Raw genomic sequence first — 144,179 nt, forward strand, 5'->3', positions numbered from 1 at the left:
AGGTCTAACCTGTCTTCTGGTGATACTATCCGAGGTAGGGATTCCTTCTCTAGATCTGGCTTTTCTTCAAATAGTGTCAATGGGTCCTTCTTGTTTGTCTGATCAAGCAAAGTCAATGTCATTAAAAATCCTATCTGGAAGATGTCACAGCATCAGAATTCCTGTTGAAGTAGTAGCTCAGCCATCATGTTTACTCCTTAACTTGGAATGTATTAATTTAGAATTCCCTGCAAAGGACTGTGAGAACAGCTGAGAGGATCATAGTTGTCTCCCTTCCATCTATTTATCAGGAGCACTGCGTATGCAGGGCCTTAGCATTATTAGGGATCCCACCCATCCATCCAGCATCCTCTTTGACTTTCTACCATCATGCAGGAGACTCCAATGCATAAAAACAAGAATGGTCAAGATGGAAAACAGTTTCTTCCCTCAGGCCATTAGGCCTCTGAGCTCACTGCCACATCACATTCAAAATGACATTGGTTAAATTTGTTTTGTACCTTACAATATTTAATTTATATACTTTAGTTTGTTTATTTATATGTAATCCATCTGTAGATTTTATTGTTATTTTCATAAGTTACTGTGTGTTATGTGTACTGCAGTGGTTCAGAAAAGCATTGTCTCATTTGACAATATATGCATGTATATAGTTAAATGACAATAAACTTGACTTGATTTAACTGTTTGTTATTCATCAAGTAACACAGTTAAAAATTACTCCTTATATTGATAGATAAGAAAGGACAGTTCCTTAAATATATAGAAAATACTATAAACTTTGATGTGTAAACCTACTTTAGTTTTTATGGAAAAATTATCATTTAGTAGTCATCCTAATTGTCCTGAGGAAAAATAGTACTGAGAGTCCTGGGTGAGGCTTTCAGTGTCCATCTCTCCCACTGACCAAGCTTCCCAAGGCCTAAAGAAGATAATTGCCAGTTTGGGTCTCTATCCAGCAGTGAGCAAAGCATCAGGGGGGTTAAACCTACAGCCTCATCAGTCTACCTATTACATTCGCATCTAATTACAGTGTATCAGTATGGAGGGAAATCAGAAGCACAAAATTCCTGTGAAAGCAAAATCCAACTGTGAACATCTTAACTTTTGGTATGCAGCACTTCAGTTGTTATGTAACTGTCACTTTGGCTAGCGGCTTAATCTAGGGCAGGAGTTGGCAACGTTTACCACTGAAAGAGCCAATATGGACCCATTTCCCACAGAAAAGAAAACACTGGGAGTCACAAAACCCGTTTAACATTTAAAATGAAATAACACTGCATACAACGGTTTTTTTTTGCCTTTATGCTATGTATAAACAAACTATAATGTGTTGCATTTATGAAATTGATGAACTCCTGCAGAGAAAACGAAATTACATTTCTGCATGCAACAAAAACATCTTGAACTCCGAAAAAAAAGACGTTGGGTTGAAGGTTACTCCATAGTTAGCCTACCTTGGATCGAAGAATTAAAAGAAAGTGTGCACTGGCGGGTGTCAGGCATTGGCAGTGGTGATGTATATTAATAGCGATAAAAAAACACGTTGTAGCGGTGTGCTACATGCAGCGCTAAAGTAACGACACTGCAGTCAAAGATAACTTTATTCGAACTAAACAGCCTTGCTTTAAAGCCTCCCTCAACCCGTCCCCATGGGCGCGGATGCTCCAAAAGACACGTACTCACAAACCCCCATAGGCTATCTTCCTTAGCCGGAATGGTGGCTAATTGTGAGCCGGTTCGGATGTGGCAGGAAATGGGGTCTCCACAACGTTTTTAGATTGTACAAGATCACCATAATCTTCAAATTTCGAATTACATTTCAAAAACTAACAAACCACGGGGAGCCGCAGCACAGAGATGAAAGAGTCGCATGCGGCTCCGGAGCCGTGGGTTGCCGACCCCTGATCTAGGGGAAGACAGCTCTCGGCCCAGCCAAACGTAAGAAATCCTGTTTGGGTGGATGCTGCACGATGTGTCCCCTGTTACAAATCAGTACCATGAAATAAAAAACAGTATACAATATATGATTAAACAATTGAATTTTATAATTCTTAATTTGATTATATGGTTAGTAAAGAAACAAACAAAAAGAAAAAGGGCCCATTCTCATGAAACTGTCTAATGTGCAATGTTGGAGCTCACTGATAAGGCTGTTCATCCACAATTGATCTCCTCCAATCGTCGCTGACCTTCAGACCCTCTCTCCAAGTCCACTCCATCTGGCGGTCTACCAAATCTCTCCATTCTCGTCTTCTCCCTTCATCTCTCCCTGGCAAAAGACCACGAAATCCCTGCTCCCAAAGAAAGAACAACACCCCTTCAAGTCAAAATTAGCAGTGAAACCTTAAGCGTGTTACACTCTCCCCCATCAAATTTAGTCATGTCCTCATGATGTTGAGATAATTTGCCAACCCTTCCTGCAGAACACAAAGCCAATCCAGGTGTAAAAGGCAGTGTCATAGCTGTCCAACACAGTAGGGGTCACACTCTGTTTCCCTGGTACTAGTAGGACAGCCTATCCAGTAGTCTCCTAATTCTCTGAGATCTCCGTACCCCCTCATCTAACTCTTCAGGTTCTGTCACTACTGGGGATACTTCCGGTCTACCTGGCAAGGCCTCTCCTGATCTATCACTCGTGCCCACCTGCAACTTGGAGCCTTCGGTTGCGTGGTCAAACCCCACTTTATCCCCTGCAGAGTCCCGCCACAACTCAAGTTGTCCACAGATAGCCCCCCCCCCCCCCCAACTTCACCTGACTCAGCGGAAAAAGGGCTGGAAGACTCTTCCTCAGTCAATGGGGAATTAGCAAAAGGCAACACATACCATAAATCCAGGTCCTCATCCTCCGAATCAGTATCCTTCTCAGGAGTGGGGGCTGGCCTACCCTCTCCTGCTGTGTGCCCCACATTGCCACAGGGTCTCCTTACTAGGTGTAGGCTCCAAGTCGGGCTCTGGGTCTACCTGCACCTCTTGTCCCAGGAGCAGCAGGTGGTTCTGATGGAGAATCTTGACAGGCCCATTCCCATCCTTTGGTTTCACCCAGAAAGCTGGTAGGTTTGGCATTTGACTCTCCACCACATAGGGCATAGCCACCCCATGGTCCGCCAACTTATGTTTCCTAGGTAGCCCCAAATCCCTTATGAGGAGCAGGTCTCTCAGCAGAAGTCAGGAGAACCTCACCTTTCGATCATACCTCCTCTTATTCCTTGATTCTGTTTGTCAGCCGCAACACCAGCTAATTCAAGAGCCCTTTTCAACTTGCTTCTCATGTCTGACACATACTTCAGATAAGTCTTCAGTGGTAAGTTGCCCTCATCAGTCCCAAAACAAAGGTCAATTGGCAACCTCGCCTCGCGTCCAAACATCAGATTGTATGGTGAGTACCTGGTAGCTTCATTTTGTGTACAGTTGTAACTGTGGACCAGATGACCAATATGTTGACTCCACCTGCTCTTCTTGCTGATCTCCAAGGTCCCAAGCATGTCTAGTAAGGTCCGATTATACCTCTTGGACTGGGGATCACCCTGCAGATGATAGGGAATGGTCCTCGACTTCTCAACTCCAAGCACACCCAGTAATTCAAGGTTGAGTCTGCTCTCAAAATCCCATCCCTGATCGGGTATCTATCCGCCAGGAAGTTCATAATAAATGAAATACTTCTCCCACAACATTTTGACCAATGTGGATGCCCTCTGGTCCTTGGTAGGAAAAGCCTGAGTATGTCTAGTGTAGTGGTACGTGATGACTAAGACATTCGCCATGTTGCTGGCATCGGGTTCTATTGACAGGAAATCATTACACACCAGGTCCAGGAGCAAGTGGGACAAGGGAGCTGCCCGCATAGGTAGCATCTTCTGCCATATGCATCGAATGCACGACTTGCAGTATTGTTCAACCTCAGATTTCATCCGGGGCCAGTAAAACAGGTCTTTGAGAAATCCATAGGTCTTCTCAACCCCCAAATGTCCAGAATCATCATGAAGTGACTTCAACGCAATCCTCTGAGACTTCTCCAGCAGAACCAGCTGGCAATGCCGAGGTCTGTCCAGGGATAACGTGATCCAGTATAGGATCTGGTTCTGCAACTCCAACCGAGGCCATTCTCTCAATAATGTAGGCACCACCGCTTGTTTCGTCTTCTCTGCCCAGCCGTATCTCCCTTTTTGACTGCTGACCAAATGATACCGATGCCCTGGTCGTCTCGTTGAGCAGCTGCCACTTCCCCAGAACTCAATTCCAGCAGCTGATTTGTCTCCAGAGCAGTCAGGTTACAGTAAACTTGGGGATTGGCGTCATCAGAAGCTCCTAATTGATCCACGGCTCGATCTTGCCCCTTCTTTCCCTCCGCTTTCTACTATACTGTTCAGGGACGGTGCACCTGTTCAGACTCTCAGAGTCCTATAGCCCACACACCTCCATACCTTCCCATTCTTCATTCGGAGCACTACTGTTGGGGATGCATAGGGGCTTCGGGTCTCAGTGATGATCCCAGTTTCCTTTAACTTACACAAACGTTGCCGATCGACTTCCGCCTCTGCACGGGCCAGCCTCCACGACCGGTCTTCAATCGGGGTGTCCGTGGTCACCCGGATAGTGTGATGAGTACTCTTGGAACAACCCACATCAAACTCGTCAGTGGAAAGTACAACCTTCCATCTTCAACATCTTCTCTACCAACCTCCTCTTCCAACCCACAGGAACTGGAGAGTCCCTGAAGTTGAATGATTCAGCGGTCAACTTTCCCCCTTTTTCCAGTAGTTTCTCCCCGGCTTGCCTCACAGGGATACTAGACATTACTGTCACCGGGAACAGATGTGCCAGGGGCACCCCCGCTTGAAGATGATATCTCTCTTCGTAGCGTTCCTGACAATCACTGCAATCCTGCTTGCCTGCACAATCAGAGGTTTCTGCAATTCGGGCCTCACCAGTATTACCGCAGTAAATCCTGACTCCCCCTCATGGTCTTCCAGTGTGTCCACTAAGTGGGCCTTGCCCTCAGGCACTCCAGGAAGTTTAGGGGTCCCCATCACTCTCCCTACTTCCCTGGGCCATACCACCATTGGATTCAACTGGGTGAACCACACAGCCCCTCGTCTAAATTTGGTCTCCAGCCCAATGCAGCCACACATTTCCTCAAAAGCAGCTCAAAACACCAGGTGCACAGACAACGTTCCCAGAAAGCTCTCACCAGCCTTCCCCTGGCAGGCCCCCATGAGCCTCCTCACAAGAGGAGTGTTGGCCCCCACCAGAATTGAAATGCCGCGTTTCTCAACAGAGTCCGGACAAGCCAGCACTAATGTATCAGAGACCTCAGACACTCCCACGTCGGCCTCCGAGAACTCCAACTTCATTGACCAATACCATCATACAGATAATCACTAGCACTAAGCCCCCAGATCTCCAGTGTCCAGATTGGGGTCAATGGTAACTGCTTCAGATTCCGGCTGTTCAACAACGTGACCTGCAACCCGGTGTCGAGTATGGCTTTGGCATAAATACCCTCTATCCGTAGCGACACACTGGAGCATGGACCCACTAAGCCTTCAGGAATTGGGCCTTTCGCTTTCCAGGAGTTCCTTAGTGTATTGTTGGGAATGTGTTCCCCCAGAGACACCAGGCTGTTCCCTCACTGGGACTCCTCTAGGTTCTCCCATCGACTCTCTCTGCTTTGGTACCTGGGGGCTCACTCTCCTTCTGGTGTGACACCTGCTGCCAGCAGCCCTCTGCATTGTTTGTCCCCTTGGGGATCTGCCCCCCCCCCCATCAGCTCCATTATATGGGGGGTAGTCACACCCGTTGATAACAGCTGACATAAATCCGTTCTCAACTCTGCCACAATCTCCTCTACTGCTCCCCAGGGTAGGCTATCCGTGGTCATTTCATCGCATAGGACCACTACGAAGGACTGGACCTTGCTGTTGGAGGCCCCCCGTATCTCCGACGCGTTCTCCTCTTCCTGTACCTCTCTGATCAGCTCAACAAAAGATAGAGGTACTGTCGGACACCCCAAGCAATCAGGTCCTGTGACTGGGCACACCTGGCTATCTGGTCCACTCTTAACCGATCCACGTCAGCCGCCTGGATGACCCCTCTGTGCTGCAAGCAATTTAGCCGCCTCTCTAGCTGAAGAATATAAGCAGCAAGCTTCTCCTGATGCATGTTCTGAAACCCCAGCATGAGATCCATTGGCCTTCCTGTTGGTCCAAAAGCATTGTCCAGTGCTTGCGTGTAATTGACAGCTGTCACCACGGGATACCGCAACCGACTGCTCTCACAACATCAGCAGCCCATCCAGTCAAACTCTCAACCAATCTCTGTCGCTTCACGTCATCAGAGCACTGCCACTCATCCAACCACTGAGAGGTCTGCTCTGCCCAAGCCTCATACTCCTCTTCCCCTTTAGGGGTGGGCGTCATTCCAGAGAATAGGCAGAGCCTACCATAGCTGGGACTTTGAACCTGGGCATTTTTACATTTATTCACCAGAGAGGTAAGGACAGATACTAACTCAGAATTCTCACTCTTCACTGGGGGACATGGACTAATTAGACACTCCAAATCTGACCACTCTTTCTCCTCACTCCTCAGAAATGATAGAACCCTGTCTTTGAAATCTTCGCCCTCGACTACCATTACATCAGCACCGGTCTGCATTAAAACAAGAGCTGTGCCAGCCATTTTATCAAACCTCTGCCCCACAATCACAACTTTAACAGTACTTAACAGGTGAATTAACAATTCATCCAGAGTACAAATACCTACCCCAGAGGGTTCAGTCACACAGCTTCCAATAAGATCAATCCCAGATGAGCCCCCACAATTGTAACTCTTGCTTCGGCTAGCAGCTTAATCTAGGTGAAAATAGCCCTCAACCCAGCCAAACTTAAGAAATCTTGTTTGGGTGAATGCTGCGTGATGTGTCCCCTGTTACAAATCAGTACCACTAAATAACAAACAGCACACAATCTACAATTAAACAATTGAGCTTTATAATTCTTAATTTGACTATATGGTTAGCAAAGAAACAAAAATAGAAAAGGGCCCATTCTCATGAAACAGTCTAATGCACAACATTGGAGCTCACTGATAAGGCCTTTCGTCCATAATCAAGTGTCGTTGACCTTCAGACCCTCGCTCCAAGTCCACTCTACCTGGCGGTCTACCAAATCTCTCCATTCATGTCTTCTTTCTTTATCTCTCCCTGGCAAAGGACCATGAAATCCCTGCTCCCAGACCCACAAGAAAGAACAACATCCGTCTTATTGGATAGCCCCACATTCCAAAGCCCCATTATTTCTAGTCATAACCCAAACATTGCTGCTACAGAGAAACTATTACATTTGCCGTGAAACCTTACAGTGTGTTACAGTTATATAAGGAATGGGCTCCTCAGGATAGTGATTGGGATTCGACGTTCTTCAAAGCGTTTCCTTCAATTTTTCTCTTTTCTGTTCCAGCATTCTTCCTGATCTGTCAGAGTATGTTCATCTGAATGATTGGAATGGATCGTGTAAATTCTTCACCAACAACTTACTTAATAGCAACTTTGCATTAGTCTTCACTGTGGAGATCTCCTGCAATATGTTAGAAGTTCACGAGTGTCAGGGGGCAGAAGTGAGTTTAGTAGCTATTAGTAGGGAAAAGGTGCTTAGGAAACTGATCAGTCACATGCACCAAATAAACTACACTCCAGGATTATAAAGAGGCAGCAGATGAGATTGCAGAGGCATTAGTAATGATCTTTCAAGAATCATTAGATTCTAAAATAGTTGGAGGGGACTGGATAATTGCAAAAGTCACTCCATTCCTTAAGAAGGTGCAAATGAATGGAAGTTATAGGCCAGTTAGCCTGACTTTAGAGGTTGATAAGATATTGGAGTCTATCATTAAGTATAAGGTTTTGGCGCAGTTGGAGATACATGATAAAATAGGACAAAGTCAGTATGGATTCCTCAAGGGTAAGTCTTGCCAGGCAAATCTGTTGGAATTCTTTGAGGAAATAACAGGCCAGATACACAAAAAAAATTAAGTAACTGTTGTTTACCTGGATTTTCAGAAACCTTTAACCTTAAGGTGCCACATGTGAGACTGCTAAACAAGATTAGAGCCCATGATATTACATGAAAGGTACAAACATGGATAGAAGATTGGTTGACTGGCAGAAGATAATCAGTAGGAACAAAGGAGACCTTTTCTGGTTGGCTGCCAGCGACGAGAAATATTGCACAAAGGTCGGTGTTGGAACCGTTTCTTTTCACCTATAATTGGATAACAGAATTGATGGCTGTCTGGTCAAGTTTGTAGACAATACAAAGATAGGTGGGGTGGGGGGGGGGTCAGATAGTATTAAGCAAGCAGGGAGTCTGCAGAAGGACTTAGGTTAGGAGAATGACCAAAGCAGGGGCAGATGGAATATAATGCATGGTATACACTTTGGTAGAACAAATCGAGGGGTAGGCTATTTACAGAACAGGGAGAAAATTCAGAAATCAGAGGTGCATAGAGCCTTGGGAACCCTAAAGGTTAGCTTGCAGATTGAGTTAGTACTAAGGAAGGCAAATGCAATGTTAGTATTCATTTTGAGAAGATTAGAATATTAAAAAACAAGGATGCAATGCTAAGGTTTATAAGGCATTGCTCAGACAGTCCTTGGAGTATTGTGAACAATTTTAAGCCCTGCATCTAATAAAGGACGTGTTGGCATTGGAGAGGGTACAGAGGGGGTTTGAAAGAATTATCCTGGGAATGAAAGGGTTAACGCAAGAGGAGTATTTGATGGCTTTGTGTGTGTACTCACTAGAGTTTAGAAGAATGGAGGGGGGGGGGGGAGTCTCATTGAAACCTATTGAACATTGAAAGGCCTAGATAGAGTGGATGTGGAAAGGATGTTTCCTATAGTGGGGAGTCTAGGGCCAGAGGGCACAGCCTCAGAATATAGGATGTTCCTTTAGAACAGAGATGAGGAGGGATTTCCTTAGCCAGTGAGTAGTGAATCTAAGGAATTAATTGTCATAGATGGCTGTGGAGGCCAAGTCATTAGGTATATTTAAAGTGGAGGTTGATAGATTCTTGATTAATGAGGGAATCAAAGGTTATGGGGAGATGGCAGGAAAATGAGGTTGAGAGGGATAACAAATCAGTCAGGATGGAATGGTGGAGAAGATTCAATGGGCTTAATGGCCTAATTCTGCTGTTATGTCTTATAGTCTAATATATATATATATAAAAAGAAAAGAATAATATTATATTAAATATATATACACAGACAGTACATAGCACAATAGTCATGACAATCCTTCCCACAGGAGACAAATCATTGTAACCACTGAGGGGTTTCCTGCTGTCTGCCAGGGTCCTCCTCAACCAGCTTTGCCAAAGACTGACAGACTGCACCCACACTGCAGGTGGATCACATCCATCTGAAAGCAGAGTAGACATCATCCACACTGCATTGCAGCTTCAACAGAATTGCAAAGGGCAGCATCAAACCCTCTCCATGGTTGTTCTTGACTCCTTCAATGATGAACAATTATAAAGTATCCTTCTCATATTTGCCTCAGAAGTACACCTCCATTTTACGTCTCCTCCAAGATGGCATGGAAGCCATGATATTATTATTATCATTATTTCTTTATTTATTCATCTACAGGATGTGGGCATCACCAGCTAAGCCAGCATTTATTACCCATCCCTAGTTGCCCTTGAGAAGGTGGTGATGAGCTGCCTTTTTGAACTGCTGCAGTTCCTGAGGTGTAGGTACACCCACAGTGCTGTTAGGGAGGGAATTCCATGATTTTGACCCAAGAACAGCGATACATTTCCAAGTCAGGATGGTGAGTGACTTGGAGTGGGATTTCCAGGTGGTGGTGTTCCCGGGTATCTGTTCTCGATTTCTAGATGGTAGTGGTCGTGGGTCTGGAAGGTAATGCCTTAGGAAAAGGGTTTCCTAATGTTAGCAAAAGGGTTCATTCACCTCATATTCGGTCTCAGAACAAACTGTTGGTAAGCTGATACATCTCATTGCCTAGACATTTTGGTCAATTATTCACATCATAGTATTGTCCATCATTGTTAGTAAGTTCCTTGCTACAATGAAATGAATAACAGGCGCATCACCTCCTCTCCAGAACCAAGGTCATGTCAACCTCTATCAGTGATCTATAGTATATAAACAACATTGCTGTCTGTGCATGGTCAGAGACTGAACTCGAAGATATCATTGACTCATTAACCGAAGCTATGAATGGATAGGTCTTACATTTAACAATTGAGAAGTAAATTTAATTAATGCCACCCCTCTGAAACTACTCACTCACCTGGCCAATCAAGTGTTATCAAGACTTCATTACAGTACGTACAGAGTCAATGAATTACATATTGAACTCATTGGCCACCTCAGAGTTCACTAAATAGAAGCAAATCATCCTCAGTCCTAAGGGATAAGCTGCAGGAGCAAAAGGAGTCATAAGAATAATCATGGAACAGAGAAGGAATAACTGTAGAAAAAGCTGAATAGTCTGTGCCTCTGGAAAAAGACGGAAGGGTAATCTTAAACTAATCCAGCTATATGTCTATTTCAGTGTAATTCTGCACCTACACTGAAATGCCACTTTAAAACTGATACAGTTGTCTGCTGGAGCTCCAATTCATTTCAGTAACTTCTGTTCGGTAATTCCACATTGTATCACCTGGATCAATGGTCTTCCTGGTGTCCTTGACCAATACTTATTTCTCTACCTGAAACACTAAATTGGTGACCCAATTATTTCTGATTGCCTGTCATAAGGCCTTTGAAAATCAGCTATAATACTCAGTAGGGTACAGGCATGAAACCACAAATATTTCACTGACTTTCTAGCATCTTAGGACTTCCTAAACTTGTGGAAGGTGCTATGCAAATATACAAGCTGTATTGTTTTTCTTTTATAAACTCCTGCTAAATCTATCAGATACGAACAGAAGTTTTTCAATCAAGTTTGTCACTGATGTATTGTAATTTTAGAAGCAACTTTTATTTTATTTTTGCTGTTTGAGTGAATTATTTGAATTCTTCATTTCTTTTAAGAGTTTATAAAGTAAATAATTTCACAGAATGTATTATTCAAAGTGATTTAGTGGTTCATTTGAGCTTTTGTTTTGGAGAACCTTTCAGCAGCTGTTCAAATTGATAACTAATAAGAGAAATCTGTTCTGTTAATAATTACCCTTAATTACCCAAGTCAGAATTTTACCATGAAGGTTTCTATGGTCTGCTGAGGCCTATTCAAAGTCAGCCAACTTTGAAATTCTTTTTAAGTCTCAGTTTCATTTTCTGCCTTTTAGTACAAGATATTATTTTTAGTATAATCTTTTATTTTGGCTGGGGACAATAATGAAAGCTGTCCAATAACTTCTGATTTATGATATTCAAGAGTTGCTTTCCACAGTCTGAGGATTATATTCCAGGAATTCCAGTGTAGCAGCTGACATCTAGTCTATAAACCCAGTGAAAGCTGGTTCTGACTTTCAATTTTGCCTTGGTTGAATACAGTTCTGGCTATTACTCCAAGCAGAATTCACACAACAAATGTTAAAATAATTGATAAGATTTGGAGAAGTACAGAAGACTAGAAGTAATTGCAGTGTATGTTCACAGATTCAGGACAGCTAGACAGGATGGTTAAAAGAAAGATCAGACACATGTCTTTGATACATATGAGAACCCAGAATAATGCTGCTCCTGGTACAGAACCAGGACCAGTCGGTCAGACTGCCGACTATTAATACCGATGCCCAGAATTACAATCCAGAGACCTAATTTAAATCCTACCATGGCAGTAATAAAATTGCTCATGTCTTAAATACATGGGAGGCCATTCTAGCCAAGGAGTCTCTCAGAGAAATCCCATCAATCCTATGCAGTCACTTATTTTACTGTACCGTATCTCTCTCTAATGCCCATTATTGTTCTAAACAAAACAATACACATCTTTCCCTCTACCCCCCCCCCCTTCTGCTGTCCGCAAGATGGCTCTCTACATGACTCCTTTGTCCATTTGTCCATCCCCACTGATCTCCCTCCTGGCACTTACCCTTGCAAGCTGAACAAATGCTTCACCCGCCCCTACACCTTCTCCCTCACTACCATTCAGGGCCCCAAACAGTCCTTTCAGGTGAGGCGACACTTCACCTGTGAATCTGTTGGGGTCATATACTGCGTTTCGTGCTCCCAGTGTGGCCTCTTGTATATCAATGAGACCTGACGTTGTTCAGGAGACCGCTTCGCTGAGCATCTATGGTCTGCCAGGACAAGCAGAATCCCCCAGTGGCCACCCATTTAAATTCCACTTCCCATTCCCATTCTGATATTTCCATCCCTGGCCTCCTCCACTGTCAGGATAAGGCCACACATAGGTTGGAGGAGCTTCCAACCTGATGGCATGAACATCAATTTCTCAAACTGCCAGTAATGCCCCCACCTCCCTCCTTCACTATTTCTCATCCCCTTGTCCCTCTCTTTGCCCCACATTGTCTCCCTCTGGTGCTCCTCCACACCTCCCCCTTTCTTCTTTCGCTTCATCCCTCCCCCTCCAAGTTTTGCCTATCATCAGGTGTTTCTCTCTACCTTCCCCCCACCCCTCAATTCTACTCCTCAGCTTTTTCTCTCCAGTCCTGCCGAAGGTTTCGGCCTGAAAAGTTGACAGTATTTTTTTCATAGATGCTGCCTGGCCTGCTGAGTTCCTCCAGCATTTTGTCTGTATGGGTTTAATCAATCTTGCCCCTGACATTCCTGCCAGTAGCCCATTCACCCAGCTCCTCATCTTTGGGATTTGAGAAGCAACTGGTGCACCCAAAGGAGACCCACACAGTTACAGAATATACAATGTATATTCTCCTCATAGACAACAACAGAATTCAGGATTTAACCTGGGTCACAGGAGTTGTGAAATGTTTTGCCACGATGCTACCAATTTAAAATCTGTTAGTAATTTGGAATTTCCAGTCTTGGTATTAATGACCACAAATAAAATGATGTTGTCATCTGATTTATTATTCTTCTTGGAAGGAATCCTGCCCTTCTTACTTGCTCTGGCCTCTATGTAGCTCCTGGACCAGACCATTTTCTTTCTCTTAAAAATATCCCTGTACTGTTCTAGCAAGTCAATCTTCTCAACAAGAAATTATAGATGGGTAATAAATGTTTGCATTGCCAGTAACTACCAGACCCTATAAAAGACATAATAAAAATGCTATCTCAAATGATCTTTCTTCATTTCATGACAGCATGTGCCAATGATTTACAGGAGTTACTGTGGTCCCAGGGGCTTTGAGAGCATTCCAGAATTGTTCCCTGTAGTTGGGGTGCCATTCTGATCAAAGCATCAGCTTCAAGATTCTGGGCTAGTACCAAACTCAAAATCATAGAATATAGTAGAGAATGGCCTATACACTTGAACCAAAAGTTAATGTTCTCTACCTACATGTCCCTGCATCACCCATTGGAAATACATGTCTACATTGTCATCCTGAAGTACACAGACAACACTTCCCAAATCATGGGACCCAACTGGCAATAAAGGCAGCTATCAGTGATGGTATTCACCATCCCATGCTGAGTGGCAGCGTAGCCATGATAATCTGAAAAAGGAGTATGTGAAGATCTAGACCACCAGTAATCCTTACCCTCCTGCATGCTTCTAAGCTGTTGGATCACTTTCAGTAGACATTTCAAAGCACCAGAATGATATGATTGTTCCTGTAAGATTTTCCAAATCCACTGACAGGATACGTGTTGGCATCCTCTGCAGCCAACATGTCCAGCACTGAGACCCTAATTATATTATATTGTCAGTTCTGTTGTGTTTATTGTCAATATTGTCCATTATTTAATTGTATGAGAGAGTAACCCAGAAGTTTAACAATAGTTCTCTCACATTGAGCCAGATGTTTGTTTCACTGCTATTCGAGTCTTTATATGCCCTTCATAGAAGTGCCTGAGAAGTGCTTACGTTTTGCATGCACAGTTGTAAACTCAAATCCTACTTTTGCAGCATAATAGTTTGATTGTGAGTGACCACGTCTGCATCTGTAAAATACTGAAGCAAGAGACAAGCAGTTACCTCTACTTTCTCCCTAGAAATCTTCAACACTGCTGTCAGTCCTGATCCCTCCCCCCTTATAAATCATTACAGAAAGCCTTACGTTGTTGTATGTCACTAGCCATGTGCAAGGCTCTTGGCGAAAAGTGGTTTGAAAAGGGAACATAGTGAGTTAGAACTCCAGAAATAAGCAAGTTCCCACTAAATTCCAGATCCCAACTGGGTTAACATCCTGATTTGGTGTGCTGCAACTATTTCAAGATTGTGGCAATGATCTCATTTCACAACGTGTGTGGAAGGACACGCCTGACAAATCTTTTATGGGTTCCTCAGAGAGGTAACTAGGGGGAGAGATGAAGTTAGGACAGTGGATGTTGTATATATGGGCTTCAGTAAGGCCTTTAAGGTGGCATGACTAATGTCATGTGTCAGCTTATTGATGGTTCAAATGACAAGTAATTCGACTTAAAATATTACTAATACACTTTTTTAAAAGTTAGTTGTGGTAAACTATGACTGCAAGCAAAGAAGGCAAAGGAAATTCGAGAGACGAGCCATGCTGGTGCGCTGCAAAATCAATACAGATGGATGGAGTTGGAGTGAGCAATTCAGGGAGGAGGAGTTGAGGCAGAGGATTTTTGATACCCATCCAGGTAAGCTGGGTGCAAGATTGGATCCCTCTAAGTGCTGTGCTGATTTGGAGAGGTCGAGAATGGCTTCTTTGGCAGTGAAATCTAGGCCCGAAGCAAACTTCTGGGTGGCATGTTCTAGGCCTGGAGTGATTTGCTGAGTCAAAGCCCCGGTCCTAACATGAAGTATGATCTGCTGTTTGGATCATTTAAATGCTGGTCCAGATAGACTAGAAAGGCAGGGTGTCAAGAGTCAGGATGATTTTGCTCACTCTCCCACGATGTTCACTCCTCTTTCCATGATGCTGAGGCTGTCGGACTGCCCTGGCTGCTGTGCTTCATGTCTGCAAGCTTTGTGGCTACTTGCTTTGCTAACATGATGAACCAAAACCAAGTCCTAGGCCTACTCCAGGCTGCTCTAGGAATCTGAATCTAAGGACTCATTTTGGTTCAGAATGCTGTTGTTGCTTGCTTCTATTGTTACATGATTTGTGGGGTTTTTTTTTCTCTTCCTGGTTCACTTTGTGCTGCCTGTAAGCAGACAAATTTCAAGGTTACATAGTTTGTACATTTCTTTGAAAATAAATGTCCTTTGAATCCTTGACAAGGTCCCACGCGACAGGCTGATCTGGAAGGATAGGTTGCATTGGATTCATGGGGGGTGGTCTAGCAACGTGGGTTCAAAATTGGCTCAATCATAGGAAGCACAGGTGATAATTAAAGATTGGTTCTCCAGCTGGAGGCCTGTGACTAGTGTGGTGCTTCACAGGTCAGTGTTGGGACCTTTTTTATTAATTATTTCTGTAACTGTCCCTCAATGAACATGGCACAATTTGCAAGTTTGCTGATGATAACAAATTAGGGGGTCTCATTCAAAGTGAAGCAGTTAGGTGTGTGGGCAAATGGAGTTCAAAGTGTGAGGTGATGCATTTTGGACAGTCAAACCAAAGTAGGGCTTATAAAGTGAGTGACAGGGCACTGTCATCTGTTGTGGGACAGAGGGATCTAGGAGTGCAAATACACAATTTTAAACTGAGAGGTTTGTGAGCATGTGGAATGAGTTCCCAGATGAGGTGGTTGAAGTAGGTAGAACTGCAACTTTGGAGAGGCATTTGGATAGATACATGGGGTGGGTGGGGAGTGGGGAGGTTGGAGGGATATGGGTTGAATCCAGGCAACTCGGACTAGCAGGGGGGATGCTGTGGTTGCCATGGACCTGTTGAGCCAAAGGGCCTGTTTCTATGGTTCAAATAAACTTTAGTATTCCTTAAATTAGCCTACTTGACTCCTAAACACAGTGTTAGCTTATGCCTTACTTTAAGCTATTGGAATCGACTTTGCCTGAAGATCATCAGCATTAAGACCTATAAATGCACATCTGAAGGTTACATTAACTCAGAGATTTAGAGAAGATGATGCAATCTCTTGAAATGTCAAGCCCTCGTATTCTAAGTGGATCAGCATGATGGGCAATACAGGTTTTGTAATTGAAGATATGGATGTGCAACGTTCTGTGCTGAATATGAAATGCCGAGGGGAGAAATCTGTATTATGGACTAAATGACGTTAATGGAGAACAGTCCAGGGAACCCTGATCCTGAAAATCGACATCTGTTCTCCCATCCTGAAGCAACAATCACTTTCCTTGTCTCTTTCTCCTTTCTCACCAGCTCACATTCCTTCTTTATAACATTGTCAAGCAATGATCTTTTACCATTTTCCCCATTATTTTCTATTTAATACTATTACATTTTTAATTTGAATTATAATTATCTTCTTATTGTTTTCCATCTTCCTCGTGCTGCTCCCATCTTATTCCAGTAACAAGCACATTTTGCCAAAGCCTCTCATTGAATGCAGGCAAGGGAATCTAGTTGATGTGCACGAAATCATTAAAGGCATGGATAGAGTTCTGAAAACCAGAAGGCTTGGTTTAAGAAAAGGGGTGGCAGACTTAGAGGTGATCTCTGGAGCAATATTTTCACTAAATAATGGCTGTGATATGGATTGCACTTTCTGTGAGGTTGGTGGAGGGGGAGACTGACTAAATTTTTCTGGAGTCGCCAAGGCAGGAAGGCCTGGAAAATGGGATTAATATAGATGAGTGCTTGATGATTGATCTGGACATGATGACCTAAAGGTTTGGTTTCTGTGCTGTATCATCCCATGACATAAAACTCCTCTCCTGCTACTTCTGTGATATATTGAGGGTGTTCTATGCTCTAAGCAGAAACTCTTCTTTTTTCAGCATTCATCTTAAAACATAGCGTAATTGGGATCCTCTGACCTGAGTCATGAGGAATCAAATTTCATGAAGAGTCAGACAGCAGGAACGGTTGTGTTGTTTGGGCTGAGCAGACACCCAGACCAGCGGCTTTTCCACAGAAAGCACTAAAGTGACTATGTTATCCCATGGATGGTAATTTGTAATTGAAATGGGCCATTGCTCATGCTAATTATTGGACATATTTCTACCGTTAATTACGAAATAAGCAAAACATCTAATTACACTTTTAGGAATAATATCAAAACTTTTTCAGTTAGGCAGCTGCTTCAGAGACATGTTTGTATCAGTTGAGTGCATTTAGAGCGGGTGATTCTTCTGGAAGTTACTAAGTAAAAGTCCAGATAAAAGGTTCAACTAAAAGTCTATCAGTCTGACTTCAACAGGAAGGAACTTACTGAGACTTTGTATTGCTGTGAGCGGTGCCCTTACGTAGGGCTGGACAACAGCCATTGTGCTCGGCTCAATTTCCGTTGCTTGGATTTCTAATAACTCTATCTTCTGCCAATGTTCAGGAGTTCATTTGTTTAAACCCCCTAAAAAGAACAAGGCGAATGAGAAACTACAATTTCTAATGGATCTGCTGTCCTCTGTATCAATGTGACAGGATCTGAACAGTCAGTTTACAGGAATGTGGTGCTTCAAAGTAACAAACCACCATCAAATTAAAAGCAAGTATATATTTCACTGTACAAGATACGTTAGGGGATGAACAATCTGGTAAAAAGGGAACGGTTACAGGAGGAATTGTTACCTGCAGCAAGACATGTATAAAATAAGCAGCAAAATCAAAGTGGAGATGGGAATTCCCAGCCGGATCAATTGAACAGCGAGTTAAAGATGAGACAGAGCCGCCTGAGGGGTCAATGCGGTGTCTGTACAGTTTAAGCTGACTCCTCAGTTTGAGGGAAAATGCAGACTCAACACCAGAGACAAAAGCTGTTCCCACTGCAGTGATGGCTAAAGGTAGTTAGTAAGTCACAGATGTTTTATGTAACAAAAAAAAGACAAGCAGAGCACAGGCCTTATGCATTTTTCCTTCCCTTCGTGTCTCTCTAATAGCATTCATTGACAAAGGAGTTAACTATTTTGAATTTAAGGCAGGATTTCTGAGAACTAATTTGTTTCTGGATGAGAAAATAGGTTTAAGTAAACACTACTCTTAGTGCCCGGCCTATTAAAGCATTTGACGTCTTGTGGAGATTTCACAGAATAACGAGTAGAAGCAATGTATGATGCAGAGCAGACACTTTGGGAGAGTAAAGTTTACCGATGTGATTGAGCAAAGGGCATCCCCATCTCCACCTCCCCTACGACAAAAAATTATATCCAGGAGTTACTAAGTAAGAAAAGGTTAGCGACTACATGGACTTTAGCTGCTTCTGTTTAGCAATAATATGTTACTAACTACATTTTCATACAAGATCAAATTTTACTCTTTTGTCAAGAATTTGCTTTTGGCTGTGATGTATGTTTTACAGCTGAAATGTTGTTGGATTAGAATAGTTAACATGAATTCAGTACATGGGCCAAATTTGTTTTAACTGTGGCCAGTAGGTCCAGGGACAGAGCTAGTCACAGGCTAATCCCCAAACTGCTATAAGTAATGGACTCACAGAGTGAAAAATGCTGACACATTGATGAGTGCATTTTGTCACTGGAGTCTACATGAAATACAGTGGCAGGGCCCAGCTGTACTGGGGCATTATGCCGGGGAATCTGCCTCTTTGACCGAATGCCAAACAAGCCTGGCATATGAACAGAGACCCCCAAGCAATTGAATGGTGATTCCAGTCTGAAGATTAGGAAGGAAAAGGTATTTATTTCTGTAAAAGAAAATCTGCAGTTGCTGTAGTGGATTCTGTTGAAAGATGTTAATTGTTTCTTTCTCCACAGTTACTGTCTGACCTGCTGAGTATTTCCAGCACATTTTGTTTATAAATTGTCTTTTTTTAACCTATATAAGGTTCTAATTATTTCCTAACCTTTTAAAGCACTTCAAAGATCTTTATATTATTCAATAATTTTAAATATAAGTACAGATGAGTAGGAACTGTTGGTAACAAGTTAAGTAGGTGGGTCTGATACCAGATGGTTTGCAACATAAATTTTGGAGTGATGATTTCTCTAACATTTCCGAAGAGCTTTTCATGTCCTCGGGTGTCCTAAGGTCCTTTAAACCTAATGAATTATGACTTGAAGAGTCATCATGTTTGTAACCAGGAACCAGACATTGGGATCTGATACTTTTTGTGATTTTGAGATACTTTTTGTGTTGTGAGATATTGAGTTCTCCTCAGGGCCTTTAATTAATATCATAGAGGATCAGAAGTGGAGAGAATGAGCAATTTCAAGTTCCTGGGTGTCAAGATCTCTGAAGATCTAACCTGGTCCCAACTTATCAGTGCAGCTGTAAAGAAGGCAAGGCAATGGCTATATTTCATTAGGAGTTTGAAGAAATTTGGTTTGTCAACTAAAGCACTTTAAAACATCTAAAGATGTACCATGGAGAACTTTCTGACAGGTTGCATCTCTCTCTGATATGGGGGGGGGGGGGGTTACTGCACAAGACTGAAAGAAACGACAGAAAGTTGTAAAGTTAGTCAGCTCCATCTTGAATTCCAGCTTCCATAGAACCCAAATTATCTTCAGAAAGAAGACAATCATTATTAAAGACTCCCATCAACCAGGACATGCCCTGTTCTCTTTGTTACCTTCAGGTAGGAGGTACAGAAGCCTAAAGACAAACACTCAGCAATTGAGGAACAGCTTATTCCCCTCTGCCATCATATTCCTAAATGGACATTGAACCCATGAACACTACCTCACTTATATTTTATATCTATTATTTCTGTTTTTGCCTACATTTCACCTGTTCAATATACTTACCTGTGTATATACTTGGTTCCAAGATTGTCAAGCAGAGGAGTGGTAGTGGGGATAAGCTCCCACTACCTAAAAGTGCTCCTCATGGCATGCGCCTTAATTAGCTTCTGACAACAAAGTCCAACTCCTGGCCTTCTCATGTGGTTTAAGCCTGGGGGAACTGTTTCTACTGACAGGAGAAGGGGCAAAGGCGGGACCTGGTGCCTTTAAACCAGTGCTTCGGGTAGATGGAGCTTGTCAGCCTGGGAAGGCAGTCCATCTAAGAGAGGGAAAACTCTGATTTCAAACCTCCACTGCCTTGCGGCCATACCCACTTATGGGAAAGGCTTCGGGAGTAAACCCTGAGGAGAAATCCAGAGCTGGAGCCCCTAAGGCAGTCCAACGTTGCCTTCAATCTCATTCTGGCAGCTCCTGCGACATCACTGGTGCCAAGCTGTATCGGCCCTGGCCCTTCCCTTCGACAACAACGGTGGTGTGGAGAGGGGAATCTTGCTGCTTGGGCAACTGCCAGTCTTCCATACAACCTTGCCTAGGCTTGCACCCTGGAGAGGACACTTAAGACTTTCCAGGTGCAGACTCATGGTCTTGCAAGACTAACTGATGCCATCCATATATACTTACTGTAATTGATTTACTTATTTATTTATTTGTCTTTCGATATTATTATGTATTGCATTGAACTGCTGCTGCGAAGTTAACAAATTTAATGTGTTACGTACCCTTGTCACGTGACTGGGGTTGAAGCTATACTGGTCTTGAGGTAATGGTCTTGTGACGGTGGAGTGACATCATTTTCCCGCCAGTAGAGGTCATGTGACAGGTTTTTTTTACAGGGTATAAAAGGAGGACCCCTCCCTGTGAGGAGGGGCAGTTCGTGGCTGGATTTGCCATGTTGACTTCATGCCACTGCGTGGTTTAATGTTATGACACAGTTTAGTTGAAAGATGAAGTTTTATCTAATGCCTAAAGTTTAAAAGGTCATTGCCAGCAGTTTCTTTATAATACTGCTAGTTGAGAATCAGTGGAAAGTGAAGATCGGAGTTCGGGAGTTAAAAGATCGAGGGAAGTCGATTTTGATGGTGAAACAGGTTCGAACTTGTTTGATCCTCATTTGGAAGGAATTCGTTGACTGTTCTTGTGTTAATCCCTGTGAATAATAGCAGAAAGGATTGGGAACAGTTTTGTAAAGGAAAGGTCAGTGCCTTTAAGCCGTTACATATCATCTTCGTAAAATTCTTTGTGGGAAAAGTAGTTCAACTGGGAATTGCAACAACATGATGTGAAAGAGAATTTAAATCATCTTAAAAAGTCTCTCGTTTAAATGGACTGTAAGCATTTTGAACTTTTGCAATACTACTTTGAAGAACTGTTTAAGCTTCATTGCTTTAAGAACTGTTTAAGCTGCCGTACAGCAGCTGATTTCCGGTTACGTGAGTGGTTTGTTTACTTTTGGGGGGGTTTGTTTTCAGTGTTTAATAAACGTGTTTTTTGTTATAAAAACCCCTGCCTCACTCATATATTTATTGTTGCTGAGTCCGTAACACATGACACATGCTGGTGATAATAAACCTGATTCTGACCAATATTTTGGATGAGGTAACTATGTGTATGAACTCAATTAAAATATTCTTACACATATTTTTCCTTTTCCATCTGAGAGGGCTTAAGCTCAATGCCTTCTCTGATCCACTGATATCCTTTGACAATGCACCATCTATTCAGCATCACCTTGAAGCACCATGTTAAATTTTCAGATCTCAAAACTGACAAGCTTCATTCAGTTGTGCTTCTAAAAATAAATGTATTTGATCTATCTTGTTCTAATGAAAAATCAAGAGGTTAGATCTGAAAGCAAATTCTGATGCAAAGTTGAATTTATTTGTGCAAAGGTCGCATTTTGACTTTCAGGTGGCTGACCTCACCTCTCATCACACTTCTGTGACTTTGTCCTCAGTGCATTTCATGAAATGAACACCAGTCGCTTCTCCTGACCAGGATGCAACCATCAAAAGGAATTGTAAATTGTGAGAGGATACAGGAAGGGTCACAAGGAGTGCAGACCCAGTGTTAGAGCAGTTCTGTTTAATATTGGGGGTCCCGAGTATCACTTCTGTATCTCTGGGGCTCACAGAAATATTTCAGTACTTTTCTTTAGGAGAAGTTAAAGAGGTGGTCACGAGTAGACTTGCAGGACAACTTTTATGACATGTTCTCAGCAAAGCAGCTGGCTAGCAATGGTGAGACAACAAGCAGCAGTTCCACTGTGGGAGTATATATGCTTTATCCAAAGCAGCTGTGGTTTATGTTCCATGGTCCGAATGACACTACCCCCCGGACAACACTCAAGCAATTTTAGTAGCCTTGCAAATGGCGGCACTGCTGTAAACCCATTTAAACCTTGTGATGAACTGAATCTTCATTGAAAAATCAGATCACACTCCACGCCCCTCCAGAGGCTAAGACACTCATCAGATACTGTTTGATATTCACATGAAACTTAAGTTTCCCAAACCAACATTTAGCATATTGACCAATCTCCTATCACTGCATTTTTGTTTTTACTGCCAAATCTTCATCTCCCTCGAAAGCATAATTCTCAAATAGCATTGACTTCTATTGACAGTTATTGAGATGCTTAACCTCTCTCTTCAGCAGTCTGAGGTAGCCAATTGAAGCCTGCTAGAAGCAAGTGGGTAAGAAGAACATGGTAAGCTGTCTCAATGACTATCACCCAGTAGCACTTACATCCACAGTGATGAAGTGTTTCGAGAGATTGGTGATGAAACATATCAACTCCTGCTTGACAAGCAACTTGGATCTGTTCCAATTTGACTACCAGAGTAACGAGTCCACAGCAGATGCCAGCTCCCTGGCTCTTCATTCAACCCTGGAACATCTCAGTAGCAGAGATGCACACATCAGGATGCTCTTTACCACTAAATTTCAGCACTAACTGCCATCATCCTCTCAAAGCTAATCAAAAAGCTTCAAGTCCTTGGCCATAATATTTCTTAGTGCAATTAGATCCTCAATTTCCTCATTTGCATACCCAGTCAGTTTGTATTGGCAACATCTCCTCCACAATCTCCATCAAACATAGATGCACCACAAGGCCGTGTGCTTGGCCCCCTGCTCTACTTCCTTTACAGTTGTGGCTGTGTGGCTAGGCACAGCTCCAGTGCCATATTCAAGATTGCTGACATCATCACTTTTGTACGTCTAATCAAAAGTGGGGAAAATGAAAATCTGGCTGAGTAGTATCATAGCAACAATCTCTTACTCAATGTCAGCAAGACCAAGGAGCTGATTACTGACTTCAGGAGGAGGAAACCAGAGGTCCATGAGCCGGTCTTCACCAGAAGAACAGAGGTGGAGAGGGTCAGCAACTTTAAATTCCTTGGTGTTATTATTTCAGAGGACCTGTCCTGGGCCCAGCGTGCATATGCAATTATGAAGAAAGCAAGGCAGCAACTCTACTTCCTTAGGAGTTTGCAGAGATTCAGCATGACATAAAACATTAACAAACTTTTATAAATGTGTAGTGGAGAGTATATTGACTGGCTGCATCATGGCCTGGTATGGAAACACCAATGTCCTTGAACAGAAAATCCTACAAAAATATATAAAAGATATGGCTCAGTGCATCACAGGTGAAACCCACCCCACCAGTGAGCACATCTACACAAAATGCTGTTCTAGGAAAGCAGCATCCCTCATCAGGGACCCCCACAACCCAGAACATGTTCTCTTCTCACTGCTCCCATCAGGGAGAAGGTACAGGAGATTCAGGAATAGCTACTACCCCTCCAGAATCAGGCTCATGAACAAAAGGAGATAACTTCTCTCAGCTTCATTAGCCCCAACATTGAAATGTTCCCACAACCTACAGCCTCATTTTCAAGGACTCTTCATCTCATGTTCTCAATATTTATTGTTTATGTATTTATTATTATTATTGCTCTTTTTGTATTTGCACAGTTTGTGACTTTTGCACACTGGTTGAATGCACAAGTTGGTGCAGTCTTTCATTGATTCTATTTTGATTATTATTCTATAATGGAGTTATTGAGTATGCCTGCAAGAAAAAGAATCACAGGGTTGTATATGGTCATATACACATACTTTGGTAATAAATTTGATTTTAACTTTGACTGAAGTCTTGCACATACCCAAAGGAACCACAGTTATTTGTACATTGTCCATTTTAGCCCCCTGAAAACATCCAGAAATATATAATCAACCATGGGAAAAACAGCCACAAAGTCCATAATACTGATAAATAATTCCAAGGACAAGAGTGTAAATCAACTTAAGATTTTAATAGACTTTTGTAAAGTAAAAAGGCCTTCTTTAAAAAATAACACAAAACTCTAGCCCATATTTATACATAGATTCAAAAGTTCTCCATTTTTTCATCCGTTGAATTTAGGACTTTTTAAACAAATATTTACATTATGTACACTCACACTAGTTGTAGATACACAAACATAACTAAGGCCACTGATTAATGGCATTGAAGCAAATATTCTATAGAAACAGAATTGCCAATACCACCATCCCATGACAAGACACTTAAAAGACAAAGAAATAGAAGCCGAGTGAAGATTTTGTTCACTTTGATTACTCTTCAACTGAGTTTTGATCAAGTGTTGCCCTATTCAGATTGGATTTTAAAAGTTGTAGCACTATGTATTAACATTATTGGTGGGTTTTATGTTTAGTAGCAGCCCACTTAAAGCTCCAGATATTTACGTATGTAACTTGCCCCATATTTTTCCAAATTCCACAAATGGAGCTTTGCTTCCAGAGCAACATTCTTCAACATGTTCAGTTTCTTGTAATAAATGCTCTGGCATCTTGCTTGTGAAACAGTAGATTACTATTTCATTCAAAGGAAAAGCAAAGAAGACTTAGAACAGTGCAAAGATTATAAAGACATTCAAATCTAAATTCTTAAATAGGCTGAATGGAAAGCCAATTATTTTTTTGAGATACGGCGCAGAATGGGCCTTTCCAGTCCTTCAAGCTGGACTTGCCCCCAGCGACTCAGACAACCCCGATTTTACTCTATCCTATCCTAGAACAATTTATAATGAGCAATTAGCCCAACCAGTACATCTTTGGACTGTGGGAAGAAACTGGAGAGCCTGGGGAAACCCACTCATTCCTCGGGGAAAATGCACAGAGATTCTTTACAGAGGATACCAGAATTGAACTCCAACGCCCCAAGCCGTAATAGCATCATGTTAACCGCTACGCTACCATGGCACCCAGCAGAGATCATGGGGTAATAAGGGAGCTTGTGCATAAGAGTGTAGTTTCAACAAGAGTATGGAAACTAGCAAGTGTAAATACTTACAGGTTTTTGCGACCATGCTTATATGTTCAGTATTTGGATTGTATGTGCCAGAAATAACAAACACTCCAATTTTCACTGTGGTCTCCTTAAGTTGCAATGAATTGCATCATAAATAACAAAAATATACAAAGTTATCAGTTGAATTCAGTTGAGTAATCAGTTGACTTCAATTCAGTTGAATGACCCAGAATGTTTACTTGGACTAGTCATGTGGCAGAACATCAGTCATTGATCTTGTGTCAATAACCTCTATTGAGAGCGCTGTTTAATTTTGGTTAAAAGATCTTCATAAGCACCTACATGGAGCCATGTGATCTATATACCATACATTATGTTTGGAATGTTCTACTAGGATATTGAACCAGTTGTATCATTTGAGAAATCAATTTTATTGTGGAATACACTTGCCCTGCAAAAAGGCGATGTCCTGATATGAAACTATTTTACATATTTATTATTTAACCAAAAAGGCCTTTCACAAAGTGAAACTGAGTGCATGTTCTTAATTGTTCACAAGGGGCAATAAACCACTCCCCTTCCTTTCCAAGTGTCCTTCACACACAAGCTTGCTCTGTAATAACAATTGTTGCATTAGACAATTAATCAGTCCCACAGTTGCCTTGCACAACGAGGTTAGCAGTACAGTCACTGACGTTTTCACTGGACAATGAATCAATCCTCCAAAATCCTTTCAGGGATTCCTTCACAACATGATTTCTCACGTACCGTATCGCAGCAGTGGCATATGTTTCACCAGCCTTTCCTGCCAATAGCCACACAGCAGTTTCAGTCAGATTCAATCTCACATTGATTCTCGTGTGTTTCTTTGGCTGCTTCATAAATCCTCTTAAAATCTTTGTAACGCGGTGCACACCCAAGCCACGCCTCTCCAAAGTGGATGTGGCCAGTGAAAATGAAACTCCCAACTCCTTGCTTGACACCACACTTCAAGAATGTCCTCACTTCCCCAAACGATTTTCCATACTTCCCTATCGGGTGGAAGAGCGTGTACTTCTGTCTATAAATTTTGGTGGTGCCCACGTTTACAACGGATTCCTGGTGTTCTCTGTCGTGAATCACACTCCGGATATGACCTCGCACCACTGGAGAAATAAAGGGAAACATCAGCATTTTTGCAAACAGTACACACAAATGCCTAAGACAGAAGACAAAGTCCATCACATTGATCTGAACTGAAATTCAGTGGAGTAGGTCAACCTTAGAATCATTTCTACTTATCCTTGATCTATCTTATCTCACTCCTGAATGACGAGAATGAAAAAAAATTAGGGAGTGGTACAATGACTTGTTAACAGTCAGTCATCATTTTACACTATTGCACAAACAAGATCTACACAGTTGTGTTTGTGAAGACCTCCTAAAATAAAAAGCATCAGGTTTTTATTGTTTTTGGAAACATTAACCTTCAGACAATAAAAGCATGTGACAAAAATTGTATGTATGTACTGTACATTCTATAATAAAATCTTTTGATATCCAGTGTGTGTGAAATCAGTAAAATTTGATAGAGCTGTACATATTCCACATATTGTGTCTTTGAACAGCATTTTTAAAAGATTCACTTTACTTGTCATATGTACATTGAAATATACAGTGAAATGTGTTTTTACTAAACAATTCTGCAATGAGTTATTACGACATCGAGTAAAGACTTTGAAGGAAGGTAAGTATGTCTTACAATCGTGGAGTTAATTACATAACAGGAAGAAGCCATTTTGCCCACAGTCTCCAGCAGCATTTAAAACTAATCATTTGAAACTGAAATACACTGGAAATCCCTAATCTCATACACTCAGGAGGAGATGGGACTCTGGGAGCCTCGGGCATTTATGCCCATTGGGTACTGGTCTTTCTGGTGTTTGGTGCTCAGCCATTACTGAAAACCGTGTTCAGTATACTGAAGAGGGGATTGGTAAAGAAGGGTGCTAACAACAGAGGAGCTCCACCCATTAGCAAACTTCCAGCAAGCACAAAACAGCAGAGACTTCACTTTGCCCAAATCCCTTACATCTCTTGAAATGTCCAAATCAATAATCAAGATAAGATCATCAAACTTGCAGTGACTAGACATTAGGATTTTGAATGGAGGGGTCTCAAAACTTCAGCTTGAGATGAAGGGGCAACTAAACAACAAGAAAACTTGCATTTACTCTGTCAATAATATAGCGAATGACAAGGAGTAACTTCTTTAGACAGAGGATGGTCAATTTGTCAAATTCAATGCACAGATGGCTGCAGAGACCAAATCATTGGGTATATTTGAATTGAGGTTGATAAGCTCTTGGTTTGTAAGGGCATCAAAGGTTCTGTGGAGCATAGGGTTGAGAGAGGTAATAAATCTTGACTAATAAAGCTTGACTAATCTGTTGGAGTTTTTTGAGGGTGTAACAAGGATGTTAGATGAGGGTAAGCCAGTAGATGTTGTGTACCTAGATTTTCAGAAGGCATTCGATAAGGTGCCACATAGGAGATTGGTGAGTAAAATCAGAGCTCATGGCATTGGGGGCAGGGTTTCAACATGGATAGAAAACTGGTTGGCAGATAGAAAGCAAAGGGTAGCAGTGAATGGGTGTTTCTCAGACTGGCTGGAGGTGACTAGTGGGGTACCACAGGGCTCTGTATTGGGACCACAGCTCTTTACGATTTATGTCAATGATTTAGATGAGGGCATTGAAAACTATATCAGCAAGTTTGCTGATGATACTAAACTGGGTGGCAGTGTGACATGCGAAGAGGACGTTAGGAGAATACAGGGAGACTTGGATAGGCTGAGTGAGTGGGCAGATACTTGGCAGATGTCATTCAATGTGAATAAATGTGAAGTTATCCACTTTGGAAGCTGGAACAAGAGGGCAGAGTATTGTCTGAACGGTGTCGAGTTAGGTAAGGGAGAAATGCAAAGAGACCTAGGAGTCTTAGTTCACCAGTCAATGAAGGTGAATGAGCAAGTGCAACAGGCAGTGAAGAGGGCAAATGGAATGTTGGCCTTTGTTACAAGGGGAATTGAATACAAGAGCAAGGATGTTCTTTTGCATTTGTACAAGGCCCTGGTGAGACCACACCTGGAATATTGTGGACAGTTTTGGTCTCCAGGTTTAAGGAAGGACATTCTGGCAATTGAGGAAGTGCAGCGTAGATTCACTAGGTTGATTCCTGGGATGGCAGGGCTGTCTTACGCAGAGAGATTGGAGAGATTGGGCTTGTACACGCTGGAATTGAGGAGATTGAGAGGGGATCTGATTGAAACGTTTAAGATAATTAAAGGATTTGATAGGATTGAGGCAGGAAATATGTTCCAGATGTTGGGAGAGTCCAGTACCAGAGGGCATGGATTGAGAATAAGAGGTCAGTTATTTAAAACAGAGTTGAGGAAGAGCTTCTTCTCCCAGAGAGTTGTGGAGGTGTGGAATGCACTGCCTCGGAAGACGGTGGAGGCCAATTCTCTGGATGCTTTCAAGAAGGAGCTGGATAGATATCTGATGGATAGGGGAATCAAGGGATATGGGGACAAGGCAGGGACTGGGTATTGATAGTGAATGATCAGCCATGATCTCAGAATGGCGGTGCAGACTCGAGGGGCCGAATGGTCTACTTCTGCTCCTATTGTCTATTGTCTAAATCAGCCAAGATGGAATGGCAAAGAAGACTGATGGGCCAAATAGCCTAAGTTAGCTCCTATGTATTATGGTCTTATGGTCTTAAAATATTCCATTGATTTCCCATGGCTCAGTCAGAAAATACCTTCTAGGTGCACTAATAGCCAATACATTGATTTCTGGTTTAAACTTAAAGAAAAGCAGACACCTGCTTAGAGATAATGCATCCCAGTAAGGAGGTTGCAGAGGCAACATTTCTGCTCAACAGCATTCATTTGCATGGAAGTCCTATTAGTGAAATTGGCTGTTGATAGTCACCGCCTTACACATGAAGAATGACCCCTCGCACAAGTTACTTGGGACATAGAGAAAGGAAGTAAACATGATAATTGGTGGGGAAATATTTAAAGTTATGTTTCATAATCAGACTGCAATTTCTGTAATCAGGCTTACATCTAATTTTTTGAAAGTGCTTTAAATCAGGGGTTTCCAACCTTGTGTCCACAGACCCCTCGTGTAATGGTTTTGGTCCATGGCATGAAACAAAGTTGGGAACACAAGCAGTACAATTAAACTTCTTGTAAGCCAAACTCAACTATTTGAAAGAAACGGGGAAGAAACAAGTCCTTTTGAACAGTTATTAAATTAGTGTCTAACTAATTCAGGCAATTAAATGTCAATTTTGATGTAAGCTGCTTTTGAGAATGTACCATTAAATCCAATGAGAAATGGCCGGAAACAGTAGTGAACAATAATAAAGAGCGTCTTCAGGGTCTGTGTCAGTGTGGAGTGAAATGGTAATTACACTGTGAGCTCAGTCCTCCATAAATGAGCAAACTTTAGCTGGGTTTACACTAGTACTCTAATGGGAATCCCACTGCAGTGCCAACATATTTAAACAGGATATTTATTCAAGATAAAATGGAGCTGTGCTGTTTGCATGCCTGTTATGAAAGCTAAATAAGTCACAGTTCACTGCACAATAAAGTTTACTACAATTGGTATATATAAAACCATTCTTTCTCCAGGGATTTTAAGTTGAACAGAGATTCCCTGCAGTTCTGTCCTGTAACCTTAATTATAATGGGACAAATACCTGTAGAGAACAGTGTGTGAAACATTCAAATGCAACCATCAAGACCTAGAATTGACTTTTCACATAATGATTGATATTATGAAGCCACGAATCTTTCAACAGATCTATAAAAATGTCCTATAGAAGTTGGACATCTACTTATGCAATTATAATATTAAAATTGCTTAAATTTAAGAATCAAGTTGAAGTAAAATCACTGTCGACCAGCAGACATCATCATCCATCAATTAACTTAAAATGTGTCATCTTCAAGACTTTGATCAGCATGACTTTGAGATGAATAATGGATTATTTGCATATTTTAGTAAGGTTTCAAATTTACACTGTTGTATTGCCTTGGCAGCCAACAAAACTGACAAAAGACCAGAACCAATTAAACAATCCAAATGTTATCCTACAAACTCCCACAGGAGTATATTTCATTTAATACACATTATAACTAAGTTGCAATGGACATAGCCTCTTTCCCCTTACAGGTTACCTACTGGATTAATTATGGTTTCAAACCGCAAACTCCAAAGTGCTAAGGCTTAACCTAGTGTGGAGAAACCATGGCAACAAGCCTCCTCATAGTTTTTTTTCCCAAGTTGCTCAAAGCAGCAACTCAGGAAGCAACCGAGGAGGCCGGTCAGTTTCTTGTTAAATACATGATTCTGTAAAGATTGGTTCCTATTTTTAAGCCTGCCTTTCAAAAAACAATTTAAACTACTGTCAAAATGATGCGATATAATTTTGATTTTCTCTTTGAACTCTCAGCCAGACTCAACTCAAAAAAAAAACTAGCACATGCACTGAGAACTACTTCAGAACAAAAGCTCATCAGAGTGGGTGTTGTGGGCGGGGTAGCAGCCATATCCCCTTTGACCTGAGGTACATTTAAGGCCTACAAATCATGGTATTAGCCAACCATGCAAGCATAAATGGCTCACTGGCCATTTACTTTCAGCAGACCATGAGGGCTCACAGCAGAGTAGCAGAAGCTGGAGCTTGCCAATTACACCTCAGGCTAGATGTTAAGGCCATGAATCTTTTACACCAGTTCTCAGTTCGTACAAGAGTTGTCATTAACCCACCCTTCACCAGCAACTAATTTCTGAATAACATGGCAATGCTGTGTGAATGTTATTTAGTTAATTCCAGTCTTTAGTAACACAGATAGTTCAATTGTGTTTGCCAACTTGGATTTTAACCACAATCCTACTTCCTTTAACAATACCTAATATTAAATGGCTTGTGGGCAACTTATTCACAGGCAGTGGAGGAATTTGGACCAATGCTCAGGGTGGGAATTAAGAGTGCCTAGAATCGACTTACCTTCTTCAACCACAGAAGTCCTGCCTGCCTTCTCTTATGTAAGGTTTTAGTCTCCCGACTATGACGATTTACCTCTGCCCCTAGGCCGATCATTCATTCCTTTATTTTTACCATTTACCTATCGTGATCTTCATTCTGGTAACAGTATAGCACTTTATGGTTTAAACTAATCAGCAGTCCTGAAGAAGGGTCTCAGCCTGAAATGTTGACTGTACTGTTTTCCAAAGATGCTCCTGACTGCTGAATTTCTCCAGCAGTTTGTTTGTGTCGCTTGGATTTTCAGCATCTACAGATTTTCTCATGTTCGTCAGCAGCACCACAGGTTGTTTGCCCCAGATCTACGCCTAGACTGCAAATCACAAAGAAACAGCAATCTGCTTGAGAAATTCAGCAGGTTGAGTAGCATCCCTGGGGGAAAAGAAATTGCTGATGATTTGGGTTGAAACCCTACAACAGGACTGAGGGTGGAGTGGGGAGCTGGCCAGGGAAGTGGTGAGACAGGTGATTGATGGACTAAGGAGATTCTTCATACTGGACATCTCCCCTTCTCCTGATTCAGAGTTTTGACCTGAATTGTTGACAATTCCTTTCCTCCCCAAAATTTTCCTCAACCTGCTGTTTCTCCCATAAAATTGTTTGTTGCTCCAGATCCCATCATCTGCAGCCTCTTGTGGCTGATAAAGGGCTTTTGCCTTGCTTTATCTAGCTCAGTCAGCAGATCTTTATCCTTTTCTCACTGACCTCACCAGCTTCATCTTAAAAGTATCTGTGCTATGTGCTTCAACCACTCCATCTAGAAGCAAGTTTCACTCTCTAAATGTTAATGAATCAAATTTTATCATTTGGCATTTTAAGGAACAACTAGGAACCCTGTTTATTCCCAAGTGAGGCTTAAGTACCCAGTGCTCTTTCCCAGAACTGTCCTAGTGCAGACTGTGTGCTAATTTGTTTCTTGACAGAAGAGAGAAAAAAACTTACTTTCTTAAAAGTTTGGATAGATTCGGCATGTCACATAAACTTTGACAAACTTGTATAGAGTATCCTGACAGGTGCATCACAGCCTGGTATAGAAAAACCAATGTCTGAGAATGGAAAAGTCTATTCCTGGATACAACCCAATGCACCAAAGGCAATGCCCTACCCACCACTGAACACATTTACAGGAAGCACTACCATAAGCAAGCAGCCTTCATCAAGTATCCCCACCATCCAGGCCAATCAATCTTTTCACTACTACCAGTGAGCAGGGGATAAGGAGCCTTAGGACTCTACAATTCATGTTCTCAGTATTTTTTTGCACAATTTGTTTTCTTTTGCACAACGGTTGCATGTCAGACATTGTTCGTGCATAGCTTTCATAACTTCTATTGCATTTCCTTATTTTCCTATAAATGCCTGCAAGAAAATTAATTTCAAGATAGTATACGTATATATACTTTGGTAATAAATTTACTTGTCTTTGAAAAACTGCAGGTTCTGGAAATCTCAATGAAAAGCAGAGAGTGCTAGAAATACTCAGCGGGTCAGGCAGGATCTGTGGAAGGAAACAACATATCAGGTCAGTGGCCTTTCACTTAAACCAGGTCCTTCTCAACTTGTATGATGAAGTGAATGACTTCCTGTGCTGCATTAATTTCTGGCAACATGCTGGAGCTAAATTTGTGACCAAAACTCTTTCTAAAGAAACTTGCTAAGTTCCATGGTGAGGGGTTTAAAGATGATCTAAAGACTCACTGCCCAAGGATTGCAGGTTTTCTACAATAGTCTGTGAAAGCAAACTTCTGTGGGAAGTCAGTTCCAGCTTGGCAGTTGGGAGTAATGTTCTTTCATACATGACGCCCTCTATGATGACCAGAAATCCCTGACCATGCCTAGTACAAGTAAGACCCAGAATAGCGTTTTGCTCTCAACCTCCTCCATTGCAGAAAGTAGAGCTGGTGCAAGGTATTAGCTAGGACACAGACTGGGTGAGTCTGAAGAAGAAAATTAAGTTGGAAACAGGTGTCTCAGGATGCAATGACCGGTATATTTGGTGATAGGAAAGGGTTCAGGGTAGAGAGTCAGGGACATTGGAAGAGAATGTTGGCCAAAATAACAATTGTTGACTAAGCAGTGAGCGGATTGGTGGTGGGAATAATCACTAGCAAAGGCAAAGCACTATAAAGGGGTCTGAAATAAATAATGGTTGCATTGTACACTGCTATAGCAATCCTAATACAACTGAACCACCAGGTGGTTGTTGTAGTACAACGTTACTGTAGGAATATGCCAGCACCATGATAACAAGTCACTTACTGCCATAATGCACTCCCAGCATCACCAGTGCTTGTGCACAGACATGGAGAAGCAGGAACAAGGTGGTTAGCACAATGTTTTACAGTACCAATGACTTGGGTTCAATTCCTGCCACTGCCTGTAGGGAGTTTGTGTTTTCTCCACATAACCAGGTTGGTTTCCTTTCCTCCAAGTACTCTGGTTTTCTCCCACGATCCAAAGACATTCCAGTTCGTAGGTTAATTGTTCATTGTAAATTATCCTATGATTAGGATAGAGCTAAATCAGGGGTTGCTGGGTGGTGTGGCTCAAAGGGTCAATAAAAAAATAATAAATAAACAACCAGCAAGGTAAGCATTCAACATATTTAAGATAAAATCTATCAGCACTGAAAAACCTAGCACTGTGGCGACCCACTTTCTGCGCAGGCGAACCGGCTCACAAATAGCCAGCGCGCGGGGGGTGACTTTGATAATGCACCTCTGACGTCATTTCCACCCAGAGAGGGCGGGCACTGGGGATTAAATGCCAGTGCCGCGAAGTTTGAATAAACTAGTCTCGAAACGACTTACTGACTGTGTGTCGTTATTTCAGCGCTGTGTGTAGCACATCGCTACATTGGTGACCCCGACGGTCCAAACTGGATTTGGACCAAAGATGACCGACTCTTCATCTGTTCACGCAGTTTCGCTAAAACTGCCAACTTTCTGGACGCTGCGACCACGTGTGTGGTTTAGCCAAGCAGAAGCCCAGTTCCAGATTCCGCAGATATCCTCTGATTCCACGCGTTACTATCACATGGTGAGCGCCCTTGACCAGGAGATGACCACCCAGGTTGTGAATTTCATACAGTTGCCCCCAGAAGAGGGCAAATATGAAGCATTCAAAGCACTGCTCATTGGGACCTTTGACCTCTCATGGCATGAGCGGGGTGCCCGCCTGCTTCACCTGGATGGCTTGGGAGACAGGCTGCCGTCAGCATTGATGAATGAGATGCTGGTCCTGGCTGACGGGCACAAGCCCTGCCTCATGTTCGAGCAAGCGTTCCTAGAGCAACTGCCCAAGGACATACATCTGCTGCTGGCCGACGCAAATTTCAGCAACCCCCAGAAGGTGGTGGCCCTGGTAGATGTGCTGTGGAAAGCCAAAAGGGAGAGCAGGGCATCCATCGGACAGATTACCAGGCCACGAGCCCAAAAGCAGACCAGACCAGGCCCGGCAGTGGGGGGTGCACACAACACAGAGGCAGGAGTGTGGAGGCCAGGGAACAGTGGTGGGGCACAAAAGCCCACCGTTGTCACCCGCCCTACAAGGGCCAGGGCCAGTTGCCGCTAATGACTATGGCGGCTGGCCACCAGGACAGCCACTTGTACGTCTGGGTCAAACAGTTGGGACGCCACTTCTTGGTCGACACCGGAGCGGAGATCAGCGTCTTGCCCCCGATGGAGTACAACACCCACAACAGGAAGCCAGGACCCACCCTGAGGGCCGCAAACGGCAGCACTATACAGACCTATGGCACCCGCACAGTGCAGCTGCAGTTCGGCGCCAGCCGGTTCACGTGGGACTTGACACTGGCCGCGGTGGCCCAACCACTCCTGGGGGCGGACTTCTTGCAAGCTCACAGCCTGCTGGTCGACTTGCAAGGGAAAAGACTGGTACATGCCGAGACTTTCCAGACGTTCTCCCTGGGTGAAGCCAAGTTGCCAGCCCCACACCTGGACTCCATCACGCTGTCGGACAATGAATTCACCAGAATCCTGGTGGACTTTCCATCGATTCTGGCACCGCAGTTCACGGCAGCCATGCCCAGACACGGGGTACAGCACCACATCCCGACCCAGAGACCACCCCTCCACGCCCGCGCACGAAGGCTCCCCCGGAAAAGCTCAGCCTGGCAAAGGAGGAGTTCAAGAGGATGGAGGAATTGGGGATCGTACGGAGGTCCAACAGCCCATGGGCCTCCCCCCCCCCCCCCATACATGGTGCCCAAAGCAGCTGGGGGTTGGAGACCATGCGGCGACTACAGCAGACTGAACAAGGCTACAACTCCAGACCGCTACCCCGTGCCGCACATAAAGGACTTTGCAGCAAACCTGCACGGTGTAAGAATCTTTTCCAAAGTAGACCTCGTCCGGGGATACCATCAAATCCCGGTGCACCCTGAAGACATCCCCAAAACAGCACTCATCACCCCATTCGGCCTGTTCGAGTTCCTCCAAATGCCGTTCAGCCTGAAGAATGCCGCACAGACGTTCCAGCCGCTAATGGATGCAGTGGGACGCGACCTGGACTTTGCGTTCATCTATTTGGATGACATCCTCATAGTCAGCACTAGTCGCCAGGAGCATCTGTCCCACCTCCACCAGCTCTACTCCTGCCTGAGTGATTTCGGCCTCACGATTAACCCAGCCAAATGCCAGTTTGGTCTTGATACCATCGACTTCCTGGGCCACAGGATTACCAAAGACGGGGCAACACCTCTGCCTGCCAAGGTAGACGTGATCTGCCACGTTGCCCGGCCCAACACAGTCAAAGGCCTGCAGGAGTTCGTTGGTATGGTGAGCTTCTACTACTGTTTCCTCCCCTCAGCAGCCCGCATCATGCGCCCTTTGTACACCCTGATGTCAGGTAAAGGCAAGGACATTACTTGGGACGAGGAGGCCGTGGCCGCTTTCGTTAAAGCCAAGGAAGCCTTGGCAGATGCTGCGATGCTGGTGCGCCCCAGAACGGATGTTCTGACCACACTCACGGTGGACGCATCCAACACAGCAGTTGGTGGGGTGCTGGAGCAGCTCATCGAGGGGTGCTGGTGTTCTTCAGCAAGCACCTATGACCACCCGAACTCAAGTACAGTGCTTTCGACCTGGAGCTGTTGGCACTGTATCTGGCAATCCAGCATTACAGGTACTTCTTAGAAGGCAGGCCGTTCACCGCATTCACAGACCACAAACCGTTGACCTTCGCGTTCACGAAGGTGTCTGATCCCTGGTCGGCTCGCCAGCAGTGACATCTGTCCTGCATCTCTGAGTACACGACGGCCATCCAGCATGTCTCGGGAAAGGACAACGTCGTGGCGGACGCACTCTCCAGACCAGCTGTCCAGGCCCTGTCCCTGGGGGTGGACTATGCAGCAGTGGCGGAGGCACAGCAGGCAGACGATGAGATGCCCAGCTACAGGACCACAGTCTCGGGTTTGCAGCTGCAGGACTTTCTCGGAGGCCCAGGTGATAGGACCCTCCTGTGTGACGTGGCTATCGGCCAACCTCGCCCCATCATTCCAGCAGCCTGGAGGCGGCGAGTTTTCGAATCCATACACAGTTTGGCGCACCCATCTATCAGGACAACCGTCCGGCTGGTCTCCAGCAAGTTTGCGTGGCATGGACTTCGCAAGCAGGTCAGTGAATGGGCCAGGACGTGCACGCAGTGCCAAACAGCCAAGGTGCAGCGGCACACTAAAGCCCCGCCGCAGCAGTTCGAACCCACCCACCGGAGGTTCGACCACATTCATGTGGATATCGTGGGCCCCCTACCAGTGTCCCGAGGAGCGCGGTAGCTCCTAACTATGGTAGATTGGTTCACGAGGTGGCCAGAGGCGGTCCAGCTCACCGACACATCTGCCAATTCCTGCGCCTGAGCACTGATTGCAACCTGGGTAGCACGCTTCGGGGTTCCGGCCCACATTACCTCCGACAGAGGCGCCCAGTTCACCTGCAGTCTGTGGTCGGCTGTGGCCAGCCTGTTGGGAACGCAGCTACACCACACCACTGCCTACCACCCACAGTCAAACAGACTAGTGGAACGCTTCCACCGTCACTTGAAGTTGGCTCTCATGGCCCACCTGAGAGGACCTAACTGGGTGGACGAGCTTCCCTGGGTCCTGCTTGGAATTCGCATAGCACCCAAAGAGGATCTGCATGCCTCGTTGGCCGAGTTGGTGTACGTCACACCCCTGGGCATCTCAGGAGAGTTCATACCAGCCCCAATGAAGAACCCGCAGCAGTCCTGGACAGACTACACGAGAGGCTCGGCAACCTGGCCCCCGTACCGACTTCACAGCACGGACAGACCCTGACCCATGCACCCAAAGACCTGCAGAACTGTAAGTTTGTGTTTGTACGAAGGGGTGGACACCGGGCACCGCTACAGCGGCCCTACGAGGGGCCGTTCAAGGTGATCAACAACAACAGGTCCACGTACGTTCTGGACATTGGGGGGAAGAGGAGGTTTTCATGGTGGACTGACTCAAACCAGTCCACATGGAGTTGGCGCAGCCGGTCAAGGTTCAGGCACCGCGGCGCAGAGGCAGACCTCCCAAACAGAGGCTGATCCAGACTGTGGACATTGGGGGGTGTATCGCCGGTTCTGGAGGAGGGGGGGGGAGGGGTTATGTGGCGACCCACTTTCTACGCAGGCGAACCGGCTCACAAATTGGCAGCGTGCGGGGGGAGACTTTGGCAATCCACCTCTGACATCATTTCCACCCGGAGAGGGCGGGCGCTGGGGAATAAATGCCAGCGCCACGAACTTTGAATAAACTAGTCTCGAAACGACTTACCGACTGCGTGTCGGTACTGTACCGCTGTACCGCTGTGTGTAGCACATCGCTACAGCACGATCTGATCCAAGCCATTATCAATCTCAAGTTGAAATTCTGCACACAATTCTTAAGTTTCGGTTAGGACAGGAAATTTGCCTAAAGGTTTTTGGCAGCTTCCAATGCACGAATTGTTGAAGAAGGTTTCCATTCAGGTAATTTCAAATGCTCTGGGATATGATATCTAATTCTTTCATTTACTGCAGTGTATTTATATGGCATCTCTAACTTAAAGTATCCTACATGTTAGGAAAAATTTAGTGAGTCATTTCTTGCAATACCATTACTATAGACAACAGAAAAGCCTACAGACAGCAGCGAGACAAATAAGCAGGTCATTCATTTTGGTAGGATTGATCGAGAAGTGAATCAAGGAAGGAGGTACTAATAATGCCGCACTCTCTCCATAAATCCCAGAAGTGTCAGCCGTATATTCACTCTGGTTCATTTCAATTGCAGCCATTTCCTTTGATATTAAGTACTTCATATTCACAATTTAGTCTAAATATGGTTACTTTTTGTCAGAAGCTATTACATTTTGGGGTTAATTTACTAAAACTCAAATAAATTAATGTTGTAATATTAAAAGCAATCCACATCTATCTCAGAACCATTCATTGGGATTTCCACTTCAACAATAAAAAAGGCAAGTATATTACGCCCCTGGACAGGATAGGAAAACAAATTCTGGTGCTTCCTCATGGAACAGAGAACACAAGAGAAAATACATTATTTTTACTAAATCGTAGACCACCTTATCCTAAACACCCAGCTCCACAAAAAGGTACATCAAAGTTCAAAGTAAGTTTATTATCAAAGTGCACATATGTTACCTTATGCAACCCTGAGATTCATTTTCTTGCAGGCATACTCAATAAATCCATATAGAATAACAACCATAATAGAATCAATGAAAGACTGCACAAACTTGAGTGTTCAGCCAGTGTGCAAATACAAAAAGGAAGAAATAACAATAATTAATAAATAAATAAATAACCAATAAGTATCAAGAACATGAGATGAAGAGTCTTTGAAAGTGAGTTCGTAGGTCGTGGGAACATTTCAACGATGGGGCAAGTGAAGTTGAATGAAGTTATCCCATTTGGTTTAAGAGCCTGATGGTTGAGGGGTAATAACTGTTCCTGAACCTGGTGGTGCGAGTCCTGAGGCTCCTGTACCTTCTTCCTGCTGGCAGCAGCAGCAAGAAGAGAGCATGTCCTGGACGGTGGGGGTCCAGGATGATGGATGCTGCTTTCTTGCACCAACACCTTGTGTAGATGTGTTCAAAGCGGGGGAGAACTTTACCTGTGACGGACTCGGCCATATGCACTACTTTTTAAAGGCTTTTCCGTTCAAGGACATTGGTGTTTCCCCATGATGTAGCCAGTCAATATACCACACACACACACACTTTAGATGTCATGTGAAATCTTCACAAACTCCTAAGGAAGTAAAGGTGCTGCTGTGCTTTCTTTGTAACAGTTTGTTAAAAAGACATAGATATAGGTGAGTGGTAATAACTGGGCAGGAAACAAAACAATAGTGAATATAAGTCACTTACCAAAATCACTTGTGCAGACAGCCATAAGAACCTCTGTGTCATTGCATGGTCTACATGCTCCTATAACCAAAATAAACATTATTGTTAATCTTTTGATGGTTTTGGTCATATGACATTGATAACTGAAATATACTGACAGCAATCAATCGAATTCCAGGAAAATTGTCAGATATGTCAATGATTCAAAACTAGGAAATGAAAGACTTCCTTTTAATCCTTCCAGTTGTTCCATGTATAATTATGTCTTTACTATTCTTTTTCCCCCACAATTGAAGGTGTGACTTCTGCTAGAACGTGGTTCCACGGCGCTTCCTCCAAATGCTAAAATTGTATAAGCTTTGATGCTTTGGTACATTGCCAGTGACGAGACAATAGTCATTGCTCATTTGATGTTAGCATGCGCGCACGCACACACATCACTGGTTAGTGTTCAAGTGTTACCTTCCTCTAGCAATGAAGTGATAGCTTGAAGATACCCAAATTTGCAACATCTAATTTCCTTTCCATCAACTGCAACCCTATTTTTTTTAAAAAACAAGGTGTTAGATGTGCAGCCAACTGCCTGCCACCCATTTATCACCCAGCAATACAAGAGTTAACATTATCTGCAATGACATTAATTAAGTTCTGTGAAGCTGCAGTAACCAAAGCTTTAATTTGTCAATTTTTGGAAAGTACTTTACTGAAAACATGCAATCTACTTGTCAACTGCTGGGTTTTGTTTAATCATCTTTGATGAACAAAACATCACAATACAATGAGGTCTATTCACAACCACCCTAATTTCAACATGCATGCTTAGCCCAAGTGGTGTGGCTGTTAATAAAGGTTCCCTTATTCCCAGACCAGCAAACCACAGCTTGAAGTACTTCAGTGACAAGTCTCCCTATCATGCATAATGCAAAAATAGTTTAAACCCTTTCCAATTACACAGTATTACAACGTTGCAAAGCCTCTGCTAGAGGCAGTGCCATTGGAGCAGTCACTACCCTACTGTGGAATACTTGGTCTAAAAATGTTCAAAGTCACCATAAAGAGCAAGCCACACAGGCCCCAAATAGCTGGATTACATTGGAATATTTTTGTCATCACTCAGTATGTACACTCTGTTCTTGTTTAGCTTTAAGAATAATACTCCTCAGGAACACAACTGCAGCAATCTGAAGCCAGGCTAAATATGAGGTGAAATGGCCACATCAGCCAATAGCTACAGGGTAATATCTACATCTAGTAAACTAACTCAGCTTGCTTGTTAGTACAAAAACCCTTTAACAGCAAACGTGCAATGGTTCTCATTGCCAGCAGGTTCTCCTTGCAGGCCATGCTGACTACTACATCCAATCTCAGACTGAAGCGAATGAACATCAGGTACTAAAGTCATCTGGAAAATTAATCATAATCAATCAGCTTGGACTTCATAGTTTAAAACACAAATCCAATGTAGTTCCAACAGTATCCATCATAATCTACTAACTTTAATTTAACAGAAACAACTAGAGTTAAATTCGTAACTAGGGAGAGATTCTGTTAAGCAAATTTGTATTTAGATTAACAGCATTAATACGCAGAATTAGAAGAATCTGAAAAATACAGACATTGAGAAACAATTTAATAAAAATGTTTGTTAATAAAGTAGACTACAATGTAATTGGAAAAGGATACACAGACATTAATAGTTCTAAAACTCTGTACTCATATGTGCAAAGACATTTGAAGTAAATATTATTTTTCTATCAGGGTACATAAAATAAATGTATCCATTATAATAAAGCTCAAATTCTAAGATCTGAAAATATCAAAGGTCAAATTAAATTTATTATCAAAGTACATTTATAGTATGTCACCATGTACAATCCTGAGATTCGTTTTCTTGCAGGCATTCTCAGTAAATCCAAGAACCATAAGAGAATCAATGAACAGGACCCAACAGGACAGGAAACAACTAATGACCAACTGACAACAAACTGTGTAAGTACAAAGGAGAAAAATAAATAAATAAACAAACAAACAATAAATACCGAGAACATTAGATGAAGAGTCCTTGGGAGTCAGTCGATAGGTTGTGGGAACAGTTCAGTGAAAAGGCATTTGAAGAAGAATGAGGTTCTCCCCACGTCTGCACTGGTTGAACAGTCTGATGGTTGAGGGGTAATAACTGGTCCTGAACCTAGTAGAGAGGCTCCTGTACTTTCTTCCTAATGGCAACATTGTGCAGAGAGCACGGCTTGGCTGGTGGAGGCTTTCCTGCATCAGCGTTTCATGTAGATATATTCAATGGTGGAGAGGGTTTATCCATGATGGACGGCTGTATCTACTACATTTTGTACAATTTTCTGTTCAAGCACATTGGTGTTTCCATAGAAGGCAGCAATGCAACCCATCAATATACTCTCCACCACACGTCTATAGAAGTTTGTCAAAGTATTAGATGACATGCTGAATTTTCACAAACTTCTAAGGAAGCAGAGGCCCTGCTATACTTTCTTCGTAATTGTATTTACATACTGGGCTCAGGACAGGACCTCTGAACTGATAACACCAAGGAATTTAAAGTGCTGATCTTCTCCATCTTTGATCCCCTGATGAGAACAGGCTCATAGACGTCCAGCTTTCTCTTCCTGAAGTCAATAATCAGCTCCTTAGTCTTGCTGACATTGAGTAAGAGGTTGTTCTGGCACCATTATGCCAGAATTTCAATCTCCCTCCATTATGCTGCCTCATCACCACCTTTGATACAGCCAGCGACTGTGATATTGTCAGCAAACTTAAATACGACATTGGTGCTATGCTTAGGCACCAAGTCGTGTGTAAAGAGAGTGGCTGCAAGGGACAAGATTAATTTACCTTTTAAATAATTATGTATTATAGAAAACAATTCTAGTATAATTGAATGACTTATTAAAAATACTGATTTTTTAAATAGTTGGACCTCTCACGATGTCAGGAACATTCTGAATTCCCAAATACTTGACAGCTGGTGATGCGGGGTGGGTGGACTGACTTCACTGGCTGTCATTTTTCCCCCCATTGTTGCATGGCCTGACGAAGTGTCTCAGCCCAAAACGTTGACAGCGCTTCTCCCTGTAGATGCTGCCTGGCCTGCTGCATTCCACCAGCATTTTGGGTGTGTTACTTGGAGTTTGGATATCGTTTGGGTGTTTCAGTCCTCTGCAATCCCCAAGGGGATTCCAGGAAGTAGAGGCAGCGTGCCGGAACCTTGTGGCAGGAAGGCTGTGAACTGATATTCAACTCCATCTTCCAATTAAAGCCTCCATTTGTTCGCCAATTAAAGTGACAAGGGAGACTGAAATGCTGGCTACCTGCCTTTTCAATTGCTGGGGGATATCGCTCTGCTACCAAAGAGGGTAGATTTCCTTTTTATCAATGGTGAGATCGCTCTGCTATGGAGAGATAGAATGTTGCTTAGATATTTTGTGTTTTGGATGTGGACTTGGACTGTAGTTTTTTTTTTCCAGTCTTATGGCAGTTTTGTATTCTGTGTTTTTTGCCTGATCTTTCATTCTTTCTTGCTTTTTTGTGTGCGAGGAAGGGGGATTTGTGGGGGGGGCGGGGGACTATTCAATGTGCCTGTTCTGATTTTGTTCATTTTTTTGTGCGGAGAGGAGGGTTTTGGGGTTGATGATCATTCTGCCATTCTTTTTGTTCTTGGCTTTGTGACTGTCTAGAGAAGAAGAATTTCAGAGTTCTATACTTTGATAAAAATGAACCTTTGAACGAATCGCTTTCTGTATAGCTGTGAAATACCTTAGCCAGCAAGATGCAGCTAAGGTAATAACAACAAAAGGTTCACAGTTACTTTTCACACCAGTGACCAGAGCATCCCTACAAGCACATGGTCAGTGAGCAACTTGAAATGATCTACATCATTGTTACAAGGTAAATTAATATATATTCCAATTTCTGACATTCTTTGCTGGTATTGAGTTTTATCAGTGAACGTGATGAAAATCTTTAATCAAATGACTTTTGTGGTTTGTTTATTGGTTACAATCACCCCTATTCGTGGTTAATCTGCAAATTCTTAATTTCCAGTCCTCTACTTCAACCAATCACAGTGCAAATACACATTGCTAGAAATGTATTTACACAATCTATTACAAGATCAAGTAATGTTATCATTAGCTGATAAGGTACCTAAACAAAAGATTAATTCAATTCAATTTATAATAAACATGCTATTTGAAACAGCTTAAAATGAACATTTATTGTTTGATGTGCATTCTGGGAGCCCATCAAAAACAAATATAGTTTACATATCCTGCAAAACCTAGAAATAGTTTTCAAGGTGACCTACATTAAACTGGTGACATAAAGCAAGCTGTCCAAGGTCTGTGTATCAGAACATCGATTGGCAGGTGGGCAGCTGGGAAAGGAGTGGGATGAAGTCAATGTACAGTGACTAGGGAAAAGCACACTAACTGCATAGTACATAATCTGGGTTGGTGGCTCAACGTACTGGATTAGTCTAGTCATCTTTATGTTGTACTGAGATAGGCCACACATTTATTCATAACATCCACAGGCTATGTATCTATGACTGATGTTAACACCTCCATATATTTTGCCCCAGAAAGGATCTAGGAGAATTTGAAAACCTGCCAAAAGATGCACCAGTTACCAATTAGCAATTTCCATTGTGCAATGCATACAGTGTGGCATCCGTTAGTCTTGTGAGACCATGGATCTGCGCCCTCTTAAGGGCGCAGGCCTGAGCAGGGTTGTATGGGAGACCAGCAGTTGCCTATGCAGCGAATCTCCCCTCTCCATGCCACCGATGTTGTCCAAGAGAAGGGCCAGGGCCGATACAGCTTGGCACCAGTGATGTTGCAAGAGTTGTCGGCAATGTCAGACTGCCCTAGGGACTCCAGCTCCAGATTTGTCCTCAACGCATACAGGTGACAGGCTAAATGGTAGAACTTTGCTAAGTCAAAGGCAGCGTTTTTTGCAAACATTCCTAAAGATCAAACAAGTCTTTCAGACCCTCTTTTGCTCATCCCCCATTTGTCTCCTCTATTGTGGTTAGATGCACTTTTCACCAGCCAGTGGGTAATTTCCAGTGAGAGGACATAGCACCATCAAGAACAATTGTAATTGAATGTCTTTGATGGGCCAAAGAATCCAATTCATAATGCAAGTGGTTCTAGACCACATTGGTTAAGATGGGCTTTTAATTTAATAATGGCACTGCACTGCAGCATTGACTCCACAGCTACATTTAAACTCAGATACAGGACAATGCTGTCGAACCAATTTGAATCTGTAAGGCAGAGCTACATAGTCGAAGGGGACAAGACAAGAAGTTAGGTCATGAACTTCTATTTTCCTTCTGATGGAAATGCACTATAAATGTTAATGGTACAGCATTAGGTATTGCAGAAGAAAATGGAGATGAGCAAGGAAATAAGTTAACTAAAATGAAAGATTTAAAGTGCCAGCTGTTCATTTAGAGATTTCAAAACAGTCCAATCTTTGACTCAGGGCATTGGATGGTAGTAACTTCATCAGGTTTGTAAAAAGCAAATGAAGAAAACGTGGTGGGAGGCAGTTGAAAACAGATTTAATTACTTCAGTGTTTTGTACCCAGTTGCTCCAATTCAACAGGCTGTTAAGTCTGACAAACTTTAAGGGGATAAAAAAAAAAATTTGTTGTGCCAAATTTTATCAATACTGCGGTTGCAGAATTGTTAATCTACAACAATAAACCCCAAGTGAGAGTCTGTTTCCAGGAAAACAGCTTGAAGTATGAGGACAAGGGCAATATTCAGTCACAAGTCCAATTAAAACAAGTCTTATCTAATATTAAGTATCTAATATTGCTTTAGAAGCCAGCAAAGTGCACAAACAATTAAAGACCTCATCAAACAACATGTAGAAAATACTGGGAGGTCATTGAATTCTACCCAGGAATTTGGTCCAGTCACTGTTTTAATGGTTAAATGTGCTTGCAATTAAACAGGTTTTGTCCTTCATGGGCTAATAGCCACAGATAGTTTGTTAGGCTTGGAGAGGTGGAAATAGTTTTAATCTCCAACCCCCATCAAACACCTGGGCTTTGCCTCCAGCTGTGCTTTATGATCTCACCTCAAACTTTTTCAGAACTTCTGTTTGACGGATGGCTTAAGGCTAACTGAACCATCGAGGAGGGAAAATGCATTTTTAACACGATGCTTTCATAAATTAGAGCATAGGTTCTTGAAATAAATAATAGTTAATCTAGAAAACTGTTATGCATCAGGTAAACTTCACAAATTATCTTGGATCAACTGGAACACCCAATGAACTACTGCAATAAATTTCAAAAGGAAAAAATATCAGAGAGATTGCATTGCATTTACAGACTTCAAATGCAGCAGTCAAAGAAGTATATTTACCTGACAACAAAAATTTTGGCCTCAACTTTATAATTCAAAGAACTTAGTCAAGAAATCTTTATGGCACTGGACAATATTTGGTCCAATGTACAGGCCAAAAAAGTAAAACAAGCCTTGAGCTCATTCCCAACAGCAAGTCTTGAGACTTGCAGGTCCTGGCTCAAGTTCGCATCAAACTATAAGTGTTGTGGCTTGAGCAGCAGGTTTCAGACTCCTCGCACACTTTCAAGATTTCAGCTCATCTCTATTCCAATTAAAATAAATCGATACCCCCTTGAGTCTTGTCCCTGTTGACATGGGTAATTTGTCTTTCCAATTTACTCTATCCAAGCCTCAATTCACTCCTATTTTATACACCTTAATTCACTCCTATGTCTCCTGCATTTCAAAATAACCTCAGTCTCTCTAGCTACTTCTCCACAGCTATAATTTTCCAATCCTGGGAACATACTTCAATTCCATCTGCAGGCTGAAGTCCAAGCCGACCTCCCCTGCAAATTGTTTACAAGAATTGCAGTGTTCAACGATTAATTAAGTTCCACATTGCCCATTTTTGGCCCATTCTGTTGATAGTAAAATATATCTAATACAAAAGTATTAACTGGCAATGTTTTAAAAAAATTATATACTCAGTGGCCACTTCATTAGATACACTTCTACATTTGTTTGTTAATGCAAATATCTAACCAGCCAACCATGTGGCAACATAAAAGCATGCAGACATAGTCACGAGGCTCAGTTGTTGTTCAGATCAAGCATCAGAATGGGGAAGAAATCAAATATAGTTTACTTTGACTGTGGAATGATTGTTGGTGCCAGATGAGGTGATTTGAGTATCTCAGAAACAGCTGATCTCCAGGGATATCATGCATAACAGCCTTACAGAGAATGGTGGGAATTTTTTTTAAATCCAGTGAATGGCAGTTCCTCCAGACAAAAACACCTTGTTAATGAGAGAAGTCAGAAGAGAATGGCTAGATTGGAGCAAACTGACTGGAAGGTCACAGTAACTCAAATAACTACACAGTACAACACTAATGTACTGAAAAGATTCTCTGAATACACAACATGCCGAACATTGAAGTGGATAGGCTACAGTAGTAGAAACCCACAGACACACAATCAGAGACCACTTTATTAGGTATGGAAGGTACCTAATAAATTGATCACTGTGTGTACATTGCACTTGTTGGGGCTGCATTGCCAAAAAAAAAATGCCTGTAATAATGTCCAAATAACTATTCAAACCATTCTTGAGGCTTGTGGAGCTTACAAGAAAACATAGCTGATTGTTGGTGGGATTAGGCACACAGTATTTCTGAAGTATTTGCTGAGGCAGTGGAAAAGAATTTGCTAACCACTAGGAGCCGGGTTATTCCGTGCCACTAACACCAAATGTGCTGTACAGCAGCCTCATTGAATGGGATGGAATGAATTTCAGAGGCAGAGAATACATTGGAGCAAGTTTAGTGTTGCTGACTGTGGCAGTATTTCCAGACAGTCATTACTATCAAGCTGAACATAGTTAATTGGTCACAGCAGTGCACCCCCTCCTTCCAGCATCGGGGTCAATAAGACTTGGCTGATACCAAGAAACAGTCCATTCTTACTTCTACCACAGCCCATGAATTGTAGAAGTTGAACTTCTACCAACATTTACAGGTACCATTTTAAAAAAAAACAACTAGCAAGATTATCCACCAGCAACACTACAAGATATTGATATTGACAAAGAAGGAGGGGAGGAAGAAAAAAAAACAGGGGCAAATTCTACTGTTGCAAATCACTTGATCCTGTGAGTTGAATAGATGGCATTAGGTACATTGCCAAAAGTATTGATATCAACTCAGTTATAATTAATTCATAATCTTCATTAAACTGGCACATGTAAGCATCATGCGCTACTGCCCTTAAAGTTGTAATACACATAAAATACTGAAGGAACCCAGCAGGACAAGCAGCTTCTAAGATAAGGAGTAAACCGTCAATGCTCTGGGACGTGACACTTTATCCCCACTTTATGGGGAAAAAAGAGATTAGAAGTCAGAGTAAGAAGGAGGGGGACAAGAGGAAGAAGTACAAGATAGTAGGTAGGTAAAACTGGGAGGGGGGAGGGGTGAAGTAAAGAGCTGGGAAATCAATTGTTGAAAGTGATAAAGGGGTGGAAAAGGGTGGAATCTAATAGGAGAGGACAGAAGGCCATGGAAGAAAGGGAAGGGGGAAGAGATAAGGTGAAAGAGGGAACTGGGAATGGAGAACGGTGAAGGAGAAGTGGGGACCAGTTACCAGAAGTTCGAGAAATTGATGTTCATGCCATCAGGTTGGAGGCTGCCCAGATGGAATATAAAGTGTCTCTCCTCCAACCTGAGCGTGGCCTCATCGCGACAGTAGAGGAGGCCGTGGACTGACATGTCGCACACCATCAGGCTGGAGGCTACCCGATGCAGGATCCTCCAAATTGCCCTTAATATGGTGGATAATACACTACCAAAACATGGCAGGGAATGTGCAAACTAAATCAAGCACCCATACAATTCAACAACAGGTGCTTATGCAGGCTAATTTTCTAAGGTTGCATCCCATCTAGACTTCATGTCACATACAGCGATCCCAATTTACATTAGCCAATTTTATTTGATTAGTGCATTGAATTTGTTTGATCATTTAAGAAAAATTAGTCTTCAAATTTTGATTAGGCACCTCAGCCAGAACCCCTGCTCATTGCTGAAAGTATTCTTCACTGAACAAGATGTTAACTAAATCAAAGCCAAGCCCCATAATACGTTTACAATGGGCTGGATTGGAGCTGTTTAAAATGGCTTGGAGTGCAACACCTGCAGTGACTAAGTGAGCAGGTAGATGAACAATTAACAGATTAGTATTGTGGTGAGAGTTGGGTGGGGACCTCTAAAGCTTTGCAATACAAACACAATTACAGTTGTTAGTAGACAAAGTCAAGCTTCAACAGAAACAAATGGAAACACATTCAGTTTATATCACTTTAATAGGAGTTTAGAAATTATTATTAAAAAGAGGAGCAACTATGTAGTGGAGACAGTAATAACGTTAGGAAAAAGTTGAAATTATTCTATATCAGTAAGTACTTTATTGGACGGAATCTTAGTTCCATAGCATGTGTTTTAATAAAAACCAATTCAATAATAACGTCTCAGCCCGAAACATCGACTGTACTTCTTCCTATAGATGCTGCCTGGCCTGCTGCGTTCCACCAGCATTTTGTGTGTTCTCACAGCTACCTGGACTACTCCTCTTCTCACCCTGCCTCTTGCAAAAATGCAATCTCCTTCTCGCAATTCCTCCATCTCCACTCCATCTGCTCTCAGAATGAGGCTCTTCATTCCAGGATGAAGGAGATGTCTTCCTTTTTTAAAGAAATGGGCTTTCCTTCCTCCACCATCAACTCTGCTCTCAAACGCATCTCTCCCATTTCACACACATCTGCTCTCACCACAGCATTTTGTGTGTGTTGCTTCAAACATTTAGGTAACACACACAAAATGCTGGAGGAAGGAACTCAGCAGGCCAGGCAGCATCCATGGAAAAGAGCAAACAGTCAATGTTTTGGGCCGGGACCCTTCATCAGGACTCAGCTCGATCCTGATGAAGAGTCTCGGCCCCAAACATCGACTGTTTACTCTTTTCCATGGATGCTCTCTGGCCTGCTGAGTTCCCCTGGCATTTAGTGTGTGCTGATATGGATTTCCAGCATCTGCGGACTTCCTCGTGTTTGCAATAAGGTAGGTATTTACATTCATGAAAAGGATGCTTTATTTTCCAAAAATACTTTGCTGCTATGCTACAGTATCAATCACAATATTGCCAATGGGAATTTAAATCCAAAACCAATTGTATTTGCCTTACTGACAAGACTCAGGGTAGAATAAGTGGTTCTTTAATTGGTTGCAGGAAGCACCTAGCTGGGTACCAAAGGTGTTTTGCACCTCAACACTCACAATATACAATCATTTGAAGAAGGGAACAGAATGTAATATTTTTAATTTTACAGACTGGGTGGGATTGTGAACTGTGAGGTGGAAGCAAACAGCCTTCTAATTGACTTAGATCAAGCAAGTAACCAAAACCTGGCAGATGCAATGTAATGGGAATGAGTGTGAAGTTATCCACCTCAGTAGGGTAAAACAGAAAGGCAGCATACTATATTAGATGAGGAAGTGTCAAGGTACAAGGAGACTTGTGTGCTTTGGTGTTCTTGTTACTAAAAGTCAATACACCGGTGCATTAAGCAATTAAAGGGAAAATTGTAATGGTAATTAAATTACAATTAAAATTATAATGGTCTTTGCTGCAAAAGAACGTGAGCTCAGTAGCAAGAGGTTTGCTTGACAGTTGTACACAGCCAAGGTGAGACCACACCTGCTGCAGTGTATACCATACAAAGGTTATAGTTGCACACCTTCTGTAGTAAGTAAAGTTCAGCAGGCTGATTCCTGGGAGGACGGGCCTGTCATATAAAAGGGATTTCATTAACTAGATTTGTATTCACTGGAGTTCAGAACAACAAAGGGAGATCTAATTGAAACTTACAAATTTTTGACAGACTGGATGCAGGAAGGCCCCTTCCCCAGCTCAGGGTCTAAAATGAGAGGTCACAGTTTCAGGTTAAAGGGCAAGGAATTTAAGACAGTCTAGGAGATATTTCTTCACTCATAGGGTGGTGAACATGTGGCATTCAATTGCCCAGAGAACTGCAGAATCTAAATTACTCGTTGTATTTAAGGCATCAAGGGCTATGAGGAAAAAGGAATACTGTACTGAGAAAGACACACAAAATTCTGGAGGAACTCAGCTGGTCAGGCAGAATCAATAGAAAGGAATAAACAGTCAACGTTTTGGGCTGAGACCCTTCATCAGTACCTTATGCAGCTCTTTGTAACATCAGCTGTTTATTCCTTTCCATTAATGCTGCCTTACTTGCTGCGTTCCTCCAGCATTTTCTATGTGTTATTCTGGATTTCTAGCATCTGCAGAATCTCTTGTACTTATGATTCTTCAGAGAAAGATGGTTAGCCTCCATCATATTGAGTGACAAGGCCCAAAAGACCTATTCCTAATTAGGTTTGTATGGCTAAAGAAAAACAACTACAAAAGAATTACATAAAATTATTGTTAACAGGAGCAAAGGGGGATGTGGGGTTTGTGAACTTTCAACTTTGTGATTCTTCAGCATGGAACAGAAGCCTGGAAGAACTATTCCAACAGTGAATTCACAGAACACAAGGAGGGTAAATGATTTTTGATCACTCTGATACTGATGTCAGCTCGAGCAGGTTTGAGCAAGAAGCTAGAACAAAAACCTGCAAGGAAATTCAGATTCAGGCTGGGCCAGATTTTAGTAACTCAATTCATGGACAGCAAAAATTCAGCACCAATGCTGGAAATGACAGATTTGATTCCCTTGAGAAGTAAGCCAGTACCTCTTGCAAGAAATTTTGAAGGGGTTTCAATATTTCTGTATATTTACTTTATCACTCACTGGGCAATTGTTGTACATAGAAACATAAAAAATAGGTGCAGGAGTAGGCCATTTGGCCCTTCGAGCCTGCACTGCCATTCAGTATGTACATTGAGGTATCATCTAACTTGCGCCTTCTCCCTCGCCCTACTTTTCACTGTTCTGTCAGAATAATGTAGCAGAGAGTATTGCCACTCAGCCCACTTAACTGTTAGTTGAAAAAAAGATTTATGTTTGTGATTTATTCCACTTCTTTTAACATTCATTTGAAAAAATCCAAAATGGTTAGAGCAACCATTTTTAAATGCTGCTCTTCATCCAAATTTTTTAACAAGCCGATTATGCTTAGGTCAGCAAAACTTACTCACTATGTGGTTTACTACCTCCTCTAGGGACAGTCTTTTACTTCTATCCAGACAAATTAGTCCAAAGAAACATTTGAGCAGAATCTTGACATTTCCAAAGTTACTTATCTCCAGGCCAAACCGTATTCACCATGTGTTGTTAATTGTTGCCATGTTGCACATACACAGCATGTGACATGGGTCACATGTTGAGTATGGGTTCCAGCTGTACTGAAACTCAACTCTGCCAAGTTAACAATACACAGGTGGTTTAAATTTAATTCTTTTGTCCTGTGCTTTGATACAGCTCCGTTCAAAGTATACACCTCACTTTCACAAACTCATGCATATGAAAACAACTGCCCACAGTTCTTTTCTTTACTAAATATGACACTTAACTAACATTTGAGATACAGCGAATGTTTTGTTAAGAGTTTTGAGATTGGCAATCAAGTGAACTCCACCCTATCCCCTAACAATCCTCAATTTAAAACTGTAGCTAAATACAGATATACTAATCAATAGATCTAAAATTTTTGCTTTCAGTCAGCTTCTGGTCACATTGAAGATATTTTAGATTTTATGATGTTACTTAAAATTAGGCAAGTGTTTAACTATTTATTCCCTTAATGTTCAAAATCCAGACTGCACCATATGGAATGCTAAAGGGTCTATTCTTTTGATAACAATAGCAGCAAACTAAAACTTCATATCCAAAAGGAGCTTGCTTTCCTTCTGAAAGAAATTACATCTATAAATCTACGTAACAGATCGCTCAGTCAAACAACAAATCTGTTCTTTGCAGCCTCTTAATTTCTTTAATAATACAAGCTACATTATTCTTGATGCTTTGTCTAGTTACTAAAATGTCACTTCTTTAGAAATCATATTTTCTCATCTATATATATTTAATATGAATTTGGAACATGAATAAAATTATTGCAGCTCAGCTGTTGAGTTTTAAGAGCAAAACAAAAACAATAAAAGGGAGGCATTTGGATGTGACACATGCTTGGTATTGTTAAAGACAAATGAACCATACGCTAAAGTTTAACCTTGCCCCCACTAGAGTGAAATAGAGACTTTTTTCCCATATACAAAAAAACCTGAGGTGAACGAGAACCCTATTCAAAGGTTGAACTGAAGGATGCAGAAGTTTTACATTTGAAAACACAAAAGCTTCTTTCATTATTGGACAAATGTGGAGATTGGTTATACAAGAAGCAGCTTAAAATATAGCGAGGCAAATTTGCATTACTCAAGCTTATCTCTTATTTCACAAGTGCATTAGAACTGTAAAACTCAAGAATTAAGTTGTTTTAACAAATTAGCTTTTGTACCATTATGTAGACAAATCTCAAAAAGCAAAGGGATGCATAATATCTGTAAAGGTTGTTATATTTTGTAGTTGCTGTGATGACAATTTCCAAACAGTGGTCAGGAAATCTACTTCTGATGGACCCCAACCGTTTACAAATGAAATCTCACTATGTCTACCTATATAAAGCTTTTATAAAAAGAAACTCCTTGCTCTCTAGTTGAGTCAAGAGAGTTCTTGATCTCTTGACACAGCCTCTCATGGTCTCAAAAGCCATCCTATATAGTCAAGGAAGTTCAGCGATACCTCTATTTTCTGGGGCTGAAGACAGCTGGATTTTGCACATCCATACTCATGTCATTCTACAGAAATGCAACAGATAGCACCCTGACAAGCTGCATCGCTGCTTGGTACGGAAACTACACTGTAGCAGAAAGGGAGGCTCTACAACATCAAACAGGTCACTGGCACCAGCCCACCCGCCATCGAGGACGTATGTACAGAAAGGTGACTGAGAAGGGCTAGTACCATCATGAAGGATCCCACCCACCCTGCTGATGGACTGTTTGTCCCACTCCCATCAGAACACCAGACTCGAAATTACTTTCCCAAGCAGTAAGACTGATCAACACCTCCACCCACTAAATCAACCATTATTTGTTGTCAGTCCCTTATGTACAGCTTGGTGACATTTTATGGACATATCAGTTATCTTATGTATTTATTGGGCTTTAATAAGAATTCTTCTGTCCTTTATCTTTTGTGGGGGGTTTTTCTGCTGCATTGGATCCAGAGCAACAATTATTTCATTCTCCTTTAAACATCTACAGGAAATGACAATCAACAATGTTGACTCTTGAATCTAGCAGTTTATCCTAAGGCAAAGTTAAGGCCCCCACAATTTGCTACCCTAGTTATTCCATACTTCACCCAGGTCTCTTAGAGAGACAAGGCAGTGTTGATAGCTGAGGATGATGTTGGATTTTCTAGGTCACATCACACACGGAAGGATGATACAGATACAAGATACCTCCTTGCCTAGGTATATCATTAGCCAATATAGCATTGAAGCAGGAAACTGTAGGTATGTCTACAGACAAATCAAGGAGATAAAGGCTAGATGTTGCACGTTGGGTGCCTCGCACTTCGAGTAATTACCTACCCTGCTAAAACAAAGCAACAGACCAATCCCATAAAGAGTTATTGGGGTCCCAGAGATTCATTACATTCATCGACCTGTTAACCAATTAGCAAAACTTATACTAATGAGGAAAAAAATTCTCTAAAGTTATCATTTAATTTTCTCTATGTGGTTTCTACCAATCAGGGAGGGGTTCCCAAAACAAGATACAAATTAACTTCACATAAAACCTCTGGACATTAAAAAAATGAAATATTACAACAAAACCCTAATTAGTAAAGATCACATATCTTAATATGATTGTTATAAACTAATATAACTAGAGAATGTAATTCTCAAGTTACTACATTAAAGATATTTCCCAGCTACATTGGTTTCAGGATTGAGAGTCATTCTAAGCTATACTTTATGAAGCAAAATTTACTGAAGTATTCTGTTCCACTGTGATGAAGCAGTCAGATGATACTGAGTTTCAAGGTGCAAGAATTCAGTCTACTATTTTACTACAAGGTAACTCAAAGAGTTGAAGTATAATTATGAAGGGAGTTATATTGCTTCCACTAACAAGCCTCTCTTGTTGAGCTAATTGACATATTTGACTCAAAACAGGAGCTAATATGCAACACTTATTGTCAGATAAATTCACATTTAATCTAGATTTACCTAATCCAAGGAGAGTACTTGTAACACAATTTGCATACATTCATTATGGGGAAGACTTGTATCAAAGCCATAATGATCCTTGACAAACAAATTATCTTTTTTTTATATAAATTCTTCAGCTGCAGTGTGGTGTAATGCTGTGCATCTGTTTTTGAATTCCATTTCAAATCTAATTTGGATTCCAGTATTCAAAATTGTAGCTAAGGCAAGGTTATCACTACCAGAAAATGCAACAATTACATTTTTTTTTCGCCATTATTGAAGTTCTTCATAGCTGGATACTGGGTAAATTCAAATACGTATACTACATCAGAGTATACCCTTATTAGAAATCAGGTGATCTCCCAGCATTCTCAGTTTGTAGCAAGAATCCTTGCACCATTACTCAGAAATCTCTTGCAATGAAATTAAATATAATATTTGCCTTTATTACTGCTCGTACATCTGTAGGTTTGATTTCAGTGACTAGTGCACTGGGACACCCAGATCCTTAGCTTGCCCCCTCTGGTCCTGGATTCATATATTACTTGTTTCAAATACAAGCCATCTGCCAATCACTGACTGCTACCTCACAAAATACTCACTTCTTTCATATGTTGATTGCCATTTGTCAATAATGTTAAATCCATATAGGACATTACATCATCCCATGTGCATAGTAACTTCTTGTGGGACTGAATGATGGGACTAGTGAAACTCTGAACGTATCATATCCACTGATTCTCCCTTGCTCTACCAATTATAGGTTCGCCAGTGTTCCTTTCGTACATCCAATAAACATTGTGTATGCCTTCCTGAATGAAGGTAGAACCAAAGTATTACATTACTGTGCCATCTGTTATAAATTTTCCTGTTTCTGACTGTAATGGGGCTATATTTGTCTTCAATAATCTTTGTTAATATATATTTGCAGAAACTTTCAGTTCCCTTTCATATTCCTTGTAAGTTTACCCTCATACTGTCTCTGATTCCTTAATGTCATTGATATGTTTTCATCTCCAGATACTACCCAGTCTGCTTAGTTATGCCCTTAAGTCTGTTTGTATTTAGTTGTTGTTTTTCTGTACACTTATTTTATTGATAAATCATCAATTTTAATCATTTCCATGCCATTGATCATCAGACACCCAAACAAATAGCTGCTTTAATCTATTAAAGACATCTTCATACACTAGAGCTAGGACCTGTGGTTTCACTTTAAGGACACTTTAAGGATTTTGTTGTTTCATGCACTCCATATTTATTGCTATTTATTATTTGTTGTTCATTGATCCTGTTACAGTTACTGTTCGATAAGTATGCTCACAGGAAAAAGACTGAGGGTTGTATATGACACGCATGTACTCTGATAATAAATTTTACTTTGAACTTTGCTTAAAGATCAAACAGATAGTTCTCCATTCCCAATCATTTTTTCTAGAATTTGTTGCAATATTGTTGGGCTCTAGGTTGGTACTTCTCATGCAGCATATCTGAACTTACCCAATATCCTTTCCCACAACTCCATTTCACACAGAGCGACTCTTGGGTTCCAAACAAGATGGTATCGTATTAATGATGAGATCCAGTGATTGTTTAAACTTTGTGCATCAAGCAGTCCAGTTTACCATAAGACCATAAGATAACAAGACATAGGTGCAAAATTAGACCATTTGGCCCATCAAGTCTGCTCCACCATTTCATCATGGCTGATCCAATTTTCCTCTCAGCCCCAGTCTCCTGCCTTTTCCCTATATCTCTTCATGCACTGACCAATTAAAAATCCATCAACTACTGCTTTAAATATACTTAAAGACTTAGCCACCACAACTGCCTGTGGGAAAGAATTCAATAGATTTATCATTCTCTGGCTAAAGAAATTCCTCCTCATCTCTGTTCTAAAAGGATGCCCCTCTATTCTGAGGCTGTGTCATTTGGTCTTAGCGTCTCCCACCATAGGAAACATCCTCTCCACATCCACTCTATCAGAGCCTTTCACCATTTGATAGGTTTCAATAGTTCATTCTTCTGAATTCCAGAAAATACAGGCCCAGAGCCATCAAACACTCTTCATGTGACAAGCCATTTAATCCTGGAATCATTTTTGTAAACCTCCCTTGAACCCTCTCCAGTTTCAGCACATCCTTTCTAAGATAAGGGGCCAAAAACTGCACACAATACTCGAAATGAGGCCTCACCAGTGCTTTATAAAGTCTCAACATTATATCCTTGCTTTTATATTCATGTTCTCTTGAAACGAACGCTAACATCGTATTTGACATCCAGAAGTTCCCTTTATACCCACTCTTTGCCTCCTGCCAGTCACCCACTGCTCCATCCACGCTAAAATCTTTCCTGTAATACCGTGGGCTCATAGATTGGAAAGCAGCCTCATGCGTGGCACCTTGTCAAAGGCCTTCTGAAAATCCAAGTACACAACTTCAACTGATTGTCTATCCTGCTTGTTATTTCTTCAAAGAATTCTAACAGATTTGTCAAGCAAGATTTTCCCTTGAGGAAACCATGCTGACAATGGCCTATTTTATCATGTGCTTCCAAGACCTCATCCTTAATAATCAACTCCAACATCCTCCCACCCACTGAGATCAGACTAATTGGTCTATAGTTTCCTTTATTCTGCCTCTCTCCCTCCTTGAAGAGTAGAGTAACATTCGCAATTATCCAGTCTTCTGGAACTGTTCCAAAATCTAGTGATTCTTGAAAGATCAATACCAATGCCTCCACAATCCCTTCAGCCACCATTTCAGCACCCTGGGGTGTATATCATCTGGTCCAGGTGACATATCTACCTTCAGACCTATCAGTTTCCAAAGAATCTTCTCTCTAGTTATGGCAACCTAATGAACCCCTGTCACCTGGAACTTCCACCACACTGCTAGTGTCTTCCATATTGACGACAAATACAAAAAACTTATTCAGTTCATCCACCATTTTCTTGTCTCCCATTACTACCAATCCAGGATAATTTTCTAGCAGCTTGATATCCACTCTCGGCTCTCTTTAACACTTCATATATCTGACAAAACTTTTGGTATCCTCTTTAATATTATTGTCTAGCAACTTTTGTATTCCATCTTTACCTTTTTAATAATTTTTTTAGTTGGCTTTTGTTGGTTTTTAAAAGCTTCCCAATCTTCTAACTTCCCACTAATTGTTGCTCTATCATATGCCTTCTCTTTTGCTTTTAGGCTGGCTTTGACTTCTTTTGTCAGCCACAATAGAGTCTTCTTTCATTTAGAATACATCTTCCTCCTTGGGATGTATATAATCCTGTGCTTTCCAAATAGTGTCCAGAAATTCCAGCCATTGCTGCTCTAGCCAACTCCTCTCTCATGCCTCTGTAATTTCCTTTACTCCACTGTAATACTGATGATATGAACATTTACAATGATACAAAAGTTATTCACAAATCTTTGTTGAAACAGTAGTTCAAAATCTATTTTTTTCTATCGATAGAACAGTTCAATTTTTCAACAATTCTCTCTGTGGATTTTGGATGTCAGAGAGTAAAAGGAGGACAAACACAGTTTTAGTTTCACATATAAGTAATCTGGAATTTCTAATTACAATCGTTCCCATCAGAACTCATTTCCCCTGAAATTTAGTATTTTGTTGTGTAGCCATTGCACTCCACTCAGCACCAGTGCCATCCCCAGATCTTCTGTTGAGGCTAAAGTGCAACATAGATGGATATTTGAGAAAATAATATAAACTAAGAGGTTCTCTCATATGGTTTTCATTTTACAAACTGCCAGGGCCCAAAATTTGATTAACTTATTTTTCTAAATTCTTACTGGATAAAGCAAGCTGCAGAAAAAAATATCACTGGAGTTTTGAGGCCAAGTTTAGTTGCATACAAGGGAGCCCCAGCATCTTTTGCAGTGAAGAATGTAAATAAAGGAACTCCATACCCATCTTCGCCACAATGTTTGATATTAAATATACAAATATGATGCAGAGCATGGCAGAAATGCTGAGCCAAGGAGAAGAAGATGCATTGCAATGGACAAACAACTCAGAAACTGGTGTTCACATTGCATTTATAAAATTCCTTTGGAATCAGTTCAGGTATGTAAACCCATACCAACTATCTTCTGCAAGTCCTTGGAGACAATGCCTAGTTACTGCAGATGGCCAAAAGGTGGAAAAGTGGAGCATCCAGGTTAAAATCCAGGTTAATAAGCAAAAAAAAATAATAATTTAATTTTGATGTTGAACTACCAAAAAAAGGTTGGCAAAATCTTAAAATTAATATCTTGTGCAATCACCATATGCTGAATGAGCAAGAGAATGAACAGGTCCATTTTCTGGATTATTACTGCTCTTACCTGGTTCAAAGGACCTGTAAACTATAAACACAGAATTTTCCAGTTCTGTGAGTACAACCTCTACACTGCAGCTTCCTAATAGCCTTTCATGGAAAAATTGGAGAAACAATGGGAAGCCCGAAAGATCATGACTGCTTTCGATGTTTTTCTCCACAGAATACAAGTTGAGGACCAGAGCACACAAGGAGGACTATGGTCTGGTTGCAGGTCAAAGAAACCAGGCAGATTAATGGTTTGGCATAGTCTAGATGGCCCAAAGGACCTTTTTCTGTGCTGTAGTGTTCTATGACTCTAATGTAATACATTATATTAATAGTGGGGAGATGATGTCCTCTATACATTGTTTGAAATATACTTATATACACTTATAAAGGAACACTGCCCATGACACACAATTCTTTATGTCAAGAAGACCCAACATAGATTTGGAGGAAAAGAACCACTTCATTGAGAATCTTCACTCCATCCTCCAAAACAGCCAGGATCTGTCAGTGTTCAGCAATTTTAATTCTGCTTCCCATTCCCACATGGACATGTCTGTGCAAAGCCTCTTATACTACCATGTTGAGGCCAGACACAGATGTGAGAAGCAACACCTCATATTCTGCCTTGGTAGTCTCCAACCTGATGGCAATAATAGCCATCTCTCTAAATCTTGGTAACCAATCCCTATGTTACCCTCTCTTTTATTTTTCCTGGCTTCTTTGCCCCTCCTGCATTCTCACATCCTGTCTATCATCTACACCTTCCTTCTTGCTGTTCCCCAACTCCTTTCATTTATTCCATGGTCTACTGTCCCCTTCTTCTTTAATCCGTTGCCTCTTCCACCTATCACCTTCCAGCTTCTCATATCACTCCTTTTTTCTGTCTTTGCCACCTTCCTTCCTTACCCTCTTACCTGAACTCACCTATCACCTGCCAGCTGCAGATCTTCCCTACCCTTTCATTCTGCCCATTTTCTTTCCAATCCTAATAAAGGGGTTTAGCCCAGAACATCAACTTTTCATTTCCCTGACCAGCTAGGTTCCTCCAACTTTTTTTGTATGACACTTACAAAGGATGATTTTACAAATCAATCAAGATCTCTTAATACTTCATGATAAAACAGGTTTTGGAGTTTTATACTTAAAATTGCGCACAGATCACTTCAGATTGTGTCTGTTTCAAGTGTCCAAAACAGCCTAGAATTTTAAAACAATGCTCACTTGGCATTTTGAATTTCAGCTACTTTAATGAAAATTTAAAATGATCTGCTCCATAAAATTTATTCTACCTTTATCTTGTAAAATTAAAATCCAGAACGATATTAATGGAGCATTATTTTAAAAAAACAAACTAGGGCAACATGACAAAATACTTTACAATCACCATGGCAACTATACTAATCTTAATCTTTCAAGCTTCTGAATAAACGACAGTCTTACACTGGGCTCAACACACTGGGCTTTTGTCTGTACCACCACAAAGGTGCTATTGGAGGTTATTAACACAAGAGCATTCTTGACCCTCAATCCACCTGCATTTTTCTTCCATCCTTGAACTTGTTTTTAGAGAATTCTGTGTGTGTGAGCCATGTAAAAACCAAACTGTGGGGAAATATAAATGTCAGAACTCCCCATCTTCAAGTTGGTGTCCAGATGTTCCTGGCTGAACCCATTGGGCTTCAGTGAACAGTTGAAGATTTTAACCTCTAACTATACATAATACAACATGAAAACAGCTAGTGTGACTCATTGCATAAAATAATAATCATAGGCCACAGAAACTACTACTGCCAAGTTTTCGGTCATGTTTAGTCTTTAAAGTAGTTTTAAATCAAATTGACTCAGACCTCATTCTTACGAATTTTACAATGCCTTTTGAGAAATATTTCTATTTCTCAAGTTAATGAATACTCAAAACTTCGTAGCATTGTAATGGCATGGCAAATGTAACCAATAGAATGCATTATTAAACTCACAACTTTAAATACTCTCCAGGGGTGAACTGGAGTTTGTTCCTAACACAATGGTTTCATGATGTTGTTTTTGCTTCTAAAAGCAACTCAGCCAAGAATTGTTGATAACTTTGACCTGAAGAGCTTAAATTTCAGGTTAAAACAGAAAATACTGGAAAAAGAACTCAGGCTAAATCTATGGGGAAAATGAATGTTAATGTTTAACTCAAAGATGTCTGTCTGACCTAACAAGTACTTTGTTTCTATTTTAGTTTTCCAGAATTCCTTTTTTTTATTTTTGCCTTCCATTCTACAGGGAGTCAGAACAAGCAAGTTAGAGGTCACAGGAAAGACAAACACAACAGTTCTGCTGATTCAACCGTGACTTCTGCTGATACTGGAAATCCAGAGCAACACACACAAAATTCTGAAGGAACTCAACAGGTCAGGCAGCATCTATGGAGAGGAATAAGCAGTTGATATTTTGGGTTGAGGCCCTTGTTTCAAACTGAAATGTTGACTGTTTATTTCTCTCCAAATGTTTTCTTCTTCCATTCTACTTAACAAAACTACTTTTCAATTCAATTTCTCCTCTGCACCTGTGAACTTCTGCCTTCCACTTCCCATACTCCCACTGTCCTCCCACAACGTGGAAAACAAGTCTACTACTGTTAAATCATGAACCTAACTGGGAGAATTCTCCAAATATCATCAAATTCATGAACACTTTAATGAGGCCATTATGAATGCTTGCAACATCGTTCCTTTCAGATGTTGATGAATGCATCCTAGCATTCTCTTTTTATGCAAGGTGGTTTACTTCATGAATGATAGATACACCTCATTATTGATTACACAAGACTGAGCCAACAATCTATGTTTTACAAAAAGAAAATTGCTTAACTACCCCACACTGGTCTATAAACATTGGTCCCTTAGAAGAGACCAGGGAAAAAAAAATGTCAAAGGTTCTAAATTAATTTGAATTGAGCTTCAGCATAAACTGAATTAAAAACACCCACAGAACAATAATCAAAGGGTTACAAAGAAGAAGAAGCAAAAAAAATCTCCAGCATTGGGCAAAAAAATACCAGGCAAACTAATGTCTAAAGACCAACAAAACCCACTGGACTTGGTGGCCTGCATCCTAGGGTTTCAATGGAAGAAACTGAAGAAGGCAATAGATATGTTAATTGCCGTCCACCAAAATTCCCTAGAGAAGTCCTAGAAGATTGAAAAACTGAAAATGTAACACTGTTATACGAGAGAGAAAGACAAACCAGGAAACTATTGGCCAGTAGGTCTAATATTTACTATTGAGAAATATTGGAACAATTATTAAATAGATAATAGCAGCATTTAGAAAATTATAAGACAATCAAGCAGATTAGTGATCTTATAAAAGTGAAATGGGTTTGAGCAATTTACTAGAATATTTTGAGAATGTAACAAGGAGGGAAGGCAAAGGGTGTACTGCATTTAAATTTCCAGAAGGCCACCTGAAAGAGCTCAAGGCATTAGGGGTATTATTCGGGCATTGATCAGGGATTGACTAACATAAGTCAGGATAATGTGGCCCTTTTATAATAGTCATCAGTAACTAGTGGATTGGGTACCATAGGATCAAATTGGGGTCATCAGCTTTTTACTTCCTATATGGACAACTTGGATGAAGGACTGAAGGCACTATAGCCACATTAGTGATGATACAAAATAAGTAGGTTATTAGGCTGTGAGGAGAACATAGAGAGTTTGAAAGGGGATATAGACAGGTGAGGTGAGTGGGCAGGCTGGTAGATGGTGAAAATGTGAGCTTATTCACTTTGGAATTAAATAAGGAAAAATAACATTATTTTAGTAACTCCAAAATATTTTGATACAAACCAATCTAAGGCTCCTGATACATGAAACAAAATATTAGTGTGCAGGTACAGCAAGTAGTTAAGAAAGATGATAGATTGCTGGTATGTACTGCAAGGGTGAGTATAAAAGCAGAAGAGTTTTGTTGCAGGTTTACAGGCCCTGCTGACACCATATGAGGAGTACTGCATGCAGTTTAGTTTACCCCATTAAAGAATAATATCATCAGAAACAACACTGTGAGGGGTTTACTGGATTGATGCGTGTGATGAGAGGTTGAGTCTCCACTCATTAGAGCTCAATGAGGGGAGATGTAAGATTCTGAGGGGCATTAATTGAGTAGACACCAAGAGAAATTTCTCCCTAGTGGAGGTATCTAGCTAGAATTTGGGGGATTGTTTCAAAATAAAGTGATCATCTATTTAAGATGAAAGTAAGTAGAAACTTTGGAGGGTTATGAATCTCCTGGTCCTTTGCTCCAGAGATCTTTGGAGGCAGAGTCCTTGATTATGTTCAAGAGGGAGGCTGGCTGTCTAATCTATGGATGTCAGTGGCAGGAAAGGATTGTTAAAGTCAACATTGGATCAGCCATGACCTTATTGTATGGCAGAGCAGGTGTTCACTGGTTTAATCCGACTCCATATTCAGAATCAGAATCAAGTTTATTATCCCTGCCTTCTGTTATTACATTTGTTCTTTTCTCTTAACCTCCCATGTAATGTACAATACACAATCAACAACAGTTCATTGGTTCTACCAGATCTGAAGTTCTCCTGTTTTCCCAAAAGTAACTATAGCAGCGAATACCTCAATAGTCCTGAGAACTACAAGATCACAGGATAATGCAGAATGTTTCACTTTCTATAAAAGGGTCACCGCCTCACCACTGGACTCTGAAAATTCTCTGTAGTTGCTGACAGTTTTATAGATAAGAGGGCCGAGTGATTTGATTACCAGGCTCCTTATAAAATGACAGGAGGTTTGGGAGGACAGAGTAAACCGCTGCTTCAATGACAGGTACCAAGATCCCCACTGGGGTCAATCCAACACATCTACTTGAAAGCAAGGCGCCTTACTTTCAGCCTGTTGTGGGAGCAGTGCCCCGGAACTCCAGTCTCCGCGGAGGTCGTACTTAAAGGCAGCAATCCTGCGACTGATGTCCCGCTGCAGTGTGGATTGGATGAAGAGCGCCACCCTCTCGCCGGCCATGCGACTGAAGCAATGAACTTTGGGCTCGGCTCCCTCCTCCTCCTCGTCTCCCTGCCGATCTCGGACCAGCAGCTGCAGTTCTGCACCCTGCTCCAGGTAGATCTGCGCCCCCCGAAAGTTCTCGGCCGGCTTGATGCACGCCGTGATGCGACCGAAGTTACCTCGGGTCGTCGACGAGGCTGGCCCCGACGGAAGCCGGGGAGAGAGGCTCAGTCGCAGCGCTCCCACTGGGTACAGCCATTCCACGTCCCCTTCGGCACAGTGAAGGAAGATCTGCTCCACGCTCCCGGGCTCCAGGGACAGGCCGCTGCGGCAGAACACAAGCATGTCAATGAGAGGGAAAAAAACACTTCTACACATCAGCTACCGTCCAACACGGTGGAATTATGTGTCCCACTATTATTCATGGAATCATACAGCATGGAAACTGGCCCTTCGGCCCACCCGGTCAATACCCGCCAAGATCTTAGCTCGTCCCAAATACCCGCGTTTGACCGATATTCTTCTAAACTTTGCCTATCCTAGTGTCTTAAATGTTGATAATATACCTGCTTCAACTACATCCTCCGACAGACCATTCTACATAACCGAACGCCCTCCGGGAGGAAGTTGCCATTCGCGTTGACATTAAATCTCTCCCTCTCACTTTAAACCCCTGCCCTCTAGTTTTTGATTCCTGAGTGCAGGCATTCACACTATCTGCGACCATGGGAATTGATTACAATCCCCAAAAATAAGTACCTTTCGTCCTTCCTGGCGGTGCTATCCTGCTCTTTCCTCATCCCTTGCAGACTTCAAGTTTAGTCCATTGAAAGGAGAACTGAAGCGTTTCAGACTGGGTGCCCCGCTATTTAAAGGCACGTCCCCAACATTTCTGTACTTTAACTCTTTTCTTTAATAAGAGTTGATAGAGTGGGCTGGAAATCAAGGCAGAAATTGGAGCGGAATGGAAAACGGGGATCACCGTGACTCCTAATTTGTTATTATTATTGACTTCGATCTACGGATCACGCGGAACTTGGGAATTCTGTAGATAACGGAGAGCGTAGAAAATTATTGCAAGAACAAAGGATGAATGGCTTTAGTGGCGGGTGAAATTTACGGAAATGTGAAGTGATCTTCCTTCTGCAAAAGGGCAGGAGACAGTGTAAACTCACTTGTTTTAGAGGCCGTGCGAGTCTATATCGAACGTGGTTCATAGAATGATTGTTAACTAAACCAGACCCTAGGTAGTATAAATGCACAGGATACAAAAGCAGGGAACTTGCAATGAACCTATCACAAGAACTGCCCAACACAATATGGAATATTACATTGTATTCTGATCGTGTATGTGAAAGTGCTGGAGAGGAGTGCAGATAAAATAGTGGAATGTTTCCAGGGAGAGGGATTTCAGCCGTAGAGTTCAACTGGAAATGTTGAAATCTCTGTTCTTGGAGAAAGTATAAGAGGACATCTAGCAGGTATATAGACCCTTGATATCCAAGATAGAGTTAGTTGTTCCCACCAGTACCTGGGAAACAGAGTTAGGGGCACACGGAAAAATAGCGACTCGTAGCTCACTATCTCCAGGGATGATGGAAACCCGATCTCTACAGTTAGATGGGACTCGAGAAGGAATAACTACAGGGCCATTGGAGAGAGAGGTGTGAAGCGACATGTTTATTACTAAGAGTCGGCATTGACTAGAGGGACGGAACGACCTCTGCTGACTTCCCACCCGCTCCATGAATTGCAAACTTCCATCCAATCTGTCCCCAGCTTTCGATGTTTAATTGATCTTCTGTCGAAACAACTATGGAAACCTTTATTGATGCAAATCATCGATTCCACCTGCATTTGTTGCTTCGGGCCGTTCAAAGAGATAAAAACGCATTAGGCTTAAAATATGTTCACATCTCAATCAGCACTATCTATTTCGCAGTCCGAACTTTATGACTGTTCCTTCAGATCCTATTCCCTGATGAACGGAGCTCACCATCGAAACTCGAGGAACTCGAGACAAACAGTTAAATAGAATAATCAATATAGCCAAGAGGAACCCACCTCCCCGCAGGTTTTAATCTGGTGTCTTTAACTCAACACCCAAATGTGCGCCACCCCATCACCATCCACCGCATAAAGATATTTTTGAACAAAATAAATTTATAACACGAATAAAGTGGGGAGTCAGTCCCACGATCGGGAGAGAGAGGACAGATTGCGTGGGGTTCCGCTACTGTCAAGCGCATCGCAGCACTTAATCGAAAAGACAATTGTAACAATAAGAGTGCGCGCCAAATATATAACAAAGGGTTCCAATTTTAATACAACGCCGTGCTTCTCCACAAATGGTCGAAAACAATAATCGTAGTCGAGTTCAGGACCCTCACGCTGAGCTCAAATAATGTGCTAAGTTGTTTTCGACATTATAAAGTTCTATATTGATACAAAAGCCCGTCTGTTTCGAGCAATGTGAACAAATAGCATCGGGAACTGACAAGGTAGGAATGTGGGGGAGTAACATCCAACAATCGTTTAATGGAAGCCAAACTTTTCTTTGCAACATCTGATACAATCCAGACAGACGTGCAATTCCCTGACACATCTCATCAGGTTGAAGGTGATCGGTAACAGTTTACCGCAGGGATACAGGAAGCATTAATAACGCTGGCGATATTTGACTCCTTGTTATTACTTTCAAACGCGGTCAATGTAAGGAACTCTGGAGGAGTGCGCGTACTTTCTCAGAGATCATTTCATTTCTCGTGACACAGAAAAACAGTTAAAAACTTATTAATTTGATATAACCACTAACAAGGGGTTCCGCAAACACGGTTGAGAAGTTTACGCTGATGGCAGGGGGCGCAGTTTCTAAAGAACTTCAAAGCCACTTTTTGTCCCGTTCACGACTGTTAATGAAACATCCCAATAAAATCGGATATTCCAACTGATTCACATTGTGGTAAATTAATAAAATAGCCCCATACCTTCCTTTCCAATTGCATTGATCTACAGAGTAATTGGAATAGCCCGTTTTCAGCAGGGACAGTAGAAAAGTCCAAAGTGCAAAAGGAGTGATCAAAGTCATCTTCAAGCCCAGAAACGTAATCCTGAGTTAAACAACTGGAAAATTTATAAGAAGAGATAACCAGAGAGAAAGGTGGTGAATCCCACAGCAAAACGCGGGCATACTTGATATTCCGCTGGAGAAATAGGCTGCGCTCTGCCTGTCCCGACCTTTCACTGTCCTCTCATTCCTCAGGGTCAAACCTCTTTCACTGACATACACTGACCAGACTGCACCGCCTGTTAACTTTTGTTCCAGTGTCCGGACCTTCCTGGCCAATCAACCCGCAAAGGTGGCAGTCTTTTGCTGCTGACAGCCTATTAGCGGGCGAAGCAGGTTTTACCGGAGACACGCCCCTATACGTGACGTCACCGGCGGCACTCACATGGATTTTTAAAAGGGCAATGTAGACTTAGATCGTCCTTCAGAACGAGTTTCTTTTATTGCTGTCTCAGTAAAAAAAATTCGCAGAGATCAAGTTCTTTAAAATCATTTTAATGCCTTATCAGCTACATTGAACAAATTCCGACTCATCTATTTCTGAAGACTGCAAAGGTATTATTCTCTAAGGAAGATTCTTTGAGTGCCATATCTGCTTCCAAGAAAATAACCTCTAATAATATTATCTAGATTTTTTTACATTAACAAATATGCTCCGGGCACAATGCTTGTTGTAGCTTGAAGAAGTAGCTAATAAAATTCATATGTAAATTCCATTCCGTCAACGGAATCTCGCCTTATATCGAATACCAAAATATTAAAGTATCTTCAGAAGATTACACATAAATTAATCCCATTTTGATCTATCATAAATCTACGCGACATCACGTTGCAGAGCCCAGTATTCTAAGTTTAACGTGACATGCTTTTCCAAGTAATCATTGCATATTTTTCCTTTTTACACCTGATAGTCGGTGATTAAACTGAAACGGGCATTTATATATAAAAACCCCGTTTTCCCATGCTAACGCTTTTAAAGAAGACAGTTTGCTGCCTTTACACCGACCAAGGAATCACTTATACTGATTATTTTTCAAAATATTCTCAAAAACATTGCAGTCAAATTTAGCGGACATTCTTTGGAAAGTTGCTACCATTTTAGTGTAGTGTAATTTTTATTCGGTATTATGCATATCTTCTAAGTCTGAGATAAACATAAAATGTGCAACATACACATGTGGAGACCTTAAACTTTAAAAAGGTTAAATGTAGACAGAAGAGTGAAATATTATTGTTCGCTGAATATTTTAGCAAACCAGCCGAGTAAATGAGAAGTAGGCTTCTCTGTGTAATTGAATTTAAACTCCAGCAAGTGTTTCGGCTTTAAATAAATAATATCGTGAATTGCCCCTAACTTCTCCAACATAAACTCAGCTTAGAAATTACATTGCAAGTTGCCCCAATCTTTCAAGAAAAGAACGCTTTTTCCCCCTAGTGATATATACTCGTAAATGAATTTGAAGAAACTGCAACGATGGCAGATTATCCCGTGGTATTTGGCAAATATTGGTAAAGAAAATGTGAATTCCCTTTTGTCCGCCCTTTTAAAGTTCCATTGCTCTTCCATAAGGACATTTAGTATTCTTGGCGCTCTTCACTTCATCCTGCTCCTGCATTTATACATTCATGTATACATTATGGTTTGAAAGAAAATAAAACTGTTGCAGGCTTTATAGAGTAAAACAAATCGAAAATAGTTGTATTGCCCGCCAAAATTTCAAATAAAGAGCAGAATTCCACTGACAATGCCAGATGACAGACGGGCGGAGTTCGATGCAAATTGCTGACTGAGAGAAGATGACCAGGAACACGTCTAGCATCTCTCAGTGGCAATGTAACCCCAGTAACTCCTCGCGGATTGTTCAACAGCGATGCATTGAGAGCCACGCATTCCGCAATCATTGATAGTCTGATGTATGCAGACGGAGAGCTGAAATCTGCAGTGTAACCCACTGTTTGGGCCAGTCTCCCAACAGGCTGCCATAGTATCTCAGGGTCATCCCTTCCTACTTCATCTTTGGTGTTATGACAAACCCCTTTTTTGCCCGCCCTGCCAAGGTTAGGGGTATTAATGCAGATATTTTAAGCATCTTGCCCTACAGTGGCAAACAATCCAAGACGCATTGCAATTCCCACTAAGCAACAGGTCGTGTTTCTCGCTCTCTGTGTTCACTGTATCAAAGAATAAACGTTTCCAATAGTTTTCTGCATCTCAGTCGAGCACCAGGGGCTGTTCTGCACCACCAAGATGAATTCGTTGAATTATTACTTGTCAGCGGTCCAAATAAATCGGTGGATGCCAGTCACACACAGAGACTAATCCGTGAACCGTGATGGTTGTGGTGGCGAGGTAAGGAGAACGGTTTCAATACCGCCTACAGTTTATCAAGCGCCAGACTTCAAGGGCTGACCCTACTTAACATATCCCGCCAAAATGAGCGTTGTTCATTGAGTTGAATAGTCAATAAATTATAATCGGTCCGTCTATTGTCTGAACGAACTTCTGGCTTTTTGCACTATTTTCTGTATGGAAACATTTCCAGATAAGCGAAACAAAGGTATTACTTGTCTGAGAAGGATTACAACCATAATTATTCGTTCCTTTCTCTCAGCTCTGGACCAAGTAGCGTGATTCGGTGTACAGTACCCGCGCTCCCGCATAATCGCCTCCCACTCATCCGTAAACGGGATAACACAAGTCGGAGCAAAAGGCCGGTTACGGACACCCGCTCTTGTCGCTTCCACTTTCACGGGGTGACAAACTAAATAGATCATTTCAACACTGTATGGCACGCAATGTGTCATATGCGATATACGGCGTAACCGTTAGTCAAACATAAAAGCATTATAAATTAAAACTGCACCTGAACATCTAGGTAAAATCAGTTTAGTAAATGATCCTGCGGTCGAGCATTCTAGTTACGTCTTACAGAAGATGAACGGTTTGGGCAAGGAGCAACATAAAGTCGCCACTAATGTTGGGGGGGGTGAGGGGTTACCTTCCAAAGCAGACTAGAGCAAAGAATTTGAGATTTTCCGTAGGAGGCCACCTCATAATTGATCTGAATTTACAAGAGGTGCAGTATAACTCTAACACTGTGGAACTCTGCATTTCAAAAGTGCCCAGGCAGTTTGATGGGCCTCCTGGGGTCTTATTAAACTTGCCTTTGAATGTTTTTATTGTTAGTAGATAGCAGATGTTTCGGCCCTGCTACTAACATTAAAAAAGCCAACCTTCCCGTGATTGATTATCGAGCACTCTGAAGGAGGGAGAGAAGATGTTGAAGGCGCATCCTATAATTGGAAACTGCAAAAGGTCTGAAGGTTTGGATTAGGCACTTAACGCGATTGGAATCAATCTAAACACTTAGAACTAGGGAAATATTTTCCTCCTTCGTTGTCAAACGTCCCGAGTTCATAATAGTCGTTTATTAAATACTGTAATCACCGGATATAAGCAGCATGGTTTTGTGATGAGGAAGTCTGGTATCTTAATTAGATTTGTCTTTGAGGACAGCGCGATAATAATGTACAAAGAAAAGAATTGGGGGAAAAATCGTACCTCTGATATTTTTCGTCAAGTACACCAGTGGCATTCAAGATGCAAAAATTAAGACCTCCAGCCTATCTACTATCTACAATTGTATCAAAAAAAATGGCCTGTCAAAAGACAGCTGTTAACAACTGACATGGGAAAAACGTTTGTGAATAATAATGTACAAGGAATTAGAGGTATCTTTGGGCATAAATAGTTAATAGTTGGTAAGTAGGACACCACAGAATGTCTTCTAATACCAGGAATGCAGCAAATTATGTTTGTGCAAGATTCCCATAGATGCCTCAATTTCTGACAACAGATGAAGAGGTAGATGTAGATAAAATGAATGGTAAGGCTCCTGCCTGTTGCTGAAGGAGATGGTGTAGGGAGGTATGCAGTCACTTAGTAAAAGATGGATGATTTTTATCTGGTCAGAGATGAGGAGCTGTGAAGGAACAGAACAATCTGAGCCTCCCCTGCTTTTATACACAGAGCACAATAAGCAGATGTACAAGTACAAAAAGTAATCAACGGGGGCGTTCGGTTCAAAGTAGTTGTAAAACAATGATAAGGAAGTGCTGCTTTAGTGCATAGAAACTTGGGCAGACGCCAGCTGAAATATTGCGTTCAGCTCTGGTTCCTGAATCATTGGCTTGGGAAGATGACAGTCCAGGAGGGGGGAAAGGAGGAATACAATGCGTAAAGTTTAGAAGTAGTGATCTTTTGTAGATGTTTAAAGAGTCTTAGTAGCACAAATGAATTAATATCTTTTCCTCTGTTGGAGAAATCTAGAACAAAGGTATATGTCTAAACTTGTCCATTTAGGAATGTAGTTAGAGAACACCTTCCTAAAGGAAGCATGGTGGAAATTGAAAATGTATATACTTAAGATGACTGGCATGTTACAAGTCTTAACACTGAATTGGATATAGAGGTATTTTGTTTAGCAAATACAGCAAGTGATAAAGAACAAGGAGAGCAGTAAGAAGGCATTCAAGTAAACCAATTTGCAAACTGCAGTAGAATTAATCTGAGGGCAGAAAGGCTTCCTTCTTCCTTACTTTATGCCAATGGCATAAAATGGAGCTGGTCTTATTATTGAGTGTAATATAATCCTTCTTTATAAAGCTAATGGATTATCAAGTGACTTACTGTCAAAAGAGAGAACTTACAAAGAAGTCATTGCAAAAGCATGTAGCACTATTTTTAAGTAGAAACATAAAATGGTGAAAAAACATTTCAAATTGATTAACATTTAAAAAGAGCAGTCAGATGATGATTTACTGGAAGTGCTTACTGCATCCAACCCTGTATATGCCATTTTTCAGACCCATCATATGCTTCTGACTGGAGGCAATGACAGATTTGTTATGTATTTACCCAGTATGTGAATTTTCTTGTGCTTAACTGTACTACAAAATGTAAAGCTTTCAAAACAAGTTCTTCCATTTTTCTAATGATTACTTCTAATGTTCAACTCTGCCAATTGGAGGCCAGTAGAAAAGCAACTAGCTATTTGATGAATTTTGAATTCACAAAGTCACAAAACTATTGTGTTATTTTTGTTGAACATGATACAGGAAAAATAAGTTTTGATTCCAGAACACACAGCAAAAGGAAGCTTTGTTTGCTGCATGATTATTTTTCATTCAATAAATTAAAACAGTAATAACATTTATACAATAGTTTCAAGAAAACATCACCAGTTTAATGCACAACATGGAAAACATGACAACTGCTGACTTCCTTTTATTTTATAAAGTACTCTATGCCAAAACACTTACCATTAAACACACATGGAACTGGCACTGCTAGTGCAATGTTTGCACCCCATTAAATGTCAAAGGCTGCATTCACTTATTCCATGTGCTTCTTTAAAGCAATGCCATGAACATCTATTTATCATTTGTGGAGAGGTTCCACCCACTATTTGCTGTTATAGATGTATTGACTAATAAAAATGTTCTCAAACAAGTTTGACTTCTTTATTTGCAAAAGCTTATTGACTTTACTTGCCTGACCAGTGTATCGAATTTTATTCTTTATAAATCCTGCTGGTCTATCCTTCACAATTGTTAACAGGTAGGATGATCTATTTGTTAATTAATATTACAGAAATGCTGAACTTCAAACAATAGAGTTAACAATAGATTTGCATTTGATTTTGATTTCAACCTATTGTTGAAGTTTTCAATTTTGATCTGAATACATATAAAAGTGATAGTACTTCCCAAGCATCTGTTTAAGCTTATTTAATCAATGTGACATAATCTTCATGCACAAGCAGAAACTCATTAAAGAACTAAGAACTGTAATTGTCTGCTGGCATCCATTGCAATACCAACACCATACCTAGACCCAATAACTGTATAACAATGATGGTATAAATAACCTTCTTGTATGAAGAACTGCAGCATTAATCCATTCATTAAAGGGGCATCACAATAGTAGTAAGGTCATTCCTCCAGTTTTAAGCATGTTGATGTCATAGGGAGCTTTGGGAACACTGGGCTTGAGGTCAATGGTATTCTATTTTCAGTTATCCAGGGATTCCTGTTGAAATAAAAAAAGAGCTTGCATTAGTATTGGAGCTTATAATATAGTAAGATGTCTTAGGGCATTTCATACTTTCAACATTACTCAAAATATGGGATGGAATCACCTAAGGAGATACAAGAGCAAATAAGGCAAATGAAAGAGTCCTTCAGGACATCCCAAATTGCTTTCAAGGCAATGAAGAATTGTTGATGTACAACACTGTCATAAAGAGGAAACAGTAGGACATTTTTGCAGAGTAAGCTTCCATAAACTGGAATGTAATGTCAACTACATGTATCTATTCTTTAGAAAGGAATAAATATTACCCAGTGCACTTGGGATTATTTTCTGTTTTTTCTTCAAAATTTGAATATTTACATCTACCTGAGAGGACAGATTAGGACTAAATCGCTTATTCAAAAGTGACCCTGGCCAAGGTGATGAACTTTAGAGAGTTTAGAAGATGGAGAGACTGGAAGGCAGCGAAGTTTAGTGTGGCCAGTGTGGAACCTGCAGTCCAGATGGTGCTCAAAACTGCTGCTAAACATTAAAGATAGGCCATTGAGCAGAACTGCAGGAATATTTTGCTGGCGAATGACTGACTGAGGTACTGGGGGTGATAGGAAAATATGTGTGGATTGCAATCATGGAGAGCTGGAGTGATCTCAGCTGAAACATATTTGAAGAGTTGGATCATTCTCTCATTTATGGGATAGCTAACATGCCCAGACAAAAACCACATCCTTTAGAGAAGGAGGATATTTGGACTTTGAGAAAACACTCAATATAATGACCCATTTAATGGTGGTGGACTTTCAATGAAATAATATTAAAATGTGATCAATACAGCGAGACCTTTCACTGGTCAGAACACTGGCTTTTACTGATTAGGATTTCAAAGATTTAGCAGAAATTGTCCAAATTCATTCTTTTAGTCTCAAACATTAAGTGTAACCAGAGGATATGCCTGCACAAGCAAGTTGGTCCAGATATCACCTGATACTCAAACACATGCTGTATGATCCCAGCAGGGAGCATTGAATCTGGCTCCCTTCCAGCTCTTTCACCTTGGAACAGAAAGACCAAACTAACTGAGTGCATCTCAAGTGCTTTTCCAAACTAGATTATTGTACCTGATACAAGCTGATGATCACAAATGGAACATGGAATATTTATTTATTTGGCGGAACAGTAGTTCCTGATGCTATGTACCGACAAAAAGCCCAAGTATGCTTTTCTGGCAGCTGTTTGCAAATGTACGCACTTGAGCATGAATGGTTTAATGGTACATTAACCCATTCGTGCTCAAGTGTATACACACAGAACAGTTAATATCTTCTGAGCAGCGTCCAAACAGCAATTGGAAGCGTGAGAAGGTGTAGCTCACTCAGGTTCGCCGACTGAATACATAAGGCATTGATTTGTGACAGTTTGGTGTTAATAACAGTGGCCAATCAGCAATCTGGATTGATTGGCAAGAACACATTTAAAAGGCGGGGCGAGTGGAGCGGCCATTGTTGAAGTGGACAGTGCTAGAGTGGTTATTCGAGGCTTTAGTTCCTCGAGGCTTCAACACAGAGAAGCTTGAGTGAGAGAAGGTGAACAAACTGTAGGTAGATTTCTTTTCTTTCCCCCAGTTTATTTATTGTTTTTCTTCTTTACACTTGCATATTTATAATAGTAGGGAAGCCAGGCAGGATAGTTGAATCCTCCTCTTGTGGAATGTGGGAAGACAGGGAGACCCTAATGACTATGCCTGTGAGAAGCACATCTAACACTCCATCCTAATGAGTTGGAGCTAGAACTGGATAAACTGTGGATTATTCAGAAGGCTGAGTGGGTGAATTATAGGACATACAAAGAGGTAGTTACCCCAAGGTTCAGGACACTAAAGATAGGTCGACAGTCAGGAAGGAGAAAAGGGTTGAACTGCTGGTGCAGATGACCCCTGTGGCCCTTCCTCTCAACAGCAGGTATACCACTTTGAATAATGTTGTGGGGTGGTGGGGGGCGGGAATGACCTAGCATAGGAAAGTCACAGTGAGCCGTGGTGATAGGGAATTCATTAGTTAGGGGAACAGTATGTAGGTTCAGTGGATGAGAACAAAATTCCTGGGTGGTATGTTGTCAGCGTCTGGAACATTTCAGATCAAGTCCTCAGCATTCTTAATTAAGACGGTGAACAGCCAGAGATCGTGGTCCTTGTAGGCTCTGCAAAGTGAGTTCAGGGAGTTAGGTGCTATGTTAAAGGACAGGACCTTGAGGGATGTGATCTCAGGATGCTATCTGTGCCATGTGCTAGTGACACTAGAAATAGAAAGATCATACAGTTTACCATGCAGGAGTTGATATAGGAGGGCAGGCATCAGATTTTTAGATCATTGGGCTCTGTTCCAGGAAAGGTGGGACCTGTACAGAAGAGATGGTTTGCACCTTGAACTGGAGGGGGTCTAATATCCTGTCAGGAAGGTTTGTTAATGCTTTATGAAGGGAGGGGAGTGGAGCGGCGGTTTAAAATTTGCAAGGGAATGGGCACCAGAGTGCCAGAACAGATAGTGGAGAGAATGTGAAGACCGACGTTGTTAAGACCTGAGTCAGAGTCAGGAATGAAAAGGTTAAGCATGAGCATGTCATGAGTTGCGTATATTTCAATGCAAGAAGTATTGTTGGAAAGGCACGTGAGCTCAGGGCATGTACCAACACATGGAATTATAATACTTTAGCCATGAGTGTGACTTGGCCATAGGAGGGGCAGGACTGGCAGCTCAATATTCCCAGGTTCCATTGTTTCAGATGTGACAAAATGGGAGGGATTAAAGAGGGAGGGATGGTATTACTAGTCAGGACAGACTAGAGAACTTGTTTAATGAGGCATTATGGGTGGAACTGAGGAATAAAGTAGGTATGACCATGTTAATGTGGCTATATTATTGACCACCAAACAGTCCACGGGATTTGGAGGAGTAAATTTGTAGCAAGATCACAGTCTGTTGCAAGAAACATAAGGTTACTATATTGGGTGATTTTAACTTTCCACATATTGGCTGGGACTTCCAGACTGTAAAAGGATTGGATGCGACAGTGTTTGTCAAATGTATCCAGGAAAGTTTTTTTAATCAGTACATAGAAGTCCCAAAGAGTGAGAGTGCAATACTCAGCTGACACGATAGCACAGTGGTTGGCACAATGCTTTACTGTACCACTGACCCAGATTCAGTTCCCACTGCTGCCTGTAAGGAGTTTGTATGTTCTTTATTACTTTATTGTTGCCAAACAATTGATACTAGTGTACAATCATCACAGCAATATTTGATTCTGCACTTCGCACTCCCTGAAGTACAAATCAATAATAAATATAATAAAAATTTACATTATAAATAATGAGTAAAAAATAGAAAAGGGAAAGTAAGGTAGTGCAAAAAAACTGAGAGACAGGTCCAGATATTTGGAAGGTATGGCCTAGATCCGGGTCAGGATCCGTTCAGCAGTCTTATCACAGTTGGAAAGAAGCTGTTCCCAAATCTGGCCGTACAAATCTTCAAGCTCCTGAACCTTTTCCCAGAGGGAAAAGGGACAAAAAGTGTGTTGGCTGGGTGGGTCGTGTCCTTGATTATCCTGGCAGCACTGCTCCGACAGCATGCGGTGTTAAGTGAGTCCAAGGATGGAAGATTGGTTTGTGTGATGTGCTGGGCTAGGTTCACGATCTTCTGCAGCTTCTTCCGGTCTTGGACAGGACAACTTCCATACCAGGTTGTGATGCACCCTAGAAGAATGCTTTCTATAGTGCATCTATAAAAATTAGTGAGGGTTTTAGTGGACAGGCCAAATTCCTTCAGCTTTTTCAGGAAGTAAAGTCGTTGGCGGGCCTTCTTGGCAGTGGACTCTGCTTGGTTAGACCAAGTCAGGTCATTTGTGATATTGACCCTGAGGAGCTTAAAGCTTTTGACCTGTTCCACCTGCACACCACCGATGTAGATGGGGTCGTGCGATCCGCTACTTCTTAATTTCCCATGAGTGTGTGGGTTTCCCCAGGTGCTCTGGTAGTCCTGGTAGCTCTTGGTTCAGCTAGCAGCTTAATTAAGGGGAAGACACCCCTCAGTCCAGCCAAACTGAAGAAATCTTGTTTGGGTGGATGCTGCGCAATGTGTCCCATGTTACAAATCAGTACCATGAAATAAGAAACAGTACACAATATACGATTAAATGACTGAGCTTTATAATTCTTAATTTGACCATATGGTTGGTAAAGAAACAAAAAAAAAAGAAAAGGGTCCATTCTCAGGAAGCAGTCTAATGCGCAACGTTGGAGCTCACAGTTCCGTTCATTTGTTCCCCGTCGATCTCCTCCAAGTGTAGCTGACCCTCGCTGACCCTCGCTCCAAGTCCACTCTGTGGTCGACCAACTCTCTCCATTCGCATCTTCTCTCCTCATCTCTCCTCTGCAAAAGACTGCAAAATCCCTGCTCCCAGACCCACAAGAGAGAATACATTCCAAAGACCCCGTTATCTCTAGTCATAACCCAAACATTGCTGCTATAGAGAAACAATTATGTTAACAGTGAAACATTACAGAGAGGCCATAATGTTAGCAGTGAAACCTTACAGCGCATTACTCTTTACCCCCACCAAAATTAGTCATGTCCTCATTACGTTGAGATAATTCACCAACACTGCCTGCAAAACACAAAATCTAATCCAGGTGTAAAAGGAAGTGACATAGCTTGCCAACGCGGTAGGGGTCACACTCTGTTCCCCTGAGGCTATCCAGTGGTCTCCTAATTCTGAGACCTCTGCACCTTTTCAGCTTTAGACACTACTGGGGATATTCCAGTCTACCTGGCAAGGCCTCCCCTGACCTATCACTCGTGCCCACCTGCAACTCAGACCCCTCTGTCTCATGGCCAAACCCCGCTTCATCCCCTACAGAGCCTTGCTGCAAACCAGGTTGTCCACAGATAGCACCCCCCCCCCCCCACCCCCACTTCACCTGATCCAGCGGGAGAAGGGCTGGAAGACTTTTCCTCAATCAATGGGGAGTTAGAAAAAGACAGCATATACCACACATCCAAGTCATCTTCCAAATCAGTATCGCTCTCAGGTGTGGGGGCGGGCCTAACCTCTCCTGCTGTGGGCCCCGCCGTCGCCCTGCATTTCTACAGAGTTCTCTTACTAGGTCTAGGCTCCAAGTCGGACTCTGGGTCTACGTGCACCTCTTGTTCCAGGGGCAGTTGGTGGTTCCGATGGGGAATCTTGACAGGCCCATTCCCATCCTCTGGTTTCACCCAGAAAACTGGTACATTTGGCATTTGACTCTCCTCCACATAGGAATTAGCTGCCCAACGGTCTGCCAACTTATGTTTCCCAGGTAGCCCCAAATTCCTTATGAGGACAGTCTCATAAGGGGTTGGGAGAACCTCGCCTTTTGATCATACCTCCACTTATTCCTGGCTTCTGCCTGGCACCCACGACACCAGCTAATTCATAAGCCCTTTTCATATCAGCTACATACTTCAGATAAGTCGCCCTCATCAGTCCCAAAACAAAGGTCAATGGGCAACCCCACCTCGCACACAAACAGATAGTATGGCGAGTACCTGGTAGCTTATTTTCAGGTACAGTTGTGACGGTGGACCAGAGGTCCAATATGTTGACTCCACCTGTGCTTCTTGCTGATCTCTAAGAACCCGAGCATGTCTAACAAGGTTTGATTAAACCTCTCGGACTGGGGACCACCCTGCAGATGGTAGGTCCTTGACTTCTCGACTCCAAGCATGCTCAGTAACTCATGGATGAGTCTGCTCTCAAAATCCCGTCCCTGATCACTATATATCCATCTGGGAAGGCCATAATAAATTAAATACTTCTCCCACAACACTTTGGCCAATGTGGACACCCTCTGGTCCTTGATAGGAAAAGCCTGTGCATATCCTGTGTAGTGGTCCGTGATAATTAAGACATTGTCCGTGTTGCTGGCATCAGGTTCCATGGATAGGAAATCCATACACACCAGGTCCAGGGGCCCTGCTCGCTGCAAGTGGGACAGAGGAGTGGCCCGCACAGGCAGTGTCTTCCACTGCATGATTTGCAGTGTTCTTCAACCTCCGGCTTCATTCAGGGCCAGTAAAACTGATCTCTGAGCAATCCATAGGTCGTTTTGAACCCCAAATGTCCAGGATCATCATGAAGTGACTTCAACACAATCCTCCGATACTTCTCCTGCTGGCAATGCCGAGGTTGGTCCGGGGGTGATGCAATCCTGTGTAGGATCTGGTTCCACAACTCCAACCGAGACCATTCTCTCCGTAATGGGTACAACTCCGTGTGTTTCAACTTCTCTGCCTGAATCATGTCTCTATTTTCGACCGCTGCCTAAATGGTACCAATGCCCGGGTCATCTCACTGAGCAGTTGCCACTTCCCCAGAACTCAATTCCGGCAGCTGACTTATCTCCAGAGCAGTCAGGTTACAGTAATCTTGGGGGATGGCATCATCAGAAGCTCCCAATTGATCCACCGCTCGATCCTGCCCCTCCTTTTCCTCTGTCTTCACGGTGATGGGAAACTGACACATGGCCTTCACCCCCGGGGCAGGAACGCTCTCCCCCTCCTCATCCCTGATCAGTCCCTCATTCACCCGTTGGGACAAAGCATCAGCATCAATGTTCCTGCTTCCCAGCTGGTACTTCAGGCTGAAATCATAGGCAGACACTGAAAGCCTGTGCCATCCAGTTTCACTGAGGTCAGGATATAAGTTAGGGGGCTGTTGTCCGTCCTCACCACAAACTTGGCCCCAAAGAGGTAGTCACTCAGCTTATCCACCACCACCCATTTCATCGCCAGAAATTCCAACTTGTGTGTGGGATAGTTTTTCTTGGAGGGTGAGAGACTCTGGCTGACAAATGCAACAGGTCTCAACCCAGTGCCCTGATCCTGATACAGGACGCCCCCTAAACCCTGTCAGCTGGCATCTGTGTGCAGATAATCGGGGTAATTGGTAATCGGGGGTCCACAAAAGCCAGCACCAGCGCCTGGGTCAGCAGCTCCTTCAGCGGCTGAAAGGTCTCTTCACATTTTGCATCCCAACTCGGTCCAAAGGGCTCCGACAGGCTAAAATACTCTCCACCCTCCTGCCCTTTTGTCCCCCTCCCTTTCTTCCCCAAGGAAGGGTAGCCACACAAATGCTGATTCAACAGGTGACTCACTTTTGCATAGCCTTTCACAAACCTCCGATAGTAACCACAGAACCCAAGGAACAAGCGCAGTGTGCTCACAGTCTGGGGTCTTGGCCAAGTGGTAACCGCCTCTATCTTAGCCGGGTTTGTAGCTACTCCATACCATAAGACTACGTGCCCAACATAGCTAACAGATGTTTGGCAGAAATGGCACTTGTCCAGTGTAAGTTTTAACCCTTCAGCTTTCAGGCAGCCCAGCACCTTCTGCAGCCTTACTTCATGTTCTTCCAAGATGGATTCAAACACTATGAGGTTATCCTGATACACCAATGCCTCAAGCAAGTTCATATCCCCCACTATCTTCTCAGTGACCCACTGGAATTTTGCAGGGGCTCCCAATATGCCCTGGGCATCTTTTCAAACTGGAAAAATCCCAGGGGACATATAAATGCCGTCTTCTCTTTGTCAGTCTCACTCATTGGGATCTGATAATATCCACTCCTCAAATCCAGCACACTGAACCACTTTGCACCACTCAGACAGGCCAGCACTTCTTCAATCGTACGGACCGTGTACTGGTCAGGGACGGTGCGCCTGTTCAGAGTCCTACAGTCCACACACATGCGTACCTTCCTATTCTTCTTTCAGGTCACTACTATTGGGGATGAATAGGGGCTTCAGGACTCTGTGCTGATCCCAGCTTCCTTCAACTTACACAAATGCTGCCATACATCCTCCACCTCTGCAGAGGCCGGCCTTCGCAACCACTCTCTAACTGAAATGTACTCGGTCACCCGGATAGTGTGACAAGTGCTCTTGGATCAACCCACATCAAACTCGTCAGCAGAAAATACACCTTCCAGCTTCAACATCTTCTCTGCTAACCTCCTCTTCCAACCCACAGAAACAGGGGAGTCCCCAAAGTTGAATGACTCAGCGGTCAACTTTCCCCGTTTTTCCAGTAGTTTCTTCCTTGCTTGTCTCAGAGGGACACCAGACATTACCATCACCGGGAATAGACGTGCCAGGGGCATCCCCTGCTTTAAGGTGACCTCCCTCTTTGCAGTGTTCTTGACAACCACTGTCATCCTTCACAACTGAGGGCTTCTGCAATTCAGGCCTCAATAATACCCCAGCAGGAAATCCCAACTCCTCCTTGTGATCTTCTTGAGCATCCACTAAGAGGGCCTCACCTTCAGGCACTCCAGGAAATTTGGGGGTCCCTATCACTCTTACAATCAATACCATCATTGGCTTCGATTGGGTAAACCACATAGTCCCTCATCTAAATTCGGTATCCATTCCAATGAAGCCACACACTTCCTCAAGAGTACTTGAAACACCAGGTGCACGGACAATGTTCCCAGAAAGCTCTCACCAGCCTTCCCCTGGCAGGCCTCCATGAGCCTCCTCACAAGAGGGGTGTTGGTTGCAACCAGAATTGAAATGCTGCCCTTCTCCACAGGGTCCAGACAAACGAGCGCTAATGTATCAGGGACCTCAGACACTCCCACATCGGCCTCCGAGAACTCCAACTTCACTGACAAATAACCATCGTACGGATAATCACCAGCACTAAGCCCTCAGATCTCCAGTGCCCTGAATGGGATCAACGGTAAATGCTTCAGATACCGGTTGTAAAACAAATGGTACAACAATGTGACCTGCGACCCAGTGTCAAGTATGGCTTTAGCATAAATACCCTCTATCCGTAGCGACACACTGGAGCATGGACCCACTAAGCCTTCAGGAATTGGGCCTTTCGCTTTCCAGGAGTTCCTTAGTGTATTGCTGGGAACGTGTTCCCCCAAAGACACCAGGCTGTTCCCTCACTGGGTCTCTTCTAGGTTCTCCCATCGACTCTCTCTGCTTTGGTACCTGGGGGCTCACTCTCCTTCTGGCGTGACACCTGCTGCCAGCAGCCCTCTGCATTGTTTGTCCCCTTGGGGATCTGCCCCCCCCCCATCAGCTCCATCATATGGGGGGGGGGGTCACCATACCCACTGATAACAGCCGACATATCTCACTTTCAACTCTGCCACAATCTTCTCTACCACCCCCTAAGGTAGGCTATTCGTGGTCACTTTGCCATAAGGGACCACTACCGAGGACTGGACCCTGCTGACGGAGGCCTCCCATGCCTCCAACGTGTTCTCCTCTTCCTGTACCTCTTTGATCAACTCAACAAAAGATGGAGGGGGGCACGTCTTTTGAGATTGTCAGAGACCCCAAACAATCAGGTCCTGGGACTGGGCGCCCCGGCTATCGGGTCCACTCTTAACTGATCCCCCCCAGCTGCTTGAATGACCCCTCTGCTTTGCAAGCAATTCAGCTGCCTGACTAGCCAAAAAAATAAAAACACAAAGCTTCTCCCCCTTCTCCTGATGCATGTTCTGAAACCCCACCATGAGCTCCATTGGGCTTCCTGTTGGTCCAAAAGCATTGTCCAGTGCTTGCGTGTAATCGACAGCTGTTGCTATGGGATACCACAACCGACTGCTCTCACAACATCAGCAGCCCATCCAGTCAAACTCTCAACCAATCTCTGTCGCTTCACGTCATCAGAGCACTGCCACTCATCCAACCACTGAGAGGTCTGCTCCACCCAAGCCTCATACTCCTCTTCCCTTTCAGGGTGGGCATTATTCCAGAGAATAGGCAAAGTCCTTACCATGGCAGGGGCTTTGAACCTGGCCATTTTTCCATTTATTCGACAGAGAGTTAAGGGCAGATACTAATTCAGAATTCTCACTCTTAACTGGGGGATGGTGACTAATTAGACATAACAAATCTGACCACACCTTTCCCTCCCTCCTCAGAAATGATAGAACCCTGTCTTTGAAATCTCCGCCCCCAGCTACAGCTACGTCAGTGCTGGTCTGCATTAAAACGAGAGCCGTGCCAGCCATTTTATCAAGCCTCCGCCCCATAATCACAACTTTAACAGTACTTAACAGGTGAATTAACAATTCATCCAGAGTATAAATACCTGCCCCAGAGGTTCAATCACACAGTATCCCCATCTAAATCAGTCCTAGATGAGCCCCCATAATTGTAACTCTCAGTTCAGCTAGTGGCTTAATCTAGGAGAAGACAGCCCTCAACCCAACCAAACTTAAGAAATCTTGTTTGGGGGAATGCTGTGCAATGTGTTCCCTGTTATAAATCAGTACCATGAAATAACAAACAGGACACAATATGCAATTAAACGATTGAGCTTTATAGTTCTTAATTTGGCTATATGATTAGTAAAGAAATGAAAAAAAGAAAAGGGTCCATTCTCATGAAGCAGTCTGATATGCAACGTTAGAGCTCATGGTTCCAATCAATTGTTCCCCATTGACCTCTACCAAGAGCAGTTGACCCTCGCTCCAAGTCCACTCCATCCGATGGTCTACCAACTCTCTCCATTCACATCTTCCTCCTCATCTCTCCCCGGCAAAAGACCATGAAATCCCTGCTCTGAGATCCTCAAGAAAGGACAACATCCCACTCATTGGCTAGCATACATTCCTAATGCCATGTTATCTCTAGTCATAACCCAAGCATTGCTGCTACTGAGAAACCATTACCTTAGCAATGAAACATACAGAGAGGTCTAAGACGTACCGATTGGTAGGTTAATTGGTCATTGTATATTGTCCCATGATTAAACAAGAATTAATTTGGGGTTGCTGGGTGGTGTAGATCAAAAGGCCAGAAAGGCCTATTCCACACTGCATGTCAATAAATAAATAAATACACTTGATCTGCTATTAGACAGGGCACGTGACAGAAGTTTGTGTAGGGGAACACTTTACATCTAGTGTTCATAAAGCCATTAATTTCAAAATAAATATCAAAGAAGGTAGGTCTGGTCCCTGGGTTGAGATTCTAAATTGGAGAAAGGGCAATTCTGATCGTATCAGAGTGGATGAAGTGTGGATTGGAGCAAAACTGTTTTCTGGCAATGGTATACTTGGTAAGTGGGAGGCTTTCAAAAGTGAAAGTTTGAGAGTAGAAATCTTGTACATGCCTGTCAGAATAAAAGGTAGAGATAAATATTGAGGCAATGGTTAAGGAAAATGAGAGATATATGGCTGGTATAGACAGGTAGGAACAGATGAGGTTTTTATAAATACCTCATCTGTTCCTACCTGTCTATACCAGCCATATATCTATGAGTATAAGAAATGCAAGAAAGAAATTAGGAATGCTAAAAGAAGGCACGATTACCCAAGCAGACAAGGTGAAGGAGAATCGTTAGGGATTTAAATATTAAGAACAAAGGATTACAAGGGACAAAATTGGTCCTCTGGAAGATCGGAATGGCAATCTGTGCATGGAGCCAAAAGAGACGGGGGTGACCTTAAGAGGATTTTTTTTGCATTTTTATTTCATCAGGAGATGGACATATAACCTATGGAAGTGAGAGAAAGAAGTAGTGAACTCACGGACCATATACAGATTAAATGGAAGGAGATGCTTGCTGTCTTGAGGCAAGTTAGGGTGGATGAAGTCCCCAGACAAAGTTTTCTTTCAGACACTGTGGGAGGTATTGTATATGCAGAATCAACCTTAACAACAGGTGAGGTACTGAAGGATTGAAGGATAGCTAATGTTGTTCTGCTGCTTAAGAAAGTCTCTAAACATAAATCAGTGAGCCTGACATCAGTAGTGGGAATTTTTTTGGAAGGTGTTCTAAGACTATTAGAGCTTGCAGCGGGATCTGGACCAGCTGGAAAAATGGGCTGGAAAATGGCAGATGGAATCTAACGTAGACAAGTGTGAGGTGTTGCACTTTGGGAGGATCCACCAGGGTAGGTCTTACACAGTGAACAGTAGGGCACTGAGGAGTGTGGTTGAACAAAGGAATCTGGGAATACAGATCCATAATTGATTGAAAGTGATGGCACAGGGTCATAAATAAAGCTTTTGGCATATTGGCCTTGATAAATCAATGTATTAATTACAGCAGATGGGATGTTATTTTGAAGTTGTATAGAATGTTGGTGAGACTGAATTTAGAGTATTTGTGGCAAGATTTTGGTCACCTACCTGCAGGAACGATGTCAATAAGGTTGAAAGACTACAGAGAAAATATACAAGGATGTTGCCAGGACTGGAGGACCTGAGTTATAAGGAAAGATTGAATAGGTTAGAACTTTTGAAGGGAGATTTGATAGAGGTATACAAAATTATGAGGGCTATAGATAGGGCAAATGCAAGTAGGCTTTTTCCACAGAGGTTGGGTAGGACTGCAACTAGAGTTCATGGGTTAAGGGAGAAAGGTGTAAAGTTTAAGGGGAACATGAGGTGAACTTCTTCACTCAGAGGACCATGCAATTGTTAATGAACTGCCAGCACAAGTGGTGCAAGCACAACTTCAAAGCTTAAGAGAAGTTTGGATAGGTATGTGGATGGTAGAGGTATTGCGGGACATGGTCCAGGTGTAGGTTGATGGGGTTAGGCAGTTTAAAAGGTTTGGCATGTACTAAATGTGCAGAGTGGCTTGTGTCTGTGTTGTGTTTTTCAATTACTCTATATCAGTAACACAGTCATTAACAATGGAGGGGAAACAGAAAGCTTCCCAATTAAATCTGGTGTTTGGAGAGGCTTCCCTTTCCTCTTCTGTGCATTGTCTTGAGGCTTTTGTCAAATCTATGAGTAAGGCAGTTTGATGATCCTCGGCTGTTGAAGCATTCAGGTCAAAACTTCCCTTTACATTAGGGGTTCTCAGCCTTTTTTATACCATGGACCCACTAACCAAGGTGTCTGTGGACCCCAGGTTGGGAAACCGTGCTTTAAAAGGATGGCATCACTGTCTTCTATTGGGACCCACTATTGGTCTGCAGACTGATGAAGATCTATTACTAATTCAAACTGGCCCTTTATCCAAAGACCAAAACTGGGTATCCCCAAACACTTAAGATATGAATTTACAGTAAAGATGGAGTAAAGGTATTTAATGTGGCCTTAATGCTGATGACTAACTCTGTAGAAACTTGTATGTAGAGCTAGACGAATGCAAATACCACACATCACTATGTGCTGACCTTATATCTGTTCGTGTTATTACAAAGGATGTGTCTGGTCATGTTGCTTTGGGACACACCATTCCATTGGACTTCTCCAAACCATTTTCTGCTGCCTGAAACTTGATGGTCTTCCATTGGAAATACAGGCACATTGCAAGTTGAAGGATGGACTGAATATTGGTGCAGCCAATGCCAGGGCTCTATGTGGAAAGACCACAGCTTGAGGACCTTCTAAAGCGATGGGCTGATGATGTGTAAAATTCCATCAGGCATATTGCTTATGGAACACATTTGAAAGAAAAGATAATCCAATTTAAGTCTTATAAATAAATGGACTGATGTGCTCTTGTACTCTTGGTGGCAAAATAAGATGTACTGCATTACATATGTAAAATCTTGGTTAAGACTTATACTGTTATGATGTGAAATAGTTTATAGTAACAGTTTTCTGTAAAAGCAATGTGCCATGCTGGAAACTGTTTTGGCTTTGGCTAAGATAAGGAACAATGTTGTCCAACTTAGGAATGTGTGTCAGCCAATCAGGATTATGGGATGTAAGAGTAAGTTCTAGAGAGCTGAGGGGAAGAATTTTCTGAAGGACAGTAGTCTGGATTAGGGTCCTTTACAGGGAGCCGCGGAGGCAGCTTACAAGGGAAGATGCTGCAGAATGCCATGGGAAGGGGAGTCCCCGTTGCAAGAAATGCTTTGTGCAGATGACTGGCTCCAAGGAGGCAGGGCCAATACTCCTGAGAGCGCCACTTCATTCGAGATGGTCTTCGAGGGGATTTTGAAATGTGGCAGGTGCTTTCACGCAGACTGTCAGTCCAGCACATGAGTAAAAAGATACATCCCAACTACTCCAGCATGAGCTCCAAAGTTATGTGCACTTTGGACTGGTTAAACTGTAATGTACCCTTTTATTTTTCTTTTCTTTTTCTGTAACTGCTTGTTAAAGTTGAAAATTTACTTCCTTTATAATTTTATGCTGGTGTATGATCTGTCATTTCTGGGCTACTGATAACAGTATATGGACAGCATTTGCTCAGATAGAGGTTTCTTTAATCGGAACATCATAACATTCCTATTTTGTTGAACCCCACATCATACCTGCCCAAGAAGTATATTGTTTACGAAAGGTGGCTTCTCACCACTGAGTCACATGGCTCTTAGCGGAGTTAGCTAACGAGCCAAGACTGTATACGAGCCTGGAGAGAGGGTTACATATATTTGAAAAGTTTATAAACAAAATATATTTTTGGATTTAAAAAGACAGCAGGTAACATCTTCTGTAAAAAAAAAGGCCAATAAAGAGATTGCATTGCTGGTAAATACAAACTAAACCAAAACCTTCCCTTTTTATAGAAAGATGTGTTTGTATAAGTAAAGCATAAAAAGATAAATATCAGCTCTCATTATATCCAGCAGCTACCAGAGTGACATTCAGTTTACAAAGTACACAGGCAAATACCAGACCTCCTCTGGAACCTTTTTGCATGGATAATCATGGGGAAGAGTGACAGAGAACCACTTACCAGTGTCATGGGCTGACCAGTATTGACCTTATAGGTACCTACATTTTTGCAGTTCTGATATTGCACCTACTAAAATGTAAGTTGACTCAGATTTAAACAGCTGAAACAAAGGTGATCATACAGAAGGCCTATTTAAGAATTCTTTCTTAATCTCATTTCGCCTTTACTTCCTCCTGTAAACTCTGACAGTTATCAGTTCAATAAAATGCAGTGTGACAAGAAAATTTACTGGGACTCCTTGCTTCGGCGTGTACTTGCCAAGTAAAAAGAGCTAACAAGCATCCATAAACTACAATTTTAATACTGCACAATTCAAAATATTGATTTGTCTGGTCTCGTCAAAGATGTTGAGTGATTCCAACATCTTGGACGCTTTTCAGCCATTTTGTGACTTGCCCACAATGACACCAGGCAAAATTGTTTCAGAATAGTTTCAGGCATATAGTTACAGTGACTTTCAATTCTGTGGTCCCTCCAGATTCTCTTCTTCCTCAGAACACCTCTCTGAGGTGTTACTACACTGATGAGGTGGAAGAGCTCAAGGGTGGGTGCCAGGCAAAAAAAAAACCTCTTCCTCAATGTCAACAAGGCAAAGGAGATTGTTATCGACTTCGGGAGGACCTGTTCCACTCACACCCCTCTTTACATCAGTGGCACAGCAGTGGAAACTGCGAGCAGTTTCACACTTGGGGGAGCGCACATCTCACACAACTTCTCATGGTCCCAGGACACATCCTACACAGTCAGGAAAGCTCAGCAATGCTTTCTGGGGTGACTGAAGAGAGCTGGACTATGTACATCAATACTTACATCATTCTACAGATGCGCAGTAGAGAGTGTTGTAACATACTGTATCACTGCATGGTACGGAAGCTGCACTGCGCAGGACAGGAAAGCTTTATAATGGGTAATTGCCTAATGTATCATCAACATCAGCCTACCCACTGTCAAGGTTGGTATAGCCTTGGGAGGTAATGGGGACAAGCTCCCACTACCTATCTCTCAATGGCATGCACCACAAATAGCCTCTGACAATCAAGTCCAGCTCCTGGCCTTCATGTGTGGCTTAGCTACTAAGCCCAGCGGAACTGTTTCTACTAACAAGAGAAGGAGCAAAGGCGGGTTACTGGCGCCTTAAAAACAGTCGCTTCGGGCAGATGGGTCTCATCAGCTGTGTTTGACAGCTCATCTCGAGAAGGAAAACTCGATCTCAAACCTCTGCTGCCTTGCAGCTATACCCACTAATGGGGAAATCTTCAGGAGTAAACCATGAGGGAAAGATCTGGAGCTGCAGTCCCTAAGGCAGTCCAATGCTGAGTTCAATACTGACTGGCAACTGCTGCAATGCTTTTGGTACCAAACTGTATTGGTCTCTTATGGGTCCATTAGATGTATGGAGAGGGGGAGCTTGCTGCATGGGCAATAGTTTGCTCTCCATATCGTACTGCCCGGGCTTGCATATCTAGACAGCTCGGATGCAATTTCCACAGCCAACTCTGACTGACGGAGACCAGCAACATCATGAAGGATCCCGCCTTCCCTACTCAAGGATTCTTTGTCCCACTCCCATCAGGGATGCGGCTATGTAGCATCCATGCCGAGACCACCGGACCTAGAAACAGACATTTCCCCAAGCAGTAACCCCTCCACACCCCCACCAACACTATTTTATCATTTCCTATGAATGCTTGAATGTTGTCATGTAAATGCCAAGTGTTCCTGCTGTTCATAGACATTTCTAATGAACTTATGAAGACACTGAGCACAGGCCAGCTTATAGTGTGGTTCACCTCCGCTGCTGGGATGATAAAAAGCACAGGCTGGTCATCTCTTTGATCTCCACCGCTGTTTTCAATGTTGCTCCACTGACCATTTACAACAGCAGTAAACTGAATTCGAATGATAATTAAGATATGAGGACACAGTTTTTGATGCTGAGCATGTTTTTACATTTTGATCTGAAATGAACAGGCTGAAGTGAACGCAACATGTACGGAAAAGGATGAAGTCAGTATAATTGCAGGAGGCACCCCTAATCAATATTACACTTTGGCATAGAGGATAATCAGATAAGCTTTAGAACCTGAACCAATAACATATCAATAATGCTTCTCTTCATAGCTACCATCATACAGGAGGCCCATTGCCTGTAGTCCTACACTACCAGATTCAGGAAGAGCTATTATCCTACAACCATCAATCAGGTCCTTGATCCTATCCACACAGCCCTAATCCTACCTCAGCAACTGGACACAATGGCTGCCTCTTGCACTACCAAGAAATTGTCTCTTTGATTCATTCTTTTCCTCATGTCTTGTATAACTTATGTATAGCTCACATTCTGTGTGTCTGTCTATGTGATGCTGCTGCAAAGTTTCTCATTGTACCTGTACCTCACTGTACATGTGCCTATGACGATAATCTTGACTCCATTTTAATTGTATATTCACTCACACACACACACACACACACACACACACACACACACACACACACACACACACACACACACACACACACACACATTTCTTTAGCTCAGTCAGCCACAATAACTCCAATAATGAAGTTAAAGGTAATCAATGCATATTCTGAACATTCTGTACGAACTTGGCTTGACCCTTAGCGACTTCTCTCCAATATTTGTGCAAAAAGGAAACTGCAAAGAATATTTTGCAGTTATATTTTCTTCAACCTATATTTTCTTCAACGATGCTTTTTTTCAATGCCTAATCAGATTTTTTTAAAGGAAAAAAAAGGCTGCGAATTGTTTTAAAGGCATTTCAGGTCGTTCCGAAGACAGCGGGGAGAATAACTCCACGGGGCATCATAACAAAACCACAGAGGGTTTCCTAGGGTTCTTTCATTTCAAACTCACACACACCATGACTGTGAGATTTGATTTGCCTGTTTATAAATATCTTGACAGCTATTGCGACCATTGTTCTGCAGTTATGATAAGGTTAAAATTCAGCGACCTCTAACTGTCGGAAGGGAGGATAAATTCTGTTTGTTGGGTGTGCTTGGGTGTAAAAATCAGAGCTCATTGTTAATAATCTGGAATAAACGTGTACCGTACTGGGAACCCTCATACCACGAAGCAAAACAAACTAGAAAGTTTTGTTTTTGTAATGTTCTTTGAAAATGACCATGGGTGAAATGTATTGAAAGAGAAATTCTTTTAAAAGGAAACCCATAAACCGGCCTGTTTCTCCGAGGATGCATCGGAAAGGTGAACCAGTTGGTTGTATTCGGAAGGAATTGCGGAACAGGAGTAGGAAGACTAACCGTGCGCTCTGGCTTAACAGTTTAACGGCCAAATAACATTGCTCAATTAAAATCCGTTTTGTGCCCCACCATTACTTGAGTCGCTCTGAACAGGCCTTATAAATAGGTTTATTTCTGCGTGTTAAAACTCAGGAGAACAAAATTAAAGGCGAATTCACTTGTTTCCTTTAACCGCTAACTTTATATCACCTTCAACTACAATTTTTCACCTGTTCTCATACTAAATTGCCAAACCCTGTCAAAAAGTATCCAATTTAAACATTGTGACACATTTAGTTCGTCAAGCGTGTCACATAACTTCGGGTGTTCCTAGATAAGTTCATGATGCTGTCGAATTTTATATCTGAGCAGTCGCATTTTACAATGCTTTAACTTTTATTGCGGATTTTTCTTCACAGGAAAAATCTTCCCCAGTATTAATTCAGGGTTACCAAAGGATGTCACATAATACTGGAGGTATATTATATAATTCGCGGCTATAAAATCGACCTTGGAATTTGGAATTGACTTCAGACAGGGTAAACTCCGGAAGTGGTCGCGATCTTCAGTCCTGTATCAAACTGTCTTAGGGTTTGAATCCTTTAGTGCTTCAGCCTTCCCTACTCCCACTCGGCGGGGTCTTCTGCAACCCGGCGTGGGTCTAGCTAGCAGAGGAATCCCTTTCACTGAGACTTTGGCAAGTCCCGCTTGCTGATTCAACAATGCTTCTTTGCTTTAACCTCAGGGCCGCGCTTTGAAGTTGTTAATGATTATCTTGCAAGTGTTTGTCAGGTAAACAGGAATCGGAGACGTTTTAGATCTCCCGTGGTTTTCTATATTGTTTTTGAAACCACTGGAGGCGCATTTATACTTTATCGCCCTTCAGTTCACAGTGCGGGGAAGTGAATCTGTACTTTTCTATTCAAAAGTCTCCTTTAACAGGCCCGTTTTATTGCCTGCGCTGAGTATTTTTTGTTTAGTTAGTGTATCAGAGTGTGATACTTTTCACCAAAATAATTACCAGTCAGCCCAGGCAGGAGCTCCCTTCCTCACTTTCACTAGCATTCCCGCTGATCTCAATGTTTACTCGTTTCCCTCTTATCCTTGTTTCCCTCCCCTCACTAGGCACCTGCCTTCTCACTTACTCCCCTGCTGCCGCTCCGGGCGCCAGCTTCTGGAGATGCCATCCAAATACCATCCGCTCCCGCAACGCCAGGGCATGCTCTGCCAAGCTCAGAGTACCACCCGCCATTTCCTCCTGCAGAGCCGGTCTCACGAACACCTGTCGACACCACAGCAGCGCAGGGGTTAAGTTATGGTCGCCAGAACTTTGAACCATTGATTAAGAGTCAAGGAGTTGAATCTGACGATGATTGCCGGAGCAGTTTAATTTCAACAATTTAAATTAAGTCTACCATTTAAAGAGGAATGCGCAACGATAGCCGCGAATCGTGGTCGTAAAAATCGCTTCATCTCCGAATGCACCTTCTGCAGTTCCTTTCAAATCTAGATATACAGTATGTGATCAGACCCGGCAATACATTGATTCTTGAACAGTTTCTTCAGTTCAGAGATAGCTCGGTTTCGACATTGGATGTCCACAATCTGCGCAATCTATGAATCGATTAACACACACACACACACACAAGTTCTAGAATATAAACTATTTTGCCATTAAGACAGTCTATATACTGGAGGTGTCTGAATGCTGGGGCCTGGGACAAGAACAGTCAATGATAAAACATCCAGCAGCTCAGGTAGTAGGATTTGTGAAAAGAGAAACAGTGTTAATGTTTCAGACAAAAGACCGTTCAAATGGATATTGACTCATTCCATCATACTGAAAGTGAGTTACACATCCATCACTGAAATGCTGTGGCCGTGCTTTCTGTAACTATATCTTCAGAAATTATCATTTCAGCTGTCCTATTTTGTTGTCGTCTATTGATATAATTCTGCCATTTTTAAAGAGTTTATTACTGTCAACTCTTTTTATGATTCTTTTTCACCACCGATTTTCATCGGCACTTGTGCTTAGAAATTCTTCAAGACCTCTTGCAGAAAAACCTCTTGACCCCTCTTTGTTATTGAAGTAGGCATTTCAGAAGCAGGGGGAAAAAAACTGATGAAGATGGAGAACCAACGAGACCTGATGGAGAAGGACAGATTGTGCAAGAGTAAAAAAATACATTTAAAAGTTTAGTAAATTGTGGTCATAATGAAAGAGGGTATCATTAGTGAATTTGGTAACCGCTCTGCCTGCACAGGGCAATTTAGTGTTTCATTCCAGCCTGTTAAACTGCTGTTCACGAGGTCTGAAGCAGCCTGTTTTAGGAGGAACATTGTCAAGCATTGTCTGAACGAGTCAGATATAATGCCAGGGGATATAAAGACAGTATGTCGGAGAGCTAATATAAAAACCATTGGTGGATGAAAAATTGAGAGAAGTATTTAAATAAAATGAAATGAGGGTTTATAAACAAAAATGGTTTGTATGGGAATAAAGAAGAGATAATCCGTGGAATAACAGTATGTTCGTAGGTTGTAAATAATCGAATTTTGATTAGAATTTTGCAAGTGAGGGAACAGTAAAATAAATACAGAAGCCAAGAAAAGGTGCTTTTGCTCTTCCATACAGTAAGGAAAAAATGAAGATTTAGTGGTGAATTTTGTGTAGGACAAAATAATTTCTGAGAAACAAAATATAACAAGGCTGATCTGAAGGCGGTAGAATTATGGATCTTCCCATCCTTGCATAAGAGTCGGAAGTTCCCATGCTGGCCTGCCCAAGATTAACTCTACTCCTGAGGAAGCCAGCCTCAGAACTTCCAAGAGCAGAATAGATCAGATAAGCTAATTTCCTAATATCAGGGGGGCATAATTTGAAGGTGATTGAATGAATGTAAAGGGGAATGCCAGACGTAAGTTTTCTCCTCCACATCAGAGAACCTCCCACCAAGAATGGAGATGCAGTCAGATATATTAGAGACATTAAAGAGACATGGATGATAGAAAAATGCTGGGCTATGTAGAAGGGAAGGGTCAGATTGATCTGAGAGTAGATTAAAAGATCAGTACATTGTGGGCTGAAGGGCCTGTACTGTGCTGTAGTAATCTATGTCTATGTTCTATAAAGAAAAGTTATTAAAGAAACAAAAGATTTTCAAGTTCCTCAATAACTTTTTGTCTTCATCTTCATTCAATCATTTCACAACTTGCTGAATATACTGAAAAGGAAACAAAAATGAGGTTGCAAACAATATTTTGACAGTTTTTAACCTGTTATTGCTATTGATTTTTTACAAATAATTTAGTCATGCAATTTAGTCCATCTACTGCATTTGTGTCTGCATCTTATAATGCAACTCACGGTCACACTAGTGGCTCTGTTTCAATAGACTGGTTGCTGACTAACTAGACTCAGATGGGCATGATACAGACTTCACTTTCAGAGGAGCTACTGTATCTCCCACCACAAGTTCCTTCACTGACAGACGCAATAATGTTGCAACACAAAATGCGCACCCAAATCAGAAGTGGTGGATTTTCAAAACTCAGAGGGTGATGAGCCTTTGGAATTCTCCATGTTTAAAAGCTCTGATTGTCTTCAGTAAAAACAGACTTTAAGGGGCATTAAAGGAATGCCCCTTTGTCAGGAATTATCAAGGAGTATGGGGATTATGCAGGCAATCATGCTGAGGCAGAAGATAAACCATCATCTTTCTGGAAGAATGATGAATAGGCCTAACAGGCACGGAACCTACCCCTGCTTCTCTTCCCTCTGCCCCCCCCCACCCACATGGGGTGGGGGGGGGGTGGAGGGAAGATAAACACATGGCTATTTTTATTACAAAACCACAGGCTTTATCACACAATAGAACTGCTTTGATAGAAATATGTTTAATGGGCCAACCACATAAGTTGGGAACAGCTGAGTTAGTGGATCTTGGTAGTAAAACTACAATAGTTCAATATGTTATTCCCAGGTTGAAGAAAAACCAGCTAAGATTTCCAATTCAATTAAATGTGAGTTCAGTAGTTGAATCAACACTGAAGTTATCATAGCTGAAACAAACTGCATAATATATGTAACTCAACCTCAACTCCTTCTAGCCTTATAATAGAACCAAACAAGCAAATAGATAAGACAAGCAAATACCTAACAATGTACAAGAGAAACATTATCTCTAAGTACACCTCTGGTAAAAAGGAATCTATATGACAGCATCGATTGTTATCACCATCATGTGTTTTGTTTTTGAGCTGCCAGGTTGCACTTAGCAAATGACAGACAGTTCCTCTTATGTTTGGAAGCCCAGATTTATTGTGACAAGTGGAAAAAAGATACTTGATTACCCTGTGATAGGTACTGTAACTCTGATTCTTGTGCCAATGACCAGAATACTCTGCTGACACAATCCTAAACTTTGATCTTTTGTCTGACTTGCAGAAAATTAAATTTATTCAACTTTACTGCTTTTCTATGTGCATAGAGATCAATAAAGCCTTTATAGTGAATTTCATAACTTTCAAAAGTGTAAATATTTTACAGAAACAATTAGTAATATTTATACTGAAACAATTTGTAGTCATTGGTTAACTCCAAGGCAATGAAGTTTAATCTTGATTACCATAATGTACTTTGTAACATGGGAATTTGAAGTAATTGATTTAAGCTCAAATTTGGTTTAGTCTCCACTGGACCATGCCATTGACATTTGCTGGAAAACTTAGACAGATATTCTTTCCCTTCTGTCAAATGACCTCTTCAAAACTGACTGTCTTATATTGCTAAAAATAGAACTTAGAACAGTACAGTGCTAGACAGGCATTTGGCCCATGATGTACTGATCCGGATACCAATTTATACTCAATATACTAAATCATCCATATCCTTCAATTCCCTCCTTATACATGTGTCTATCTAGAAGCCTGTTGAACTCAATCAAACTGCCTGTTTCCACTAATCCAGACACCTACCGCTCTCCGTATAAAAAATTTGCCCCTCATATCTCCTTTAAACATCCTCTCTGTAGATTCAAAAGTGTGTCCTCCAGTGTTTGACACTTCTACTCTTGGGAGAAGATTCTGATTACCCTAATTATACTGTCATAATTTAAAAAAAATTCCTCTATCAGGTCTCCACTCAGCCTTAAATGCTCCAGGGAGAACAACCCAAGTTTGTCCAGACTTTCCTTATACCTTGTGCCTGCTAATCTAGGCAGCATCCCAGTCAACCACTTCAGCACCCTTGCCTCAGTCTCTACATCCTTCCTATAATGGGACAACTGGAACTACATGCAATACTCCAAGTGCAGCCTGACCAATGTTTAGTGTAGCTGCAGCATAACTGTTATAGTTATCACCTCTATCAATAAAGGCAAGTAGACCATATGCCTCCTTTACTGCCTTGTCCACTTCTGTAGCCATTCTCCATGATCTTTGGACCTGGACCCGAAGATCCCTCTATAGCTCATTGCTATAAAAAGGCCTACTATTAATTATATACTTTCTTCTTTAATTTCACTACAAAGTTCAGCACCTCACACTTACCTGGATTAAACTCCATCTGTCACTTGTCTGACCATATCTGTAACCAACCTATATATCCTTGTGTTCTTGGATAGTTCTTTATACTATCCACAATTCCACCAATCTTGGTGTCATCCTCGAACCGATAATCCATCCATCTACATTTTCATCAAAATATCTGATATGTTGCACAAATCCTTGCAAACACTACTGGTCGTGGGTCACCAGCCAAAATACCAGCCTTCCACTCCTACGCTCTGTCTTCTCAGGGCAAACCAGTTCCAAATCCAAACTTCTAATTCACCCTAGATCCCATGAATCTTTATCCTTCTGAATCAACTGCACCTATCAATTGCATTCCTAAAGTAATGTAAATACCATCCAGTGCCTTACCTTATCAAGCACCTTCAAAAATCTCAAGTTGGTAAGGCATGACCTGGTCAGTACAAAGCCATGTTTCTGTCCATAAGCAGACTATGCCTTAGCAAATGCATATCAGCAAGCTCCACTCTGTTTCTACTATGCTCCAAATCCTTCTTCTCAATAAATAGTCCTGAAGAAGGGCCTCGGCCCGAAAAGTTGACTATCTATTTATTTCCATAGATGCTGCCTGGCCTTCTGAGTTCCTCCAGCATTTTGTGTTTGTTGCTTTGGATTTTCAGCGTCTTGTGTTCTCATTTTCTATTTTAATGATTTGCTCTGACTCCAAGCATGAATTTATCCAAGAATGGACCTGCCCTCTCATTTGTTATCCTCTTTTTCTCAATAGAAGTTTAAAATACCTTGAGATTCTCATTGATCCTTCTTATCAAAGGCATTTCCCAGTCCTTTTTGACCTTCCTTTTCCTACTGTCTTTGTATTCCACAAGGACCCAGTCTACAAATAAAATATAGAATCGTTAGAATAAGCAACATTAAGTTTGAATATTTTCTGGCTAGGAGACATTGAAATTATTTGCCCCAGATTTCCCAGATAACTATATTGATAAATCACTTTGGACACCAGCATAAATGGGCAGGGGTATGTTCACTCAACCAAGCAGTTGGCAAGATTGTGCTGATTGATAGGTGTGGATATGTACAGACCCACTGGCTGGCTACAGTATGGAAGTATGTCAGTCACTGAAGATCATAGATCAACATATGTGACAGGGCTGTCTGTCAGCACTGAGGTTTGGAGTGTTCCATGAGGGCTTGAACTGAGGGATTAGATATCCTTTGTACCTGTCCCCTCTGGTTTATGCTGGCCATTGCTGGTGTATCCATCTTAATGAGTTCCATTAAAAAGAGAATGAAAGGTAAGGTTTATTTTTACTTAATTTTAATTAATATTAATGTATTAGTTAACTTACATGGTTAATTATTTAAGGGAACTTATTATTTTAAAAAGTTCTTTAACTAATACCTTCTAACATTTGAGGCATCTCTAAGGCAGAACATTCTGTTCCCTTTCCACCCACACTTTAGTGACCTCACCTTTTTTTCCTTCACTCTTGATGAAGGGGCTCTACCTGGAACATCGGCTGTACTCTTTTCCATAGATGCTGCCTGGCCTGTCGAGTTCCTTCAGCATTTTGCGTGTGAGTTGCATGGATTTCCAGCATCTGCAGATTTTCTTGTTCTGGATTGGGCTGCTAACATTTTGTTTATTTTTTCTTTCCCACTGTCTGCAAGTGCCGTAGAGGCTGTTTTATTGCATCAGCTGTCTGAAGGCCACTGGGACAATTCTAAGGCAAGGTCTCAGTCTGCACTACTATTTGCCACGCACAGCCTGATCCATTTTATGGCATTACTGCACCAGTAAGGCCTCAAGGTTATAGGGAGCTGTACAACTGGGTGGAGGTTAATGTGTCTGCAGGACCCTTTTGGGTGGTGTGACCCAAGCGAAGCAGGCCAAGTCCAGTTTGATCCAGTCCGGTGGCACAGACTGAGCAGCAAAGGTGAATGGAGGAAGGGAATGTATGAGATCATATATCTGGCGGGGATTCTCGACACAGTGTGGGGCAAGCTCATGGAGAGATTTGGAAGCAACACTGAGAATATTGGTTCATTTTTCTTATCCAGCTCCCATTGTTTATAATAGGCGTGCTGTTAGTAACACGATTTACACTATGCAAGGTAGACTCTGTCTTCATCTGCTTTGATCCCTCCTGATTGCTGGATTATTTACAGGAATCAAATGAAGCTTCCAATCAGTTCCTGTTCTGATCTGGTGAAATGCCAGTTGACAGGATGAACCTGTCATTGAAAGGGGAATAGTAAAAGAGGCATGACAGCTCTGGCACTGTCTGGACTCTGCATTGGAGCTAAATAATGAACAGAGTACTCAGAGTTAATGAAATACAATCAAAGTTAGTTGGCTAATTAATCCTCAAACCACACCATTAAAGTTGGCTGCATTGGCATAAGGCATTGTTTATCTTTATTTTCCTGATATCGATGCTGCCCAAGATGCACAGCACTGTACCAAGCATTAAATGATATGACACTTAAGCAAATTCAACCCCAGTTCCATTTTGTCAATGGTTCATCTGATGCCATGTTAAAACTGACCGAGTTTACAGCTTTTTGCAGCTTACATTGACCCTGAGCAGTGCTTCCCCCCCATTCCGGGCGGTGATGCAATCAGTTAGACTGCTCTCCACGATACATTTGCAGAAATTTACAAGTGTCGTTGGTGACATACCAATTCTCCTCAAACTCCTAATAGCTGCTGCTGTGCCTTCTTTGTAACTGCATCAGAATGTTGGGCCCAACACAGATCCTCAGAGAGAGATGTTAACATCCAGGAATTTGAAATTGTTCACCCCTTCCATTCCTAATCCTTGATGAGCACTGGTGTGTGTTCCACCGTCTTATCCTTTCTGAAGTCCACAATTAATTTCTTGGTCTTACTGAAATTGAGTGCAAGGTTGTTGATCCAACACTACTCAACAATTTCACTACTGTGTGCCTTCCCATCACCATAAGAAATTCTGCCAACAATAGTTATGTCATCAGCAAATTTATAGATGGTATTTGTGCTGTGCCTAGCCACATAGTTATGGGTGTAGAGAGAGTAAAGCGGTGGATACATCCAAGTGCGCCAGTGTTGATTGTCTGCAAGGTGGAGATGTTATTTCTGATCTGTACAGACTGTGGTCTTCTGGTGAGGAACTTGAGGGAGATACTGAGGCCTTTGGAGCTTTTTGTTCAGAACTTTAGGAGTTACTGTGTCAAACGCTGAGCTGTAGTCAATAAGCAGCTTCCTGGCATAGCTATTTGTATTGTCTAGGAGATCCAAGGCTGTGTGAAGAGCCAATGAGAGTGCATCTGCTGTAGACCTCCTGAGGTGATAGACAAATAGCAGTGGGTCCAGGTCCTTGCTTAGGCATGAATTAATTCTAGTCATAGTCAACCTTTCAAAGCACTTCATTGCCATAGATTTGAGTGCCACTGGACAATAGTTATTTAGACAGCTTACCCTGCTCTTCTTGGGCAATGATATGATTCGTGCCCTTTTGAAGCAAATAATAAAATCAAAATATAAACTATATTCCGTGTTGCATTCTAAAGTCAGAAGGTCAGAACATGAATACAAATCCTACCCCAGCGATGGAGCACTATAGACCATCATGGGCTTGTCTCTGGTCATGTTTGCTTTCGCACTGATGTCTCCTATTGCACAGAATGTTTTCACTGTCTTATATAATTCTGATAAAGTCTATGCATGACTTATGTTCTTGTGTTGTCTGAATCTGCATGCCTATTATGCCAGTGCAAGGAAGTTTTTTATTGGACCTGCACTTCACTGCACTTTTGCACATGTCAATGAATTCTATTTGGTCTGACCTGAAGTCAACTAATTGTCCTTTTGTGTTCACTTCGGTTCTAAGCTACTCCCTGTCCAAGTCCTCCCATGCATTTTTACACCAGTGGCGGCGGATAGCGTGAAGGCTATCTGTTGATGTTCCACTTTATTTCACCACAAACAAATGACAGTGTTGCATATATATCAGAATAAACCCCGTCCCCAAAACATAATAACACACAATGTAACAAGCAACACAAACGGCGAACTTAACAGTCTGGGTGAATTCTGACTAATGAAATTAATCCCTGCAATTCCTTGATGTCACAGAACTGCAGAGTCATAGACATACATATCACAAAGCCCATGCAATTCCTTGTGCCAATAGAAGACTACAAAAGCTAGGAGGTTACATTCAGTGGAAAAATGTTACCCTCAGAATTGTCAGAAGCTGTTTTTCTTCTGCACAACTGCATAAGTTTCAGGGTTGAGATCAGCAGATTTTCTGAAGCTGTTCCAATCTGTACGCCTCATGCACTTCACGGTTCAGGATTGGAACACAAAGCTGCAGGAATTCACCATCAGGACTGGAGGGGAATGTATTCAAACATCCTGCCCCAGTCTGGACTTGGCATTGGAACTGAGTCTCCATTGATCTGAATGCTAGGAACCGCTAGAACGGAAGAAGGTGCATGTTAATCAGTCTGAAGAAGTTTGAGTCTTTCTGTATCTATGCAAAGAATTTTAAGAGTTTTTAAGTCTTCTTACATATTTTTGAGTTTTAAGTTTATTTTTTTTATGAAGCTATTAATAGTTCGAATCGATTTTCAATTCTTTCACCGTTTTGAAAGCAACTAAGGTGCTGGCACAGCTGCCAAAGACTATCTGTAGTTTTATGTGGACAGATTAATCTTCCACCAGCCTTCCGAACAGCTCCTTCCCAACCCATATTCCTGTTGACCCAACCAAATGGGATCTGATTACATCATTAAGTGCCTTGGCAAAGTCTTGGGGAAGTGACTTGTGGGATCCTATCTCAGAAATGCCAACTAGATAAATTCAGGCATTTTTTAGAGGTTAGCAAATGGTTTGCGGCTGCTTTTAAATTCCGATCAACATTTGAAAATGATGAGAAAAATAAAATATCTTATTACTTTTTAAAAATATCCCATATGGAAGAAATAAAAATGAATACAAAGCTGCTGCACACAACAATTTTATTTTTACTTGAGGTTGGATTTCTGGAGAACAGCTATTCTGAACAAGCTCCCAGTTTCCTTCAAATGCACTGGATAAATGAGCCACAAAAAAGACCTTGCCAGGTTTTATGTGCAATATAATTGATTCAGTCCAGGAGGCATTACAATGTATAGTCTATTGAAACAAAATAAGCCCTATCATAGCTAAACACCAGAAATTCTGCAGATGCTGGAAATCCAGAACAACACGCACAAAATGCTGGAGGAACTCAGCAGGCCAGGTGGTATGTATGGAAATGCATTAACAGTCAACATTTCCAGCTGAGCCCTTTTTTCAGGGCTAGTGAGGAACTGGGAAGACATCAGAATAAAAAGGTTGGGGAGAGTGGAGGGAGGATTAGCTGGAAGGTGATAGGTGAAGCCTGGTGGGTGGGAAAGGCAAAGGACTGGAGCTACAGTATTCAGAATCAGAACCAGAATCAGAATCAGATTTAATATCACTGGCATATGCCATGAAATTTGTTGTCTGTTGCAGCAGCAGCACAATGCAATATATAATCATAGAGAAAAAAATGTGAATTACAGTAAGTATATATATAATAGTTAAATTAAATAAGTAGTGCAAAAATTAAACAGTAGTGAGGTAGAGTTCATGGGTTCAATGTCCATTCAGAAATCTGATGGCAGAGGGGAAGAAGCTGTTCCTGAATCATTGAGTGTGTGCCTTCAGGCTCGTGTACCTCCCTCCTGATGGTAGGAATGAGAAGAGGGCATGCCCTGGGTGATGGGGGTACTTAATGATGGATGCCACCTTGTTGAGGCATCGCTTCTTGAAGATGTTCTGGATACTCTGCAGCTTATTTTGATTCTGTGTAGTAGCCTCACCCTCCCCATACCAGATAGCGGTTCAGCCAGTCAGAATGCTCTCCATGGTACATGTATAGAAATTTGCGAGTATCTTCGGTGGCTTAGCAAATCTCTTCAAACTCCTAATGAAATATTGCTGCTGTCATGCCCTCTTTGCTGCTGAATCAATATGTTGGGCCCAGGATAGATCCTCCGAGATAATGACACTCAGACACTTGAAATTGCTCACCCCTTCCATTTCTGATCCCTCGATAAGGATTAGTGTGTGTTCCACCATCTTACCCTTTCTGAAATCAACAAAAAGATCTTCGGCCTTACTGACATTTAGTGCAAGGTTGTTGCTGCGACACCACTCAGCTAGCTGATCTGTCTTGCTCCTGTACACCCTCTTGTCATCATCTGAAATTCTGCCGACAACAGTTGTGTCACAAGCAAATTTATAGGTGAGCTGTGCCCAGCCTCACAGTCATGGGTGTGGAGAGAGTAGAGCAGTGGGCTAAGCACACATCCCTGAGGTGGCCAGTGTTGATTGTCAGTGAGATGGAGGTGTTATTTCCGATCCACATAGATTGTGGTCTTCCAGTTAGGAAGCCGAGGATCCAGTTGCAGACGGAGCTCCAGGTTTTTAGGGCTTTTTGATCAGAACTGTAGGAATGAGTGTTAAACACTGAGCTTTAGTCAATAAACAGCAGCCTGACATGGGCCAGGAGATCCAAAGCCACGTGAGGTGCCAATAAGGTTGCATCTGCAGTAGGCCTATTGAGACAATAGGAAAACTGCAGTGGTTCTGACTCCACAACCTCTCCACTAACTGTTCAGGCACTCTGGTTCCCATCCCCCTGCAACTCTCGTTTAAACCCCACTCTGTAGATTTATTATCATTGACATACTATGTCATGAAATTTGTTGTGTTGTGGCTGCAGTCTACTGCAATACATAAAAAAATGCATGACTCTATAATATATAGATACACACACATATACATATGGACATATACATTATATGTTGATGGATTAACCAGAAATATAATGGCAGATGATGAAGCTGTTCCTAAAACACTGAGTGGGTGCCTCAGGCTCCTGTACCTCCTGTCTGATGGTCCCTCACATCACTCAGCGAGGCTCTGAGCAACATAAAAGAAGAGTGTTACGACTGTGCCACAACTCTGAGGGGCCGAAGGGTACAAGGTCGCCCCTTCCTTTTTGAGAATCGCAAGATCGCTATTAATGCAGGTCAGGGACCCAGGAAATGAGAGAGACACACACAGAATCCACAAGGGGTTTGGAATGCCCTGGCCCCTCAGCGATACAAAGCCACGGAAAACGGCCATTGTCTCTTGGAGACGGAATTGTGTATTGAGTACTGTACTATTTATTTGAAGCCCTCAGGGAATGAATAAAGTGGGCTGGTTGAGGGATGGCATCATTCCAACCTGATTGACATCTGAGACCCCGTGAGTAAGGATAAAAGAAGGTCTGGGGAACAACCCCTTTAGATGCACCTGGAGAAACGCTAGAAATCCCGTGACAGCGTTTAATAGCGACAGCCGGTGGGGCTCGTGTGCATCCTTTCCCGCTGCCTGGGATTGGCGGGACTGACCACGGAAGACGGCTTAGCTAAAAGGAAAAGGACACCAACGACATTTCGAAGGATCGACATCATAAAAAGGAAAAACTCTGGCAAGTTCCAAAATATCACTCTCTTGACTCCAACCAAAAGCTGCAGCCTGAATGAACTTGAGTGACTTTTATATTTCCATCAGACAATACATTATTCCCTAGACAACGATAGAGCTTATTTCTTATTGATTATTATTATACCTGCACTTTTAGATTTAGTATTGACGACATATATTATCTGTATGTTTGCTTTGATATTATTCTAGTGTATTTTTATCAATAAATACTATTAAGAATAGTACCATCAGACTTCAACGGACCTCTCTATCTTTGCTGGTAAGATACCCAGTTACGGGTACGTAACAACTTGGGGTTCTCGTCTTGGGATTTGATACCAAATTGGGAGGCCAGTGAATCTGGCTTGTAAGTCCAAACTTGGATCTGGTACGGAAACCAGCAAAAATGGACGTGGATAAATTTATAGAAAACCCGACTCTGGAGGCACTAGAGGTGGCCACCAAATCAGACTTGATAAATATGGCGAAGGGACTAAACCTCACAGAGGTGAGGTTGTCAATGAGAAAAGCGGGAGGTGCGAAGGGCAATAACTCAGTATTATATTGGGAAGAATGTGTTTGCAGCTGAGGTATTGGAAAATATCCCTGAAATGGTACCAGCTAGTGGGACGGCTCAGTTAGAGTTGGAGAAATTAAGGTTGGAACATGCAATTAAGTTAAAGCAGCTGGAAGCAGCTGAGAAGGAGAAAGAAAGGGCCGAGAGAGAAAAAGAAAGGGCTGACAAACAAAGGGAGCATGCGCTCCAGCTAAAGCAGTTAGAGGTGAAACGGGAGCATGAGCTCCAGCTAAAGGAGTTAGAGGTGGAAAAAGAGCAGGACAGAGCTGAGAAGCAAAGAGAGCATGAAATTCAGTTAAAACAGCTGGAAGCAGCTAAGAAAGAGAGGGAGAGAGCTGAGAAAGAGAAACAGAGGCAACATGACTTGGGCATGGAGAAGTTAAGGCAAGAACAAAGAGTTCAAGGGTCTGACCGAGAGGAGCAGTTTAATGTTAGTAGGGAGTTGAAGTTAGTACCTCCATTAGAGGAGACGAATGTTGATAGTTATTTCTTGCTTTTTGAAAAGGTGGCAGTGAATCAGAAGTGGCTCAAAGAGCAGTTGTTACAAAGCGTGTTAAAAGGGAAGGCACAGCGGGCATATACGGCGTTGTCCATGGAAGAGGAAGAGGCGGAGAATAATGACAAAGTAAAAGAGGCCATTCTCTGGACCTACGAATTGGTACCTGAAGCGTATAGACAAAAGTTCAGAAATTTAAAGAAAGGGTGGAATCAGACGTACACCGAGTTTGCCTATGAGAAGGGTGTGCTCTTGGACCGTTGGTGCACAGCAGATATAGTGGAAGAGGATTTTTGGCATCTCAGGGAGTTAATTCTGATTGAAGAATTTAAAAGTGGTATTTTGGAGGATATCCAGATGTATTTGAATGAGAAGCGGAATAAGTCCATCTCCGAATTTGCTAGGCTCACAGATGAATAAGCCCTAACCCACAAGACAAAGTTTTCCTCGAATAAAGATTCCCAGAGAGACCGTGGGAACGATCGAGAAAGCCCGCCGGCTGAGGCAGAGGTCCTGCCAGGAGCTAGTGGTAAGATTGAGGGGGAGAGGCAAGACGGCCAGAGATTTCTGGGCTTGACCTGTTTTAATTGTGGAAAGGGGGGACATATTGCATCTAGGTGCTTTGCTCCGAGGAAAGAGACAGGAAAAGGGAAAGCAGCAGTCCTTATCGGATGTGCTATGGTAATCAGTAGATCGACAAGAGAGCCCCGAGTAGACAGAGTACGGGAAGGATCTGAGACTTGTATGTCAAACAGAACCGTGTCTGTGAGGGATGGAGACATATCAGTTCCAGTGCGGATCTGGAGAGACACGGGAGCTGAACTGTCCTTGATTAGCAGTAAGGTACTGGATTTTGGTCGCAAGACGGGAACGGTAGGTGTGAAAGGAATAGGAAAAGGGCCAGAAATGGCGCCCTTGCATAGGATCATTATGAATTGTGAGCTGGTATCTGGACCAGTAGAAATGGGGGTGCGATCAGAATTCCCAAGAACTGACGCGGACATCCTTCTGGGTAATGATTTAGCCGGTGGTAAGGTTTGGTCAGCAATGAAGCTGACGAGACAGCCGGTGGAGGTCCCGCCCCTAGATTCCAAGATCTATCCCGCATGCGCGATCAATCGCAGCATGTCGAGAAAGGCAGCTGAGAACGAGAGCAGTTTAAATCCGGCCAGTATCGATTTGGCCAAGACGTTTTTACCGATCCTGTACCACAAGGGTTTAGAGGGTGGTAAAACGAAGAGTAGTAAAGTGAAAGAGAGTAAGGGAGAGGAGGTAGACCTGCCCTTAGCGAGGAGAAAACTTCTAGAGGCACGAAATAAAGATGAGAAACAGATCGAGCTGTTAAAAGGTCCAGAGTTGGACATGGATGATCTGTCTGGTTTGGCAGAACTGTTTGAAGAAGTTGAAAATTCTAAAGGTGTTCCCGATAATGAAATGAGGGCAGTCCTAGATGAAAAGGATGCCATTACCTTGAAGAAGTCTGCTGGGGTGGCAGATGAGGTTGTTTCAGCCCACGGGGTTGAGTTTACTCCAGAAGGGAGTTGCCCAGAGAGTAGCTGGGAGGATCAGGGGAATTTAGAATTTGAACAGGGGACGGGTGTTGAAAGCTTGGAAGAGGCAAATGTCCCGTTTGAGTGTGCCCAAGATGGGGATGCACGTGATACTGAACTTAATAATGGAGCTCAGAAAAAGTCTGAGGTATTTGATTCAGTTGAAAAGGAATGCAGTCCTTGTGGGTCAGATGGACTTGGTTCAGTGAAGAAAGGGTTAACCTTGGTAACAGTGGGAAGTGAGAATTCCCAGGAGTTTGTGCTTGAAGGTGTATTAAAAGTTAGTGAGGAGATAACAGGTGGTGAGGTGAATATTATTATTGAAGGAAAAGGGAAAAGTGTAGTTTCCAAATCAAATGAAGAAAATTTAAAGTCTGGATTGATGTCAGACGCAGCAACCAGGCTACAGAGACGATGGCTTGGTACCGTGGTGCCTGTGAATCAATTACAGATTGAGTTGGGAGGTAAAGGGGCCCCACACACTGTTGTTATTCCAGAGTGTGGTGTGAAACCGCAGAATTCGAAATGCTGTTTGAACAAAGAGGGATTGCTGGCATTGAGAACTAATCGCCTGAAGGGTCCTGAAGAAGAACCTAGCAACTTGCGTAAAATTAAAGAATTGTGTGGAAATTCGGAAAATGGTCTAAGTTTGGAACACATTGTTGATAAAATAACTCCTATGAAAGGAGCGGGTGAAAGCCTATTTCGCCAGGGTGCACAAGCTCACCACGTGGGAATTAACCGGAAAAGAGGCGAGGGTTAATGGGACGCCATTTTTAAATAGCAGAAGCCAGTTTTAAGGGATTTCGACAAAGCATGTGAATAATCAAGACAACCCCCATGGAAGCCTGCCTGTTAAGTTTGAAAGTAACATAAAGATTAGTATTTTGCATGAACTTTTGTAGTATACACGTAAGCTAAGATCACAACTCTTTAGTTGTTGTTTGCTGAAGGAAATAATTAAAAATAGGTGGTTATTAAATAGAAGTCTGATGCTACAAGACTTTAGTAAGGTACAAGATATTAAGGTATTAAAGGAAGTGACAATGTAATCGTTAACTGTTTAGATGCTGAATTGAATGTATAACTGTATTACTCTGTAGGGAAAAAAACGTTTGTATTGTGTTAGATTCTAAAATCCTGTAAGACTCTGTGTTACTTCGTTTTTTACCAATGGTAAAAAATGCGTTGAAGAAAGGGGGTGTTACGACTGTGCCCCAACTCTGAGGGGCCGAAGTGTACAAGGTAGCCCCCTCCTTTTTGAGAATCGCAAGATCGCTATTAATGCAGGTCAGGGACCCAGGAAATGAGAGAGACACACACAGAATCCACAAGGGGTTTGGAATGCCCTGGCCCCTCAGCGATACAAAGCCACGGAAAACGGCCATTGTCTCTTGGAGACGGAATTGTGTATTGAGTACTGTACTATTTATTTGAAGCCCTCAGGGAATGAATAAAGTGGGCTGGTTGAGGGATGGCATCATTCCAACCTGATTGACATCTGAGACCCCATGAGTAAGGATAAAAGAAGGTCTGGGGAACAACCCCTTTAGATGCACCTGGAGAAACGCTAGAAATCCCGTGACAGCGTTTAATAGTGACAGCCGGTGGGGCTCGCATGCATCCTTTCCCGCTGCCTGGGATTGGCGGGACTGACCACGGAAGACGGCTTAGCTAAAAGGAAAAGGACACCAACGACATTTCGAAGGATCGACATCATAAGAAGGAAAAACTCTGGCAAGTTCCAAAATCTCTCTCTCTTGACTCCAACCAAAGGCTGCAGCCTGAATGAACTTGAGTGACTTTTAGATTTCCATCGGACATACATTATCCCCTAGACAACAATAGAGCTTATTTCTTATTGATTATTATTATACCCTCACTTTTAGATTTAGTATTGACGACGTATATTATCTGTATGTTTGCATTGATATTATTCTTGTGTATTTTTATCAATAAATACTGTTAAAAATAGTACCATCAGACTTCAATGGACCTCTCTATCTTTGCTGGTAAGATACCCAGTTACGGGTACGTAACAAGAGAAAATGGGAGAAGTGAAAAATTTAAGGTTGGAGCTTGTGCTTAGAGTCTAAAGGCTGAAGAAGTGAAGGAAGCTGGAAATTCAGAAGAGGTCAGATTAGGGGGATTGCTGAGTAGTTTTAAGGTTCTGCAATTAAGCTTGTCAGGTTCCTGACAAGTTGCCTGAAGAGCTTAGTACTCTGAGAGTTTAACATAGAAACTTAGAAAACCTACAGCACAATGCAGGCCCTTCAGCTCACAATGCCGTGCCAAACATGTACTTACTTTAGATATTACCTAGGGTTACCCATTGCCCTCTATTTTTCTAAGCTCCATGTACCTATCCAGGAGTCTCTTAAAGCACCCTATCATATTCGCCTCCACCACTGCCATCGGCAGCCCATTCCACGCACTCACCACTCTCTGTGTAAAAAACTTACCCCTGACATCTCCTCTGTACCTACTTCCAAGCACCTTAAAACTGTGCCCTCATGTGCTAACCATTTCAGCCCTGGGAAAAAGCCTCTGACTATCCACATGATCAATGCCTTTCATCATCTTCTATACACATCTGTCAGGTCACCTCTCATCCTCCATCACTCCAAAGAGAAGGCCAAGTTCACTCAACCTATTCTCATAGGGCATGCTCCCCAATCCAGGCAACATCCTTGTAATTCTTCTCTGCACCCTTTCTATAGTTTCAAGATCCTTCTGTTAGTGAGGTGACCAGAACTTAACACAGTTCTCCAAGTGAGGACTGACCAGGGTCCTATATAGCTGTAACATTACCTCTCGGCTCTTAAACTCAAACCCACAGCTGATGAAGGCCAATGCACTGTATGCCTTCTCAACCACACAGTCAACCTGCGCAGCAGCTTTGAGTGTCCTATGGACTCGGACCTGGAGATCACTCTGATCCTCCACACTGCCAAGAGCCTTACCATTAATACTATATTCTGCCATCATACTTGTCCTACCAAAATGATCCACCTCACAGTTATCTGGGTTGAACTCCATCTGCCACTTCTCAGCCCAGTTTTGCATCCTATCAATGTCCCACTGTAAACTCTGACAACCTTCCACACTATCCACAACATCACCAACCGTTGTGTCATCAGCAAATTTACTAACGGATCCCTCCACTTCCTCATCCAGGTCATTTATAAAACTCACGGAGTAAGGGTCCCAGAACAGATCTCTGAGGCACTCCACTGGTCACCGACCTCCATGCAGAATATGACCCACGTACAACCACTTTTTGCCTTCTGTGGGCAAGCCAGTTCTGGATCCACAAAGCAATATCCCCTTGGATCCCATGCCTCCTTACTTTCTCAATAAGCCTTGCTTGGGGTACCTTATCAAATGCCTTGCTGAAATCCATATACACTACTTCTACTGCTCTTCCTTCATTAATGTTTTTAGTCACATCCTCAAAAAATTCAATGAGTCTCATAAGGCACAACCTGCCCTTGACAAAGCCATGCTGACTATTCCTAATCATATTATACCTCTCCAAATGTTTATAAATCCTGCCTCTCAGTCTCTTCTCCATCAACTTACCAACCACTGAAGTAAGACTCATTGGTCTATAATTTCCTGGGCTATCTCTACTTCCTTTCTTGGATAAGGGAATAACATCTGCAAAGCTCCAATCCTCCGGAATCTCTCCCATCCCCATTGATGATGCAAAGATCATTGACAGAGGATCAGCAATCTCCTCCCTCACCTCCCACAGTAGCCTGGGGTACATCTCGTCCGGTCCCGATGAATTATCCAACTTGATGCTTTCTAAAAGCTCCAGTACATCCTCTTTCTTAATGTTTATATGCTCAAGCTTTTCAGTCCGCTATAAGTCATCCCACAATTGCCGAGGTCCTTTTCCGTAGTGAATACTGAAGCAAAGTACCTCCACTATCTCCTCTGCTTCCATATACACTTTTCCACTGGTCCTATTCTCTCATATCTTATCCTCTTACTCTTCATAAACCTGTAGAACACCTTGGGGTTTTCCTTAATCCTGTTCGACAAGGCCTTCTCATGACCTTCTCATGACCTTCTGGCTCTCCTAATTTCAATCTTAAACTCCTGACATCTTTTTCCTGTCTCATTGGAACATACCTATGCAGAGCACCACACAAATATTCCCAAACACTTGCCACATTTCTGTAGTACATTTCCCTGAGAACATCTGCTCCAATTTACACTTCCAAGTTCCTGCCTGATAGCTTCATATTTCCCCTTATTCCAATTAAATACTTTCCTAACTTGTCTGTTTCTATCCCCCTTCAATGCTATGGTAAAGGAGATAGAATTATGATCACTATCTCCAAAATGCTCACCCACTGGTAGACCTGAGACCTGACCAGGTTCATTTCCCAATACCAATACCAGTTTTTGGCCGTTAATGCTGTGTTAGTATCTTTCTGCACAGTTCTTTCACTGTTACAGAACAAACCATTAGAACATACGCAGAAGTGTAAAATTTCATGTAAATGCTGTCACATGCAAAAACAGCATCAGCCTTTGATAAAGTGAAAGGGACACATTTAACGTGCTCATCAAGCTGCAACATTGCCTCGTACCCAGGTCCTGACCTAAGAAGCTCAGACAAACTGTTGTTACATTTAACAGCTGGAGAGGAAGCAAAATTAATCCAGCATCTAACGTATGGCATTTGGCAAACAGGCACACAGATATTAAAGAATAAAGATGCATCATTTATAAGAAAAGTTCAACCAACAAGAGACTAGACAATAATGAATCTTCGAACAGCGCCAGTTGAATGGGGAAATAGAGAGAGAGGTGGTGGCATCCGTTAGTCTCGCCAGAACATGGATCTGTGCCTAGAAGGTTTCCAGGGTGCAGGCCTGGGCAAGGTTGTACGGAAGACCAGCAGTTGCCCATGCAGCAAGTCTCCCTTCTCCATGCCACCAATGTCCAAGGGAAGGGCAAGGGCCGATAACAACCTGGCACTGGTGTCATCGCAGGATTTGCCAGAACAAGGTTGAAGGCAACCTCAGACAGCTATAAGGACTCCAGCTCCGACTTGTCCTTAGGGTTTACTCCCGAAGCCTTTCCCATGAGTGGGTATGGCCGCAAGGCAGCGGAGGTTTGAAATCAGAGTTTTCCCTCTCTTAGGTGGACTGCCTTCCCAGGCTGACGAGCTCCACCTACCCGAAGCACTGGTTTAAAGGCACCAGGACCTGCCTTTGCCCCTTCTCCTGTAAGTGGAAACAGTTCCGCCAGGCTTAGCGACTAAACCACATGAGAAGGTCAGGAGTTGGACTTGGTTGTCAGAGGCCATTTGAGTCGCATGCCGTGAGAAGCACTTTTAGGTAGTGGGAGCTTGTCTCCACTACCATCCCTCGGCTTGACAACCTTAGGAACTGGAAAGAGAGAATGCATAGTTATTTTGTCTGCAGGTACGGGCAAGATGTCTTGTTACTGTCCTCATCTGAAGTCCATGCACACACAGTTCCATTGGATGGGTTGTGTGATGGGTAAGCAGCTACAATCACACCCAGAGTTCTGCATCATTGACCTGGAGACTTCAAGTCCCTCTATGGCAATCAAGGAATTTAACTGGATGAATTTAAAAATATGTTAAATTAAATCTAATCTCAGTCATTCTGACTATTGATAGTTGTAGAGACCTCTTTGGCCTACTAATATCCTTCACAGAAAGAATCTACTATCTTTACCTGGTCTGGACTATCAGGTAAACTCTCGACTGACTCACACTGATGGGTAACTAGCAATTTACAATAAAAACACCGGGCTTAGTAATAACAAATCCTAAGGGTGAATGAATAGAAATCAAGCAGGAATGACCCATGTCAAATTCCTGGTCCTCCATTCAATTCAGTCCTCCCTTGTAACAGCCTGGCTAAATAAGTTATGACCAATGGTCAAACTCAGGACGTCAACGCTCTGTAGGGCATAGCATTACTTCACATGATGACTGAAGTTATTAAAACAACAGAATTATCCTGACATCAGTTACTGTGGTAAAGTATTACAATGTAATTTTCTTCAATTAGAAAATAATCTAATTATTTAATTTTAGCAATGGTGGACTTTGCAACCAACAACCCCTTAACTCTCCAAGAGGACCTTGTTTGTCATGCCTCAATGGCTCAGACAGCTATGTTGGCTGGAGTCAGGGTCTTGATAGGGTCACCCATGTCAAACAGGTCAAACGATGGAGAACAGACTAAGTGTGGTCCATTGGTCCTAGAGGTTGGGGGTTCAGCTCAGAGCTAAGAACCCTGATTGATAAAAGAAAATTGTCACGGAAACAGCAATAAAGCATCCTTCTACATCTGAGTGTGGCTGAATTCAAAGGTTACAGGAAGAAGGCTGGAAACTGGGGTTGAGGTGGAGATAAAAAAAAGGATCAGCCATGATTGAATGGCTGAGCAGACTCGATGGACCAGATGGCCTAATTCTGCACCTATGTCTTATGGTCTAGTTCCTGAGTCTCCACCCAGGACTTGTATGACTAACAGCAGTGAAAACCGAGAGGACATGATGAAGGAAGCCCTGAACACCACCAAAGATGGAGGATCTTCTTTGCTGCCCTGAACTCCAGCAGTGTAACAGGCAGTAAGTAAGTAACTTTTTAACTCAAAACTGGATGCTCCAACCATTGAGATGCCACACATCAAAATTATCAATAAAAATTCCACATACATTAGACATTTTAGTGGGTACAGACAATACTTGAAAAGTGGATCTATTGTATAATAAATACAAATGCAAAACATTTGTAAAAGAATTCAGTTCATGAACCGATCTGTCAGTGCCATAGGCTGGTGTTGGGCATCTCCATAAGTTGACTATAGGACTGGTTGAGGTATTACCTGACAGTGAAGAAGATAACCAGGAGTATCAGGTCATAGAAGCAGAATTAGGAAAATCAAATAAATCACAAGCTTCTGAAAGCAGACAAACTTCTCGTGGGAAAAATACAGCTGGAAAATGTTGATTATGATGTGAATTCCAGATAACTTTAGCTTGTACAGACTCCTGATTTGTTTCATATAATTTGGAATTTGATTTGGTAAGTGAAATTATCTAATAAAAACTCCAACACAACTAAGAAGGAACAAACTGTGCAAATAAATTTGCTCTTGGTGTTCTATTACGCTCGATTTGGACCTGTGTCAATAGTCCAAATGGCCTATGATCAGAACTTATTAAAATTTAACAAATCTGTGATCCCAGAGCAGGCTGAAACCTTACCATTTCCCAAAGATACCAATAAAGCAAAAGCTTACAAGTCAACAGGGCTTGCTGAAATTTCCCTTATGGTTTGCAGCTGTCCTTGCAATTTTATGATCTTATGACTTAATTTGTTTGAAAATAATTTAAATGCAGAGAAATGTTTGGAAGGACGCTGACTAAAAGAGAGAATCTTGTGTAAACTCAAACCAGGATTTTTAGCAACATGAAAAATCAGAAGAATTCTTCCCATTCAGCATTGGAGGAGTTGAGTTATGAGGGGAGACTGGACTGGACTGTTTTCCAGAAGTGAAAGTGGCTGAGAGGTGACCTCATGAGTGCTTATAAAATCATGAGGGGCATAAATAAGAAGAACAGTCCCAGGGTAGAGGAGTCTAATACCAGAGGCATCAATTTATGGAGAAAGGGGAAAATTTTAAAGGCAACCTGAGGGGCAAATTTTTCATATGAAGAGAGGTGGGTAAGTGGAATGATCTGCTAGAGGAAGTGGAAGAAGCAGGATTTAATCAGCATTTGGATAGGGACGTGTATAGGAAAGGCTTAGAGTTGGGATTTCCAAACTTTTTATTCAATACACCCCCCACCATTAACCAGTGGGTCCATGGATCCCAGGTTGAGAAGCCCTAGTTTAGAGGGATATGGGCCAAAGGCAGGCAAATGGGACTAGCTCAACTAGGCACATTTTTCAACATAGAGAAGTCAGGCTGCAGGGACTGTTTCTCTGCTGTATGACACTATAATGAAGCAGACTATTTGGGTTTTTCCCCCCGGGCACAGTTAAATTGAAGCATTTAATAGTGTGTTAATGAATCAACATATAAAGTTAGCCGAGTGTGGTGTCAGGAATGGTTTTACGAGACATATTTTACACTTTAAGCCAAGTATACTGATGTCAAGCATCTCTTCCCTAACCCTTTCCACCTCTCAACATTTCTTCCTTTAAGATCTCCTGAAAAACACAACTGTTCGACCCTGAGATAATTTTTGCTCAGTGTCACAGTTTGCTTCATAATCCATTCAGTGTGTTCCTCTGAATGCATTAAGGTACTTTATTATGTTATGTTGAGGTTGTTTAAGTATTGACGAGCGTTATCCATTTGTCTTGGAAGAGTATGTGGGAATTTGGTAGAATATTCTCCTCAGAAGAAAACTCCTGGCATCATTGGAATGATCACTTAAAATATACAAGTGCAGCTGACCCCAAAAGCAGATGCATTGCTGGACACTCTGAGGACTCTGAGCTGATGCTAAATTTCAATTTTAATCCCCTTCCTGTCTCCCTCCCTCTCCCTCTTGTACTTAAATAATAAAATCCAATAGTTAATTGCAAAAAATGGATTTCTCATAGAATTTACTGGCAAAGTGGGATTTGTAACCTGTAATCTCTATATTAAATTAGTCAGCTCAAGGGTGGGCCTAGCATCAGAAAAAAAAACATAAAATCAAATAATGTCAATTAGAGCAGACCACCTACCTACTCACCTCAGGATTGTGTTTCTAATCCCATACGTCATCAGGCACGAATGTCCAGTGCAGATTGAAACCTTATAATATACATTCTGACAGAAGAAGATTTAACTTCTGGAAGGACCTGATGTATGTTGATTTCTGATTCACCTCTCCTTTCCTTGATTATGCTAAGGCTTAGCCTGTCTTAAGGGTATCTGGCACAATACAATACAATGACTTTGTATGGTGGTTGAAGCAGAGGTTTACAAAGCATAATTACCCCCTGTGAAACCTCTGATCAGTCAGATGAATGACAGCTTCCCTTTCCTTTCTCATATCTGTGAATTGTACACGAAAAGTACTTGGAGTTCATTTGATTGAGCCAGCAGTGCTTTCTAATTTTTTCTGCCAAGTTCAGGCTCAACGAACAACTACCATTTGGATTTGTAGGAATATTGTTGAAATTTGATTATTTTTTGAAAAATATTTCTGATGTGCTGAGTATAATCATTTCCATCTGAATGTATGCAGTAAGAAGGAAGAGGAAAAAGACTTATTTTAAGATATTTCATGTCCTTGGAAGATGAAAAAAGCATTTCATAGACAATAAAGTTATTTTTAAGTTTAGTCACCACAGACAGAAAAAAGATATTTCCTCTGGAGTTTATCTCCTTCCTTCAAGATACTGTGAATGATCTCAGAACTGAGAGTAAGTGCATGAGTGAAGGTCTCTGTCGGTCAGAGTTGGCATAGATATTGTGTCCTAGCTGTCTAGATACACAAGCCTGGGCAGTATAATATGGAGAGCAAGCTGTTGCCCACGTAGCAAGCTCCCCCTCTCCACACATCTGATGAACCAAAAGAAACGGCAGAGACCGATATGGTTTGGCTTCAGCAGCATCACAGGAGTTGCCAGTCAGCATTGAACTCAATGTAGGACTGCCTTAGGGATTTTTCCCTAGGGGTTTACCCTCAAAGCCTTCCCCATGACTGGGTATACCTGGAAGGCGGCAGAGGCTTGAGATCGGAGTTTTCCTTCTCCTTCATGAGTTGCCATCTATGGCTGCCGAGCCCCATCTGCCTGAAGCAACTGGTTTTAAGGCACCAGTAACCCGACTTTGCCCCTTCTCTTGTGAGTAGAAATGGTTCCACCGGGCTTAGTAGCTAAGCCACATATGAAGGCCAGGAGCTGGACATGGTTGTCAGGGGCTATTTGAGATGCACGTCATTGGGAGAATTTAATCGATTGCGGGTGCTTGTTCCCATTTTCACCCCTGGCTGTAACAACCTTAAGGAGCCAGGACTGAGAATTGAATTGAATTGACTTTATTACTTACATCCTTCATAAACACGAGGAGTAAAAATCTTTACATTATGTCTCCATTCAACTGTGCAATGTGCAATTATAGTAATTTATAATAAATATTATGTACAACAGGATAGACAATATAACATAGATATACAGTTGTGTCAGCATGAATTAAGTGGTCTGAAGGCCTGGTGGAAGAAGCTGTCCTGGAGCCTGTTGGTCCTGGCTTTTATGCTGCGGTACCGTTTCCCGGATGGTAGCAGTTGGAACAGTTTGTGGTTGGTTTGACTCGGGTCCCCAATGATCCTTCAGGCCCTTTTCTCACACATGTCTTTGTAAGTATAGTATCCTGAATCATGGGAAGTTCACAACTACAGATGCACTGGGCTTTCTGCACTACTCTCTGCTGAATCTTGCGATTAAGGGAGGTACAGTTCCCACACCAGGCAATGGTGCAGCCAGTCAGAATGTTCTCAATTGTGCCCCTATAGAAAGTTCTTAGAATTTGGGGGGCCATACCACAGTTCTTCAACCGTCTGAGGTGAAAGAAGCATTATTGTGCCTTTTTCACCACACAGCTGATATATACAGACCACGTGAGATCCATGGTGATGTCTATGCTGAGGAACTTAAAGCTGTTCACTCTCTCAACTCCAGATCCATTGACGTCCAGGGGTTAGCCTGTCTCCATTCCTTTTGTAATCCACAACCAGTTCCTTTGTTTTTGCGACATTGAGGAAGAGGTTGTTTTCTTGACGCCGCTGTGTCAGGGTGATGACTTCTTATTATTATTTGAGATTAGACCAATCAGTGTAGTGTCGTCAGCAAATTTAATGAGCAGATTGGAGCTGTGGGTGGCGATACAGTAATGGGTTTACAGGGAGTAAATGAGGGGACTTAGTACACAGCCCTGAGGGTCACCTGTATTGAGGATCAGAGGAGCAAATGTGAGGGAGCCCACTCTTACCACCTGTCAGTGATCTGACAGGAACTCCAGGATCCAGCTACACAATGAGGAAATTATGGTGTTGAATGCTGAACTATAGACCAAGAACAGCATTCTCACATAAGCATCCTTCTTTTCCAGATGTGTAAGGACGGTGTGTAGAGCTGTGGCTATTGCTTTGTCTGTTGATCTGTTGTGTTGGTAAGCAAGTCGTCGAGGGTCCAGTGTGGATGGTAGCAAGCTGCAGATATAGTCTTTGAACAGCCTCTCAAAGCATTTGCTTATTATTAAGGAGAGCGTGACAGGATGCCAGTCATTCAGACATGTTACCTTGGTCTTTTTAGGTACAGAAACAATGGCGGATGTTTTGAAGCAGGAGGGCACTGGGAGTGGGAGAGATTTAAAATGTCTGTAAATACACCTGCCACATCCTGAGTACCAGCCCTGCATATTATTGAAGGATTCTATGGGTGTGAATTAAAGGCTGGCAAATGGAGTTAAATAGGGCATGATAAATGGTGAAAAATGTTCAAGAATTTGAGTTCTCTAATTCTTACCCCATAAAAGGTAGGCAAATACAGCTGCCAATTTGTACACAGCAAGCTCCCATATTCAGCATTGGGATAATGAGCTGATAATATGTTCTGATTAAGGGATAAAAAACTAGACCAGACACATGTATTAACCACGCATGATTCAGAATAAAGCACTCTTCATTCAGCCCCAATAATCACCCTCAAAGCCAGTAATGCAAAGCAGCACCGAAGTAGGGGTTTTCCTTATGGAAGGAGTCTCATGTGCTGAGTGAACCTTCCTAATAGTGCCAATCGAAGTGAAATTTATGATAATCATCATGCTCACAGAATAGGGATGACACAAAACAAACATGAGATGGCAAACATTCCCCAGCACCGCAACACCAGGACAAAATCACTGCAGTTCAAGCAATTTCAGTCCCTTTCATTTTTTTAAAAGGACCACTCACTCATCAATTATCAATTAACCCTAACTTTACCTATTACAGTCAGGGAGAATGGAATGTAAGGTGAAACAGGGGGTCTTCTTTCGTGTCGAACAAAAATCTTTTGTGGACACTTAAAGACCCCATAATCACTAAGGGAAGGGTGTAGTTCTGCTTCTCCATATTTCAGAATATGCTCTGTGGTCAACAGTAAATACTAAGCTTCCGGATTCCTAGTGGGGCATTTTGGTCCATTGACTCAGTACTTGCTCACATTTCACTATAACCCACTCATTCTCCTACCATCCACCTCAGCTGAGTGAAGTTTACAGTAGCCAGTTAAATCAGAAAGGTCAGGCGCAGGCCAAATTTTGGTGGCGGGGTCCAGGCCCCAAAGTGTATCAAAGCAACTGAACCCTATGTTTGGACGACGACTTAAGCACCGGGCCAAATTGAAAAGGTCAGGGCGATGGGGCCTGCGGCAGGGACGGGCCAGTTCAGGTTGCTACTCCGTGAGATTTACTCAGCTCTGCACTAAATTAAGGCTCTGTGGATGGACTCTCTTTGTGGATTTCCATTCAGAATGCTATTTCGTTGCATTTATTGTTTTTCCCTCTGCACATTGGTTGTTTTGACGGTCTTTTTTAAAATGGGTTCTTCTGGGTTTCTTTGTTTTGTGGCTGCCTGTAAGATGACCAGTCTCAGGGTTGTATAATGTATACATACCTTGAAAATAAATGTACTTTGAACTTAACAGTTAGCACGTCTTCGGGATGAAACCGGAGCACTTGAGGAAAGGAATGTGTAGAAACCCAGGAGTCAAAAGAAAAAATTGTAAGGTTCGCTTTGACAACACTGAAGGTCGGTATCAAACCTAGATTGCAGGAGCCTTGAAGCAACAGTATTGAGTGCCATGCCACAATGCACAGAAATTATTAACCATACATTTTTATTTTGAATAACTGTTGTCCAATACCATATATGTTTGTGCAAGGTTGCTGATGATATCACTGTGGTGGGCCATATCAATGGTGGTGATGAATCAGCATACAGAAGGGAGACTGAAAATTTGGCTGTGATGTAACAACAACAACCTCTCACTCTATGTCAGCAAGACCAAGGAACTGACTTGGACTTTCGCAGAAGGAAACCAGAGGTCCATGAGCCAGTATTCATTGGAAGATTGAAGGTGGAGAGAGTCATTAACTTTAAATTCCTGGGTGTCACTATCTCAGAGGAGCTCTTCCTGGACCCATCATATAAATATGATTGGATTCGGCCCAGTACAGTATGAGTAAAGCTATCCCAACCATTGAGCACGTCTACATGAAATATTGTCATAGAAAAGCAGCATCCATCATCAAACATCCTCACCACCAATAGCCATGCTCTTTCTTACTGCTGCCATCAGGTAGAAGGTAGAAGTGCCTCAGAAATCACACCACCAAGTTCAAAGCAATTATTATCCCTCAACCTCAGACTCATAATAAAATATTTAATAAAAATGCACTTACTTTCTATTCTCAGTTAGTGTATAATTTTAGAAATTATCTTTAAAAAAAGATATATACAGAATTAACAAAGTAATTTGAATGTTAGAATTCAAGCACAATATTACCATCATGGTGCAACATTTTTACCAGGCACCAGGCTTCCTGATGGCTTTGAGTATGTGTGCTGCCTCATATAATACGTGCAACCACCTCAGACATAGAAACCAAGGAAAAGCAGCTTAGAAGGTTGGTTTTGACTCAGTTAGTTGATTTCAGATGAGATGACCGTGGGTTTGTTTGGTGGCCCTTAGATTTGTCAGGAAGGTTCAGTTAGATGTCTGCTGGTGAGCAGTTATAGGAACATAACAGAAATGGGCACACCTATGATGACCTCACAGCTGAATAGTCTTCTGGCATTATCTACTTCAGCTTGCACACACCTTTCAGGTAATTTCAGCATCATTGCTTGGAAGGTTTCAGGACAATTGTGGAGCTGCATCCAAACTGAAATCAGACTTTCATATTAAGGACAAAAGCAATTTAGTAACTTGTCACTCAAACAAATCTTTTTGTGATTAAATTACATAGAATTTACAATATGGAAGCAGCTTGGACCTTCACACAGATTTCTCTTTGTCGGGCATACTACTTTATCCTTTTGTTCCTTTCTTCTTTTATTTAATTAGTTTCCTTGCTTTTTGCTTTAACAATTGCATAGAGTGCCAAGGTCCACTTTCTCCTTTCTTTGAATGAGGAACCTTACCGTTTGTAAATTTATTATTAACTATTTAAAATGATGACTCATTTACAATAGTTGCTAATAAATCCACAAAGAAAATATCAACCTTATCAAACCATTAAGCAGGAAATTCTTCAGCTTTCTATTTACTAGAGAAAAGAGCCAGTCTTCTCTAACCCTCCTGATAGTTACTCAGAAGGAGATCACACTAAAAACATATCATGTTTTTAATGTGCCATGCAAAGGAAGCACTAAATTGATTGGCATAAAGCAATTGACAGTTTTGCACATAATGTGAAATTTATTGCTGGCTCTATGTACAGTAAATGGTGCATCCACACACAGCAGCTTCTGGCTGCAAAGTGTGGTGTTAATCAGAGTGAAATGCATGTCTGATATTGCTGCTATGACATTGAACCATGCAAGAGTGCTGAAAGAACAGCTTTGATTGGGAAAGCAGCCCATAACACAAGGGGAAAGAGCTGCTTGAGCATGAATTAGTTGGATATTCTTCATCTGAGCCACAGTCAGTAAATCCTCCCTTAAACAGTACAGTGTATTTTAACATAAACAGGCTGTGTGTTCCTCTGCTCCCTAAAGAAAATCTTCAGCAAAATTTAAATAGAATCATTACTTTTCACAAGCAGCACATTTTCCCTAAAAAAAATCACAGAACATCTCAAATTCACGTACATTTTCACAGCCAGAACATTTCAATTATCTGTTCAGTACATTTCTTAATCTGCTCTGGAAGATACATCAGTGGACAGATTACAGAAACGTAACGTATTCAATGGTTAACCACTGCAAAAGAGTTGGGATAAACAGTGCACTTTCAACTTCACAGTAAGTAACCAGTCTTGAGCTGCAGGGAGATAGGAGCTAGAGCTTTAGCAATTTAGAAATTATATTAATGATTTGGAGGGTAGGAATAAGTGTTCTGTAGCCAGATTTACTGATGGTACAAGCAAAGTTGGATTGGCAAGTCAGGAGGAAGACATAAAGACCAATCAGAAGAAAACCAGCTACGCACAGTGTAGGCTTTCCTTTCGGACATCCGAACCCTCCATCCCAGTAAGGACTCCCATCAGTCTCCAACCCAACTCCCAAAAGAACCTTGGGATCAGCACATGGCACGCCCCTCCATCCCTGCACCCCCACCCCCTGCACAGTGTCCATTATCAGTTGCAAACTAGATATTTTGCCATGACAGTTGCCTATGTAAGCCACTACCTATTTTTGAGCTCAGTAGTGTTCAGACATTGGTATTACATAAACATGTCCTGACCTGCTTGAAAAGTTGGTTGTAAAATCACAGTGATGTGCAGATTGACTTAGCTCATCTATTTTGCACACATGAGGTTTCAATGATTAATTCCTTCCCTTAGATTTTAGCTTACAAACAAAGCAAAATATTTCTACCTTTTAAAAATATCCCCACCGTTTCCTGAGCACCACACATTGCTTGCAAGGAGTCAATTAGTCACACATTTTACTACTAAGGAGTAGTCTGTATCCTCTGTCCCCTTAGCCTGTTATTTTACAGAAAGTGGAGGATTCTAAGTTTGGAGTACAAGAACATTGTGTCAATAAAACATAACAAGGTCATAAGAAGGTCATTTTATCAATCTGGTGTCATCCACAGTGAATGGGTTCCTTTGTTTTGCCTCGGTCACTGCAATTGGAGAAGACACCGGAGCCCTTTTTTGGTTGCTAAGACTTCTTACTGCTGCTCTTGGCATCATCCATTTTTAGTCTTCATTTATAACAAATCAGAAGATAATCATACGAGTGGTGGCTTCATTAGTATTGGGAACTTGAGGTACATTTGATGGAGTGCTCCCATTGCATTTTGCATAGTGTCTTGGTCAATCCAAAAATAATTGCTAAATCAGAGTGGTCCCACACAACATCCGTTCTCTGTGATTGATAATACAGGCTATCAGTGCGAAAATATTTATCTGTAAACATCATATCTCATAAGCTTGAGGAGTGTTTGAGAAACAACATAGGTGACAACTAAGCTTCGCTCCTAAATGAACTCAATGCTTTCTATGCTCGCGTTGACCATCAAAGCACGGAGGAAACATCACGATCGTCCACTGCCCCAATGACCCTGCAATTTCAACCTCTGAGGCTGATGTGAGAGCATCCTTCAGGAGAGTGAACCCATGGAAAGTTTGTGGCCCAGACTGGGCAGCTAAAGACCTGTGCTGATCAACTGGCTCAAGTGTTCACTCAGAACTTTAAACCCTTGCTTCAGCAGTCTGAGAAATGCACCTGCTTCAAGCAGGCTTCAATTATATTGATGCCAAAGAAGAACATGGTAACCATCCTCAATGACTATCATCCGTTAGCACTTCCATCCACTGTGATGAAGTACTTTGAGAGGTTGGTGATGAAACATACAAACCCCATTTCCAGAAAAGTTGGGGCATTTTCCAAGATGCAATAAAAACAAAAATCTGTGATATGTTACTTCACGTGAACCTTTATTTAACTGACAAAAGTACAAAGAAAAGATTTTCAAAAGTTTTACTGACCAACTTAATTGTATTTTGTAAATATACACAAATTTAGAATTTGATGGCTGCAACACACTCAACAAAAGTTGGGACAGAGTTAAAATAAGATTGAAAAGTGCGCAGAATATTCAAGTAACACCGGTTTGGAAGACTTCACATTAAACAGGCTAATTGGTAGCAGGTGAGGTATCATGACTGGGTATAAAAGTAGCATCCATCAAAGGCTCAGTCTTTGCAAGCAAGGATGGGTTGTGGCTCACCCCTTTGTGTCAAAATCCGTGAGCGAATTGTTAGTCAGTTCAAAAGGAACATTTCCCAATGCAGGATTGCAGAGAATTTAGGTCTTTCAACATCTACAGTACATAATATTGTGAAAAGATTCAGAGAATTCAGAGACATTTCAGTGCATAAAGGGCAAACCACTGTTGAATGTGCGTGATCTTCGAGTCCTTAAGCGGCACTGCCTAAGAAACCGTCATGCTACTGTGACAATTATAGCCACCTGGGCTCAGGAGTACTTCAGAAAACCATTGTCACTTAACACAGTCTGTCGCTGCATCCAGGAATGCAACTTGAAACTGTATTACGCAAGGAGGAAGCCATACATCAACTCTATGCAGAAACGCTGGCGAGTTCTCTGGGCCCGAGCTCATCTCAGATGGACCGAAGGACTGTGGAACCATGCGCTGTCGTCAGATGAGTCCACATTTCAGCTAGTTTTTGGAAAAAACGGGCGTCGAGTTCTCCATGCCAAAGATGAAAATGACTATCAGTGAAAGGTGCAAAAGCCAGCATCTGTGATGGTATGGGGGTGCATCAGTGCCCACGGCATGGGTGAGTTGCATGTATGTGAAGGTACCATTGACTCTGAGGTGTTTATTAGGATTTTAGAGAGACATATGTTGCCATCAAGGCGATGTCTCTTCTCAGGACGTCCATGCTTATTTCAGCAGGACAATGCCAGACCACATTCTACACAGGCTACAACAGCGTGGCTTTGTAGACACAGAGTGTGTGTGCTTGACTGGCCTGCTGCCAGTCCAGATTTATCTCCTGTTGAAAATGTATGGTGCATCATGAAGAGGAAAATCAGACAACGGAGACCACAGACTGTTGAGCAGCTGAAGTCTTATATCAAGCAAGAATGGACAAAATTTCCAATTATAAATCTACTACAATTAGTATCCTCAGTTCCAAAATGATTAAAAAGTTTTATTAAAAGGAAAGGTGACGTAACACAATGGTAAACATTCCTCTGTCCCAACTTTTGTTGAGTGTGTTGCAGCCATCAACTTCTAAATTTGTGTATATTTACAAAATACAATTAAGTCGGTCAGTCAAACTATTGAAAGTCTTTTCTTTGTACTTTTGTCAGTTAAATAAAGGTTTACGTGAATTAACATATCACAGATTTTTGCTTTTATTGCATTTTGGAAAATATCCCTACTTTTCTGGAAAGGGGGTTTGTATAAACTCCTACCTGAGAAGCGACTTGGATCCACTCCAGTTCAGTTTGCCTACCAGTCCATAACATGTGCCATTTCAGTGACTCTTCTCTCAACCCTGGAACATCTGGACGACAAAGTGCATACATCAGGATGCTCTTCATCAATTACAGCTCGGCATTCAATACCATCATCCACTCAAAACTAATCAATAAGCTTCAAGAGCTTGGCTACAATTCCTCCTCATGTAAGGGGATCTTCAATCTCCTCACTTGCAGACCCTGGTCAGTTCAGATTGGGAACAACACCTCCTCCATGATCTCCATCAGTGCGGGAGCACCACAAGGCTGTGTGCTTATCCCCCTACTCTACTCCCTTTATACTAATGACTGTAAGGCTAAGCACAGCTCCACTACCAAATTTAAGTCTGCTGACGACACCACTGTCAGCTGGCTGATTCAAAGGTGGTGAGGAGTCAACATTATAGGAGGGAGACTGGAAATCTGGCTGAGTAGTGCCACAATAACACAATGTCAGGAAGCCCAAGGAGTTGACCGTTGATTTCAGGAGGAGGAAACAAGAGCTTCATGAGCCAGTTGTCATGGAGGGATCAGAGATGGAGAGGATAAGCAACTTCAAATTCTTAAGTGTTATCATTTCAGATGGTTTGTCCTGGGCCCAGCACTTAAGTCCAATTATGAAGAAAGCATGGCAGTGCCTCTACTTCCTGAGAAGTTTGCAAAGATTCATCATGACAACTAAAACTTTGTCAAACTTCTATAGATGTGTAGTGGAGAATATATTAACTGGCTGCATCACAGCCTAGCATGGAAACACCAAAGCCCTTGAATGGAAAATTCTACAAAAAGTAGTGGATACAGTCCAGCCCTTTATGGGTAAAGGCCTCCCCTTAACTGAGCTCATCTACACAGAGCATTCACATAGGAAAGCAGCATCTATTATCAGGGACACCCCACCACCCAGGCCATGCTCCGTTCTCACTGCTGCAATCAGGAAGAAGGTACAGGAGCCTCTGGAATCACACTATTAGATTCAGGAACAGTTATTACCCTTCAGTCTCCAGGCTCTTAAATCAGAGGGGGTAACTTCACTCCACTTGCCCCATCATTGAACAGTTCCGACAACCTATGGACTCACTTTGAAGGACTCCTCATCTCATGTTTTCAATATTCATAGATTATTTATTTATTATTTTTATTTCTCTTTATTTATTTTGTTGTGATTTGCACGTTGGTTGTTTGTCCATCCTGTTGGGATTAGTTTTCCATTGATTCTATTACGTTTCTTTAATTTACTGTGTATGCCCACAAGAAAACAGATCTCAGGGTTGTATATGGTGACATTTATGTACTTTGATAATAAATTTACTTCAAACTTTCAACTTTGAATGTAATGTAAAACCTGAAGATTGCAGAATTACAATTGGGCCATTACAATGGGAAAGAAATAATGCTTAATTTCATTCAAATTACATTCAAATTCATGGCATCATATGCTGCAAAACAGTAATAAATAGACAATACCCAAATAATAAAGGAGTGGTTTTCAGACTGAATTCAACAGAGAAGAAGTTTTCAAGCCCTTGAAACATTGGCATTGTTTTTCTGAAACTTTGATAAAGTTTTACAAAAGCCATGAAAATTAAATTATTCTGTATTTATCCCACTGGAGGACTGATGCAGGGCTGCTCCCCCTGAAGGGACAGAGTTTACAATGTCATCCATCAGTGGTGACACAGGCTGTACTGTGATTGCTAAGGCTGCGCTGACACATGACCCACTGTGCAACCATAAATCAAAGAGCTGGTGAAAGCTGCAAGAAAACACCATCTGAATTATTAGCATCCCAACATAAAACCTTCCCAGACTTTAAGGATCAAAAAGTAGACATGTGTGAGCTGAGCTCATAATACACCAACAGCCCGAGTCTAACGGACAACAAAGATGTTCTTGTAGAATTCTGGGTTAGTCACTTCAAAACTGAGTGCAACATCACACATGAAATAAGAAACAAGGAACAATATGGTTTCTCAGAAGTTGTGTTGGCAGTCATATACTTACTTCTTGATGGTTTAAAGAGGTTTATCTTTTGGAACAAATACTTTTTCATTATTTAACTGTTTTGACCATCACAAAAATTGATTGTCAGTGCAGTAATTAACATTTCAGTGGTTACAGATGTCTTTGTCGATTCAGCTTGGAACTTTTGAAAGTGGAAGTGAAAGCCTTTTGTTCAAACCCTCTTTTTGGAATCGGAGTTTGTTCCGCATCCAAATCTGTAAATGTGGATTATGGGAAATGTACAAACATTTGCATTCTGAGCAAACCAGGAGGCAAGGGTTGGAGGGGGTGGGAATTACCAAGCAACCTGCATTTCATTTACTCTGTTTTATTTGAGGCCACAAGCTTGAGGCAATTGTATCCGGCACTGTAATCTTGACCTATTTCTGAGCAATGTGCAATCGCACCAAAGTGTGAGTCAAGAAAGTTCAATGTACTACATCAAGAAGCAACTCAGCAACAAAAGCAAAAACCTCTTACAGACTCAAAAAAATTTAACGTTAATGTAATATGTGGATCTAATTTGCTAATAATAAATTATGTCCGTCTGTGAACTGATTTAAGACTACTTTAAGGGGAAGTCGTGGGTCCAGTTCTAACTCGTGAATATGTTGTGACTTAAATTATATATTTCCTTGAAAACTCAATGAAGTATGTTTTGGCTTAAGCCCATGAAAAATGATCAGAGCAACTTTGGCCCCCAACCTGGGGTCCACAGACCCCTTGTTTATTGATATCAGTCCATGGGATTAAAAAAAGGTGGGAAACCCTGCTATAGATTATTTAAATGTAAAAAAAATCTGTGAGATAACAACTCACAATGTGACAGTTTATGCAGGATATATTTGTTTTAACGATGATCTTGTTACTGTCTACATTGGATGAACTATTCAAAGAAGCAGTGACCTGAAAGTTTATATAAATAGCATTGCTTTCTTTTGAGCCCTGAGCTCAGGAAATTTAATTATTTTCAGTGTAGAACACTAATAAAGTGGTTTCTTAAAGTAAAGCATTTGGAGAGTGAAACAGCATTGCAGTTCTCTGTATCAGAGAGAGAAAAACTTTCTCGAAGAATCTCACGAAACATTGTTACGTCATATGCAGTCAGCCACTACCTACATGTTATTATTTCTATACCTAAAAGGGGTAACATTACATAAGGTACATGCATTACGCTTCTGACCATTATTTGATAGCCCTCCGTGCAACCTACAGACAGGTCACCAAGCTATCTATGATTTTCCTCATGTACTCTATAAAGCCACAACCCAGGAAGAAAATGTGTAGGGGGTCTCTTCATAGTCCTCAATGCCTTGGGTCCCAGATACTAATGAAATCACATTTGTATGGCTATGATCAAAATGATCCTTGGCATGTTACTCACACTACCCAAGCTTAGGGGGTTTCTTTACCCACTAATATCTTGCTGATACCTTTTGCAGATCTGTCAAAGCATTGGGAGGTAGATGGGGATGTAAACAGCAGGAGCAAGAAGAAAGGGAATTCTTTTTGATTGACAATGCCATTGCTGACAATGATGAGAAGAAGATAAATGAGGAGTGAAGGTCACACAACACTCCTGAATAAGAGGTACTCCTCTGTTTCACTCTCCTTGTTGTGAAAGATTTACCTTTTCAGGTACTTTAACTAAAGGGTCTGTACATAAATACAAGGAACAGAAACTATTAAAAGTGATTAACTTTCAAAAGGTGGAGTTAGTGGATGATTTATCTCATGATGAATTTTAGACTTGTGTTGATAATCACGTGACTTCTATGAGGTGGAAAGTGTGCTGACTGGCTGCATTACAGCCTGGTATGGGAACGCCAATGCCTTTGACCGGAAAATCCTACAAAACATAGTGGATTCAGCACATTACATCAGAGGTAAAACTTTCCCAACCATTGAGCACATCTACATGGAATGTCACCGTAGAAAATCAGCATCCATCATCAAAGATCCTCATCAAACAGGCCATGCTCTTTTCTCTTGCTGCCATTAGTTAGAAGGTTCAAGAGCCTCAGGCCTCGCACCACCAGGTTCAAGAAGAGTTACTACTCCTCAACCATTAGGCTCTTGATCAAAAGGCATTAACTACACTCATTTAAGGACTCTTTTATCTAGTTATTTCATGCTCATTATTGCAATTTATTTATTATCTGCATTTGGACAGTTTGTTTATAGTTTACAGTTCCTGAAGTTTACTGTTTACAGATCCTGTTAACAGTTACTGTTCTATAGATTTTCTAAGTATACAAGCAGAAGAAAAATCTCAGAGTTGAATATGATGACATGTATGTAGTCTGATAATAAATTTTTCTTTAAACAATTACTGTTTAATTCATGGATTATGGTAATAATGAGGAATTTACAATAAATAAAGGAACAGTAAGCAAATCAAACTGTTACATTGTATCATTTGCATTTGTTGTTGCTGAAGTAGTTTCCTCTTCAAACTAATACAATCACCTTGAAAATTTACATCCTGCCTGGAGGGCCTGGAGTGTGCTGTACTGTTCTATGTTCTGTGAACCAGCTGGACAAGGCTCTCTATTACTGTAGAATGAGGATTAAGTGACCATTGCCGTTGGAATCCCATGGTTTTAGATTAAACACCGAGCAGGCAGATTTCTATTGGTTGCCACTTAACTGATGCACTTTCCTGTTGAACACTTGGGAGAAGAACTACAAGAGCTCAGATGTTCTCAACACCTTGCAACTCCTTAATACTTCAATGTACCTGCTCATCCTTTGCTAAAAACATGACGAGCTGGATCAAGCTTCTCGGCAAGCACCCACAGCACACGCCGGAACTGATTAGAGCAGTTAAGTGAGGGTCCTACACATTTTAGCCCAGGTTCATCAAATTGCTGCTGGCTTGATATGGACAAATAATAAGGATCCTGTAGGGGCACGGTATAAAAGAGTTGTTGACTACACAATGCTTACTTACCTGCTTGTCTCTTTAATTAAAAATTTTTTTTATGTGCCTTTGCTGGTCAAAATTGTCAGGTATCTTTGTCAATGTGGTTGGAGCACAAAAGTAAACAGCAAAGAAGACAAAAAAGAAAGAGAGGAGTGGTTGGATGTTGTACAGTAACCCAGAACTGGGATCTTCAAAGAACACTAGTCTTACTTCAGTCTTAGCCGAGGAACAATCTATCAGGCATCTTTTCATATCTATGCAGCTTGAACCAAGCTGCACCACCTGCAATAGCCACAGACAATACTTTTTTGATGGTGATGGATTTTCAAAGGAACAACATAATTTATATCAGTAACTATCAATATTCAAAAGATTTCTCAATACACATTATGGTGCATTGCCTAAGAATTATTGTCCAATACATAACTGGGCAATGAGCATTTTGGGAGTGTGGTGTAGTATTTGTTCACCATGCTTTCTGTGTTTACAAAACTACTGGAGAATGAAATTGGAGTCAAAACACTAATATACTCAAATTGGGTGGGACATCAATTTTGCAGCCAAACCAGTGATTACAGGAGGTTAAACAGGAGATTGGGAACAGAGTTACACAATTTCCTTCATAAACTCTTTGCATAAAGGAAATTATAGGCTAGATAGCCTGAAATCAGTGGTTGGAAAAATGTTGGAGTCTATTATCATGCCCTAGATATCAGGGTATTTGGAGGCACATGATAATTAGGCCAAAGTCAGCATGGTTCTCTAAAGGGGAGATACTGCCTGGCAAATCTTTTGGAATTTTTTGAGGAAATAACAGGCAGGACAAACAAAGGAGAGTCAGTAGATGTTGTTTATTAGGATTTTCAGAAGATCTTTGACAAGGTGCCACACATGAGGCTGCTTAAAAAGATAAGAGCTCATGGTATTACAGGAAAGATACTAGCATGCATTGAGGATTGGCTGACTGGCAGGAGGCAAAAAGCGGAAATAAAGGGGTCTTTTTCTGGTTGGCTGCCTGTGATGTGGTGAACTGCTGGGGTCAGTGTTGGGATCACTTCTTTTCACATTATTGATTTTTGTCATTATTGCCATTGATTTATACAAAGGAATTGAGGGCCTTCTGGCCAAGTTTGTCGGCGGTACAAAGGTAGGTGGAGAGGCAGATAGTATTGAGGAAGCAGGGAGTCTGTAGCAGGCAGATTGGGAGAATGGGCAATGGAGTGGCAAATGGAAAATAGTGCAGGGAAGTGTTAATCATGCATTTAGGCCAAAGGAATAAAGGTATGGACTATTTTCTAAATTAGGAGAACCTTCAGATATCATAGGTGCAAAGGGGCTTCAGAGTCTCATGCTGGATTCTTTAAAGCTTAACTTGCTGGTTGAGTTGGTAGTAGGGAAGGCAAATGCAATGCTAGCATTCATTTTAAGAATACTTGAATACCAAAGCAGGGATGTAGTGCTGAGGCTTTGAAGAGCATTGGCCAGACCATAGTAAGAGTATTGTGAGCAGTTTTGGGCCCCTTTTCTAAGAAAAGATGTGCTGACATTGGAGGTGGTCCAGAGGCGGCTCACAAGAATAATTCCAGGAATGAAAAGGTTTACATATGAGGAGCATTTGATGGGCCCTGGGCCTGTATTAGCTGGAGTTTAGAAGAGTGAAGGAAGATCTCATTGAAACCTAGTGGATATTGAAAGGCATTTATAGAGGTGAAGAGAATGTTTCCTATAGTGGGAGAGTCTAGGACCAGAAGGCACAACCTCAGAATTGAGGGACATCTATTTGGAACAGAAATGTGGAAACATTTCTTTAGCCAGAGGGTGGTGAATCTGTGGAATTGATTGCCATAGATAGCTATGCATGGTAAGTCATTGGGTATTTTTAAGACAGATGTTGACAGGTTCTTAATTAATTGGGCTGTGAAAGGCTACAGGGAGAAGGCAGGAGAGTTGGGTTGAGAGCAACAATAGATCACGTATGCTGGAACGGCGGAGCAGACTCAATGGGCCAAATGGCCTAATTATGCTCATGTCTCTTCTGGCCTCTTACGTATGATTTTATTACAGCTAATGCCCAACACCTTAGTAAACTCCAGATTTACCAGGTATTACGCTTCTCTGGGCAGCTGCATTCGTGTTTAACAATTTCCTGTGCACAGATAAATCAAGCGATTCATCTTGCATTCTTTAGTGGGACCATTGATTTAGTTAACTTCAATCCTGATCTTTGTGTGAGAGCAGTGGAAATCAACAGAATTAGCACACATTTAGAGGCTCAGAATTGTACTAAGGTTGACACTTTGTTGAAATCATTCTGACAGTGTTTTCTGTCACTTGAGGTTTTACAATGCTGTGCAGACCAATAATTATTACATAAAATTTTCCATGTACCTTTCACGCTTCATTTTTAAATTCATAAGAACAAATTTCATCATGTCAATGATAATAAACCTGATTTTGATTTTTGTGGGAGTATGGTAGAAGAGGCTAACAACTTTGATAGCCATATGCAAACACAAATACAAGCAGGGTGTGCCTGGGCATACGCAGAACTGAATGTCACATATTCTACACTCTACTGGAAATCAGTTCAATAAATTTCATCAGTGAAGTGCAATGATCAACTCTACCATATAATACATATAATGCCAAAATTAGAATCAGAACCAGAATCAGGTTTAATATCACCAGCGTATGTCATAAAATTGTTAACTTATTGGCAGCAGTACAATGCAATACTTGATAATATAGAAAAATATAAATACATAAGTAGAGTAATTACAGTAAGTATAGATATGTATATTAAATATTTAAATAGTGCAAAAAACAGAATAAAAGTGAGGTAGTGTTCATGCATTCCATGTCCATTTAGGAATCTGATGACAGAGGGGAAGAAGCTGTTTCTGAATCGCTGAGTGTGTGCCTTCAGGCTTCTGTACCTCCTTCCCTTAATGATGGATGCAGCCACTGAGTAGAGACAAACATCCAATGCGCAAAAAAAGACAAATCATACAACCAATACAAAAGTAAACAAATAACACTGAGTACCAGAAAGTGAGTCCACAGACTGTGGAATCAGTTCAGCGCTGAGACAGGTGAAGTCCAAGACTCCAATAGTTGTAGGCCAACAACTGTTCCTGAGTCTGATGGCATGGGACCCGAGCCTCATACACCTCCTGCTGATGGCAGTAATAAGAAGAGAGCAAGGTGGGTCAAATGCAGACACCAGAGTCAGGCTGAGGTGGGGGATCTTGGCTGGCACAGAGAAGTGGGGCTGAACACTGATTCACTTTCTGATCTCAAGCCTCGATGCTTTGATCTATCTTGATGTCTGCTAATTGCATCTAAGTAGTGCATGGTATTATATGAAAGATCAGTGCTGAAGAGCATTGTACTGTCACTCATTGATTCCAGTTTCAAGTTAATGATGTGTACAGCACTCAAAGGTTTGTTCATTGGTTTACACATGATATTCGCACTTGACCACAATACAGAGCCCGATATATGGCTGTAGGAACAGAAGAGCAGCAAGAGGGGATTCAAGTTCTTAAGCCACTTATGATAATCACATAGATTGTAATTAATTTATATTTTAACTCCAAATCCCTTATTACCTTGCTAAAAGATAATCAACAAATAGAAGTTTATATATTTTCCATTGTCAGCGTAAGTGAGAGAGAGAGAGAGAGAGAGAGAGAGAGAGGAGATGAAGGAGCGAGTGATAAGGATTCGGGGGGAGAGAGAAAGACAGAAAGAGAGAGAGAGACACACACACACACAGACATATACAGTGACAGACAGGGGTGGAGAGCTTGAGACTTGAATCTAATATTAAGGTTATGATTCCCAATTTGGTTCTGGACAACTTCACCAGGAGAAATGTCTTTTACAAGTCAAAACTATTTTGAGAACCAAACCAAATACAATGGCAGCCTATATATTGTGGAATATTGCTGCAGCAAAGTGATGCTTTCTGCCTCTACAGCTGTTTAGTAAAGCAGGCACATTGGCAAAGTAACTTCCTACAACTAGTCCTGGCATTTTTTTTGCACTAACTTTTCTCTGCTTCTAAATTTTAATTATACTTCAAGCAATACCTGAATCATCCACCTTAAACTGGTCTAACTCAGGCAACAAAGACTGGTGAAATCTATAGGATGACTATCAGAGATATACTCTGTAAGATCAACCCAAATCTCAGCAAAATGGGATAAACATTTCAACATTGCCATTTGGTTCACTTTGCTGGATTTTGCTGTTTGTTCCACCACAGGTACAGAGGGCACAGCTCCTGCACTGTGGGATTGAAAGGCCTAGCGCTGAATCTAGGACTGCTATAAAAGAACAGGGTTGCTAGGTCATATAGAATGTGAAAAAAAATTTTATATCCTCTTGTAATCAGTTCAAACCATTGAAATGCCATTGACGCATTTTTCAGAACCTTCAGAAGTTTTAAATCCCTTAAGGCTCCATGTAGTGTTTGACTCCAGCAGCAGCTCACAGGATCCCAGGGCCCAATGATCAGCTCCGTTACATAGGCAGATACACACTGAAGACTGGCCAAAAATGTTTAAATCAAGTTGACCCCAGCTATTCACCATGGTTAATGCTGAGTTCATCAAGAAGGCAAAGTCCTGTTCTGCCAAAATTTCTTCATCAATCTTGCCTTGATCCAATAGGCTGATATTCTAAAGATAACTTAAAAAGGCTGTGAACCTCTCTTTGAAAACTAAACGAGTTCTTTTAATAGAAAGTGTTGCTCTAACATGCTGCACTTTTGTATCTAAATCTTTATATGTTTATTATTGAATGGTATTAAAATAGATCTGGATGGGTAAACATATTCTAACTAAAGATGCACAGCTTTCAATTGCAGTATTTTTACCATGCAGTTAAACTGTTCTGAGCAAGATTCCTGTGACTTTTGATTAAATTTCTCATGGATTTAGAACTGCTTAAAAAGTGGTATTTTGCTGATGATTTTGATAGAGTGCAATTATTAAGCACTCTATGTCTCCAAAGAAAAATACATGTTCTTTTTTTTATATATTTTGGTAATGTTTCCCTCAAATTCCTCTCTTAGTTGCTATAAAAGAACAACATTCTCATTTAATTCTCATTGTTGCCGTGTATTTGGCACACAGTTTATTAAATTACCAGGGTTCCGCGATTGTTTGCTGACCAAAGCCTCCTGACAAGTAATTATTTCTTTCATCCCCAATGTCACGCTTGGCAGAATCATCCAGTGATTGCACATTGCTAAGTGATGAAGCAACTTCAACAGAACACTATTCATTCGGAATAGAAAATTGACAGTGTCAAGTCAGAAGGGGAAAGGCTCAGAGCGAACAGTTTGGCAGCTCCTACAGTATAACATCATCTCAGACCTGAATGAATCCCCAGCACATTGCATTCTCAGATACATGGAGCATAGAATCCTTTTTAAAAAAAGAGGCACTTTGAAAATCAAAGCCTTTGCAAACTAAGAATATGTCAGAAGAATGTTCCCGGATACTGGCACATATTAAGCAAAACTTATGTGGTTGTTCTTTCACTGCTCATTTCCATTTTCACACTCATGCATGGAATCCCTACTTTGGCTATTTTTTGAATCCGTCTTTATTTTCTGAAGGCAATATCAGCTGCTATAGTTTTTATGTATCAAGTAGTGGCAAATCAAGGCAACTGGACTTGCTGTGTTGTCTAGAAGCCATTTTGCCACTCGTCCGAGAGGCTTCTTCAGTTCTAATCCACGGTGGGTAGTTTTCCGCCTTATAAACTCTGTGAGTAGTTTTAAGGTAACGCAATCACATGAGGTTTGTTAAGCATCATATGTATCTACAAGAAGGGTCAGAGCCGTCTCTATTTCCTGAGGAGACTGAGGTCCAACATCAGCCGGACGATGCTGAGGATGTTCTACGAGGCTGTGGTGGCCAGTGCTATTACGTTTGCTGTTGTGTGCTGGGGCAGCAGGCTGAGGGTAGCAGACACCACCAGAATCAACAAACTCATTCATAAGGCCAGTGAAGGTGTGGGTGTGGAACTGGACTCTCTGACGGTGGTGTCTGAAAAGAGGATGCTGTCCAAGTTTCATGCCATCTTGGACAATGACTCCCATCCACTCCATAATGTACTGGTTAGGCACAGGAGTACATTCAGCCAGAGACTCATTCCACCGAGATGTAACACTGAGCATCATAGGAAATCATTCCTGCCTGTGGCCATCAAACTTTACAACTCCTCCCTTGGAGTGTCAGACACCCTGAGCCAATAGGCTGGTTCTGGACTTATTTCCACCTGGCATGATTAACTCATTATTATTTAATTATTTATGGTTTCATATTGCTATATTTCTTAACTATTCTTGGTTGGTGCGGCTGTAACGAAACCCAATTTCCCTCGGGATTAATAAAGTATGTCTGTCTGTCTGTCTAATGAGAGGGTCATTATTCTGAACCTTTGTATGAATGGAGCTGTGAACTATTTGTGGAGATGCTGGGAGAGAGATGTTAGGACTACATTATAAGTAGCTGATAGGTGATGTCATACCCCACCCCCTTGGTTCAGGGATGGGTTTTCCAGTTTGACAAAGATGGCTCTTTAAACCCTCTTTCAAACCACCTGTCTTCCCTGTCCAGCCTGTGCACATTGTTAACGACCTATTACTATACCTTTAAACAACACAGAGTTTATAAGCTGAAAAACTACCCACCATGATCAGAACTGAAGAAGCCTTTCGGATGAGTGGCACAACACAGCAAGTCCAGTTACCTTGATTTACTACTGCTTGATATACAATGATGTGGATGACTGAAAACCTTCATAGGCGTGTCGCTCTTATGGTTCTGAACCAGAAGGCTGAATGATTTTAAGTCCCACTCCAGAGAATGAAATACAAACACCCAAACTAATACTGAGAAATTTCTGTACTAATGGAAGTGTTGCATTTTGAGTGAAACATTAAACCAATCCTTTCAAATTTACTCAGATGTTCATAAAAAATTTCATAACAATTTTTCAGATAAAGACAAAGGGCAAATTAACAGGGTGAATAACATTATCTGCTCTTTGCTATGTAGCTGTCCATAATAGTTTGCTTCACACAAATTCCTATATTGTTTCCTACACTCAGTGGCCACTTGATTAGGTACATGTGTATACCTGGTCGTTAACACAAATATCTAGTCACCCAGTCATGTGACAGCAACTCAATGCATAAAAACGTGCAGACATCGTCAGGAGGTTCAGTTGTTGCTCAAACCAAACAAAAGAAAGAAGAAAGGTGATCTAAGTGACTTTGACTGTGGACTAATTGCTGCAGTCAGAAACTGCAGATCTCCTAGGATATTACAACAGACTGTAGAATTTGCAGAAAGTAGTGTGAGAAATGAAAAAAAATCTCTGGGAGGGAGATTAGTGCGGAGGGTCAAGGGAATCACAGAGGGAGCAATTCACCTGGAAAACAGTGAGTGGGTGAGGGGGAGGTAAAGACATGCTTGGCAGTTGTGTGGGCAAAAATGCCTTGTTAATGAGAGAAGCTAAAGGAAAATGGCCAGGCTGGTTCAAGTTGACAGGAAGGTGATAGTAACTCAAATAAGTACGCGTTACAACAGTGGTGTGCAGAAAAGAATCTCTGAATGCATAGCATGTTGAACCTTGAAGTGGATGGGCTACAGCAACAGAAGGCCATGATTATATACTCAGGGACCATGTTATTGGGTGCAGCTGATACCTAATAAAGTGGCCACTGACTGTATGTACAGCATATAACAATAGTAACTATTAAAGTATGTTATTACAGTAAAATGCTTCTACTTTCATGGAGTTTGTCCATGAAAGTAGAAGCATTTTATTTATATATGAGAAACTGGCATCAGCACTGGACTTCGGGGTGAGAGGTCCCGAGTTTGAATCTGGCCAGCTCCCTTGCACGCTCTCCATCCGTGCCTGGGTTGAGTGTCGAGCCAGAGACTCGACCTCGTAAAAAAAACCTGGAGAGGGATGGGCCCCGCCAGGTTTCAGATGCCCAAGACACGCCGTACGATGAGCAATCACCAAAAAGATCGGTGTAAAAAGCTTGTCATGACGGCGCCCCGACGATTCCACCAGGAGTTAAGGGCGCACACACATAGACATATTTACATAAATCTTTATGCAAATAGCTATCTTTCTGTCTTTTCAGTAATACAGTCTCAAGGGTAGCCATTATCCGTGGATGTTCCTTGATATCTGCTATCACCTCCAATTGGCTGTTTACCACCTTTCATTTGTCATCCTTTATTTGTTTATTAAAAACAGATATAGCACAGTGGTACCATTTATAGAACCACTGCTCCACAGGACCAGAAATATAGGTTCAATCCTGATTGGGTGCTCTCTGTGTGCAGTTTTTGCATTCTCCCTGTGACAGTCTGGGTTTCTCCCCAGATACTCCAGTTTCCTCCCACATCCAAAAGGTATATGGATTAGTAGGTTAATTAACCACTGTAATTTGCCCCAGTGTGGAAGTGAGCGGTAGAATCTGGGGAGAATAAAAAGGATTACTGTAAACAGGTGGCACAAATTTGGGGAATGAAGTGTTGTCTATAACACACATCTGATGGATTGGTATACCTAAACAGCAAAATCATCTGCTAAGCCTTTCAAATATGTCCCAGAGAGTGTCTATTTGCCAATTCCATCAGAGGTCGAATCAATAAATATTAACGTGAAGTTAATTTTAAAAAGTGGACTAAATAACAACATCTAAGTCTTGTCAACATAAAATTCTTATCGCTGTTAATGTGTTATTCCCTGTTAGAACTTAACAAAACTTTAATAGAGGAGATAAGAAAAATAAAGTATAGAAAAGAAAAAGATTGGAAAAGCATATAGAGAACTCTCAATATTTTTGCAAATAGTTTAAGGGAGGCTGATGCTGACTGCATCGCAAAAGAATAGAGATAGAAATTATGGGTGAGGTACTGCATGAGAATATTGCATTTATCATCAGTGAAAATATTATTGTCAATGTCCTGGTGAGGGTGGAAATGATAAATGCATTGTTAAGGTAATAGTAGGTTAGAAAATGTGCTTAAATTACTTGCATTTACTTTATATTAAATTATGAGAGATGTAGATAGTGTAAGCAGAATCTTTCTCTTAGTATGGAAGTATCAAATACTAGAGGAAATAACATTAAGTCGAGAGGGGTAAAGTTTAAAGAAAACTTGCAAGACAATTTTTTCCCCCCAAGAGACACGAATACTTACAAATATTTGGTCCATCATGCAGGAAGAGTCAGCATATAGTTCTCACTACAAACTGAATTACAGAATATTCATTGATAAAATGGTTTTAGTCTTGAGGTGATTACAGCACTCTCTAATGGAATGTATATTGCCGTAAAACACTCGAAACTTGTCCTTTTCCTTCTTGGTTCTAAAATATTTTCTTCCACGTCCAGCCTTTATTCTCATTGTGTCAAAGTCCAGGATCATCTTTCACTTCAAGTGATCTTTTCCAGGAACTCAGAGTTATAGAACTTAGCATCCCTCCCCCACACTGTCTTTCCCTCAAACCAACAATAGTCTCTTAAATACACAATACAAAAAATTCTGCAGATGCCGGAACTACAAAGCAACACACACAAAATGCTCGAGGATCTCATGGGGTCAGGCAGCATCTATGGAAATGAATAAACAGTCAACGTTTCAGGCTAAGACCCTTTTTAAGGACTGGAAAGGAAGGGGGAAAGACACCAAAATAATAAAGTCAGAGGGGAAAAAGAGGACAGCAAGGAGGTGATAGGTGAAGTCTGGGGGGGTGGAAAGGCAATGGACTGGAGAGGAAAGAATCTGATAGGAGAGGGGAGTGGACTGTGAGAGAAAAGGAAGAAGGAGGGCACCTGTGGGAGGTGAAGGCAGATTAAAAGAGGTAGAAGGCCAGAGAGGGATATAGAGGGAGGGGGAGGGAAAAAATTTTACTGGAAGGAGAAATTGATCTTCTTACCCTCAGGTAGGAGGCTACTCAGATGGAATATAAAGTGTTATTCCTCCACCCTGAGTGTAGTCTCACAGTGGCACAAGGGGAGCCATAGAATGACATGTCAGAATGGGACCAGGAATAGGAAGTAAAATGGTTGGCCACTGGGGAATTTTGTTTTGGCAGATGGAGTGGAAGTGCTTGACAAAATGGTCCCCTAATTTATGACGGGTCTCACCAGTGCAGAGGAGGTCACATTCGGAGCACCAGATACAATAGACAGGCTTGCAGATAAAGTGTCGCCTCACCTGGATGGATTGATTGGGGTCCTGAATGGTGGTGAGGGAGGAGGCGAATGGGCAGGTGTAGCATTTTGCCTGCTTGCAGGGCTAAACTCCGAGAGGGAGAATAGTGAGGCAGGACAAATGGCAAGGGAATCACAGCGATCCCTCTGGAAAGTGGAGAGTGGGGTGAGGATACATTTGGTGGTAGGATCCCGTTGGAGATGGTGGAGAATGATGTGTTGGGTGCGGAAGCTCATTCGTAAATCTGTAACTGTTCGTCACTCTGCCGTTATGACCTCATTCATTACAGCTTCACTCACACCTACTTCCTCTTTGGTTGTGTCCATCCTTAAGGTTTCTCATCGGAAGTCTAGAAATCTAAACAGGGTTCTAAGTATTCCGTTAGTTTCCATAAAAAGCTACTCAGGCATCGGAGAAATTTCTGCAATCCACAAGGGAATGGCAAGCACACAGTTTTTTGTTACAGTTAATTTCACAGTTCACTCTGATTGGGCTTGACAGCAATTTGTTGTGTCTCTTACTCTTCATAGGTTTTCTAAAATTTTAAATGAAACATATTGTTTTTCAATATATCCTGTGGATACCAGATTAGTTGAATCAGATTGACTTCCTGTCCGAAGCCACATTAACATCTCATTACGAGTACATGAGAGTGTAAACATTGGCAGATTTACAACATCTTGGTAAACAGCCATCTCACATTTTCACACAGTAACCCTCACATACCATCTCCAGGGGGCTGGAGATCAGAGAGGCACAACAATCAAATGTGGATGTGGTCCAGTGTGTAAAGCTATAGATATCCGTATACAACCACAATATCTTAGGTGTTAATTCTAAAATATATGAGCAGCCATCCAGATTATTTAGACAGTTATTGGGCAAAACCAGTCCTTGTAAAGGACACTCAAGTGTAAAATTATACCTTGATAGGCACAAAACCTGACCTTATATGCATAATGTAAAATGCCAAATTAGTTATCAATTTCTGGCAGCTTATGTGTATTTTTCATATCTTGGGAATAACTACTCAAGGCAGCTTGTGTTATATCTGAGTAATGTCTGCTTCTGTGTGAATGAATTAGAATGAAACTCTCTGTCTTAGTAATGTTTACCTTTAGCACAGCAAAGCAACATTATACCTCAATTATTTTAACACAGCTACAATACACATGGAATGTTTCCCATTTGAAAGAAACTGTATTGGAATATGATAAAGCATAATTGAAAATCCAAATTAAAATGTTTTTGTCTATCATTTTATATTAAAAGTAGGTTAACTTTCTTATTTATTTTCATTAGTTGTCATCCAATAACCCACATACTTGGCCAAGGAAAACTGACTGAACAATGCTACACTCACTACGAAGGGTGATTGACAAGTTCGTGGCCTAAGGTAGAAGGAATCAATTTTAGAAAACCTAGCTCATTTATTTTTCCTGCATTTACACACAGTCCAGCGGTCGTGGAGCATACGAATCCCTTCTTTGTAGAAGTTGGTGCCTTTGACCTCCAGAAGTGGTCCACAGCAGGGGGGTGATTGATAAGTTCGTGGCCTAAGGTAGAAGGAGATGAGTTAATAACTTTGAACTTTCTGCATTTTCACAAAGAGTTGAGCTGCACAGCATGTTATGAGATCTGTATAACTCATCTCCTTCTGCCTTAGGCCACGAACTTATCAGAGACCCCTGCTGTAGACCATCTGGAGGTCCAAGATGCTGTTGTTACATGCACTTGCAGTTCAACTCTTTGACTGATAATGCAGAAAGTTTGAAGTTAATAACTCATCTCCTTCTACCTTAGGCCACGAACTTATCAATCACCCATGCTGTGGACACTTTCTGGAGGTCCAAGATCTGTATGCTCCACGACTGTTGGACTAAGTGTGTACATTTTAAGAGGGGACTATGTTGAAAAATAAATGAGCTAGGTTTTCTAAAATTGACTCCTTCTACCTTAGACCACAAACTTATCAATCACCCCCCGTACGTTAACAAAACATCTATACATGGTGTAGGTCGGAGGGATTAGTGTTCGGGCGTTTCTGATTTGCTTTTTAGCTGCTTCAGCACAACTTTATGGGCTGAATGGCCTGTTTCTGAGCTGCACTCTTCTATGTTCTATGTTCCATTTTGTAAAAAAACAAGCAAACAATAAGACATTTCCTCTTCTTAAGGTGGTGTTTATAAACAGGAGCCTTAAAATTTTTAACACAGATCAAAGATGTTGTTCTCAGCAAGGTTGCAAAAGATGGTCCCCCTGGTATAACAGCACTAACTGAGCTGATTGGACTGAATTTTGCCAAATCATTGTTACATAAGTTTTACTCTGACAGGGGAAATGGGATAATAAATTATTTTTGCGCAGTACCATTTTATAAACTTTCTCTGCTGATGCAGAGGTGAATATTGACTTTCATTGCCAGGTGAGAAGTAGATTTGGGGTCAATTTTGTTTCATAAAGATTATTTAGATAGTAAAATGAGTGATGGAAATGCTACAGCCTGTTTTCCACTGGGCAATAACAGAAGGAATTTACCTCTAAAGATGTCCCATCATTGCACTAAGTCTGGTTTAGGTTATATTTATTGAGATGACAGATGTAGCAAAACACATTGATGAAGGTAGAGCAGTGGATGTAGTGTACATGGATATCAGTAAGGCATTTGATAAGGTTCCACATGTGAGGCTCATTCAGAGAGTAATAAGACATAGGACCTAAGGAGACTTTGCTTTGTGGATCCAGAATTGGCTTGCTCACAGAAGGCAAAAGGTTTCTGTAGATGGTTTGTATTCTGCATGGAGGATGATGTTCCACAGCGATCTGTTCGGGGACTCCTCCTCTTTGTGATGTTTATAAATGACCTGGATGAGGAGGTAGAAGGGTGGGTTAATAAGTTTTCTGATGCCACAAAAGTTGGTGGTGTTGTGGATAGTCTGGAGGGTTGTCAGGGGTTACAGTGGGACATCAATACGATGCAGAACTGGGCTGAGAAGTGGCAGATGGTATTCAGCCCAGATAAGTGTGAAGTGGTTCATTTCAGTAGGTCAAATTTGAAGACAGAATATAATATTAATGGTAAGGCTCTTGATTGTGGAGGATCTGAGAGATCTTGGAGTCTGTGCTGATAGGACACTCAAAGCTGCAGCACAGGTTGACAGTGTTGTTCAGAATGTGTATAGTGTGTTGGCATTCATCAACCATGGGACTGAGTTCAAGAGCTGTGAGGTAATGTTGCAGCTATATAAGACCTTAGTTAGACCCCATTTGGAGTATTGTGTTCAGTTCTGGTGACTTCATTACAGGAAGGATGTGGATGCCAAACAGAGTGAGAGGAGCTTTACAATGATGTTGCCTGGATTGGAGAGCGTGCCTTATGAGAATAGTTTGAGTGAACTTGGCCTTTTCTTCCTGGAGCGATGGAGGACGATAGGTGACCTGATAGAGGATCAGAGATAAAATGATGAGTGGGATTGATCATGTGGATAGCCAGAGGCTTTTTCCCAGGGCTGAAATGGCTAACATGAGGGGGCAGAGTTTTAAGGTGCTTGGAAGTAGGCACAAGGGGGATGTTAGAGGTAGGTTTGCCACACAGAG

At 41.8% G+C, this 144,179-nt stretch overlaps 1 protein-coding gene across 1 annotated transcript; it reads right to left on the reverse strand.

Annotated features, from left to right (window-relative positions):
- Positions 1 to 24,177: 24,177 nt before the first annotated feature.
- On the reverse strand, positions 24,178 to 67,716 carry metrn (meteorin, glial cell differentiation regulator). Its single transcript, XM_059979599.1, has 4 exons — positions 67,352 to 67,716; positions 64,250 to 64,689; positions 39,698 to 39,757; positions 24,178 to 26,341 (listed from the first exon to the last, which is right to left on the reverse strand). The coding sequence occupies exons 1-4, from the start codon at positions 67,450 to 67,452 to the stop codon at positions 26,025 to 26,027; spliced, it is 918 nt and encodes a 305-aa protein (XP_059835582.1). The 5' UTR covers positions 67,453 to 67,716; the 3' UTR covers positions 24,178 to 26,024.
- Between the last annotated feature and the right edge of the window lie 76,463 nt (positions 67,717 to 144,179).

Source organism: Hypanus sabinus, chromosome 9 (assembly GCF_030144855.1).
Source record: "Hypanus sabinus isolate sHypSab1 chromosome 9, sHypSab1.hap1, whole genome shotgun sequence".
Lineage (NCBI taxonomy): Eukaryota > Metazoa > Chordata > Chondrichthyes > Myliobatiformes > Dasyatidae > Hypanus > Hypanus sabinus.

Bases quoted from the DNA above. Each gene is read 5' to 3' on its own strand.
- metrn (XM_059979599.1), bottom strand. From the start codon at position 67,452: ATGACTTTGATCACTCCTTTTGCACTTTGGACTTTTCTACTGTCCCTG. The intron at 64,690-67,351 runs GTATGGGGCTAT...GTTCTGCCGCAG, and splicing joins CAATGCAATTGGAAAGGAAG to CGGCCTGTCCCTGGAGCCCG. The intron at 39,758-64,249 runs GTAAGGCGCCTT...TTTTGGTTATAG, and splicing joins GCTCCCACAACAGGCTGAAA to GAGCATGTAGACCATGCAAT.